The following is a 141,021-nucleotide window of genomic DNA, read 5'->3' on the forward strand; positions in this document are numbered from 1 at the left end:
GGTGTAGGACTCTGGTGTCAACCTTCCCAGCACCCCTTTATACAGACTCCAGAAGGAGGTGCCAGAGGCTGGGCCCATCAGGCCCCTTGGAGGCTGCAGGGAGGCCCAGCGGGGAGGCTGATACAGCAGGGTGTCGTCAGCTCTCACCCACCCTCCATCTGTTTGCTCCCATCACCATCAGCCTCCCGTCACCCCCGAGGGGTTGGTCTGCACAGGCAGCATCTCTGGCTCCGGCTGGGTCCATTAACAGGACAAGAGCTGGATGGGTAACTTGTCACTCCAGCTGCGAAGGGTGGCTGCATCCTTGGAGGAAGGCCCGGATGCTCTTGCGGCCCGGACTCCCTGTGGGTCTCTCCCCTGGCCCTCCAGTACCTGTGGCCTCCTACTGGCCCTTCAGGCCTGGGGGTGGGGGTGCACACAGCCCTCCCTGCCAACCCACAGCTCAGGCTTGCCCCAGCCCTTGCCGTTTCCACGATGGGCCCAGACCTACCTAAAGACCTTCTTTCCCAGCTCTGCTCAAATTACTCTCATGCGTGTGCACCAAAAGCTGAGACACCTTCCATGGCACTTTTCTACCTGCAGCTGGTAGAGAAAAGGTGTTTTGTCCTGTGACTGGGAATTGTGTGTGTGTTTGCCTGGGGAGCAGGCAGCCAGGCCTCCTGGCCCAGAGAAAGAAGCCAGGTGGATGAGAGGCACGAAGGGGTCCTCACATCCCATCACCCAGAGGCTGGTTCCACTCATGCCTTCCTCAGTTTGGTGAGCCAACCAATCTCACCCTTTCTCAGGCTTAAACCAATTGGATTGGATTTTTATCATTTGCAATTAAAGAGTCCTAGATAATACAGGATGGACAGATAAGAAACATCACTCTAAAACCAAATGGAAGCCTGACACTAGAGGGCATTACAGAGGACACGGGCAGAGCCCTGAGCCCCACCTGGGGATTGAGAGGGCTTCCTGGAAGAGGCGGTGCTGAGTTGAGTGTGGAAGGATGAGTAGACATCAGCCTGCAGAGGAGATGGGGAGCCACGCAGGGAATCCCAGGCAGTGGACCTAAAGCTGCCTGAATTGGGTCAGGGGCCACATGCAGTCCTGTGCTGATGAATAAGACAGTCCCGGGGCGGGGGGCGGGGGGGGGGGGTGGAGACAGCAGAGGTCACAGAGGCCTGACCCTCAGGCCTTGAGGCCAGCCGAGGAATGTGGGCATTGTGGAGCGTGATCACCACTAGAGTTGGGAAGATGTGAAGACACAGGGCAAATTAAGCACCCTGTTCTAAGGAAAAAAGAGAAACCTGCTTCAAGAATTCAACAAAAATATTCTTTTTATGCTAAAACAACCCTGGGCAAAGAGCAAAATTCCACCCCTTTCGGATATAAAACACAAGACTTCAAAAACATTCCCACTGGAGGTAAGTGAGGGTGGTTTGGGGGAGGGGAAGCCTGAGCATCACTTCCGGGGTGGTGGGGGGTCATTCAGGAGCTTCTAGCCCAGGAGGGGTCCCGCCAGGTCTGCCTGTGGTGTGAGGGCCCAGCAAGAAGGGGGTCGGCCCTCCTGCCAAACCAGCTTGCCCCTGGGGTCACTATTCCACAGATAACAATGCATGTGGGGGACTCGGCCGTGAAGGAGGCGGCAGGGGCCTCCCTCCCCACCCCAGGCTGTGATCTGTCACTTGGCACCCTCCCCATTGGCGCTCTGGCCCCACTGCCTGGCACCCAGCTGGCGTCTGGTGGGTGCTTGTGGACTCTGTCAATGACTGGATCGGTAGCAGTTCGTCAGGCTGCGTGGCCATGTGTTTTGTATCAGTGGTGGAGGCCAAGGTTTGCTGGCTCTGCCCACACAGCCCGCTCCCGCTCTCGGAGGGGCTGCTGCCAACAGCCAGAGATGCTCCACGTAGCCCGTGGCACATGTCTGCCCCCTCAGCAGGCTATTGGGAGCAAGGACCCAGGATTCCCACCGTCCTTGGCCTTTCCAAGACGTCTGGGAGGAGACAGCAGCTTGTGAGGTTAAGAGCTGGCACCCGGGGTCAGAAATATTTGGGTTCAAATCCTGGGCCTGCTGTGCAGCTGCGGAGCAACGGGGCTGATTTCACCACCGTCAACCAGGATAATAAACCCTGCTTTCCGGGAAGGAGGTGCAGAGCTGGGTTTCCATGGGGGCCTCAGCAGCCAAGACCCACAGCATGCCCGGGTGGCCAGAGGCACGGGCCCCACCGAAAGCAGGGGACACGTACCCACCCACCAAAAGCCTGTTCCTCTAACACTTGCAGGTCTCTTAAGCACTAGGGATTTGTCTTCTGCAAGGATGACCGAGACGCGGCCCTGCACCCAGGAAATGACAGGCTGGTAAGACTCAAACACCCTGAACAGAGAGTTCTCAGGTGCTGCAGGGGGAGCAGGGGACCGTGGGGCTCCAGGTGCAGGTGGCCTGGTAGCCACCGATGAGCTGTTCTGATTTTGCATGACCCACAAAGCGACCCTGGCCTCACTTTGCCCACGTGCCTTGTCTCAGCACAAGTGAGGCTCTACCTCCCATCTGTTGCCCCAAAGCCCAGAAGCTTCTGGTGGGCACGAGGGGTGGGGGTGGCGCAGAGCTCCCCGCTGGGCCTCTGCTAGTCCCTGTGCCCCTCCCAGCTGCCCTGGCAGACAGAGCTGACCCCCCCTGCCACCCCCACATGAGCACCTTCTTGCAACCGGCCCTGCTGGCACAGAAAAACACAGGTTGACAATCCTACAGATGGGCCTGGATTTAGCATCCGCCCTGGAGTGTCTCCCAGATGTGGCTTCCAGACAGAGCTCAGCCCACTCTTGCTAAGTGCCAGCCGCCTGGGTGGTCTGGTATCTGAACGAAATCCAGAGGCCAGAAGGAGCCTGGGTTCGAATTGCCACCAATTTCCTGCAAGTTTCTTCTGGAGCTCCGGGCAAACCCATTGGTTGAGTGAGGAAAAAACAGACCCCTCACTTAAAACCAGATGTCAGCATCTATCCTGCAGCATCTCAGGGAGACGGAAACCCCCACCCCGTCTTGCTCCTCTTCCTCCTCTGCCCCCTCACCCTGCAGGCTGGGTCAGCCACCACCCAGCCACACAACAGACCAGGACCCTGTGCAAAGGAAGCAACTTCTTAGCTGGCACCTAAAAATATTGACTTGGGTTTCTTCTTTAAATAGAAAGGAAATTCAACTCACTCCACCCCAGTCCTCCTCCTTCTGGGTTCTGAGTGGGCACCCTGGGGACCTCACCCAGACTCAGCTTCCTGGATACTGAGCAGATGGCTCTTGCTCTCAGAGGGGACGGAGCAGGGACAGGGTGGAGGACAGGGAGGGGACTCCCTCACTCCTGAGGGGATTCCTGGAGACAAGTGGGAGGACCAGAGTGGCATGTAGCTGACTCAATATCCCAGGGCACCACTCATCCAGAGAGGTGCTGGGCATCCGTGGCACATAGAAATCACAGGATGAGGGCAACCAGATGACCCATAAAACAAAAAGGGGGCAGTGAGGCTCTGATGCTCAGGGCCACCTGGGTTACTGACCCTAGATCCTCCCAGGGCCTGTGCCAACAGTGGCCAGTGGCCCGGACAGTGGCTCTCTCTCTGGGTCTGAACTCTGCCAAGGACGAGAGGCCACTGGGCTTGATGGCTCTGCTCCCGTCTTGGTGGCTGATGCCATACAGGTCCTCAGGCACTTGGGGAAGAGCTCGCCCAGGGCCCCCTGCAGCTGGCAGACATAGCTAGATGTGCCGCCACAACCATGCAGTGGAATGCTGGAGAGCCCCCTGTGCCCTGATGGGAGCCAGCTCCAAGACAGGCTATTAAGGGGAGAGCCACAGGAGAGACATCCCGATGGGTGTGATGAGCAGCGCCCATGCTACAGAGCGCAGGCAGGTCTGGAGGACACACAGGAAGCCGCCAGACCTGGGTTTGTCTCTGGTGGTGGGGGGGATGGGACTGGAGATCCCTCTTGTACCCTTTGAAGCATCTTTCCTGATTTGATTTGTATTTGAATCAAAATAATACATGCAAATAGTTTTTTAAAATACCAGAGGGCTACAAGCAAAAGCAACTCCCCCCCAGCCATTTCCTGCCCCACCCCCCATGCCCAGTGGTAACACCCAAGAGGGGACTACTCGCAACTCCTTTTGGCCAGTATTTTGAATATTTATTGCCATATTTTTCAATAGCCTGTCTATATAACTGCTTCATATTTTTTCATTTTTGACATTATCTAAGTGTAAAATCTAGGAAACTACACAGAATAATGGTTATGATGCAGAGTTTTGAGCCAGATTACCCGGGTTCAAAGCCAGGCTCTGCCATTTATGATGGTGCAACCCCCGAACAAGTTCTTCACCTCATCCGGGCTCAGTTTCCTTATCTGTGGTGTGGGGTAGTAGTATCACCCCCCCACCCGTCCCCAGGCTCACAGGAGCAGACAGTGGACCGGCAAGTGTGCTTCGGGCCTGGCACATAAGCTCTCAATAAGCGTTGGCCATTAATATTATTATAATAGTCATCATCTTGATGAGAACCTTCACTCTCCTCCCACCTTCAGAATAGAGTTAAATCACAGTAAGACAGGTGGTCACCAAGCCCATTATTATGATTCTCTATCGTTTACAGTTGAGCCACGTAGTATGCTATGATTACATTTCCTTTCTGGTGTGTGTGTGTGTGTGTGTGCACGTGTGTGTGTGTGTGTGTGTGTGTTTTCTATAGTTAAGTATTACTTTGTCTTTTAATTTCCTATTACAAATTCTTCCCTCCAAATCTCTTTTTTTAAAAGATTATTTATTTATTTAAGAGAGAGAACATGAACAGGGGAGGGGCAAAAGGAGAAGCAGACTCCTCGCTGAGCAGGGAGCATGACTCGGGGCTCAATCCTAGGACCCTGGGATCATGTCCTGAGCCAAAGCAGATGCTTACTGAGCCACCCAGGTGCCCCTTCCCTCCAAAGACCCCCAAGAAAACTCCCTGGGGTCTCTTGTCTGTGGGGGGAAAGGCAGCCCTGGGAAGTTGGGGAAGGGGAAGGGGCAAAGTCCCAGCTCAGCAGGCAGACTTAGGTTTCATCTGGTTGTTTTCAATGAGGCACACCCCTCGCCCACACCCCTCCACCCTGCCTGGTGTCCGGAGCCCAGGGCACCTGTAAGTTGGTTACCTGCCTCCCCAGAGTGGGTGGGAAACAGCCTGGCTGCACCTGGTCAGGAGGGATTTGTGGATCCAGCTCCTTCACATGTACCTTCATACCAGGGATCCCCCTTCTCTCCAACCTGCGCTGCTTGCAGAGGGAAGGACGCAGGACAGCTCCTGAGCCTCCCAAGCCCTGCAGGGTGTGGGGTGTGGTGGCTGGCTTCTCGGAGCTTCCTCCTGCAGATGCTGGCTCTGCTGTGCTTGCCCACTCTGAAATTTTTTGCCGTCCCTCATCAGCTGTCTTCTTGCCCATCCTCTTTGTCCTCAGGCATTCATACTCGAAAAATCCCATTTTGGGAGGGAGACAGATAACTATGAGTGGTCAGTTGGCCATGTGTCACCAGAAGTCCCCTTCCTTTTTTTTTTTATTTTTTTATTTTTTTATTTTTTTTTATTTTTTTTTATTTTTTTTTTTAGAAGTCCCCTTCCTTAAAGCTCTGCTATGATGAGAGTAACAGTAATGGCAGGAAAAACCATGGGTGCTGTCACCTACGGAGGCTCCATTCCAGGCATAGTTCCAAGGGCTTTATGAAACGAACGCCGATCCTCTCAATGCCTGGGACTGCAAACAGAGGTGAGGGTAAGAGGACAAGGAAAGAGAGAGACTCAGTATACAGGAGCACCCCTGAGCTGGTCTTATAACCTACCACTCAGCCTCTCAGGGAAGCCACTAGAATCCCATTATAAAGATTTTATTTATTATGAGGCACTTGGGTGGCACAGTCAGTTAAGCGTCTGCCTTTGGCTCAGGTCATGATCTCAGGGTCCTGGGATCAAGCCCCGAGTCTGCTTCTCTCTCTGTTCATGCTCTCTCTCTCTTTCACTCTGTCTCTCAAATATTGTATTTATTTATTTGAGAGACAGAGTGAGAGCACCTGCAGGTGAGCAGAGGGGAGCAGAAGAAGGAGAAAGAATCTGAAGCAGACTGCACTGAGCACAGAGCTGGACACAGGGCTCGTTCCCACAACAGCGAGATCAGGACCTGGGCCAAAACCAAAAGTCAGATGCTTAACCAACTGAGCCACCAGGTGCCCCTAGGATTGCATTTTAGAAATAAGAACGTCTCCTTTGGCCTGCATATCCCATTTTATTTTTTAAGATTTTATTTATTCATGAGAGAGAGAGAGAGGCAGAGACACAGGCAGAGGGAGAAGCCGGCTCCCTGCCCACACAGGGAGCCCAATGTGGGACTCAATTCTAGGACTCCGGGATCATGCCCTGGGCCAAAGGCAGGTGCCAAACCGCTGAGCCACCCAGGGATCCCTGGCCGGCATATCCCATTAGGCGAAGGTTTGCTCCTACGGGCAGTGACCAACTGCACCCCTGGGCTGTCCACACACAGGCCATGCGGGGTCCCACAGTTTCCTGAGCCTCGTGCAGGTGGTCAGAAGGGTGCCCAGGGGTCAGGGCTAGCTTACCCCCACGGAAGCCTGCCAGCGCACCTGCAAAGCAAGTTGGGTTGTTGGCACAGGGATGCCTGGGTCTGGAAGAGGAAAAGACAAAGATGAGGGTCTGCTGAACACTCACGGGATCTCTATTACTATCCCCCTTTCACAGACGAGGAGGCTAAAGCAGAGGGATTAGGTGATTCTCCTGAAGTCGTGGTTGGGCTAAGGTTCAACTTGGTGGTTGGGTGCCTCAGTCCACGTGGCCACCTTGCCTTTCTGTCACCTGTATGACAGAAATAATAATAATAGTCTCCTATACAGGAGTCTGGGGCTAAGCTTGGAGCTCACTCCAGAGGAAGGAAGAAGGCTCCCCAATGTGATCTCTGAGTGGTACAAAGAGAGACTTAACAAATATTTCTGCTTCCAGTTTTGGAATTTAAATCTAAAGAGCTAAGGTTAATCTCTGGTTTTTGTGCCAGCTAGTTTTGAGACTTTGAGCTAGTCACTGATGCCTGTATGCCTCGGTTTCCCCACCTGGCCATCACGGTGTTCAAGGATCTTCCCTGCCCCCAGTGCTGACCTTTGGGGATCCTGTGAGCCAAAGGCTCCCCAGCCAATGTTCCAAGTGAAGAAGGAAAGTGTTGGCATGTCCCCCCCGCACTGTCCTGCTGACTGCTTCTGGTGAGGGGGTCTCTGAGGCAGGTGACCGAGGTGAGCAGGGCATTGCTGGGTGCAAGTGGGTGAGGGACAGTGGCATCCAGAGCTGACTGGCCAACTGCCACGGGCTGGAGGCATGAGGGACCAGTGTCCCAAGGGACAGGAGGGAGATCAGGAGGGGCTCCTCTCCTGGTGCGTCCCCCAGGGCCTGGCAGGGCTGGTGTTTCTCACCCCACAGGGAAGGTGGTGGGTGCCCTGTGCTCTCCCATGGAGCATAATGCTGACAGTCGTGGGGTCTCCAGGAGACATCTTCCAAAAGGCCAACACCAGAAGCATGTGAACCAAGCAACGCACCCAGGACCCTCCCGAGAATTCTAGAATTCTTTGTCCCTTGCCCCTTTTTTTCTAATGACTATCCCTTTATTTCCATATGACTAATCTTGCTCAAACAAATACATTTGCTCAACAAATATTGATTGAGGACTGTAGGAGATTAGATTCTCATTCAGTTAATATTTACTGTCCCCCTGACTGCCCCCCCCCCACACACACACACTCCATCCACTGCAGAAGCTCCTTCCACACCCCAGGACCAGGCTTGCCTATGTCACTAGTTTTGACCAATGTGGAGCAAGCAGACATGACTCAAGTAGAGATCAAAATGTGCTCTCTGGACAGTCCGGGTGGCTCAGTGGTCTAGCGCTGCCTTCAGCCCAGGGTGTGATCCTGGAGACCCGGGATCGAGTCCCATGTCGGGCTCCCTGCATGGAGCCTGCTTCTCCCTCTGCCTGTGTCTCTGCCCCTCTCTCTCCCTGTGTCTTTCATGAATAAATAAATAAAATTTTTTTAAAAAATGTGCTCTCAAAAGCACTCTGGACCTTTCCTTCTTGGTACCCCTGTCATTGCCAGGAGAAGCACTTCCCAGGGGCTTCTTTGTCCTGAGCCCCAGGATGAACAGACAGAGCAGATGGATGAGCCAAGCCAGGCAGCATAACAGTCCAAAGCATAGACACCAGGTCAGGACTGCAGGACACCCCCCTGAAGAAATGTGAGTATAAATGATCGTAACTGGAAGCCACTGAGTTTTGGGGTGGTTAGTTATGCAGCAATAGCTGACTGTTACAAAGGGCCACTGTATGCCCTTGGTCTGAGAGGTCTGAGATAAGGTCTGCAATAACTTTATCTTATCTTACACTGATAAATGCAAAATTCTCCCCATGACAAGTGTCAGGGGGGTCAGGGATGTACGTAGGAGAGTGTGCAGTAGGAGGCAATGATCAGGTCAGGTAGGATGGGAGCTGGGAGCAGGAAGAGGAACGGGGCAAGGGATTGAAATCCAGGTGGAAAGGCTGCGAGGGATGCTTCTCAGCAGGAGGCAGCATGGGACTCAGAGGAAAGCAGTGGAGCCAGGAGAGGTGGAACAGGGCACCGTGCCCGGCTGGTTTATAGGGCCACAGTAGCCAGACCACCTAGAGCCAGGAGGCGAGGTAAGAATCCTGGACTCTGTCTGAAGAGCACAAGTGGGGTCCATGTGCCACGTGCATCTTGCAAAGGTCAGTTTCACTGCTGAGTGGGAAATGGATCAGAGGAGCCATGAGTGCCTGCAGGGCGGTGGGTGAGGAGGCCGTGGCAGCCATCCAGGGAACACGTGATGGGAACACGTGATGAGAGCATGTGCATCAGTTCCCCAGGGCGGCTGTAACAGACTCCCACTAACCAGTAGCTTAAAATAACACAAATGTATTCTCTCACAGTTCTGGACTCTAGAAGTCCAAGATTGGGGTGTCAGCAGGGCCATGCTCCTTCAGAAAGCTCCAGGAGAGAATCCTTCTAGGCCTCCGCAGCTCCTAGCAGCTGTTGGTGATCCTTGGTTTATAGATGCATCACTCCAACCCCGGACATCACATCACATTTTCCTCTGTGTCCACTTCTAACTTTTTTTTTTAAAGATTTTATTTATTTATTCACAAGAGACACAGAGAGAGAGAGAGACAGAGACAGAGACAGAGGCAGAGACATAGGCAGAGGGAGAAGCAGGCTCCCCACAAGGAGCTGACACAGGACTCAATCCCGGACCCCAAGATCATGCCCTGAGCCGAAGGCAGACGCTCAACTGCTGAGCTACCCAGGCATCGCCACTTCTCCTTCTTGTAAGGACACTTGCCATTGGATTATGACTCACCCTAATCCATCTTAACTGGATGACATTCTGGACCTATTTCTAAATAAGGTCATGTTCACAATTTGTGGGTGAGCAGGATTTGGGGGACAAGATCTTTACCCCAATGCACAAGGCATAGGGTGGGTGTGCAGAGGAGGGGGCAAGGAATAGGCGGTGCAGAGAGTTACTGAGGGGGTAAAATAAATGGAAGGTGGAGCTGAGCCCAACTGCTGGCCATCTGGGGCTTCACTCTTCTCTTGATCACTGTGATGAGCCTCCACCTGGCTGCAGAGCCACCCCTTGGGGGTGGTGTCCACTCATTTCCTCATCAGGCTTGTCTCCTGTTTGGCTGTTGCTCTGTACCTGACCCCTCTGCAGGCTTGACAAGGCAGCACTTGACCTTCTCTCTGCACCAGGAGCCCTGAGTTCATAGGCATCGATCTGACCTGGGCCAACATACAGCTGGGGCTCTAGAAATTGCTCCAGGTTCAAGTCTTAGCTCTGCCACTTACTGGTCATGCAACTCTGGATGATCTGCTAAATCACTTCATGTCCCCCCTTGTAAAATGTAGATAATCATGGTACCTACTTCATAGGGGATGATATACATAATGCACAGAGCACTGCACCTGGCATGTTGTAAGTGTTCAATAAATGTTAGCATATATATATATATGACCATCTTATGGGTTTGGATGCCTAATTCTTCCTTCTTCCAACCTGACATCCCTTAAAAGAAAGGTTTAGGATGCCCTTGATGAGAAAACAGCTCAGCCGGAGCTGGCATCACCAATCCCAGCCAGAATGTGCCAGGTTCTGTGCAGAAGAGGTGGCGGGAACCAAAGTTCCAAGCTCTTGGAGATGCTTTCCTAGGAGTGAAGCAGAATGGAAACTGGTCCATCCTCAGTCTTCAAACTGGTCTCTGTGGGATCGATGCTAACTTCACAAGCTCCTGGCACAGAGCAGCACACAGCTCATTCCCAGTAAGTGCTTGCTGAGGGAGCGAGGCAGCTCACCCCCTGACTGGGGACTGGAATTCATCCTGAGATGAGGATGGAGCAGAGGCCTGACCAGTCAGTTTGGACTCATTTTTTAAGGTGTCTACCAAATACAGCAAACCGTGCTGTGGGGTCATGAAGGAAAAACGAGTCCCTGAATACTGGAGGTCTCTGATCTGTCATTTGGGAACGGAAAGATGACCTCTCTAGAATTTTTATAGAGAGTCTGAAAGTTTGAACTGAGGCCACTTTGACCTCTGTTTAAAGAAAAATAGATCACAGAGCAAATTTACATAAAATGATTATTTATTATCACTTGTTATTATCTGAAATGATCTCACTACTATTTATGGTCTGTCTCTCCCACTTAACTTGGAATTATCTAAGGTCAGGAACCTGGTCTATTTGGTTTACTATTCTCCCTCCAGCATGCAGAATAGTGCTGTTTAATATTTATTCATTCAGTTCCTCACTACTGAAGTAAAAAAAAAAAAAATACTGAAGGACCAAATAAATAAATACTTGGAAGGATACTTCACTTCTATGATGGGGTTCTATAATTCTATAATATTGAAGTTCTATAATTAAAGATGTTGTCCCATGAGGAAAAACTACACTGAAAGACTGTAGTAAAGAGTTAAGACAGGCATCAAGATCACAGCCTTTTCACTTTTCCTTCTCTGGAAGTGTTTTTGAAGAACTTTACGATAATTAGTGTCACATGCCCAAGAGCATCTCTTCTCAAGGTCACAGGAAGTCTCCTCAATCTTGGTTATCATCTACTGTCTCATAAAGCTACAGAAGGGCACCTGGGTGGCTCTGGTTGAGCGTCTGCCTTTGACTCACATCATGATCCCACGGTCCTGGGATCGAGTCCCACATCAGGCTCCTTGAAGGGAGGCTGATTCTCCCTCTGCCTGTGTCTCTGTGTCTCTCATGAATAAATAAAATCTTAAAAAAAAAAAAAAAAAAGGCTACAGAAACTGGGCTCTGCATCTTTCCCTTTATTCTGATAAGTAATGTCTGATAGAGCTACTCTGCAATATCATACTTTGCCGGCAGGTGTCGCTGTCTAACAATACATGACCTTGTGTGACACCCACAGCTTTTTAAGGCCAAGAGCATAAAATGCATCAGTGTACTATTTCATGAATGCTGTAAGATCAAAATTCTGTAAGATAAGTCCCCCTCTATTTCAGCTTCACTTCACAAGTTAAGTATATCTCATGATAGGAATGCAGTATGTGCCTCATATATTAATATGCCTCAGTGTTCTTTCTGTTCTGGTGGATCTTGCCACTCTTTTGTGTTATGGATTCCTCACTTTAACCAGGAAAGTATTTTTTATTATTGTCAATAATAATAATATCTAAAATGCATCTATTATTTTTAAATTTCTCAAAAACCTCTGATCTCATTCTAACACATTGTCCTGCCCATGTTAAACTCAGTATTTGTTGGATGATTGCCCCTCCCTGCCTCCCCGCAACCCTGGAAATCCTGGAGAACACATAGAGTATTGCTACAGATGGGGAAACTGAGTCTCAGAGAGGTTAAGGAACTAGCTCCGGGTCACATAGGCAATGAATGACAGTGCTGGATAAAAATCCTTTGTCCATCTGTTCATTCCAGGCAGCAAAAGGAACCTAGAGACAATGAGTGCCCCAGGAGACACAAGCGTGTGAGGGCAACAGATTCTGCTCAGAGGGCTCAAAAGGTGTCCAACATGTTTCTGGACAGATTTTTCTCTTGTCAGAAAAAGCAGCTGATGTTAATTTGCTATCTACTAATTTTCTCCCGAGACAGATAACAGAAAGGAACAAATTGTGTGTGTGGATGCCAATGATGAAATGTGTGGGTGGAGTGGGAGTGGGGGTGGAGGGGGCGTGGCACCACCAGGAGCCCAGAGCCACCCCCCTCCCTACTCACCCCTGTAGAGCACAGACTTGAGTCAGTCTTCAAATTCCTGGATGTTTATCAGCTGATGTCACAATATTGTAAGATTTTGTATCTTTTAAGCAAATAATAGTATCAGCTTTGATAGGATGAGTATACACCCCTTTCTCACAATCTGGTCTCCATGATTGTGCAACAATGCTCCATGCTGTAGTGGGTCACTGCTGGATCATCAGCTCTCCAGCCATGGCCATACCTACCTGCGCAGAGTCCTGGTGGGGAGGAAGCCTCACTCCCCAGAGATCCCTTTAGGAAATTTAGGTCAGCAGGATCTAATTACCCTACTGGCTCAGAGCTGAGATTTTAAGATTAATGCCGAAGGAGGGTGGAGTGGGAGTGCTGAAGACTCCTAATTGGGAACCATCTGTTTCAGGGCCCTCACATCAAAGGTGGGGTCTCTGGTCCTAAATGAACAGATCCTGCCACTTGAATTACACGCAATCTGCCCCAGTCTGCCCCAGAAGGTCTCCTCCAGAATAAGAGGCGAAGCCTGGAGGAGTCCCTCTCAGGAGGCTGACAACAGCCGGAGCGAGGGGCATACACTCCCTGCGTAACACACCCCACCATGCCTACTCCTCCAAGGGAGACACCCGAAGCACAGAAGTGGCCGTCCTTTTTAGGAATTAGGTTACTCTGGGGGTATACCAGTAACTTGGAAAGACTCCTTTGCCATCCTGGGTGTTTTCACAGTTCTTCCAAGTGCTATTCCATCCTGGGACAACTGACAGTTCTCACATTGCAAAGGGGCTGAAGGGGGGTCCTGGGCTCTCTTGAAATCTCACCCAGCCCTGGATCGCTGACCGTGGCTACCCACCTGAGCAGCCTGGGTTCCTAGACAACTGGAAGTGGCAGCGTTAACTGAGCCACCAGAATGCCCACCAACGCTCACTCTGCCCAAGGTAGCCAGTCGAGCCTTAGTAATTTTTATATTCAAAACAAAACAAAGCTGATTTTCAGCACAGCGAAGTGAGATACCTGAAACGATAACAGAGTCCTTTTGGGCTGGAGGTTCTGACCCAGCAGGGCCTTTGCACCAGTTAGGGCGCCCTCACCTTAGAGGTCTGACCACAGCAATCTCATATTACGCTGATATAGTTACAGAGTTAGAGTAAAGATGAAAAAAACTCGACCACTTTGTTACCGCTCCAGTAACGCTGCTCCCCCACCTCCTTCGGTGGACACTACACACACGGGTGAGAGATGCAGGGGGATCTTCCTCCTAAAACACGAATTTCTTTAAAACGTTCCCGGTTCTATGGCTGAGGAGGGGCATTCCCTGGAGGAGCCACGAGCCACGGGACACTCTGTACGAAGTCCTCGGGGAGGGGGACCCACCCGCAATCGCTCGCTCATTCATTCCACAAACACTCCTGGAGCGCTGCCTGCTGTATGCGCTGAGCCCTCGCGGGGTTCGGGAGTTCAGAGACCCCAGCGCCTGGGCTGGCGGTGGGGGAGCAGGGGGGATGGGGGTGGGGGCCGGGGAGGGAAGGGGGGTGGGTACCGGAACGGCAGCGCCTCCGGGGCGGGGCGGAGAGCCCCTGGATGGGCCGCGGCTTGCGTCCTCCTCTCCTGCGCCTCCGAATTACGGAACTTTAAGCTGCTGGGAATTTCAGATGAGGCAAGCGAGGCCTTGCTCCCGAGGTTATTGAAACAAACCCCACCGTCCCCAGAGGTTTTAAAAATTATTATTAGTAAGCCCCCTCCCCCGGCCGGCCGCGGCCCCGCGGGTGTTGCACCCCGGCCTCTCGCCCGGTGGAGGCTGCCCGGCGTTTCCCAAAGACGCCTCCGGAGGGACGCACGCTCCGGTGCCTCCCCGCGCGCCGCAGCGGCCGGGGGGGGGCGGGGGGCGGCCGAGGGGGCGCCCGGCACGGGATGCCCCGCCGCCCCCCCGCAGCGCACAGCGCACAGCGCGGCGGAGCGGGAGCGGGAGCGGGAGCGGGAGCGGGAGCGGGAGCCCGGCCGAGGGGCGGGGCGGGGCGGGGCGGGGCGGGGCGGGCGGGGCTCCCGGGGCGCCGGCCCCGCCCCCAGCGCGCTCCCCGCGCAGCACTTTAAAGCCTTCGCCTGCTTTTTCTTCTTCGCACAGAAGTCGCGCTCGGGCTCCCCGCGCGCTCGCAGCCGGAACGAGGCTCCAGGCGCTGGCGCCGGGGCCGCGGGAGGAGACGAGTTCGCTCCTCTCCCCGCGGCGGGCGGGCGCGGCCTCCTCGGCCCCAAGAGCGGCGGCGGCGGCGGCCTCCCAGGCGCGGTAGGCAGCGGGCACGGGCGGGGCGCGGGGTGGGGTCCGCGCGGGGTGGGCGCGGGGACCGTGGCCCTCGGGGAGCGGCTGGCGGGCGCGGGGCTGCGCGCTGGGGCCCTGGTGGGTGAGGGGCCGCGGGGAACCCCTCCCTCCCGCAGGTCCCGGGCGCGGGGGCCGGGCGCCGCCCAGCGCGGGTGCGGGCGCGGGTGCGGGCGCGGGTCGCGGCGTCCAGGGGTCCCACCGGCGGGGCCAGGCGGGGCGGGGGTCCTGGCGGCGCGGACACCGTGGCGCCGGGGGTGGAAGCTCGGCTGCCTGCAGACGCGGGGAGGGACCCCCGCCGATTCCCAGGTGCCCGGGCGCCGAGGCCCCAGTTCCCGCGACGGTCCCCGGGCCGAGGCGGGGGCGCCGACCTGCCCCTCCCACCCGGGGGCAGCGCGACCCCGCTCGGCGAACTTAGTTTCGCTTTTCCCGCCAGTCGGGTCCCGGATCTTCGGCGCGGCCCTCCTGGCCCCCTCGGGGCTCCCCCGCCCTGGCGGCTGCGCCTCTCCCAGGGAGCCCGCCGGGCGACACCCCGGGCGGCGCCTCCCTCCCCGCCGTCCCGGAGCCGCCGCAGCCTCTCCCGGCACCAAGGGGGGAGCCGAGTGTTGTGTCAGCAGATCGATTAAAACAGAAAAAAAACAACAACAAAAAAAACAACCCAGAGCAGCCTGGGTCTGTCGGTGGCACGGCCCGGTTGTGTGGGGACTTGGTGATTGTCCTGTCTGGGTTCAGGGCAAAGGCTCCTGGAATGCTTCCTGGCCCCAGGCGCGGTGGCTTCCCCTGATGGGAGACTGCAAGTGTGTGTGTGAGTGTGTGTGTGTCTGAGCACGTCAGAGTGGTGTGTACGAGTGTGTCTGGGAGATTAAGTGTGCGTGAGTGTGTGTGTGTGTGTCTGCAGTGTGTGTTTCTGTGTCTTTGTGTATCTGTGGACATCAGTAAGTGTGCGCCTGGGGCGAGTGTGGTGAGTGCATCTGCTTGGGGTGAGTGTGTGTCTCTATGAGTGTGCGTGTGCGTGTGTGTGTGTGTGTGTGTGTGTGTGCCATCTATGGTAACCTGGCAGTGGGGCTGCTGGTTACCGAGAGCTGCTTGGCCTGACTATTCCTTGCTTGGTTTTTTTTCTCAAAAGTGGGCTGTGCGGACCGGTCGCCCTGCCCGTGCCAGCTGAAGCGGACACAGCCTTCCTTCTCCTTCTCTCTCTTTTTCTCTGAAAATGAACCCGAGGGTTTGAGGGTGAGTTGGCAGGGGCTGCTTCCTGAGTGAGTAATATTTAATTAAACTCTCTAGCCGGTAGCATCAGAAACTGGTCATGAGCTGAGTTTTAACAGGTGGTGATGGTAAAAACGCCATCCCTGGTGACTACAGTTTGGTGTCCTTGGCAAAATTCTCTCCTGGGATAGGGCAGCTGGGGAGGGGGCCCCAGAACTGCACCCCTGGTGTTGGGAGGACAGCAAACAAGGAAGGCAGTGGGGGCTTCTCTTCCCTTCTCTGCCCCATCCCTTTCTGCTACTCCCCCTCTAGGTGGTGGAAAGTGCTAGATTAAGCATGCAGGGCAGAGACAGGCTTCCCTTTGCTGAGGAATCACGGAGCTAGGGAAGCCCTATCTTACTCACAGGGCATCTGTGTAGGCCAACCTTTCCCTTCCCGGCAGAGGCCCGGGGAGGGGGGCTGACTTACAGAGGCTGTCCGTAGCCCTGGCTGTTGCTGAGTGTTACAGCCTCTGGTGCTGAGGTCATGGGCCGGGCCCCTCACACCTCCCCAGCTGTAAGGTGATGGACAAGATTAGATCATTTTAAGCACTTCTTGTTTTCTTACTCCTTTTTCTTCTGCAGAGAGTGCTTTACCCAGGGCGGTGGGGGGGGGTGGCGGAGATTGCCAGTGGGGAGGTGTAGAGTGGCCTAATGCAGAAACTTTACGAATCCTTTTCTTTCCCAGCCTGGCTACATCAGGGAAGCAGTGGCACGTGGACCACAATGGTTCTGACAGTCACGGGGCAAGCAGGGGCAGACCTGATTTCAGGGAGGTCGGGGCTATGGGGTGATCGTGGGTTCTAGGGGTCGCACTGCTCTTAGGAAGGAGTGGTCCTGCCAGGGGCCCTGGGTGATGTCACTTTGTTGCTGGGTGAGGCTACATTCCTTGCGCTGCTCCAACAAGGGTAAAACCACCCTTCATTGGGCTCCTGGGGCTGCCTCCTAAAACTCTGTGGGTCCCCCAGGCATTCAGTGTAGGTATTTAATTTCTCCTCTGAAGCCTGGGAACAGAACGGGGGTCTAGCTGGTGGAGGCCAGTGCTGACCCTGTTCACTAGGAACAATGGAGACTGCGCTCCCCTGCCTGGGCCTGGTCCCTTGGACCTTTCCTTTCCTTGGGTGAGCAGAGACTTGCCTACTGCTGTGTTTTCACACTTAGGAAAACCTCTGACTCTACAGCTTGAGGGTTTTGTCCAGGAATTTCACACCAGTTCTTTTCAAGAAATAGGTTGTGGCTCTTGTGCATAATCAGTTTATTTTTTGGTTTCTGAAAAGTTTGAGAACGAGGATCTTTATTGGGCAAAAGCACAGGGCAGGCGTAGGTGTGCCTCTGCCAGCCTAAGGATACAATACCCTGCCCCTCCCTCACAAGCCTGACTGATGAACCCAGACTTTTATTTTAGACTTCCAAAATAGTGCTTTTTTTTTTTTTCCCAGTCACCTGATAGAGTGAGTCCCTCCTAATCTAAAAAGTCCAGCTCACAGCCAGGTGCCAGGCATGTGCTGCATGCTTTACAGGCATGATGTTGTTTGATGATGACGGTGGTAGTGGTAGTGAGAGTAGGAAATGGTTTTATAGCACCTGCTAGTACCAGGCTCTCATCTGAGTCCTTGACACACTAACCCTTGTACTTTTCTTAAGAACCCTGAGGCAGTGAGCTGGTTCTCCTACCATCCACCTCCTCCTGAGGTTGGAATGGCTGGCCATATGATCCAGCCGTAGTCTTGCTGCTACCAGGAGCAGAACAAAACTCTAACCCTATTTTTGGTGCCTAAGCTCTTTTTTTTTTTTTTAAGATTTTATTTATTTATTCATGAGAGGCAGAGAGAGAAGTAGGCTCCCTGCGGGGAGCCCGATGCAGGACTTGATCCCAGGACCCTGGGATCATGACCTGACCCGGAGGCAGACAGTCAACCTCTGAGCTACTCAGGTGCCCCTTATTTTTTTAATGAAAAAATTTTTATTATTATGGAAAATTTCAAATATATACCAAAGTTGGGAGAAGGGTGTAGGATCCCCTTACCAGCTTCAAGTGTCAACACCTACATGCACACCCATGCTCACATACATCTGTACACACCCACACAGGTGTACACGTACACACGCACACACTCATGCTGGACCATTCTGATACAAATCTCGGATGTGGTGTCAGGTCTCCTGTAAGTCCTTGCTAAGCATTTAAGTGAAATCTCAAGTCTCAAAGAAATAGACTGACCCCACTGTGGGCAGGTTGAGGTAAGCACACTCTTCCTGACTTGGACTTAAGGGTCCTTCCTGGCTGCAGCAAGAGGAGGATGGCTCATTGGGAGATCTGTCTTGGTGTGGCCACCACCTCCCTCCCAGAGTCTTTGGGAAGCTTCTGGCTTGTCTTGTGTTTTAAGAGTCCTGTTCATTGCTTAACATTGCAAATAAATGAGTCCGCTGGTCATGGGACAAACCACGTCAACCAAAGGCCTCGGCTCCCCATGGGCCTCCCTTGGCGATGCGGAGGAGAACCTGAAAGGCACAACCCTGCTTTGCTCCCCATTGAGGCTGGGCCTCGTGTAGGCATGGGCTTCGAGATGGGCCTGGGCGGCAGAGGATGTGGAAGTGGTTTGTCAACAAGCATGGCACCTGACCCAAGCTTCAACCCAAGCTTAACCGTCTCGATTGAACACACCACTGTGCGGGTAACATATGCAGGAGCGTGGGGGCACCTGCCACCCTTGGGGTGTCTCTGGGAAAATGAGGGACACAGTGGGTGATTTGGGCCTAAGACTAAGGCCGTGTGGGATGTAAATGCCACAGGGGGCAGGAATCCAGGATCTGCCTGGTGACAGGGTCTTGACAGCTGCCCCCACTGTGAACAGCCCTTGCCAGACAGGCTGCTTGTGGCCACGCAAATGCTGTCTCTGCTTTGGGGCCTGTGATGATTAAAAATGTTTCCTTGTGTCATGCTGCATCTGTTTCCATCTGCTTGAGACAGAGGCTGGCGGCATTTTCAAGGTGGAATCCTCAGGTTAGGTAACTATTTGGACACAAGGTATGAAGAAGTATGAAGAACTACAAATGTCTGTGAGCCTCCTGGCTAGTTTGAGGGTCAGAGTGGATGGCGACCCGATAGAGAAGGCTAGGGGCTAGGGGCATGGGGGTGCCTTAAGCCTCTCCTAGGTAGAAGTGGTCTGTGGATGTGTCCAGATGGCAGCTAGGCCTGGAGCTCTAGAGAGAGGCCTGGCTGGAGACAGAAACTCTGGAACCTTCCTTTCAAGGGGGTTTGCAGAAGAGCATCTGGCATGAGATGAGGCATGCCAGGGAATAGAACCCTTGCTCTGGCATTTTCATCTAGCACTGGGGGAGAGACCCTTGTACCAGCATCCTCAGGCCCTAGTGTACCTGCTTGGGCCTGCGTGTGTTCTGGACGGTCCACCTCTGACAGTGAGGGTTGGGCGTAGGGTCTCCACAGTGGGTGCCAGGCTGCCCAGGAGCCAGGTGGGAAGGCCTCCCTCGGTTTGGAGGTTTCTAACTTATCTCTTGTTTTATCGTAATATGTACATAACATCAAATTTCCTGTCTCAGCCACCCCTAAGTGTGCAGTGGTGCGGCATCAAGCACATTCACGCTACTGGGCAGCTGCCTCTATGTCCATCTCCCAGACTCTTTTTTCCAGCCTGCAAAACTCAAAGTCTGTCTGCATTAGATGCCAACTCCCCATTCTCTCTTCCCAGCCCCTGGCACTCTCCATTCTAGTCTGACTCCTCTACATCCCTCAGGTGGGTGGAATCCTATGCACTATCCTTCTGTGACTGGCTTATCTCACCCCATATGTTGTCCTCAGGTTCCTCTGTGGTGTAGCCTGTGTCAGAATGTCCTTCCATTTAAAAAAAAAATTATCTTATTTTGTATAGATTTGTATTTATTTATTCATGAGAGGCACAGAGAGAGAGAGGCAGATACATAGGCAGAGGGAGAAGCAGGCTCCATGCAGGGAGCCTGATGCAGGACTCGATCCCAGGACCTTGGGATCACAACCTGAGCCAAAGGCAGATGCTCAAGCACTGAACCACCCAGGCGTCCCTGAATGTCCTTCCTTTTTAAAGCTGAATAATACTCCCTTGTATGGATCTACCACATTTTGCTTATCCATTCATCCATGGATGGACTCTTAGTCTCCTTTTATTGCACTCCCTGAAAGCACAGCTCCAGGGAGGGGCCTCGTCATGGGCCTTTGGGGTGCTGGGGGGGGAGGTGCGGGGAAGGAGGGCACTGATGCTGGGCTGCTTGGGCCCCCTCTCTGCCCTGATGCGACTGGCCCAGCCCCACAGGCTGCTGCCCCCTCCAGCTGCTCGGACATAAGATGAGGCTGCCTGTGGGAGCTCGCAGGGCCCAGGGAGCCTGGGTCATGGGGTGGAGGGAGTCCCAGGGCTCTGGCTCCCCTTGGTCCCTGAGCCCCTAGAGCTGCCCTCAGGCTAAGAGGAGCAGCTCTTCCAGACACTGCTGCCAGCCTGCCTCCCACTCCCAGGTCAATGCCTCTGGTCTCCACTTCCTTGCTTCCTTGGCACTTCTGGGTCTTTCCAGGAGCTCCTGGATGGCACTGGCCCAACTGCCAATAATCACTGAACCTGCTGCCTTGATGCTGTTGCCCTTCCTTCCTGCTTAGGGAATTCTCTGCACCAGCCTCCGTTGGGGGGGAGGCGTCCTTCCCTCCCAGCATCCTCCCTCCCCCCCACCTCCTAATGTCCCTCACAGTCTCAATCCCCTGCATCTATGTCTCGCTGACTGCCCCCCCCCCCCCCCCCCCCCCCCCCCCGCCGCCCATGTTCCGTGCAGTCCAGCACTTTTCTACCTGGATGTTCTGCAAGCCCGTCTCGCTTAGGTTTTAAACCCTGACTCCCACGTGCCTCCCTCCTCCCGGGCCCGGTGGCTCACATGGTGCTCCTGCGGCGGCTCTGCCTCCACCTTCCACCCAGAAACCCAAGCCAGACACACACTCACCCCCTCGAGGAACCACGGGGAAGCTGGCAGTCATCCTGCTGGACTGGGCTGGGGAGCGGGCAGGGCCAGGCCTTGTGGGTGTCGCTCATCCCTCCGCCCTCAGTGCTCAGCACACATAGTAGGCTCCTACTGGATACCCACAAGACGGCTGGATGTGGGCAGGGCCGGTAGTTCAGTGCTTCTGAGCGGGCTTGGAGAGACCTGAATCTGGGCTCTGGGAAGGTGCCAGGCCCTGGTTGCTGGATGACCTGGACCCAGGCTTTCCCCTAGAGCCTCTGCCACCCTAACTGCACCCTAGCCGCCACTTGGTGGGGCGGCTGTGGGGGTTCAGGAAGGTGACGTGCATCAGCACTGGCCACAGTGCGTAGTCTCGATGTGCTGGGGCGGGGGGTGGCATCGTCCCCAACAGACCCACCCACCATAGACCCTGGTGCCCTTTTCAATGTGCCTACCAGAACTTCCCCCGGGAGAATTTCCAGAAGTCCAAAACAAGCCTCCACTCTCACTATTTTTGGACTGCTTGTCATTCATTCTTTCATTCGCGCATATTGAAAGAATGAGTAGGCTGCATACTGTAGGCACATATTGAGTACCTACAGTATGCAGCCCATCTGCTGGGCTGAGGATACAAAGGGGAGGGGGAGTGTCACTCTCAGAGACCTCTCTGTCTGGTGTGGGAGATCAGCCTGTCTCCAGTGATGACCTTGCCAGGGCGTGGTGGGGAGGGTGGGGGGAGGTAGGTGGGCATTCCTGGTGGAAGGACAGCAGGCATGGGAGGCGAGTGGGGCCAGTGTGCCGCTGGCTGGGGCTAGGCGAGGGCAGAGAAGCCGGCAGACACCAGGAGGGGGCCTATGGGGTAGGGAGGGGGAGCTCTGACATGGGCTCCTCAGGGCCATGCTGAGGGCCTGTGGGGAGACTACTCCTCTAGGTCTGTCGTTTTTACCCCCTTGGCCGTGGGTCCCTATAGCAGAGTGGCCTCCTCGTGGTGGATGCTGCTTCCAGAAGAGTTGACTCAGCAAGTGTTCACTCTGAGTAGCCAGGATTGGACCGGGAAGAGCATTTTGGGCAGAGCAGAGCTGGGATGGCGTGGGGAGGGGGGCTGGGAAGAACTCTTCCCTGTGGGATGCCCCTCACTCACCACCCGGACGGGGAGGTGGAGATGGGTGGAGTGTTGGGGACTGGGGTAGGCAGATGGGTCCAGCTTAGGGGCACAGGAAAGCCAGGCCAGGATGGTTTGAACATGATGGAGGAAGAAGAGCACATGCAGAGGTCAGGTGGACAAGAGGCAGCTCTGAAAGGCCAAGCACAGAAATTCAGGCACCGTGCTGGGCTTGGAGCCCCATTAGTAACAACAGTTACTGGAGGCTGGTGAGTCTGGGTGCGCTTGCAGGTGCTACGTGTGTGTGAAGTCAGGCTTCATGTGGTCTGTGAAGCCTGGCAGACGGTGCTGCCCCATTTTACAGATGAGAAGACAGATGCTTGGGGCCACTGAGCAATAAGGGGAGGAGCTGGGAGCCCAGCCCTGCAGCCTGGCTCCTGGGTTTACACCCTTACCCATGAAGCTCTGCCTCGAAGAAGCAGAAATAAGTGACGTGAGAGGCTAGAAGACCAGACGTCACTGTGGCCTGATAACTGGACATAGCGGGTCACTGAGAGTCAGAAGGGGCCCCAAGTTTGTGAGGATATGATGGCACTCCCAGCAGAAATGGGTTTGGGGCCCCGGTGGAGAGCCCTCACTGCCTCTTAATATGTGCTGGGGTCCTGACTACTTCCTTTTCTTTAAATTGAGGTGAATTTCATATAAGCTAAGACAGACCATCCCAAAGTGACCAGTTCAGTTGCATTTAGGACATTCACAATGCTGTGCAATCACCTCTGCCCCTCTACCCACTTCCCCAAATCTTTGTCACCCGAACAGAAAACCTCATACCTGTTAGCAGTCACTGTGCCTGCCCCCCACCCCCAGCCCCTGGCCGCCACCGGTCCGCCTCCTGTCTCTTTGGATTTGCCTATTCCGGACATTTCCTATAATTGGAATCATCCACTCTGGGACCTTTTGTGTCTGGCTTCTGGCTAATTACGTTTGGCATGGAAGATTGCAGCGTTTCCTGAATAGAAGCTGGATTTCCCTTCGTGGCTCACTCAGGGGCCACTTGAAGGTGGGGACAGCTCTGTCCAGACAGCTTGTCTAAAACATTCACCTAGAACTGTAAACACCTGCCCCTCTGTGTATCCATCGCCACTGCTCTCCTGCTGCTGGCCGTCTTTTTCATTGTTTCAAACTTTTTCCGGTGATCTTTTTTAAATGAACACCTGGTGATGTCCACTCCTCTCTTGAAACCCATCCATAGGCATGTTGCTCTTAGGGAAAATCCCCAAATCTGAGATGTGGCCTGTAGGGCATGACCTTGTCTCAGGCTCACTTCGTGCAGCCACCCGCCGCCCCCTCCATCTCAAGCAGCAATGCCACATGTGTCCCCACGTGGACTGGCTCCGAGGCTGGGGGTCAGTAGCTCATGGAGCTGCTTCTCCCCCAGGCCACCTGGAGCTGGCAGCTGTTTCTAGGAGTGGGCACTGGCAGTATTGCAATTCGGTGCCACTTTCAAATCTTGCTGGCCCGTCTGGCACCAGGGCTTTCTTTGGCTTTAGCTGGTCATTCTGTCTCCTTCCTGTGGGTGTTTGCTGAGACCCGACCATCAGGCCCCAAGGGAGTGGACTGTCTCTGTCTCATTTGGGACATGACTGGGTGGGGCAGCGATGCCCTGACCAGTGTGCCATTTGCTCCGTGTCCACCCTTGAATGGATCAGCAGTTCCCCTGCCTTGGGGGACCCTGCAGAGCCCTGGTGCCATCGCTGTGGGTGGGGTGGGGGGCGGTTTGTAGAAAGGACACCAGTGGGGTGTCCCCCAGCATAGGAGAAGACCTGACCTGTCACACCTCCGGGGATGTTGGCTCTATCGTTGCTGGAGCCCCTGACAACTTTCCCCTGCCTTTTCTCTCCCACCCTCAGGCAAATATTTCAGTGAGGTTGTCTCGACTCCTGTCTGCTCAAAGCATGACTCTTTCAGAAATGGTGTTAACTGTTATCAAATGCCTGCTGTGTGTCAGGCACTGTACTTGCTGTTGTAGACGGATTTCTAATGCTTCAAACATTAACCTAGGAGTTATAGGTCTGGCCTGCCCCTTTACAAATAAGGAAAGTGAGCTTCAGAGATGTTTTCTGTGCTGCTGGAGGAGACACAGCTGCGTGGATAGTAAAAGGCTGGCCTGAATCCACAGCCTCTGTTCTCTCTACTGTGACTGCTGAGCACACGGCGGGGGGGGGGCATTTAGCACTTCTTGTCCCCAGGCATAATGCTGGCGAGAGTCTGTGATGGAGCAGATAGAGATGACAGGTGTGCACAGGAATCACTGGCTAGCTGTCAGGTGTGCTGGGTGGGCACGGAGAGCCTCCTGTGACTGTTCCAGACGATTTGTGCTAGGCTGGGGGAGGGGTCTCGGGATAGGGGTAGGGAGGTAGAGTGACCCCAAGGAGGAGGGACTGACCATTAGGAGGAGGATCATAGGAAGGTTGCTGTACAGCAGGGAGGCCTCGAATGCCAGGCCCTGGGCGGATGGATAGGAGGTGTCCCTAGATCCCTTCCTACCCCATTCACCCCAAAAGTTGTTCCTAAGAGGCATGGATAAACTAGAAATTTTTGTCTCCATCTGCCTCTGCCTCCTTCATTGAATACTCTGGCCAGGTCCTCTTAGGAGTCAAATCAAGCCCCTGGTCCTTTTCCTGGACGCTCTGGGACTCTCCTAGCAGACCGTAACCATCAGCAATTGGCTACAGGTCTGAGCAAGGCTGAGGTTTATGGCAGGGGTGGGCCTGAACCTCTGGTGAGAGCATGGGGAGGCTCTTTGAGGCTCCTGGACCCGCCAGAGCTAACTTCCCACCATTGGAAGGCACAGGAAACAGGCCACATGAGTAGGATCTTCCTGCTAGGTTGATCCCAGGACGCCTCATGCAATCCTGACATAAAACACAGGATTCAGAGCATGGTGATTTTTGTGCAGGGTGAGGGGCCCCATGCCAAGTTCTTGGGGCACCTACATGGATTTCTGAGGGATAACCCCCTGGACATATCAGAAAACCTGGGAATCAGAAGTGCGTTGCCTAATTACTCTGAAGTTGGGAGGAGGGTGTAGGGGGAGACCTGTGAGGGTTTTTGCTTGTCTGAGGGTCTTTGCAATTTGGAGATTTTTAGAAGCTCTGATGAGAAACGTCACCTTGCATTTGTGAAGCTTGAAAGAATCACCCTAAGGGGCAACACCAGTGTGAAATGTGTTTAATTATATGTAAATTATATATAAATGTCAGGGTCTCTTTGAACAAACTTCATCATCTTTGGAGATACATAGTGTTAAAAAAGATAGGGATTTCCCCTCTCTCCTTCTGGTTTTATCCTATTGGGCCAAATTTGAGCTGTTTTGTATTTTGCATGTTTTGTCCCCCTCCACTCCCACCCTGTACCCCCCAGGGTTGCAGCAAGCCCGTCTTCCTCACCACCGTGTCTCACTCAGCCATGTCCAGACGGCTCCAGCTTCATCGTCCAGCCAACATTCGCTGAATGCCGGAGCTGTCCCGGCTGTCACGGCCCCTGTGCTGAGGGAGATGCCCAGATGGCACCGACCCAGGGGACCATGTCTGAGCTGAGTCCAGAACTGAGACCAGGTTCCCCCCCCCAATCCTTCAGGTGTCTCACCACCCCTGAGGTTTTCCTTTGCTGTCCATGTTTACATGCATATTTTAAGTGGAAAACTTAGAGGCTATGCAGGCACAGAGATGGGTCTCATGACCCCACGTCTCCATGACCCAGAGCAGTGTTATCACCATTCATCTGTCTCTTTACTGTGCACGGGACACCCTCCTGTCTGCAAAGGTCCTGCTCAGGGGGTAACATCGAAGCCCCAGAGAAGCCCCGATGGGGCTCTTGTGCTGTGGATGCCACATCCCCTGGGCCCTGGTTTCATGTAGAGCCTCGGGCTGCCGCGCCCAAGTGGGAAGACCAGAGCATCTGACTTGGATCTTTTTTTGGGGGGGAAGTAGGGTTCTGTGCAAGACTTAACTTTGGGGGAAATTGAACTGCTGAAAATAAGTTTGGGGGCCAGTGTCCTAGAAGTAGACTGAGGGTGGTTTTCTATCGCCCCCTCCTGCCTCTGCCCTTCACCCAAAACATTTCAGTGAGGGGCAGGAGCAGGTAAAAGTCAATGTTGGGGGCCAGGCAGGATGGTTCTGCCCCAACTTGTTGGGCATTGGGCACAAAATGTGGCTCGATTGCCATATTTTGGGTGTCAGGGATGTGACCTCTGTATTCTTTCTGGGAAGGTGGGTTTGGAGCATCCATGGGGAACCAGATAAAATAGCTGTGGTGTGGCAATGTGAAAAAATGGAGTTGTCTTTCACACCTTAAGCCAGAGAATACGCAAGCATGAGGATACAAGAGCCCTTGTGATGACGAGTTTTTGCCTTGGTGTCACTGTTCCCCCTGAATTTTTAAAAAGACAAAGCAGGTAGAACCTGACTTTTCTGGGTATTATAGTGGGATGCAGTCTCTTCAAGGCTCAGAGTGCATACAGCAGGAGCTAAGGCAGGATTCAATTTCCGCAGTCTTATTGATACACAGTTCACATGCCATGCAGTTCACCCACTGTAAATGTCCACTTTGTTGATTTGATGGCAGCCAGCAACACCATCCTTGAATTTGTGACTTCTCACTATGCCAGCACTCTCTGTAGGTGGAAACCAGGGTCAGGGGATTGCAGTTTCTAGTCTTTTGAGTGTGGGCACCAGTAGAAGCAGTACAGTCATGGAAGTTCCTTGGGTAAGCAGCTCATGAGCTGCATTTTGTGAGGATTGGACAATCTCATGCCTTGTTATCTCACTGAGCCTCAGTCTTGGAAAGTACCTGTTAACAGCTGCCTAGGTAGAGTTTGGGGCTTTATGGAGGCTATAAAGGGGAAATGACTGGCAGTTACTCTTCCAATTGCCCAAAGCTGGGCCCAGGGCTGTCTGTGTGTCCCCAGTGGACTGTGCACACTGACTTTTCCTCCTGGGTTTAGACCAGTTTATTTACTGTTTATTGAGCACTTACTATGTGCCAGGCACCATGCTTGGCACCTTCCATGCATTAACCTACTTAGGGCTCCCAAGAGTGGAGTTGATTGTGTCCATTTTACAGATGAGAAAACTGAAGCCCCAAAACGTCAAATAACTAGCCTGGGATCACACAGCCAAGAAGTCAGGCTGGATGCATCCCCCGTCTATGCTCTGAATCACTGCCCCACGAGGGCTCTGAGCATGTAGAGGCTCATGATCTGGTGGGATGGGGAGTGGGTCAAAAGGCAGTAGTCATTGGGTTGCCACACAGTGTTGAATTACGTGATATGAGTGTGCTGGGGGTGCTCTGGGGGGGGATGAGAACTTTCTGGAGGAGAGAAGCCTTAGTCAGACAAAGGAGGGAATGCAGGATGGGTCCCCAGGTGGAGGATGTACGAGGGCGCAGACTGGATGATAACTGGTTCCCATCGGCCTGTCTGTCCCTGCTGCATCTCGCTGGCCAGCCCTTAGCAGGTGCTCAGCAGAAACTGAATGAAGATGTGTTACTAGAGAGACAAGAGACTGGAGATCCTAAATCCTGTGTTTTTCCCTTCAGGAGTGACCCAGACACCTTGAGAATGCCCTCAAATGCTCACTTGACATTTTCAGCATCTCTGCTGGGCTGTGAGTAGATCCGGCTGTGTCCACCGAATCCTACCTCCCCTGCCCCCTCAAATAAACAGAACACCATAGCCAGCTGGGAGAGCTGGGGCGGGGGGGTGGTTTCTGGTTCTGCAAGCAGCCTCCCTGGGAGGCCCGCGCCTCAGCATCTGGACCCCCACTGCCCACCATCTGCGCGTCCAGAGGGATGAGGGCAGAGCCAGGCCTCTTGGTTCATTAGCGAAAGGAGAGGGAAGCAATTAGGGAACTGAGGATAGGACCCCAGCCCCTCGCTTCTGCACTCCGTCTAGTAAATCACGTAAAGAATTTCAGAGAATTACTGTCTCCTCCTTGATTTGCCCTCGGCCAGACTGGGGCGTAGGTCTTTTCACATCGTCTTGTTTTTCTCCAAGAAAAATCAGCCCGCAGCATCAGACTTTAATTACCTTCCCGAGGGACACTTACTGTGGATATTTCTAGTGACAAGTGGCTGAGGTCGTGCTCCTACATAAAATTAGGGTTTTAAACTGGGTCACAAACTGAGATGCCCCCAGAGGCTGGGAGGGAGGCACTAATGAAGCACCCGCACCCGCACCGGGTGGAAGGCTCTAGGGAGAGGGAGGGCTGTGGCTAAGCAGAGCGCGTGTATCCTGTGTCAGGGAGTGGCCTCTTACCCAGCCCTGGATCCACCGCACTGTGGGGTCACTGTGGGGTCCGTTTCTTTTTCCACCTAAGAGAATCCAGGAATCCAGGTGGTTTTGGCAAATAACTTAGTGGGGTTTTTGTTTGTTTGTTTTTTAAGAAACAACACAATAAAATGTCTGAGCCCTCCTTGTACAGGCGAAGAAGACAAGGTCACGGAGCTTCAGGGCTTAGGAATCCAGGACTGGACTTGTACCTATGGGCGCCTGGCCTGGCCCCCCTCCACCTCCCCAGGCTGCCTCCTGGGTAAGGCAGCAGGGCTGGAAACCAGCTCAGCCGATTCTGCTGCAGCGAGAGGGACAGAACTGGAGGGACAGAGCCTTACAGCAATCCGCTAGCCACAGCTCCCCGGTGGCAGGCACCTCCTCAAGCAGCAGCACGCGTTGCCGCCTGTTGGGTGCCAGACACAAACCACTTCCCATAGATGGTCCCTGTGAGCCTGGCAGTGTTCCTGGCAGGTTCTGTTGCCCCATTTTACAGATGAGGAAACTGAGACCCACAGGGGTTCAACTAACTGGATGGGGTGGGATCTGAATACGAGTCTGATCTCTCATGACCGAGTTTCACAAAGTGGGGACGGGGACGCGGTAAGCAGCGCATTTCACCCTCCACCTGGCGCAAACAGGCTCGCCCTCACGTTCAGCCGCGTCACCGGCAGTCTGGGGGACCTGGCCTGCGTGTCGGGACCCCCACTTCCCTCCTGGCTCGGGAACCTCGAGAGCACGGGCCGCTCCACCCACAGAGGCGCTACTCACAAGCTTGCTGACTAATTCTCTTTGCAAACGGTTCAGTTTCACAAGCTTGAGTTTCCAGTAACTACGTGGGTGGATTTGTTTCATTTTAGGGGAAAACAAAACAAAACAAAACATGGAGGGGGTTTTCTTTCCCAAGAAGAGGTCTGGCCAATGATGGGTTTAGTGTGTGCGGCTCCGGGCATCCCGGTGCGGCCGTGCGGCCAGCGGGGCCTCTTGGCAGGCAGACTCCGAGGTGGAAACTGCTTAGTCATGGACAAGCGGGGACCAGGTGCGGGAGTTCAGAGAGGTGCAGGGCCCCGTGGGCTTCCGCGCTCAGCCCTGCAGGCCTGGGAGGAGGGTGGGGAGAGGTGGGAGGACGGTGCCAGGTGGGATGGCTGGCCTCGCCCACCCTGGAGCTCACAGCATTCCCCGGGGGACCTGGCCTGGGAAGGAGACACTCCCCTGCTGGCTGGGGCCACCTGCTTCAGGTGAGGTGGAGATGGTGGTGTGCCTGGGCACGTTAGAGGGTGAGAGGCGGTTCCCAGGGGACAAAGGAGGGGTGGGTGCGGGTGGGTGGGTGTGAGTCTGTGTTCTCACACAGGCTCGACCTGGTAATATTAGCATGCTGCTTTGGCGTGAGCACCAGCCGTGCAGGGCAGACCTTCGTGTCAGCCTGGGGCAGGATCCTGCTATGCCAGGCATGACCTCTGTCACTGCTGGATGGTGAGAGGGTGAAGGTGGCAAAGGGGCTGATTGATGAAGGAGGTACCTGGGGGTTTTGGGGCAGTAGCTGTTTACCAAGAGATCAGGGACTGTTTGGGCATCTCGGAGCCCACAGGCGTCCCGCTGCCCCAGGGCACAAACGCAGCCCTGTGTGATGTTCTGGTTTAAGGGTTTTTTCTCTGGAGGAAGCCACCTTGGGAAACTGTGTTTAATCTGGGTCTGGGGGCTGGAGCAGCTAGGAGTCTGGCCTGGGAGTCAGGTGGAGGCGGCTGTACTGTTCTGGTGTTTCCTCTCTCTGTGGTCTGGGCTTCGGTCTCCCCTCTGTGAAATGGGGGCATAAGAGTACCACATGGATGGAGTGAGTTGACATGGGTGAAAGGTGCTGTCCTTCCCATAACTGGGATTCAAGGCCTGAGGTGAGGTGGGGCCTTACCACCCACGTGCCTTCCTGCTCTGAGGGAACATGCCTTGGAATTTATCATCTTTAGTCCTGGCCTTTGAGTACTTGTTTGTGTGCTTTCTGGAAGAGAAGAGGCCAGATATATGGTTAACTCTCAAAGAATATCATGTTAGGCAGAGGGTCCTAAAGGCAATGAGAGGTAAGCAGAGTTCTGGAGTATTTAGATGGGATTCAGAGTTTACTCTGAGCAGAGGGATCCAGGACGGCTTCCTGGAAGAGGCGATGTTAAAGTTGAACCTTAGGATGTGTAAAAACTAGAAAGAGAGAGAGAAGGGAAGAGATCTGTCACTGGCAGAAGAGGCTGTCCGTATCCCAAACCGCCGGGAGTGCGGTGGTACCCAGTGTGTAATAAGCATTTAATTAATACCTTTAAAATCAAGGACTCCAGGATTTTTAGGAATCTGGAAACCTATTTTTATAGTTCTGTTCTATCTATTTTTATAGATGTGGAAAGTAATTTGTCTGGGATCCAGGTTGGAAGCCAGAGTCAAACTCATGGCCTTCCCAGGGCAAGAGGTGAAGGGTGTGTGTGTGTGTGTGTGTGTACACATGGGAGGGAGATTTTCACATCACCAGGTGGGAAAAGACCATTTCAAAGCCACACGCAACTGATTTCCTGTGGCAAAGGGAACCGATTTTTTTTTTTTTTTTGAGTCCCAGCAGCTCCACAGGCTTCTTGGATGGGTGCTTTTTATTTTTCATCGAGCCTCCCTTGATCCCACATGTTTGCCAGAGCTCTCTGCAAGCCGGCTGCCGAGTGGGCCAGGCCGACGGCACACACAGACACGGGCCAAGACCCAAGGGGAGTCCCGACCCTGTGTGATTGCCCTGGTTGGGTTTTTAAGCCCATGCTATTCTGGAACTTCCCAGTACCCTGGGCCTGCCCTGGAGAGCCCGGACTGGGCAAGACAGTGTGACTGGGCGTCCCCTGGGAGCCCGGGGAAGCGGGATGGACAGGCTCAGCCCCTGCCAGCCAGGTGGGAACCACAGGAAGCTGCCAGACTCACTCCCTTTCCGGGTAGCTTGGGGGGACGTGGCGTTTATTCTGGGAAGCTGAGGCACAGAGAGGGATGGTGTGTCCCGGGGCCCGGTGATAGGCATGGGCACCCGGGGCCATGACTGCCCATGCAGAGCAGTGGCTGCACCACACACACACACACACACACACACACACACACACACCACTCTGGCGTAGGCACACCTCCAGGCAGTCCTGCACCTGTAGCCCACATAGCACTCCTGCCACACTCCATCCAGCCGCCACCTCGCCAGGCTTCCTGTACGTCCTGGAATGACCATGAGGTTGGATCCTGGCTTCTGACCTGGATCCCAGACACATTAGACTTTTCGAGTCTCACTTTCCACATCTTTAACCTTTTCCAATGCTCCCCTTGCAGAATCGTAACCATAAAGGCTAGACGAAGATCGTGGGGCTGCTGCCTGGTGGGCAGTTGTTTGCTTCATTCCAAGAACTGTTCTCAGGCACACCCAGCCATCTGGGTGGTTCACCCTGGACGACGCAGGCCCCTGCCCTGGAGGATGTGCTGTCTGGTGGGGACAGTCACTTGAGCTATAATTACAACACGGTGTGACTGGTGCAGGGAGAGTTCGCAGGAGAGGCCCCCTGGCCCAGAGACCCAGCCCAGGCGAGGGTCGTCCTGCAGCAGTCGGTGTGCAGACATGGCAGGCTGGCTAGAGAGGAGGTGGACGGAGGCTGGGCCCTGTGAACCACTGCAGCCACGTGTCATTCACCTTGCCTGTGGAACACGCCCTGCGCCACAGGATCAGGGCTTCCCCTCCCATGCTACCCCCATCTGGAGCCTTGAAGGGCAAGGACAGAGGAGAGGCCGGCAGGAGGGATGAGGACAGTCCTGGGGGCCTTCCTACCCCACCCCTCCTTGGAGCCCCCTGAATTGAGTTGAGGAGGAGGTGGAGACCATTTTGGGTTAGAGGCTGGTTGAAGCCATGTGATCTGCATGCTCATGTGCAGTGGGGAGAAGCTGAATGAGGGAGCGGGTGTCCACACTGGAGTGTGGAAAGGGGACTGAGGGGGAATTGGATTGGGGTGGCAGGGGCCATGCGTTTTATGTGGCTTTGAAGCATGGGATGTTTCCAGTCCCAGGTGTCTTGACAGGTGCTGGCATGGTTTGGGTGGGGGGTGTTGTTGATAGGGCCACCTCTGGAAGGGTGGGGCTCCCAAACACTGTCCCACCTGGCGGCTGGAGATAGGTCATTTTGAGAGAACTCCTGAGTCCATACTGACTGGTCCTGTGGTTGCATGAACTGTTGGCCTTAGGTGGGAAGCCTGTCCCCCAGCTTCCAGCCCCAGACCTCCTGGGAAGACCCTGACTGGGTCTGGGCCTGGGCGGGCCACCTGCTTGCCTGGTCCTGGGGTCAGAGGCAGGACACTCTCCTTTTCCAAGAGGTGGAGGGGAATGTGTACTTCCTGTCCCACTGGGTCAGGTGATTTATGTTGTGGTAGCCGGACTCACCTGCTCAGGACAGGGCCAGGTCCCCTGCCAGGGATTCTGGATGCCCAAGTTGGTGTCTCTTTTTCACTGTTTCTGGGTGTCTCCCACCCCCCCACTTTGGTTTTTCTTTGCTTCCCTCTTAAACTTTCAGAGCAGAAACTCCCTTCTGCAAATATTTACTGAGCACCCACAATGTGCCAGTCATTGTTTTAGGCAGGGGGTTATAGCAGAAACAACACAGACTGAAGAATGATAATCATTGTTGTCTCTCCGGAGGCAAGGACTCCCTTCTGTGTGTTGGGAGGATCTCAATCTTGGGGGCCTACCTGCAACACTTCCTCCCTCCCTCTACCCCTGTGCTGGGCTTTAACCTGCTCTCACCTGTCCTCCCCACTGTCCTTTACAGATGTGTGTGCCCCTGCTCTCTTGTCTGACTGGCAGGTCTTGGAAGGTCCTAGAGCCAGAAGACCCCTTTGCATCTTTTCCAGAGCACATTATCGATGGGGCTTCTTATACCCAGTGGCTTTGCTCAGTGTTCCTAATGTATTAATTGAAGGAGCTGATCTCCATGCTCAGTGCCTGTCCCGGGAGCTTGTGAGGAACTCAGGAGGCACCATGGGGTCTTGAGGGATGTGGGAATCACTGGAACACCTCCTTGGGCAGAGACCTTGGTCCTCACCATCAAGTCCTGCACCCATCTAGCACAGTGGCTGGGACACCACAAGGGCTCATTCATCGGATGAATGAACGAACCGGCTAGCCAACAGCAATGGAAAAGTTAGCGTCTTTGACCCAATCAGCTCATATTCTGCGGTTGCCTGTTGATGTCTGTCTGTCTCCATGAGAGCAGGGGCTCTGACTGCCTCCTTTGGCAGTCAAGGTGCCTAAGACAGTGCCTAGCACACGTAGGACTGAATCGGCTGAGTGCTTTTCAGGCTTCACTTGATCCCAGTTGTGGGGCTGACCACCCCCCCCCACCCAGGCTGATCATGGCCTTCTTTTAGAAGGTGCCCTGGAAGGTGGGCTCTGTGTCTTGTTTCCTTGGGGAGGATTTTTCATTTATGTCGCTGGCGGTTTAAGGCCATACTCACTCTTGGGGCTGGTGGAGGTGGGTTGGAATTCTGGGATGCTCTGCTCATGAAAAGTTGGTATGACTGGGAGGGGCCACTCCCCACCCCCAGGCTTCAGGGGAAGACCTCCTCCCCCTTTAAAACAGGCATTATCTTCTCTGTTCCATTCACATCTCTGAATCCCTGAGTCTCTGACCCACTCCCCAGGCCAAGGGATGAGATGCACTTTGGCTAGAAAAGGCAGCAGTGTGCTTATAGGTACTGACAACAGTCCTGTCCCCCTCCTAACCTTCTCTTCCAACCCCTGTGCCCCCACCCCACCCCCACCTGACAAAAGCCCTTAAACCCTGAAACATTCGCATTCCTAGGGCTTAGCTGATGCTTTTGAGTGTCGAGTTTCTGGGTTAGTGGTACAGGAAGCCAGAACTCTTTACAAAGAAAGCATGTGTGGGGTGGAATTCCAAATATCCTGGATGGCACAGGGTGGCCTCCAAGCCCCAGGGTGCACTCTTGGGAGAGAGCAGGCCCAATGTGACTTTTGCAAGAGTGCCCTGACCTTTGGCCATCACCTTGGTACCTGCCAGGGAGGAGCCTGAGCAGTTGGGCTCTTCACACCTTTAATGAACACTTACTACTCAGCCAAAAAGTGGGTAAGAGTGCATTGGAGCAGTTTAGGCAGCGATGAGGGAGGCGGACACAGCAGCTCATTAGTCCTGTCCTTCATCACGTCTGAGACCCACAGCAAGGAAGGTTCCCCTTTTTTTTTTAATAAGCTGCTGATTGTCCCTGGACCGTGCCGTGGACTCCAGGACCAGCCCGATCTCGGCAATGTTAACTGTGAGTCATCCTGAGTCATGAGAGACAGGATGGGTGCCTTGGACCAGCCAGAGGCATGGCCAAGCTCACGGGGGAGGTTCGTTCAGCTGCAGTGGTATCTCGGGTGGCAGTTGGTGGGGCAGAGTGGGGCCGGGGAGTGAACAGCAGCAGTAAGGTCAGTGCTCGCCACCCATGGTGGCCGCTGGGCTCTGTAGCCTCTACCCCAGTTGAGGAGCAGCCACAATGTGTCTTGTGCAGAAGGGCAGAGGCTGTCCTGGGTAGTGCACCCCTGGGAATAGCAGTGGGCAGAGGGTTTCAATACCTGCTCCCCTGAGCTCCCATCCTGTACTGGGCTTAGTCCCTGGTACCTGAGCTCCTTTCTTGCCTTGGACTCGTCTCTGTGGCTTCTGTTTCGGGAGCACTCAATACAAACCAGGCACCAGGACACATGTGCACTGGATGGCCTAACCCTGAAGCCACCCCTGTGACACAGATAAGGTTATTGTCCTCATTTTGCAGACAGGGAAACTGAGGACCAGAAAAATCTCAGGTCCTCGCTAGGGGAGAGTTGGAGCTGGGATTTGAACCCATGGTTGTCACTTCTAAAGCCCATGCCCATCTCTGATGTTCACGAGTTTTCAGTAGATTAGCATTGATTCTTCCTCCCTAATTCCTATGGTGACCTATCCTGTCTGCAGGTGGACTTGAAGTCCTGACCGATGGTTGATTGGGAGCAGATGTTTGTGAATAAGGCCCGGGGTGACGGGTGTCCCTCCAAGCCGTGTGAGAGATGGCATCATTCTCAGGGAGAGGTGTGCTTACGGGGACCCTGGGGCACATTCTGAGGAGTCCAGGACCAGCTCTCGTTCCACCGAGACTGAAAATTAGAATATTCTTGGAGAGCCAGGAGCACCAGAGCAGGGTGGCAGGTAGTTGTGCACGATCGGCCCTGCCCTGGCTACTCCAATGGTCAGCAGGGGGTGGAGGCGCAGCTGTGGGGGCTCCTGGGATGGGTAGGGGTGCCGTGTTGGACCATCAGACACCTCCCGCACCCCCACCCCAGCCCCCTTCCCTTTGTCGTCTGGCTGCGTCAGACGTCTGGCCTGGCAGAGAGGTTCCTGAATGGGCCTTGGAAATAGGTCACTCCCTTCCCGTGCTGCCGGCACTGACCCACATGTGACCTTCCCTGCGGTGAGTGTCTGGCTGTCACTCTTTGATGCTGTGTGCGGAGGGGCTGCGAGTGTCTGGGAGTGAGGTGCCCCACCCGACTCCGCCCCACTCTGGCCTTCGGGGACCTCAGCCCTCCGCAGCCCTGCGATGCCTGGCCGGCCTCGCCTCCTCCCCGCAGGCCCTGCTGGACAAGGGGAAATCCACACTCCGGACCTCCTGTCTGAGCGCCGACCTCTTCCTCTCCGCCGAGTGCCCTGGCTGGGCCGGCGGCTCTGCCGGTCTCCGTGGAGCAGACTAGTTCCTGCCAGGTGGAGCCGAGGAGGCCTGACGGCTCCCCCCGGGCCCTTGCTGGCTCCCCAGCTCCTCCGCCTGGTGCTCAGCGGTGGATGTTCCTTCCGAAAAATCACCAGGGTTTTTCTGCTCCTCCCCGAGGCTGGCTGGGGGGCAGCTGTCACTCCAGGACTGCAGGTGGAGAGCATGGGAGGTCTTGGAAGATGCTTCCCCACAGCCCGGATGACAGGGGTGACCTGAAGGTGCACACTCGACGTCTCCTGACGCCCAGAAGGCAGTGCTGGGCTGTGCGGCCTCCTCGCCCGGCCTGGAGCCCTGTCTGCCATGGAGGGCTCACCTCGGGCTTCACTTTTAGTCTTCATAGAATCCAGGTGTGCACAAAACAGAGAACAGAGAACACCAGACCCATCTCCCCTCTGGGAGGGGGTTTCCTGCCCACACCTGGCTGCCTGTGTCTTTGGGCACCTGAGTCCCCTAGGCAGATTCTGGGGAGGTAGCCTTTGCAGATCTGTAAGGGTCCCTAGGCCTCCAGGAGACAAGGCCACGTCCACACCACTGGCACCCCTGCTGGGTATACCGGGGATGAGGAGTCAGGTCTGCTGTGGTGCTCACAGACAGCAGGGCTGTGCAGCGTGGGGCCTCCTCCCTTCCTTCCTCCCTGTAGCTCATGTGAAATTTGGGGGGACTTTTCCTGCAGGAAGGAGAACCAGGATACAGACACAAGGTGGGGTGCGGGGTGTCACGGGCAGGCTTGATACGTACCAGCCGGCGGGGTGGAGGCACCCAAAATCCAGCTCCAGAATCCCCCCTCGGGACACCCTGATTGCTCCCTTCAGGCATAATCTGTGGGGTTTTTTCCTGTTTCTTTTTCCTGCGTTTTTTAGGGCACATCTTTCATGTGTGCCAAAGTAGGGGACCAAATCCCGGTGGATGATCACACGTTCATGCTTCTCTTAGCAAGTTGGTGTGTTCGATGCGGCCAGAGGGGGCTCCAGGTGAACAGCACTTTGTCCTTTCACTGTTTGGACCCATGGTGGGCACAGTGCCAGCATTGAGTGGGGCTGTACATTTCCTCACATCACTGAATCGTGTCCCAATTCGCTGGGGTCCCTTGTGCTGCCCTCCTCTGTGGCAGGTTCCACTGCGATCCCATTGCTCACTGCGCGGTAGGCCCCCCATGAGGTCTTGGTGGGGGGCGTGGATTGTGTTCAGTGCTGCTCCCACACGCCTTGCTGTCTTCTGTGGTGTAGACATTTGGGCCCAGCCTCAGAAGGGTCCGCTCGGAAGGGCTCAGGTCCCGGACACAGTGTCCCCGACAGGGAGGCCGGCCGGCCGGGTGGGGATGGGGCAAAGTCAAGACAAAGGACTGGTTGTGCCCTCAGAGAAAACCCAAACCTGGTTTCCCTGAGGCTGAAACTGCCAGCACCCAGCCCGCCGTGTTCCCATAAAGGGAACTTTGTGTGCAGCTCCCGGCGGGAGGAGGAGGTGGCCAGCGCCTCCCAGCACCCAGACTCTCCCCGGGAACGGGTATGACCGCCCAGGGGCCACGGCCCACTGTGATGATAACGCCTGTGATCTTTGACCTCTCTGAGCCAACACTGGCGAGACGGTGGTGTTTGGGACAATAAGTCTGTTCTCCTGTCGCGGAGCCAGTGCTGTCGGATCCAGACCAGACACATTCTTTCTTGGAAAACCAAGTGGGTGGGGGTGGTAGGGATGAGGCTGGGATGGGAGGTGCCCTGTAAGCGGGTCTGTGCCAGGCGGGCGCTGGGGGGGCTGTGGGAGTCCTGTCTGGAAGCGCAGCCACCTGCCAGCTGCTGCCCCTGAATGGAGGGCTTGTGTGGATGCTTGACGTGGGGACCCCAGGGCTCAGCATGTGGCAGTTGACAGAGCCTGCCTCCTGCTCCCACCGCTGACTCGGGGTTTTCCAGGAAAGAGCTGCCAGTGTAGGCAGAGGAAAGGGACCAAGATTGCCTCGTGCTGTCTGGGCACTTGCCCGCCCTGCACATTAGGGTTGATTTGGGCTGTTTAGTGGTGAGCTCTTGCATGTTTGGAGACCGAGCTTTCAAGGAATGAGGGACCTGGAAGGCAGGGGGTGCAGAGAAGCTACGAATCAGTTGGGGGAAGGTTCTAGAGCAGTAGGGGACAGGCAAGAGGGATGTCAGACTACACCTTTCAGAAGGTGGAGTAGACGTGGAGGCTCTAGGTGCTGCTTTCAGGGAGGTGGCATTTCTGTGGAGCTTGGCTTGGCCATTTCTGTGGCAGGTGGCACCATGGAATGGAAAGAGCTACTCATTCTACAAGTATTCATTGAGCATCTACTGTGTACCAGGCACTGTTCCAGGCCCTGGAACATAGAGGTGAACAAGACACCTGCCCTTAGGAAGCAAGTATTCTTGTTGGGGAACAGGTCATAAGCAAATAACCAAGTGAATGTCATTGGGAAGCTGAAAGTCATGGGCATGTCATTGGGGCATGAGGCAGGAGTGCTGGGGTCAAAGAACATTTGCCATTTAAATTCGGCTAGCTGGGAAGGCCTCTGTGATGAGATGACCTTTGAGTAGAGGTCTGATGGAACTGAGGGATTGCCGCCCTAGTGCCTGGGCCCAATGTACCTGGTACCATGCAGAGGGGCTTGGGAAGTGCAAAGGCCCAGAGGTAGGGGCTTAGCATGTGGCAGGAACAGCCAGAAGGCCAGGAAGGCAGGACAGAGTGGAAGAGGGGGAGGAGGTGCAGGAGGAGGCTGGGCTTGGAGGGAGCCTGTGGGCCATTGTGAAACACCTGCTTTTTAGTGGGTGGAACCCTGGAGGGTCTGGGCAAAAGGAGGCTGATGTTGAGGGCCAGGAGGAGGCAGTGAGGTGATGAGGATGGCTGGGTTCTGGATAGACTGAAGGTAGGACTGACAGGGTTTGCTCCCGGACAGACCAGGTTCTGTATTTCTGTATTCATCACTTGAATGTAACATGTCGGTGGATAAGCAGGACTGCTCCCTCTGCCTTCAGTGGACATTTATCTGGCACTTGCTGTGTGCCGAACTCTGTGCTGGGTGCTTGAGCAAACCAGTCCCTCCTTCAAGGTGGGGGAGACAGGAAAGAAAGCCAGCAGCCACAGCATCTTCCCCTGGAGTGAGCCAAGCGGCAGGGCTCGGGTGCTCAGCACATGTGAGAGACTGTTGAATGAATGGAAAGAGCACACAGGTATGGAGACGCACAGCGTAGGGGCATCTAAGTAACACGGGTGTGTGTGTTTCAGGCTTTCCAGAGGGAATTTGAGTTTGGTTTCAAAGTCTCCTTGAAAAGAAGCCTGGTAACCTCAGGCTATTCAGGTGCAAGACACAGTATAAGCAAAAAAGTGGTCTTCAAAAAGCTTGCCTTGTGAGTCGATTAGGACTTTCCCAGTTGCAAAAGACAGACAACCCGGTGTTAGCCTTAAGCAAAACACAACCGGTTTGCTGAACTGGATTAAGCAGCCAAAAAGTTAAGAGGTTTCAGGCATAGCTGGATCCAGAAGCTCAAATCCTGGCATCAGCAAGTGCCTCTCTCTTGCTAAGCTTAGTCTGCCTTTTTTCTTTCTGGCCTGGTTCTCAGAAGGTCATTTAAGCAAAGGCCCCAGGATTGGTTCTGACTGGTCTGCATCCTCACCATCACAGGGGTGGGTGATGCCCCAGTGCAGTCAAGTGAGCCCGGGTGCCCACCCTGGAGCCCAGGACCGGGAGCAGGGACGGGGAGCCCTCCTAGACAGGATTGAGATGCATCACCAGAACGAGAAACTGGGTGTGGACCGAGGAGTCAGACCCTCACCGTCACCCCTACTTGTTAGGGACACCATGCTTGTTTTTCAGCAGGTGGTTGTGTTTGTTTGGCGGGCGGGGCTGGCAGCAGGGAAGGGGTGGGGAATGAGGCCAGAAGGGTAGTCAGAACCAGGTCATGAAACGCTCTTGTAAGTGAGAGTTTGACCATTGTTTTTGCGGTGGCCCTGTGCCTGGTACATCGTGGTCGCTCAGTAAACTACCTCCGATGACCTGTCTGTTTCACAGATGCCACCAGATGGTTCCAAGCAGGGAAGCAGCACCGTGAGATGAGTGAGGGCCTGGGCCACCCTGGTGGCCTGCTTGGGGTGGGGGCGGGGCGCAGTCAGGAGCTGGCCCCATGCTTGGTGCTTGGCCTGGAACAGAGGAGGCCAGGTCCCTGCTCCTGCCTCCTTGATGGCTGGGGCTCGCACTTGATCTCATGCTCTCTCCCTGGGAGGCCGTCTGGACCAATTCGGGCAGCAGAGCGGAAGCTCGTCCTCAGCTTTGCCCGGCATGCTCGCAGCCCTCCTCTTACCAGGGAGCTGTAGGCTGATGTTTGTGGTGGATGAGCAGGGTGTGTTTCTCGAAAAGCAGCCAGTTGCCCAGTGAGGCCAGGCCGCCTTTTCACTTGGGTGGCCCTGCTTCCTGGGCTGGCACTAAGCTCCCTGCGGTTGAATTTTTTCCATCATAAAACTCGAGGGAAGATGTATGTGTGTCCCTGCGTCTGCCCGGACTTCCCAGGAGAAAGAAGATGCTACAGGGGGTCTGGGGTCCATGAGATCAGAGTGCATTCTGTCTGTCCCCTGGAGTGTGGCTGGGCTGACCCCTGACATTGGAGAGGTCACGCGGAGGGTTGTCCGTGTGGGTTTGGCCTTCCCTGCCTTTGGTCTGCGGGGCCATTGGCACTCATGAGATTTCCTGGGGAACGAGGCATCACCCTCGAGAGAGTTGAGGAAGACCTCAGTTTGGTCCCAGCACTCCCCAAGGGCTGCTCAGGTCACTTTTCTGAGCCTGTGCCATGGGGACCGCCAGATGACCTTGTGGGAGCCCCTGAGGCCCTCTGAAGTGTCCATAGAGGGTCAGTGGGTGGTGTCCGAGTGGACTCCCCAAATCGCGCCTTGAGCAGTGGCTAAGGCTGAGAAGGGGAGTGATGGGACCTCAGCTTCCCTGGGGTCACTGCCTGGGGCCCAGTGTTTTCCTGGTGGGTGGACTGGCCTGGGAAGACCGGAGCGAGGGCGCTGGAGGCCCAGGTGGGAACTGGGGGGGTAGGTCTGAGAACCCATTGAAGCTGCTGTGCCAGAGGCAGCCCCTCCCAGGAGGGAGCCACAGGCTGCTCTCCACCCCCTCACCAGCCATCTTCCCTCCCCGGCCTGGCACAAGCGTGAACTCCAAGCCGGCTGTGTCCAAGGGGCTTTCCTCATTACTGCAGTTTGGTCTGCGTTGGCTTAATTTGAAAGACCTATTGCCTCTGAGTCAAAACACAAAAATCCCCCTGGATGTGCCACAGTGCTTGCTGCTGAGGGAGGAGCTGGTGCCTTCTGGGGGGGGGGGGGGGTGGTCCCTAATCCTTCCCTTCCTGCCTGCAGCCTGGTGGCTCCTGGGTCCCAAGACCCTGAGCCTCCTTTAACCCAGGGGTCCTCTGGGACAGGTGCTCAGGGCTGGGTGGGCAGCAGGATGATTGTGCATCCGTTGGTGAAGCTGCTGCCCTTTGTTGAGAAAGAAGCACAGCCCCCACCTGAAGGCCTGAGCACCTGCAGGTGCTGGGTGACGCTGGGAACCCGCAGCCTCCAGAACGCCTCTCCTAAGATGGTCTGCCAAGGCAGGGGAAGAAATTCGTAGCTTGATTTTTTTTTTAACCTCTTCCTGTCTAATTTCTATTTTTTTTAAATGTGTGTTTCATAATGTGTGTCGTCTATCAATACAGAAACACAGGAGCATAAGGTACGCATAATATCTCTTTTAGGAGATATGTACTTAAATGTTTGCTAACCCGGTACATAACCGAAAAAAAGCTGGTACACTGTACTGTGAATGGGTTCTGGCTTGTGAAGGGAGGGGGCGTCCCTGGGGGTTCCAGGGAAGGCTGCGGTGGGGAAGTGCACCTGGGAAGGCAGAGCAGGTGCCTGGCGAAGGAGGGCGTAGGCAGGTGTGGCGTGGCAGGCAGCAGCATCCTGGCGCTGCTTTGTGCTTGGGCATCATGTGTCATCCCCCTGCGTGTGGATGTGGGGGCCTGGGTCTGGTGGAACGGGCTCTTGGAGGAGTTTCGGGGAGAGGTTTGGCCCGTTTCTTCCATGGCAGACACCATTTCGTAAGGTCTGGACCAAGGGTCATCAAACTCTAAGAACCAGATAGTAAGTAATTAGGCTTATGGACCATGTGATCTCTCCATCACAGCTATGCATAGTGAGGAGAAAAGTAGCCAGAGGTGATTATATCAATATAAGGGCATGGCTGTGTGCCGATAAAACTTTATTTACAAAAACTGACAGTGGTTGAGACTGGCCCATGTGTTGTCATTTGCCAAACCCTGGTCTGAACTAAGGGGATGGGGCCCGACGTGGCTCAGAACCAGCTGCTCTCACCCAGCAAAAAGCGAGCCCCTGATCTTGCATTCACAAATGAGTGCTCCAGAGAGATATGCTTTGGGATTCGAGGAGTATGGTAGATTCTGCAGGGAGTTTGCAGAGGCGGAGCATGTAAAATGTCCCTTTCCATAACACAGCAGAGCACCCCCAACTCCAGCACACTTTTGCACCAACTCCTTTAGAGCCGGAGTGTCATGGCAGTGAAAGGAGGCAGGGCCCCTACTCATCAGAGAATCACAAAGCAGCAGTGCTGGAAGATTCAGAGGCCTGCAAACTGGAGTCCCTTGCAGTTTGCGGCGTTGTGGGCAGGTGTCTGCGTGAAGACTATCCCCTTCCCTTGGGTGTGGAAGCACCAGAGTTGAACAGCACCTGCTAGTGTCTGTCCTGTAGGATTTTTTCTGAGCCTTGAAGAGGCTAATGGGCTTCGTGACTCCAGGAGGGCATAGCATATCTCCCCTAACTCAGAAACAAGTTTTCCAGTGCTTTAAGAATCTGTCTAGCCCCATTTGCAGAAGAGCCAGTCTGCTTCGACACTTTATTTTACAGCTGGGGATACCTAAGGCCCATGGTGGTCGAATGTCTTGCTCAGGGTGACACAGAGACCTGGAAATGGTGTTGGGTTGGAGTTTCTAGTCAGCTACTTCCCTCCTGGCTCGGGAGAGCCGTGGAGTGGAGGTGCCACCTCCTTGCCCTGATACAGAGTCACAGATGCGGGTGTCCTGGATTGTGCTTCTGGCCACGGCCACATGAAGAGAGTTTTGTCCAGGGGTGCACTGCATCCGTTCATCTCTCTGTTTTCAGCTGGGGCACTGTTAACATTACAGGCAGGATAATTTTTTGATGTGGGATTATCTGCCCTGGAGGTTATTTGGGGTACCAGTGGCACCTCCCATCCCTGGTGTAGCCCCCAAAAAGGTCTGCAGACATGGCCAAATGTCCCCTGGGTGGGAGGCAGGTAAAATCACCCCACTTGAGAACTGCTGCTCTGGCTTAGTTAAGCTACTAAGTGTGGACTCTGCATTTCCTGGGATCTCTGATCAGTGGTAGGAAGTTTTGCTGGAGCTCTAACAGAGTAGATGAGAATCCCCAGGTGGCGCAGGGCAGGAGCACGAGGCATCCAGCAGGAAGCTTGAAGAGTCCTGAAGGTATAAGAACATTCACAGGTGGTTCTATTCCGCATTAGGGTCTGGTGCCCCCAATTGAGGGATTCGTGGATGGGGAGACACAGCTAAAGAGGGAGGCAAAGGTGAAATCCTGAGTGGATGGAGGGCATGCATGTGCCCGGGGCCAAGGACTTCACGCCAGGGCAGGAGGGAAATGACTTTGTGGACAGGGAATGATGGAGTGTTCAGGTAAGGTGCTGCGGGGCAGTGGGTGGGATGTATGAGGAGGGCACAAAGCACTGGGATGGAGAGTGTTCTGGGAGGTGAGCCTGGCAGCCAACTAGAAGGCAGTGCCAGAGTCCGGGAGACCTTGGACAAGCAGCAGGAATGACAGTGAGCTTGGGTGTGGATGGGTTCAGTGGGAGGGTCGTGGACACTGTCCTGTGGGTAGTGCCACTCTACAGATGTTTTATTCTCAAAACTTTGATGGTATAAAGCTTCGGAGCCTGTTCCGGGACTGATTCCCAGAGTCTAGGGAGGAAGGTTGCCCTGAGTGACAGACTGGTTCAGAGTGGCACACCAGCCGATGGCCACACGTTTGTGCTGAGAAAGAAACCAGACGGTCTGCGTGGGTCTCGTACCACTGTTCTAAGCACGTGGGGCGTCCTTTCTCACCCACGATTGTTGAACAATTGCTAGGAGTCTCAGTTAGGGTGGGGCAGACACCAAGGTTGATTCACAGGCGAACAGTATACGGAGAGGAAAGAGACGGCACCTTTGTACTTGGTTGGTTGGTTGGTTGATTGGTTAGTTAGCTGGTTGTTCAAGGTGATGTGCAACTTCCAGGGGATTCCGGAGGGTCTCCTGGTTCTGTAGTGACAGATGAGTGGGGCGACCTGACATTGGCAGGTGTGTGAGTCTAATGGAGGGGCGGGGGTGGGAGTAGCTGGTCAGAGCAAGCGAAGCGGTGGAGCGAGCCTTTCTGTGACAAAGTGAGCTGAGGTGAGTGTGGGAATAGCCTTTGGTGCCCAGGTCAGAAGTTTGGACTTGGTCCTACTGGCTGGACGGAGCCACCCCGGGCTTTAGAGCAAGAACATCCTGATGAACATCACGCATGTTCCAAGGGGATGGCATGCACGTATTGCTGGGGATTTTTTCACAAGACGCTCCCAGGAGACACGACTCGATCTGAAGCAGCATTGCTTACGGCTGTCAATTCTGCACGAAAAAAATATGGAGTTTGGTGCTATCAACACTTGTGCTTTTCTGTATGTCATCTTTTTACATGGCGAAAATAACTTATTGTTCCTGATTACGATGTGCACTCACCGTGAAGGCTGAGGGATATGGGATATGTAAATATACAGAAGTACAAATCGCCTGATCCTGAGGTCCCCACATTAGCCTCCTGATGCCTGACCACACACATTCGTATCTTCAGGCGGACACGTTTGGGAGACTATTTCGTGTCTGCCTACAACCCTCTTCCCTTTTGTCTCTCTCATTTCCCATCCCAAACCGATGTTAACCTGGAGCATGTCTTTCCATCCTTTTTTTCACGTTGCGGTGAAGTACACATAATAAAATTTACCATCTATAGGCAGCCCCGATGGCCCAGCGGTTTAGCGCTGCCTTCAGCCCAGGGTGTGATCCTGGAGATCGGGAATCGAGTCCCACATCAGGTTCCCTGCATGGAGCCTGCTTCTCCCTCTGCCTGTGTCTCTGTCCCCCGCCCCCCCCCATGTCTCTCATGAATAAATAAATAAAATCTTTTAAAAAAAATAAAATTTACCATCTGTCTTCATCCTCTTGGCTTGCTGCAAGAGAATACCGCAGGCAGGGGACTTAACCAACAAACATGTACGTCTCAGAGTTCTGGAGGCTGGACATCCAAGATCAGGGTGCCGGCAGGTGTGGTGTGTGGTGAGACCCTCTTCCTGGCTGGTACACAGCTGTTTTATTGTATACTCATGCGGCAGGGAGAAAGATCATCTCTTTGGGGTTTCTTTTTATAAGGGTACTAACCCCATTCACCATCCTCTTGACCTCAGCACCTCCCAAAGGCCTGATCTCCTCGTATGATCACATTAGGGGTTAGGATTTCAACATATGCGTTTCTGGGGATGCACACTGAAAGTCCATAGCATGTCTTAACCATTTTTAGGTGTATAGTTCTGTAGCATTAACCATGTTTACAGGGTTTTACAACCACTGCCAACATCTATCTCTAGAACTCTTCATCTTGTAAAACTGAAAATTTGTCCCCAAAAAACAACCACTCGGTATCCCTTACACTCTACCCGCCCCGCAAACTCTGGTACCCACCATTCTAATTTTTTTTTCTTTTAAAAATGCAATTTTATTTCTGAGTTTTTAAAGGCTTTATTTATTTATTTGAGGGGAGACCAGGGGAGGAGGAGGAGAGGAAGAGATTCTTCAAGCAGGCTGCCGGCCAAGCATGGAGCCCGATACAAAGCTCCTTCTCATGACCCATGATATCATGACCTGAGCTGAAATCAAGAGTCGGACAGTTAACCGACTGAGCCACCCAGGTGCCCCTATTTCTAAATTTTAATGTGAACAAAAATTTTAATATTTGGAGCCGTTTGTAGGGTTCAAAATTCAAAAGGCATAATACAGTAGATAGTGAAAAGTCTACCCCTCCCATCAACTCCTGTTCCCCAGATACCCTGGTACCCTCCATAGAATGTCAAATACAGTCATTTTCTTGGGGAGGGGGGTCCATCCAGATCTGCTGTGTGTATGTAACCTTGCCTATAATATACTCTACTTCTCTTTCTCACTGAAACGGTGACACCTGTATTATACTGCATTGTACTTTGCTTAGAAAAAAACAATCTTGGGACTTATGCTGGGGCTTCCACACCCCCCCAGATCATTCCCTGCCACACCCCATGTTGACCCCGGTCCTGGGGGCTGGACCAGTGGACCATGTCGAGGGACTCCTTTTCCCTCTGGCTTCCAGCTGGGATCAGAGAAAAGGAGAAGAGTGAGGTCAAGATGGACCCTGTCTCGGTCCTGTGAGGTCACCTTGGGCTGGCCATGTCCGTCCACGGGCCTCTGCTGCCTTCCAGCATTCCACTAGGTTCTTCTAGAATACCTTGTGCTCAGGTTGGAAGTTTATCCTTTGGGCATGGAGTGGGTGACAGCCCGCTCCCCTAACACCTGATGACAGCAATCTCCCCTTCTGGGCTCCTACGTGCCTGTCGATACCTTTATTATTATTATTATTATTATTATTATTATTATTACTATTATTTTTTTGTATAGAACAGCTTTTTTAAAAGTCATTTTTAAAATTTATTTTTTCATCATAGTAAATATACTTTGTTATCCCCATTGCCCCCACCCAACTGCCACTCTACTTTTTATCCCTAAGCATCTGACTCCTCTAGGAACCTCAGGTAAAGGAAATCATACAGAATTTGTCTTTTTAGGACTAGTTTGTTTCACTTAGCATAATGTCCCCCAGGGCCATATGCATTACAGCGTGTGACAGGATTTCCTTCCTTTTTAAGGCTGAGTAGTACTCCGTTGAGTGGGCGCCCCGCATCTTGCTTATCCATTCACCTATCAGTGGTTGCTTCTGCTTTTTGGCTGCTGCGAACAATGCTGCCATTAACACAGGTGTATAGATACCTGCCTGAGTCTCTGCTGGCAATCCTGGGCATATAACCAGAAGTGGAGGTGCTGGGCCCTACAGTAAATCTACTTCTAGTTTTTTTGAGGAACCACCGTACTGTTTCTGCAACACCTACATCATGTTACATCCCCGCCAAGACCGTACAGGGTTTCCAGTTCTCCGCCTCCTTTCCAACATGTTATCTTCTAGTTGTTTTCACTTTGACATAAATCTCTTACTGAAGGTTGATACACCCCAAGTACCTAGCTCCATACCGCCCTGCCTGCCCAGTGATATATATGCATATATCTTTGGGGACAGCATTATTCTATTAAAACAGGCTCATCTTTCATGGTCCCCATGACTCTTCTCTCTGAACACATGTGGAAATGTCTCCAGATTCACTGGTGTGGTTCTACCTCATTTTTTAATCTTAATTTTTTTTAATTTAAATTCAATTTAGTTAACATATAGTATATCATTAGTTTCAGGGGTAGAGTTCAGTGATTCATCAGTTGTGTATCACATCCAATGCTCATTCTGTCCCATGCCCTCTGTAATGCCCATCCCCTCCACTCCACTCCCCTGTAGCAACCCTGTTTGTTTCTTAGAGTTAACTGTCTCTTATGGTTTGTCTCCCTATTTTAATCTTACTTTATTTTTCCTTCCCTTCCCTTATGTTCATTTGTTTCTTAAATTCCACATGAGTGAAATCATATGATAATTGACTTTCTCTGACTAACTTATTTCACTGAGCATCATACCTTCTAGTTCCATCTACGTCATTGCAAATGGTAAGGTTTCTTTTTTTTTTTTTTAGATTTTATTTATTTATTCATGAGAGAGAGAGAGAGAGAGAGAGGCAGAGACATAGGCAGAGGGAGAATCAGGCTCCATGCAGTGAGCCTGACGTGGGATTTGATCCTGGGTCTCCAGGATCATGCCCTGGGGTGAAGGCAGGCACTTAACCGCTGAGCCACCCAGGAATCCCAGATTTATTTTTTTTTATGGCTGAGTAATATTCCATTGTGTGTGTGTGTGACTTCTTTATCCATTCATCTGTGGAAGGGCATTTGGGCTCTTTCAATAGTTGACCTATTGTGGACATTGCTGCTGTAAACTTGGGGGTGCAGTTGCCTCTTCGAATCACTATGTTTGTATCCTTTGGATAAATGCCTGGTAGTGCAATTGCTGGGTCATAAGGTAAACCTTATTTTTGAAATTGCTGTGTACTGGTTCATGGTACAGATGTGCCAGAGCTATCCACTTGATGACTCTTCCATCCATGACAATACACTTAATTTTGAGCAGCAGACAATGGCAGTGTCTCCGTAATATATACCCTATGCAGACATCCTTACTACGGCCACTTTTATCCTTGTGGGCCCAAGCCCCAGGAGTGCAATTGCTGGGATGATTTCTGTTTCGATTTTGTTTCCCCAAAGCTGCATGCATTGAGACCATACTGGCCGCGTGGGTGCCAGCTCCTCCCTCCCCACCAGCAAGATCTCTGCATTGACTATTTAAAAACCTGGGGGTACAACGGATAACTCTATCACTTCAGTTCTGTGGGTCTCTGTGTACCAGGGAAGTCTGGCATCTTTCCATACATGTTTATTCACCATTTGCATTTACTTTTTCCCCAAATTGCCTATTCACGTCCTCTGGCCATTTGACCATTGCACAGGAAAAGGACCAGAAGCGCATGTGACAAACCGTTGACAGCTGTTCATTTTAGGTGTTGAAAATACAAATCCCTTTTATACGTTTTTGAATTAGACATTTTCAAAACGAAGGAAGCCATCTACATGAGAGCGTTTCGGGAAGATTGGTTGTGTGGGCTGGGTCGAAGAGACGCTGTGGGCAGAGAGGCCAGTCTGGGGACTCTTGCGGTCTCCTTGCCAGTGATAGTGACTTAAACATGAGAGTGGGGACAGATTGGAGCAATTACAGGGGCAAGGAGTTTATAACATTTGGTGCTAATGTGGGAAGCCAAGAAGAGTACAGGGAAGTAAGGGGTTTGAATCTGGAAGGATGGGAGGATGAGGAGAGAAATCGGCAGATATAGAGGCCTTGAGTCGGGGTGGGGTAGGGGGAGCTGTGGGTGGGGGCAGGGTTGGCATTAGAGAGATGCTATCTGCTGGACGCGTCAAGGTCAAGGGGGATGCTCCCTAGAGCCAGGAGAGCAGAGGACCCCCGGGAGGGAGGGACTGTCCAGAGCATCTGTGTCTAAGGGGCAGGAGGAAGAGCTGGCAGAGGAGCTGGGGTGGGAGCCTCGCCCAGCGCGAAACCAATGTTTCAAGGTCAAGGACACAGTCCGTATTTTCACAAGGCTGAGAGATGGAAAAGATGCTGTTTTAGGCTGTTCGATTTATTGATGAGGAGGTCATGACTTTAGAAGAACACTTTCCCCTGAAGTGCTGGGGCCCCACAACAGCTTGTTAGGCTCAGCAGCCTGAGCGTGTGGAGGGTGACAGAGGCCACAGGAAGTGTGGGTGGTGGCAGGAGCGGGCAACGAGTCCATGGCGCACCCTGGGCTGGTGGCCCTCCAGCTCCATTTCCACACTTGTCAGCCCGGAGCGGGCACTGAGCCGCCCTCGTGGGCCGTGCAGGGTGCCCACCAGCCCAGGTGTCTCTCAGGTCTCTAGTCCCTGGTGGAATCGGCCAGAAGCCGCCTTCCTGTGAGAACCTCGAGAACCTTTGTCTCCTTGTTGCAGCGTCTGTTCCCAGAGCAGCCCCAAGGGACCAGGGGAGACATGAGTCATTTCCTGGACAGCAACCTATCCCAGCTTCTTAGCCATTTTGGGCTCGGCCTTCCAGAAATTATCTTCTTCTCCAAGCCCACTTATATCTCTTGCCGGTCCTGCCTCCCCATTGGGTTTGTGAGGCACCCCCAGTGTGAAATAGTGGGGGAACACCCCCACTGCCCACCCCCTCAGACTGGGCCTGGAAGCAGCCTGTCAGTATTCAGGCCTTTCTTTTCCTTATTCTGAGAAGAAGGGAGGTTGGCAAAAAAGTCTCTGGAGCCCGTTAGCCAAAGAAATGGTGACATTCTATCTCTCTGCTTGGACCGATTTTCCCCTCTAGTTGGGCTCCTTGGAAAACAGCTCCATGTGTGGACAACCTTGGCCACAGTTGGCTGAGGGGGTGGGGATGGGGGGCCACAGCCAGGGATGGCTGACCACATCCCTTTGCCTTGTTCAGCATTTGTTCTGGTAGCTCAGGGTAGAGGGACCCCTTTTTCCTCACTTAATTTTTCTATGCCTCAGGTTTTTCTTCCTTATTTTCAATAAAACAAAACATTTTTTTAAAAAGATTTATTTTAGAGAGAGCGAGCAACCGAGTGCATTCACAGAGGGGAGGGACAGAGGGAGAGAGAGAGAGAGAATCCCAAGCAGACTCTACACCAAGCTCGGAGCCCAAAGCAGGGCTCAATCCGATGACCCCCAGATCATGACCTGAACCGAAATCAAGAGTGTGATGCTTAACCAAATGAACTACCAAGCGCCCCTAAAATAAAGCATTTCTTACATAAAATATACATAAAATTTATCGTTTTTACCCCTTTTAAGTGTACAGTTCGGTGGTGTCAAGCACATTCACACTGCTGTGCAGCCCTCACCACCATCCACCTGCAGAACTCTCTCATCTTCGTCTTCCCAGACTGAAACTGTGTCCCCATGAAACACTAACTCTTACCCTTCCCTTTCTGCAGCCCCTGATACCCACCATTCCCCTTGCCATCTATGAATCTAAGTACTCCAGGTGCCTCATAGAAGTGGAATCACTAGTATTTGTCTTTTTGTGACTGGCTTATTTCATTGAGCATAATGTCCTCAAGGTTCATCCGTGTTATAGCACGTCAGAATGTCCTTCCTTTTTAAGGCTGAATAATATTCCATTGTATGGATCTTCCACAGTTTGCTCACCCACGCATTCATCCATAGACACTTGGGTTGCTTCTACCTCTTAGCTGCTGTGAGTAATGCTTCTGTGAACGTGGGCATACAAATATCTGTTCCAGACCCCACGTTCAATTCTTTTGAGTATATGCCCAGAACTGGAGTTGCTGGATCATATGTTAATGGTAATTCTGTGTTTAAATTTCTGAGGATTCAAGGGACACCTGGGTGGCTCAGCAGTTGAGCGTCTGCCTTTGGCTCCGAGCGTGATCCTGGAGTTCTGGGATCGGAGTCCCCACAGGGAGCCTGCTTCTCCCTCTGTGTCTCTGCCTCTCTCTGTGTGTCTCTCATGAATAAGTAATTTTTTAAAAAGTCTTAAAATTTTTTTTGAGGATTCACCATACTACCTACCTCAGCAGCTGCACCATTTTACCAAAAAAAGCATTTTGATTGAATGGTGTTTTGTTTTTTTTTTTAAGATTTTATTTATCTATTCATGAGAGACAGAGAGAGAGAGGCAGAGACACAGGCAGGAGAAGCAGGCTCTATGCAGGGAGCCCGATGTGAGATTTGATCCCAGAACTCCAGGATCACACCCCTGGGCTGAAGGCAGGCACTAAACCGCTGAGCTACCCAGGCATCCCCATTAGGTGGTCTTTAAGATCTCTTTGTGCTTGAAAAGAAAGTAATGGTTCTCTGGTTCTGTGGTCAGTGGCTAGAGGATGATCTTTGGAGTTAAAATTTGACCCCTTGAATATCATGTGAACAACAATTATTATGCCACCTAATACATCAATATGTAAAAAGTGCAAAGTTCCCCAAAAATGCCCCCCTCACAGTGAGGTCTGCGTGAACATCCGGTATTGTTGAAGGATCCACTATGTGCTGGGAAATGTTGGCCTCTTCACGTCTATTATTGTCTTTGATTCTCTCAGCCCTCTTGCAGACTACATATTTGTTACTCATGCTGTTGGTTGGAAATAGTATTTCTTGGGTTGATAACGCATTTCAAATTTTGTTTACCTAAAAGAAATATTCTTTTTCTTCCTTCCTGGTTCTTAACCTACCTCCCCCAAAGTAAAAGAAAGAAAGCAAGAAGTATTCGAGGAAGTGTTTAGGGGGAGTGGCACACAAGAGGCCACCTCCTCTACTAGGGTCCCCAAGCCTGGAGACAATAAAAGGGCATCACTTGCTGTGTTTATGAAGCCACTGCCCCTCATGGCACTTTTCATTAAGCAGAGCAACTGTAACTGCTCCATGGAAAGAGAGGACATTCATTAGCTTTCCTTTTAAAGTGCTTTCTGGAAGCCCAGGGGGCCAGATGAACTTTCTGATCTGATACCTCCCCAGCTGGTCCGAGTGCCTGAGTCCTGACCCCCTATAGTGACATTCAACCATCCTGCTCCAGACCCTGTCTTGCGCTCATGCTCGCTAATTATTGCCCTAAATGCTCCTGCTACTCTAATCACTTGACCTCCCTTGGGTTCCCAAATACGCCATCACCACTGGCCAGGTTCTCTGCCCAGAGTGTCTCTCCTGCCTGCCTCTCTCAGCTCATCTCGCCCCCCACCTGTCTCTGCAGCCCTGCAGGTCATACACCTGCTTCTGCTGTGACTCTCCCACAAGGCTGCAGGCACCTCTGGTGTGTTTGCCTCGGTCTCCCCACCCAGGCTCTGCCTTGCCAGACAGGCAGACCATCACATTTGCTGGACAGATCCTTGTAGTTGAAAAGAACAAGGCTGTGTCAAGAAGCTTTTTACTTTTTCCTGATGGTTTATGTTTTTCCTCTAATGTGGGAGGAGAGAGACTACAAAGAGAAAGCCAGTTTACAGATTTTTAAACAGAAGACACCGCCCAGTGACTTCTTCCCTAGCTGAACTCCTGTTGGGGAAAGCAGCAGTGGTCCCTTGCCCCAGTGGGGAGTCCTCAAGGGAGACAGAGGAAGGGGGTGCTCCCAGGAGGGTCTGAGGTCTTAGTCCAATGAGTCTTGGTCCTTTCACTTCCCCCATTCAGAGCAAAGTCCACACCTGAAGGTCTGGAAGAAACTATCAACTCAAGGGAGCCGGGGAGGAGCTTCCTATAGTTTCTGTCTGGCTGTCCTAGAAACGCTCCATTTCAATTCCCAGCATGTCAGAGTGGGGATCTCAGACTAACCCCGCAGTTCAGCACCACCCCCACCCCCACCGAGAGAACAGCTCCGTGACAGGGGCAGGGTGGGGCGGAAGTTGGCCCCTGGTCCCTCTCAGACAAGCAGAGACTTGGCCAGGTGGGGCAGAGAGACTGGGAGCTTGGCTCCGATACTCAGGGGAGCCAGGCCTTCACCTCCAAAGGTACTGGTGCCTTTTAAAAGGAGAGGGGGCACCGCCCCCAAGCCTCCAGGCCTGCTTGGTGGAGCTGCCACTGCCACTGGTCCCCTCTCTCTCCCCAGAGCCAGTCCCCAAACAGGAAGCTTGCACCTGGCCAGGTGACCTCTCCCTTCCAGGCCGTGGAGCCACTGGCCTGCCTGGTCACTGAGGTTGTCAGCTTGTTTTAACTTCAAGACCTCCCAGGTTTGAGAACAGAAAATCTGCTTTGTGCGGGGAAGGAGCAGGGTAAGGCTGGGGGTGGGAGGAGGTGCATCCCAGCTCTCTGCCACCCTTCTCCCCTCCGGTCATGGGCGCTAACCCTCCTGCCTCACATGGAAAAGGTTCCCCTGGTTAGCAGCCCCTCTGTGGGCAGGTCCCACACCCATCCTCAGCCCTGCCCTCCTGATGGGGACACTCTAGTCACTTGGAGTCCCAAGTGGACATTTGTTGAGGGTTTGAGGCCTCCAGGCCCCTGCCTCCTGCTCCCCGTGCTTCCTTTCCTGCCTCATCTTGTGTCTCTCTGTGTCTCTCTGTCTATGTCTCTATCCCTATCTCTCTGTCTCTTTCTCTATCTGTGCCCTAGGAGGCCCCTGAAACCAGGGTGGGGTCTTCCAGCCTGAGACCAGCATGACTTCACTAAGACTGGGGAAAACCTGACTCCTGTGCCTGGTGGGGTGGGAGGAGTGGGGGTGGGGTGATTCCAAAGGTAAGACAGGTATTCTCATGGCTCTTCCTTTTGTTGGGGGTTTGGACCCACTGCCACATACCTTCTCCAGAGTTAGCAATCTGTCCCCTGGGGGAAGTGAGGGATGCTCCCACCTTCTCAGTGTGGAAGTAGGGAGAGAAAGCAGGGCTTGAATCGGTGCTGGAAGATATTAAAGGCTCGGTATAAATCCACAGTGGGGGAGGGAAGGGGGCATGGGCCCCTCCCCCACCACCTGGGGGACACCTTGAGACTGGGGTGAGGAGTATCACTCAGCTCTTCCCCTACCCTATTTCCTTTTTTTTTTTTTTTAAAGATTTTATTTATTTATTCATGAGAGGCAGAGACACAAGCAGAGGGAGAAGCAGGCTCCATGCAGGGAGCCTGACGTGGGACTCAATCCTAGGTCTCCAGGATCATGCCCTGGGCTGAAGGCAGCGCTAAACCACTGAGCCACCGGGGCTGCCCCCCTACCCTATTTCCACTAATGTATCCCTCCTGTGAATTTCTGCTCTTGGGGACCTGGGACATAACTGAGGCCCCAGCCAAGAGGTGCCTCTGCCCGTGGGTGACCCAACTGCCTGGAGTTCTGGGTCTCCTCTGACAGGAGGCAAATGGGGATCAGTACCCAGACTGGGCCCGGAGTACCCCCTGAGGATAGCCTTGAGTCTGGCCATGGCCTCGGTGCCATCCTGGCCCATCGCCTGCCAGCCCCAGCTGGAGCCCAGTAAGCTGGTGAGTTTCTGTTCGTTTCATGGCAAGTTGTTTGGGGACAGGAGAGCTGGTCATTGCCAGAGGGGGCTGGGAAGGGGATTCAGGGGACAGTGCTGTCATGAGGCTGCTCCTGCAGGCTGGACTGGGGTCTGGGGATGTCACCTCCACAGCCGCTGCCAAGCCGGGCCCATCTGTCGTTTTGAAACCTCGAAATGGGTATAGTGTCTGCCTGAGATCCTGCCTCTGCCCCGCTTCCTCTGTGACTTCAGGCCTTGCTTTTCTGGGCTGCCCTGACTGGGGTGGAGGGAGGCTCCCTGGCTCTTGGGGAGGGTGCAGCAGCAGCAGGAGGAAGGGAATGGGTTACAGAGTGGCCTCCCATTGGGCCCACAGCCTCCCTTCTGGAGGGCTTTTAAAAACTGGCCTATAACCTTGTAATTGTTCCCAGCAGCGAGGAGCGAGTCAGTGGAGGAGCGGCTCCACTGTTTGTTTTGCCTTCTGTGTTCTCCAGGCCGGTGGTAACCAAGGGCCGCTTCCCCTTGGTGACGGTGGAGCTCACTCAGGCCAGGGCTGATCCAGCCCCAGCGAGAGAGGTCTGGGGGACCTGCAGACCCGGGCTGCTGGCAGGGCTGGGGGCGCTGCCTCCTCCGCTCCCCCAGCCTGAGGGCCCGTGGGCTTCTCTCCCAACGCCTTTCGCAGGCCCTGGCCCCAAACATTCCAGAACTCTGGATCTGCCGGTAGGTGTCCGGGAGACTGTGAGGCCACTTGCTGGCGGGCTGTGTGGGGCAGCTCTCAGCCAGGATGTCACTTGGGGCCACAGGGGCCCTGCCTTCTAGGTTCTGGCAGGACCCAGGGTCTGGAGGTGATTCTGGCAGAGGTTTTTTTTACGGGAGCAGGAGATGTGCATGAGGCTGACCCGGGAAGGCTCTGTGACCAGGAGTGCCCGGACAGACAGGCGGACTGGATTCCAGCAGGTGGGGTTGTTTGAAGTGACAGGGTCGGCACTGCAACATGTGTGGCTGCAGGAAAGTGTGAGGCTCCCAGAGAGCAGTGGCACGGCTGGCGTGGGTCGCTGGTGGATTGAGGATATTTGGAGAGCTGAGGACTTGAGGGTGGGTAGAAGGGAGCCCCTGCCGGACTGTGAGCAGAGGAAGGGCTGGAACAGTGTCACCAAAACCTGGGTCTTCCCAGACCCCAAGTGGCCGGAGGCTTCTAGAAGGTGTGGGCCAGGGAATCTACAGCCCCTTTCAGGTGCCCCTGCTCCGGTGGGTCTGGCAGTGACAGACTCTTCCCCGTTACTTCTGTGAAACTTGTCGGCTTCTAGATTTGGTTTGTTAGGAGCCAGGTACGTTCAGGACTGCTTCCTGGAGAGGCTGGACGCCCCTCCGTTTGCCTTCTGCCGCCTTCCCTCAGCCCCCCGCCCGGGCGCAGATCACCTGGGGAGGCCCGAGACTCTGCACTCCCCGCCAGCTGCAGGTGTAACCAGCTGGTCCCTGGCCCCGAAAGCAGCTGTGTCCTCGGGGAAGGAGTTGGACTGCTCCGCGTGCAGGGCCGCGGTCGTGTCTGGTTTTGCAGTTGGGGGCCAGGAGAGGTGGAGAGGCGGTGGGGGCGCCGGGGCGCCGTCACACAGATGCCGTCCACCGGCCCAGCTGCCGATCCGATTAAACCTCGGTGATTCACTGCGCTTCAAGGGAAGGCGTTGTGTTACGAAAACCGTGGGTCCTGGCCGCTTGTTTTGTTGGCAGGTCCTGCTGCCTCAGCAGAAAAGAGGCGCTCTTGATATGGGAACGGAAACTTGGGACTGCCCTAGACACATCCAGTGTTCGGCGGGAGAGGAGCTGTGGTCCTCCTCCAGCTGTGGAAACTCGCTGCCTGGCCAGGAAGGCAGTCCCTGGGGGGCCCAGCCACAGCAGGGCGGGTAGCACAGGGTCCCCACACCTGGGTCTAAGGTCTGAGCTTCCCTGTGGCTGTGACCTTGGCGGGGGCGGGCCGCATCCTCTGCCCCCCCTCCCACCGGCTCCCCGGGAAGGTAACCTGCTGCCACCTGTACTTCACCGCAAGTCCAGCTTGCAGAGGAAGTACCTTTCTGAAGGCGGTCGAGGTGTGCACTTGTGGGGTGCACCTGCAGCCCTCACGGGGACCCAGGGCCCCATGGGACCTGGCTCGGCTCGGATGGCCGATCCTAGGCTGGCTCACGTCTCCAAAGTTGTTCAGACAAGCTTGCTGGAGAAGCAAGCACATCCTTTCTGGCTTCTTCCTCCCTGAGGCCTGATTGCCCCCCTGCCCCACTAGCCCATTCAATGGATATTGGGCCAATTTCCCTTTTTCCCCACTTCCCCTTTCTTCCTTTTGTGTTCTCAGATGTGATATGTAGGATAGACTCAGCCCAGATCAAAGTTGCTTCCCCAAGAAACTTCTCCAGATGTGTGTGTCCCGGCCTCCTCCGGCCACAGGGCCTCAGCAGAGCCCAGGACAGCCACAGCTGCCACCACGCCCTGGAGCAGGCGCAGCAGGGGGGGTGGCGCGTTGGGGAGCCACTAGGGAGTGTCCGGCAGAGGCAGGCAAAACCACTGCTGGCCTTGGGGCATTGGCACCTGAGGGCTTCCTGAGGAGGCCTCTCCCTGCATTAATGAGCTTGAGATGGCCAGAGGCAGCCACCGAGCTGAGTCATGGACACCCTGAGGCGGCTGTTCTTTGGGGTTGTTCTATGACTGCATTCCACCACTGGACAGCTACCAGAGATGCTCTCCCAAGAAACCCTCCCAGCTTCCCTCCCTCCCTCCCTCCCTTCTCCTCAAACCCCTAAATTACAAATGCATCACCAGTGTTGGGTCTTTATTAAGTGCCAAGCTCTCTATGGGCTCCTCATTTGATCCTCAGAGCAAAGCCATGGTGCCAAGCAGTCATGCCCCTGTCATTCCAGTGGAGGACACAAGGCTCAGAGGAGGGCGAGAGCTTGCCCAAGGTCTCCCAGCTCATGGAGCTGAAGCTTAAACCCAAGTGGCCCAACTCCAGACTGCTTGTGTCTTCTCCATCTTTGTAGGCACTTGGTAAACAAGTTGCCCTTGACTGACCCTGTTGCAGTTCCAAGAAGTCTTGGATGAAGGCACTGGGGCTACTCAGATGATGATCCCAAGGGGGCCATCTGGGCCCTTGGGGTCATAGTGGTCCATCCACATTTTGTAGATTCGGGAACTGGATTTTTTTCCCCCCAGTGTTTCCAATTTGGATGTAGTTTAGAGAGAGCTAACAAACTCACATAGACTGGGGTATAAACCTGAGGTAATTTATTTACATACAGTAAGGAGTAGGACAGTCAGGTGTGCTAAAGATTTGTGTTCACCTCTGAAGGTGACAAATGGGAAGCATAGAACCAGAGCTCAGGGGAACCTGTTGAATGGCCCTCCTGTTTTATAACCAATATCTGCTGTCCCCATCGGGGCAGATGTAACAAGAGGGCCCATAGGTTAGGCCGCCCTCTTCCCAGGCTCTGAGTCTGTGTCCTCACTCACCACTAGCTTTTTTAAACAAGCCCTTTCTCCAATAAGCCCTTTCATTAGACAAGGCCTAATGTCACCTATTGGGTTATAATTCGTTTTGGTTACGCTCTGGATCCTACCGCTTCTACCACCCTCCCAAGTTCAAGCAACATCCTTGCATTGACTCTTCAGCTGGTCTCCCTGCCTCCACTCTGGCTGCCAACAACCTCTTCTCAACACAACAGCCTAACAGGATCCTGTTAGAGCAGAAGTCAGACTGTGCCCCCTGCCTGCTCAAAGCCCTCTGCTGGTTTCTCATCACACTGAAGACAGAATCCAGAGTCCCTACTCTGGCTCACAGGGCCTGTGTGCCTGCCATCTGCAGAGCTCTTACCCTGCCTCCTTCCACAGCCTCCCCTCCCTGGACTCTAGCCATATGGCCCCTCTGTTATTCTCTCAACATACCAAGCATGCTTCCACCTCAGGGCCTTTGCACCAGCTGTTCCCTCTGCCCAAAATGCTCTTCCTCTAAAGCAGGCTCATGCTTTCTCCCCTCATTCATCCAGATCTCTGTCCATATATCACAGTATCAGAGAAACCTTCCCTTACCACCTATTCCCATCCCTTGCTCTGTCCTCACTACTCTGCCTTGTTTTTCTTTGACCTGTATTACTTGACCCTGCATTAGATATTTACTCATTCGACACTTATTTATTGAGCACCTACTCTGCCCCAGGCACTGTTCTAGGCATGGGAGCTGCCACAGTGAGCACAACAGATAAAAACCTTTGTCCTTGAAGCCTGCATGAGTTGTTCAAATGATTGCTATCCATCCCCCACACACTAGACTAAGCTCCACAAAGGCAATGGTTTCTACTATGTATATTGTAGGTGCCTAATATTTTTGAAATGAATTCTGACCTTAAGGCACCTTACTTGGATTTGGCTGTTTCCCAAGTGTTCATGAGCTGAACATGTATAGACCACCTCTCAGGTTGGATCACTTCTGTGGTGACTGTCCTGCTGATTTTGCCCATTCTTAGCACTTTCCACCGGGGGAAGATGCTCTCTGGCAGCATAGGTGGGGCACTCTCCTACTTTCCTAAACACCAACCATGTGCAGCCCATACTTTTGAATTTTCCACTTAGTTGAGGTACTCAGGGACTAAGAAACGAGGAAAGGGTCTTGGGAAGCTGGTGCCCCCCAGCCCCCCAGGGCCTAGCAGGTGAGTATGCAACCTGGATATTTTGTAACACCTCTGTATGCACATAGACCTTAAGGGTGGTTGTTTTTTGCCCAACTTTCCATGTTTTATATGAGTGAGTCCAGCCGCAGAGGGTCGGTGGGAGATGTTGGCACCTGGCCCAAGAGGCTTAGGTCTTTCCAGGTCTGTGAGCAATAATCCTCACGAGAACACAGAAACTCAACCCATGAGAACAGGTTTTCATGTGGTGACAGGTCCAGTCAAACCATGCCCCAGCCTGGGCCAAAGCCCTGTGGTGTGGCATCGCAGCTGGCAGGCGGGCACCAGCGTCATAAACAGAGGGAGTGAGCAGGATCTGAGCTGCGAGAATGGTTTCCTGGTATCGCAAAGTAGGACCTCTGCCAATTTGGAGTGGCCTTGGGGTGTTGACTTGCTCTGTGCAAAAGCAGGGGCCTGGGAATTCTAGCAAGGCTTTCCTTGTCCCACCTCGCTCCCCAAGTGGGGAGAGCACAGACAGTGATCACTGTGACATGGGTCCTTCCATAGCCTCATCTTCAGGGCAGGGTGCTCCTGCATGTGTTGTCACCCCTCCCCACACCACATTTTGGGTACAGGCACAGAGATGCAGGCACACACTCCAGATTCCTCCAGAGAAACTCGATCTACAGGTGCTGTGTCCAGGCAGCGGGTCTGCCAAACCACAGCTCTGCACTTTTTCTTTTGGAGGAAAGAGGGGGGTGGTGGGGAGCAGAGCACTGAGCAGCTGCAGCCCAGCTCTAGAAGGCTCCTTACTCCCCACATATGAATATTGTTGGCCATGGCCCTGTGTGTAACCCTGGCGAACAGGCCTCCTTCCACCTGCCAGACCGCCTCGGCTCCTGGCCTTCCTCGCCGCTTCCACACCCACCTCCTGCCGTGTGCACTTTGGACAGGTGGGCATCTGTCATCCATTTGTGCTTTTTTTGTTTGTCAAGGTGAAATTCACGTAACGGTTTTCAAGAGTACAATTCAGTGGCATTTAGTACATTCATGATACTGTGCAACCACTCTCTGACTAGTTCCAGAACATTCTAATTCCCCCACCACAAGAGGCCCTAACTCCTTAGCAGTCACTCTCACTTCTCCCCACCTTCCCCAGCCCCTGGCAACCACCAACATGCATAGTGTCTCTATGGAGTCACTCTTCTGGCTTTATCATATCAGTGGGCTCATGCCATATGCGATCTTTTATTATGTCTGGCTGCTTTCACCCAGCATCAAGTATTTCATTTAAGGTCCATCCATGTTGTAGCCTGTGTCAATCCTCTATGCTTCTTTATGCCTGAATAATGTTCCATCATTGTATGTATAATCCACAGTTTGTTTACCTGTTCGTCTACTGACAGACATGGGAGTTCATCCATGTATGTTTTTGCAACGATAATAAAACAACAGTAAGGAAATATGAAAGAAAGGGAAATTCACACTAAACACAGCCACGTTTTCAGTTTTCTGGCTTCCTTGTCATCTCTTTTCCCATGCATGCCTCTATAGTATGTTCTAGATTTTACTCTTTGGGCAGATACAGTTGGTGATCTTCATTTCATCTGAAATCGCAGACCTTTCTTCTTGCCCCTTGAACAGTGGTCCTTCCAGCCAGCATCTTGGATGGCTGTGTAATATTCCCAAGAAGTCTCAGCTTGGGGAGGCCACTTCCTTCCTTGTCCTCCCTGCGACAAGCTGCTGCCATGGGGGTATGGCACCTGGACCCTTCTGCCAGCCTGGAAGTTCAGGATTGGTTTATTCGCTGCCTTTGGATTTGCTGAGCCCCTCTTGTCAAGATGGCAGCCCAGATGGTGTTCAGAACTTCCCAGGTTGACAGGAGAGGAGGAGGAGGTCCAGCAACATAGAAGAGGAAGTCCATGAGCCATTGTGGGTTAAGAAGTTGTACCAGCTAGCTATGCAGAAATCTGAACACCTTCCAGGCACCATGGCCAGTCCCAACACCAGGAAGCCCAGTCGGAGGTTCCTTTGACATTTAATCTTCTTCTGCTAAAGATGGACAGTAGGGTGGGGCCTTGAGGTCCAAGACTTCAAGAGTGATGAGAGAAAAGGTAGCCATGAACTAGTAAGAGGAAGCTGGTCTCAGGCCACCCTGCCAAGGAGAAATCCCTAACCCCACACATGACCATCACTATAAGCAACCTACACATTCATCTCTAGAGACAAGTGACAGATTATGATGATGGAATAACATATGGCTCCTAACACATAAAATTGACACAGGAGCTAATATACTATGACTTGGAAAAAGCCAACTGGGGAGTAGCATGTGGGTGTGATCCTTTCCCCTTAGTGAACTGACCCCCAGTGGGAGGGGGACACTTTAATTTACACTTTATACGTTTCTGGATTGAGATTTCTTATGAGCATGTATGACACTTGAAATATTTCAAATCAAGATAGAACAAGTAGTTCTTTAAAAAATGGTGTTGTAAATCCGAGCCTGGCAGTTCTTATTTCACATGGATTCAAGAGTCCAAAATGTTGAGCCGTAATTCATTTGAACCAGCAGCCTCCTAATCATGCAGAGGGCTCATTGAACGCAGACCACTGGGCCCCACCTACAGAGTTTCTGTTCTGTGGGTCAGGGGTGGGGCCCGAGCATTTGCTTCACCAGCAGGTGATGCTGACCTCCTGATCCGGGGACCCCACTTTGAGAACCACCCCTGAGCATCATCATAGCTCAGGGTGAGCTCACCATAGCTATCATGAGCATCATCGTAGAATATCCCTACGGCCTCTACCTCCTGCTGGAGAAAAGTTTTGGGACTTTCTGTCCCTGGTCCTGACCTAAGAAATTCACATTATTTAGTTTGGAGTTTTGTGAAGTTCTTCATCCCCACCTGGGGCTTCCTGCCTCCTCACCTCCTTCGGGCAGTATGGTGGACATCAAGTGACATCAAGTGACATCAAGCCACTCCCAAGATGCCCCCTGGGTGGGACTGGGCTCCTTGGACTGCCCATTAAGGCCATAACTGGTAGTGGCCTAGTATCCCCTGGCTCAGTGCTCTTTTGCACTAGACATTCAAGATTCCATCCATGTCCCCTGGTGTTAAGAGGGAACGGGAGAAGGCAGGATGCAACATGTAGTAAGTACCTACTGTGTGTGCCCGATGCCATGTTGAGCACTTTAGCTTCTCCACATTGAAATGATGAGCGCTGCTTCCCCCCGACCATTTCTGCCCCCAGGAGGTTTGAGAGCATCACCTGGGTCGCAGGGTAGGATGAGCAGACCAGCCTTCTAACTCCCCTGGCAGCCAGCCCACCGAGTCTCAAGGGACCCCTCCAGAGGAGGCCTTTCCCAGCTGGCAAATCCCATCAGAGGAGGCGAGAGTGTCACCTGCTCCCATTCAGGCTTCCAGGCCCTAAAGCCTGGGCTTGGTCAGACTTCTGTTCCTGGGGCCTCCCTGATGGGGGCAGGTGGCAGGGGTATCGCTCCAGGCCCGCAGGCTCTGGGGTGAGCAGGCCAACTGGTATCTTAGAAGTATGCCAGGGCTCCTGAGAGAACCCTTATTTCCTGCGGAGGCTCCTCCGGGCACTTGTGTCAGGGAGGGTAGGCTTCACCACTGAGGCCCCCAGATCCTCCTGGGGGTGGCAGGTTTCTGCCCCTTAGCCCTGTGTACCCCGGCCTTTCCCCTGGGCTCCTGTGGGCTGTCCCTGTGGAGCTGGCCGAGTGTAGCTCTCCGCCCTGCCCTCCTGCTCCCTGTCTCTGGGGTACCAGCCAGGCCCAGTTTGATGGACGCCCAGCCCCAGTGTAGGCTCATCTGCAGCTCCCTGTAAACTTTTGGTCAGGTCCCCATGTGTCACTGTGTGTCACTGAGGTCCCTCCAAGAACAAGGCTTCTCATCCGAACTAAGCACAGGCTGCTGCCGTCACAACCTTGCCTCAGGCTGCAGTCGTGACTCTTTATTTTAATTTTTAGTCTCTGTATGAATGTAATGCCGATTTCCCAGGGGCAAGGTTCAACTGATCTGCACCCTTTCTGAAAGTGCCGTGAGTAATTTGGGTCCTTCTGTAGGTGTTTACAGCAGGTGCATTCTTGGTCTTTTGAGGTCAGAGGCTAGAGCTCTGGACCGTGCAGGATTTTCTCTCCAAAATCACTTGTCAGAACTTTCCAGAAGGGACCAATACTTTTTGTTGGTGGTTCTAAGGGAGACTTACTTTTATATCCCTGTTTGAGAAGCACACAGCTGTCCTGGGTGCTCCCAGGCATCTCTCCTCAAGCGGGCAGATGGGTTGGGGCAGGGGACTGTAACCGCATGGCCTTGTCCTGCTGGTGGTGACACCCGTGCCAGGGGCTTCGTGGCCGGGCTCTCATGGCGGACACCCCGCGCCTGCTCCCCCACCAAGAGGGTTCCGAGTCCTGGCTCACAGGAGCACGACACCCTAATTAGCAGGCAGAGCCGGGCAGCCACTCAGCCAGGCTGCAGAGGTTGTATTCTGATCTAATAACAGACCGCTCCTGGGCATGCTTCTCTTGCAAAATTCTGGGCTTGCAACCACCGATGTGTGAGGTGGGGAGGCGGAGGGAGGGAGTTTATTTGATCTTCAGGTGAAAGGAGGCTTTATAAATAGGTCACCTTGTTCCACATCCTGAATTTCATTCTTTCCCCGTCTTGGGTCAAAACAATGGTTTTACTGTTCTGGGGTCAATCGGACACGCTGAGGGGGTTTGAGCTAAAAGGGAGGTGAGTGTGTGCCCTCCCCTCACCCTCCACCCCGTGCATTTGTCACTAGTCCCCTTGGATGTGTCTCCGTCAGAGACTAATGCCCATTCAACAGACTTGTCCTTAAACAAGACAGAGGGGTAGTTTTTAGTGGAGGTGGGCTCTGGGGCCAGTTGACTCCAAAGTGCTTTTTTTTTTTTTTTTTTTTGGAAAGTGGAACTGCAGAGGCGTGGCTTTAAGCCAAGGAACAGTATAGCGTTGCGGCCAGGTGCTGAGCTCGGGGAGCCAAGGGTTGAAATTCTTGTCCCTCCCCTGTCTCTGCCCGCTGAGGTGCTCCTTCCTCACCTGGCCTTCACTGAGCACAGAACAAGGGTGCAGCCGCCATGGGTCTCAGGTGTCGGGACAGAGCAGTTCTGTTCTTGTTTGGGGCCAGTGGAGACTAGTAGCTACCCTGGTTTTACTGGGCAAATTAAAATTGCCAATTGGAAGCAGTGCAGTTGGAAGTCTTGGGGGAAATCGTTGTAGGAATAACGTCCCTCTTTGGGATGGCCCCAGGGCCGCACCCAGGGATCCCTCCCTACCCTTTATTTTAAAAGCCCTTCTGCTGACTCTGGATCCTTCCTGTGTATCTTCCTGCGTAAATCAAACATTTATCCTGTGCTTGCTTTAGACGAAGTGACACGAGTGGAGAGCCTCTAGGAATTGCTTTGGGAACCACTTGTTGATGGAAGTGTACTGTCAGTATTTCTCCAGCCTTTATTCTTTTTTCGCACGCTTATAAATCATTTCATTACCAAAGTAACACTTGCGTTTAAAAAAATTTCAATTCAAAAAACGTTCAAAGTCGGGGCCCCTGTGTGGCTCCGTGGTTAAGCGTCTGACTCTTGATCTCAGCTCAGGTCTTGATCTCAGGGTAGTGAGTTCAAGCCCTGCATTGGGTTCCACGCTGGGTGTGGAGCCTCATAAAAAAAAAACCAAACCGTTCAAAGTGAACAAATCTTCCCTCTCACCACCCCCCCACCAGGGTTAACCATTGTGAAAGGTTTGATGTTTATTCATTTAGCCCTTTCTCCATGTCTACAAACAGATAAATGTGCACAGATAGAATCTTCTTAAATTCTGTTCTTACAGAAATGGGATCATGTTCTGTGTATTGTTCTCCAATTTACTTTTTAAAATGTAAGAGCATCACGTTACATTTATAAGCCAGCAGTCCGAGGGGCTGTCTCCTTCTCAGGGCTGTGTGGTCGTAGGGCAGGGAGCGCGTCCCTGTGCAGAGCTCCTGGGTTTCATAGACACGACCCTGGAAGAGCACCTGCTGGGGGACTGCTGGGCGTTTTACACCTGGATGGGGGTTGCTCTGTGGCATGTCTTGGACACACCCCCACACCTGTGTGTGAGTGACTTTCCCCCACATTCTCTCCAGTTCCTTCCCAACCTTTTTAACCCTGTGCATCCCACATGGTTCCCTGTCCCCTCTCACTGATGGCAGTCTGCCAGCATCCCTTCACTCTGACCCGTAGAGTGAGAACATGGCACCGTTCTCCTGCCATGTGTGCCCGGGAGACACAGATTTGCTGTGTCTGTTCCCTTCCCCTTGAGAAAAAATTGCTGCCTTAGATCACTAAAGACCTGGGGTTAAGATGGAGCCCTGGCCCAGGTCACAGACACCCCCCCGCCCCAGCAGTGCACCATGAGGATGCTTCTGGCTCCTCTCACCCCATAGGGATCCGTATGTAGTTCTGGGCATCCTTCCTTGCACAGCTACCAATTCCAGATCTGGCCTCCCTGCCATCTGACGGCACAGAAGAGCATACCCGGAGGGGTCTGAGAAACGAAAGGAAAGATAGTTTGTGAGGTTCTAGTGTTCCTCCCTATGGAGAGCTGTGGCCCGAGCAAACTCTCTCCAAAGCGGGCATTTGTGACAGGAGCCTTGGTCCCTGATCCTGGACTGAGACCACCTTAATTTGGCTCTCTGTAGCAGTAGTGGGAGCCGGAGGCTTTGGAAACTTGTCTGCTTAGAATCCAGGGGTCCACCTGGAATTCCTTTATGGACAGGATGAGTCCTGGAGGCACAGGTCACCCAGCCCATGGCAGCTGCAAGGGATAGTAGGAGGGATGCTTTTGCCCATTGGAGGGTTGGGGAGGCATCCCCTTGTGCAATGAACCATGAACTGACTTGACCCATCAAAGATGATGCATATGTAGTGTTAGTGAGGGAGAGATGGGGGTTGTTGAGAGAGGGGAAGGGGTCCCCCCCCACAGGTCAGACCATAGGCCTTAGTGGCATCTGGCCTGACAGCAGACACCCTTTCTCTCTGCTCCCACCCCCAACCCCCCCACCCCTAGTCCCAGAGCTTTTAAATTATCCATGAGATTGTAAGTAAATGCAACATCTTAAAGCTTCTAAGGTGTGTTTGCTCATGTCTCTCTGTGTCCCTCTTGAGGGTAAAACAGGTCAGCTCACAAAGCCAGTGTATGAAGTACAGGTATCCCTGCCTGGTGGCTGTGGTTCCTGCGTCCCCTGCACTGGGTGCTCCTCCGCTGCCCACTCCCAGCCCTCCAGTGCTTGAGACAGACACAACCTCGAGCTTGGCTTTGATGTTGGGGGCAGGTCCTCTTCTCTGTCCCCCTGGGGACTGGGGCCAGTGCTGTGCTGGGCCTGGGAGGGGGGTGGGGGGAGGTTGGTGGACCCAGCGGAGCAGAGGAGCAGAGGGAAGTGGAGCGTGAAGAGTGGAGCCTCAGGGGCACACTCAATCCTGGTGACCCCCGCCCAGCCACTCCTCAACAACCACGTGGCCCAACTGACAAGGGAGACGCCTGTGGCAGTGCGGTGGGGGGCAGGGGGCAGCTTGCCTGCCCTTCCCAGTGAGGAAGCTGTTCATATGGCATTTCTGGAACCGTATGGGGTGACTTTGACCACACTGAGCCCCACGACCTCACTGGCTCTAGAACTTGACCCCCAATCAGGCGTGCTTCTGTGTTATGACTTCACACTCTCTGACAGTTCTGTAGAGTGTCCTTCCTCTTGTGCACTTTCCGAACCATCCTTGTATGGTTATTTTTCTCCTTGGGCCCTTTGGAGACTTTAATCTACTTTTACCTGTAGAAAAATGCCACTAAGAGCTCCCAACCCAGAATGACTTGTCGACTCCATGTAACATGCAAGAAGAATTGTCCTCCAGGTAGAGCTCCTTTGAACATATTTTACTTTGCTTCCATTTCAGTGCCTATGTGCACACAGGTGTGTGTGTGTGTGTGTACACAATGCACTCTTACTCTTCCTTGAGACACCCATCCTGCTGCATCTGTGCTGCTGAGGAGGGTAACAATCCACCCACTCAGTCCAAAAATCTCCACCCTGCCCCCATCCTGGAGCCTCAGGTCGCCCCTCTCACCCCTGCTCCAGGTGTGCCTTGGGCCTTGGGAAGCACCAGGGGCTGAGGGCAGCGGGGAGCAAGCTATTACCTGGGCAATCAGAGGTTGGCAGCGCGGGACAGGTGTACACCAGGAATTTGTCTTGAGGGCTGGCTTGGGACGGCCCTGAGTAGGGCAGGCAGGTGTGGCCTTGGGGACCCCGAGGCTACTATGTGGGTGAGCTTTCTGAACAGGAACTCCCGCAGAGGGAGTGAAGGAGCCGCAGCCTGGCACTGTCGGGACTTCACTCCCTCCTGCCCAGTAGCCCCGACACCGCAGCCGCTGCTGCTCTGAGCTTGTGTGTGGCTGAGTGTGGCTGATGGGTGGTGGCGGCAGCAGCAGCAGAGCCATCCCTGTCCTCAGGAGCAGTGCTGGTGGAGGAGAACAAAGTAGGGAGGTGCGATTGGGGAGGCGTCTGGTCGGGGGCCGGGGTGGGGGGGCACCCTACAGCTCTCCCCAAGAAGGGGCTGGCAGGGCTCCAGGAGACCCACAGAAGGGCAGATCTCTGCAGCCACATTTAAAAATAGAAGGAAGGAGGGGCAACTGGACCACCTCAATGGCCTTGCATGGCAAGGAGGTGGCCAGGTATGGACAGCAGGAGGTCTACGAGAAGAAAGTGTCGGCTCTGACTGTAGCGTGGATGCAGGGTGGGAAGAGGCAGGTGACAGACAAGGTAAGAGTGGCCTGGGTTGCTATGGTGGTTGCCCACTTGGGGTGACTGCAGCAGGATGGCCCAGAAGCAGCAGAGTGGGTGGCCCGTGCCCCCTGGTGAGGCTCTGGGTGCCCTTGCGTGGGAGCCACCCGCACTGCTGCAGACACTTTTACCTGCGCCCCTTCCTCCCAGGGGCTCCCGCTACTCCAGGTCAGGTGGTCCAGGGACAGAAGGACCCCACCTCTTGGACAGTCCCCTGGGTCATGGCCCAAGAGGGCGGGAGCTTAGCGCAAGGGCCATGTCAATGGACTGGCCAGGGGGCCGTGGAGCGGGGAGAGCTTGCGGAACTGGCCTCAACAGACAGCCGAGGTGCCACCGGGATGTTATGCCGTCTTTTCTGACGGCTCCTTCCGAGGCTGGACTGACCTCGCAGCCATCAGATTCCTTCCCACCTCCATCCCCTGCCTTCTGCAGTGCTCTGTCATCAGAGGAGATGACGTGCCCGGCCCCTTGTCTAGCTCAATGGTTGGCTGACTGGGGAGCAGCCTATTCTTATAAATAAAGCTTTATTGGAACCCAGCCATGCTCGTTTATTTATGCTCTGTCTGTGGCTGCTTTCACACCACAAGGCAGAGTTGGGTGGTTCCGCTGAGGCTGCCTGGCCACAAAGCCTAAAACATTTGCCGTCTAGCCCTGTACACGGGAAGTTTCCGATCCCTGGTCTAGCTGAGGTAAGAGTTATAAGTGTACAGGTCTCAGCTCAGGGGCCTGAGAGCTCCCTCCCTGTCCTCCAGAGGGCTGACCTGGGTCCCCACAGGGTCCTCCTGCACTGAGAGGTCGCAGGGCACCGGCCAGAGTGAGGTGTCCTGGCAGAGATGGATATGGGTGCTTCTGACTTTAAGAACTGCCCCAGACCAGCTCAGGAAGATACTCGAATGGAGTCTGGGGAGGCTGCAGCCAGGCGGCTCCCAGTCTGTAGTTACAAGGACCATGTTTGCACCCCCTAAACCCCAGATTTCTCCACCCCCATACAGCCAGACAAGCAGGTGCCAAAGCCACGGGATGTCCCCGCAGGGCCACAGGCAAGTCCTGAAAGTATTGATGGTTCTCAGGAGTCAATGAGCCTGAAGGCTTGAAATTGGTATTGTCCTGGGGGATCCAGGACTAAGGTCATGATCTCCATAGAACTTTCCAGAACCGGGATGGTCCTCTAGCTGCAGTCGGACACCTCTGCTCTATACCAGCTTTGCATACATTTGACACTATGAGTCTCTGAAAAAATGACCATGCCTCAGGGAGTGAGTGAGCCTTCCATTCCACAGCAGAAAGGGGAGGGTGAGAAGCTGGATGTGGTCAATGAGGGGGCAGGGAGGGGTGCATCCAAGTGCTCCCACATAGGGACACTTATCTTGCCCGAGAGCCAGCCTCCCAGAGGCCTGGCTGCCCTGAAGATGTGGTCCCGGGGGCGGGAGGCGGCTCAGGGTCGCCTGGGAGACCGACCACAAGAGACAGCAAGCCCACTGCAGATCCCTTCCCTCCTCCTGGCCCCGCTGGGAGCTTCTCTCCCGGATTCCCTTGCACCACCAGCGGCCCTCATCTCCCAGCAGGTGCTCTTCCCTGCCACCCACAGAGGGGAGTCCCGCAGTAACCCCCAGCAGATTCCTTTGTGCCCTCTTCACCTAAGACACCTGAGTGCTCCTAGGAACGATCTCAAGAGTTTCTTTTAAAACCTTTGAGAAAGGGATACCTGTGTGGCTCAGTTTGGCTCAGGTTGTGATCCTGGGGTCCAGGGATCAAGTCTTGCATTGAGCTCCCCACAGGGAGCCTGCTTCTCCCTCTGCCTGTGTCTCTGCCTCTCTCTCTCTCTCTCTCTCTCTCTCTCTCTCTCTGTGTGTGTGTGTGTGTGTGTGTGTGTGTGTGTGTGTGTGTCTCATGAATAAATAAATAGAATCTTGCGGGGAAGAAAACGGAAACCAAATGACCTATTCTTTTTCCTCACCCAAGGCCGGACACCGGGACAGGTGTGGTGGGGGTGGTCGATCAGCCCCACATTTCAGACCCTCGTCCTTGGAGGTAACTCTCCTGGCACTGCCAGTGGAGACACCGGGACAGATGGAGTGAGATCTCTCCTCCAGTCCCATGGCCCTGACCTCCCTCGAGGAGCCACGGGATGGTGAAGTCAGAGTGGGAACAAGGGGTCCAGAGGTCTGACTTCCCCGCAAGATGGGCTGTTGGCACCCGAGGGGCCAAGTAACAGCTGCTGGTTAAAGGGTACAGGTAGGGACAAGTGGGGGTCCTCTTAGTGTTGTTCAGAACCACCTGAGGGAGGAGGGTGAGAGCTCTGTCCTCACCTGATCAGGGGACAGCCCAGGGGCCACGGGAAGAGTATCACTGGTACCCCTGGCCCAGGAGGGTCACAGAGCTGGCTGGGGAGTTCCCTGTGGCTTCAGGGAACCGCAAGCCAGGAGACCCCGAGGCCTTCCAGCTGAGTGCCATGCAAGCCCTCAAGTGAGCTTTCTACCTACACCAGGGTCCCCTTCCCTGGCATGAACCCTTAGAAGCAGCGGTGCTAGAAGAGAAGAGGGGCTGGGAAACGAGGTCTGGCCACTTCTGTTGCATGTTATGGCTTCACCTTCCCTCCAGACTGCAGGCAAGGGAAATCAGCTTCCCCTTGCTTTGACCCAGGAGGACACCCATTGCCTTGGGGCTGATGCAACATCCATGCCAACTGGGCCTTCTGCTCTGAGAAACTGGGGTTAGGGTTAGGTGAGTGCCATACAGCCAACACCACTGAGCGTGGTGGCTGGCCCCTCAGCCCACCTCTCCCTGCCAATTGCAGATGGACAGCCTGTCGCCTTCCTGGTGGTGTGGCTGTGGCGACAGAGCCATGGCTGCGGCCTGCCTTGCATCAGGTAGCTGGGACGTGCCTGCGTGGGCAGCCTCATACTCCTAATTACTGTATTCCCCTTCTTCCCGCACCTCCTGCTCATCCAGCCTGTTTCTCTTTCCTTCCATCAGGCACCACGGAGGGCCCTACAGTCCCCAGAGGCCGCCTACCAACCTTCCTTAGGACTGATCTGGGCTTCATTGGAAAACCAGACGGAAGGCCCCACGATTGATGAGTTTGCTTTGGGACTCAGTGCAGAGGTGAAACCAAAGGCAAACATGGGTCAGAAGGTCACTGGAGGGATCAAGACCGTGGACATGAGGGACCCCACGTACCGGCCCCTGAAGCAGGAGCTCCAGGGCCTGGACTACTGCAAGCCCACCCGCCTGGACCTGCTGCTAGACATGCCCCCCGTGTCCTACGACATCCAGCTGCTCCACTCATGGAATAACAATGACCGATCGCTCAATGTCTTTGTGAAGGAGGACGACAAGCTAATCTTTCACCGGCATCCGGTGGCCCAGAGTACAGATGCCATCAGGGGCAAAGTTGGGTACACGCGTGGGCTGCATGTTTGGCAGATCACGTGGGCCATGAGGCAGCGGGGCACACACGCTGTGGTTGGAGTGGCGACAGCGGATGCCCCCCTGCACTCTGTCGGGTATACAACCCTCGTGGGGAACAACCATGAGTCTTGGGGCTGGGACTTGGGGCGCAACCGGCTCTATCATGATGGCAAAAACCAACCAAGCAAAACATACCCGGCCTTTTTGGAGCCGGATGAGACATTTATTGTCCCCGACTCCTTCCTCGTGGCCCTGGACATGGATGACGGGACTCTGAGCTTCATTGTGGACGGACAGTACATGGGAGTGGCTTTTCGAGGACTCAAGGGCAAAAAACTATATCCTGTAGTGAGCGCCGTCTGGGGCCACTGTGAGATCCGCATGCGCTACTTGAATGGACTTGACCGTAAGTGTCCTGTGCTGTCCAATGTGGCAGTGTTCTCGGACCTCCTGGGGTCCTGGCTGCTCCTGATCAAAAGTTTACAGTCATTGAAACTAAAACGTCTTTAAGTAGATATCCCAGCATATTCGGATCCTCAGAGGCTATTCTTGCCTGCCTCTGCTTAAATGAAGAATTCTAGCTGGAATCTGCCAGATTACCTGATAGCAAGCACCTCATGAATGGATGGACGGATGGATGGATGGATGGATGGGTGGATGGATGAATGAGTGGATGGTAGGATAGAAGAATGGTTGAGTAGATGGAGGGATCGATGGATGGATGAATGGATAGAGAATGAGTGAATGGATGGATGGATGGTTGGATGGGGGATAGATGGATAAAGGGATGGATGGATAGATGGATAGATAAGGGAGTATGGATGGATAGATGAAGGGATTGGATGGGTGGGTGGGTGGCTGGATGGATGGATAGATGCATGGGTAGTTGCTCTTTCTTTCTGGTTGATCTACCTCTAATTTTGATCTGTTGTTGACCAAATTCTCATACAGTAGCCAGCATATTATTGGGCTTGGATTTGCAGTTTTGAGGGTACGAGGATCTCTTACATAAATGAAAGCCAATAGCCTCTCTTGTTCATTAGACAGGTTTAGAGTCTCTTCTGGTGCTGGAGGCTTCTGAGTTGGCTCCTTTAGACCACAGTCCCCTGGCTTGTTCAGTCATGACGTCAGGAGGCCTTGGAGAAGAGTGTGTAGATTAGAAACAGGCTGAATCAGCAGTGATTTCCACCCTTTCCTTTGGGAAAGGGAGTGGCCTTTCTCAGACCACATGTGAAAATAGCCATGTGGTGATACTATCCTAGTGTAGGAGGTGGAGGGCTGTTTGGCTTCGGGGCTGGGACCCCATGGTGGCAGGAGGTCCTAGGCTTCCAAAACTATCTATCCCCATGTTTGACCCTTACTCTTTCCTGGGTCCTTTCTACCATCTGCAGAGCCCAGCCTGAAAAAAGGTGCAGAAAGCTTTGCCCAGCCCAGCCCTGTGTTGACCATCCCTATGAGGCAGGTCTGACCTGGCACCCCATAGGCCACGTGAGCATTCAGGGAAGGCCCTGCTGGGGTCAGAAGCACAGATGCTTACTCTGGTCTTGGAAGCCTCCAGAATTTCAGCTTCTCCCATGGCTCTTCCCTACTTCAGCCTTGGAAGATATCAGAGAAAATATCCAGGGACATAAGGCAGAGGGAACTCTTAAACTCTTCTCTTTGGAAGCGTCCACGCCCCCCCCCCCCTTCCCTCTCTTCTTGCCTCTGGCTTTGGCTGAGTGATGGCAATAACCTCACCTGTGCAGCCTAGTACCCCTAGGTCATGGGACTCCTGGCAGAGGCAGGTAGCCTCCCCAAGTAAATAACCTCAAACCTCATCATCTAAAGAACCAGCAGAGCAAGTTCTGTGAGTCTCTCACCCCAGGTGATGGTAGTAGAAAGTCCACAGCCAAATCTGCCCTAGGCTGGGGTGGGCAGGCCTTGGGAGAACTAGGCACATCCTGCCCAGGACTAGGATCTCAGGAGCCCTGGCCCTGACAGAGGAGTGACCACAGCCCTAGTCAGTGTAATGCCCATTCTGTGCAGACAGACAGATGAACGAACAACTGGGCTCCCTGTGTCATTGCCAGGTCACTGAGACCGTTGGTCGAGACAAGAGCAGGGCAGCCCCTGTCCCCTCCAGGAATAGGTCCATCAGCGTTGGAGTTGACTGGGCTTCTCCATTCACATAGCCAGCTCTGACACAGAGCACAGAGCCCCGAGCGGCCTGGAGGCGACTGGCCTGTTCACCTGACAAGTCAGGGCACATTCGACCAGCATCATTCCTCTGCTTAGTCAGAGCAAAGCTCGGCAAAGGTTCTGCTAGGATGGCCCTGGAGGCCCAAATGCGCATCTTGGAAATAGATGCCCTGTCAGCTCTGCATCCGATGGGAGGTTGGATGCTTTTATAAATTTTCTTGTTGGGGAAAACATAGAGGGGAGGTTGAGGGGAGCAGAGCAGGGAACGGGCCTGGGAATGAGTTGCAGACATTTGCATCTATGAACTGAGTCTGGGATGGAGACTCCCAAGTGCCAAATGGCTTGAGCCCACCTTGGATTCTCTTGGTTGATGATGAGGACCCTCCACCCCCCAGAAATGTCATGCTGTAGCCCAAGCCAAGTCTGCCTTCCCGCTGGGCAGCACAGACCATCACCGGGATGCAGCAAGAAAAGGATTTACTTGAGAGACAGGCAAACCAGGAGACAGGAGGGTAAGCCTCAAATCTGCCTCCCTCAAGGGAGAGTCAAGGAAAAAAGTTTTTTTTAAGATTTTTATGTATTTATTCATGAGAGACACAGAGAGAGAGGCAGAGGGAGAAGTAGGCTCCCTGTGGGGAGCCTGATGTGGGACTTGATCCCAGGACCCCGGGATCACAACCTGAGCCAAAGGCAGACGCTCAATCACTGAGCCACCCAGGTGTCCCGAGAGTCAGTGAAATTTAAAGGCAGAAGGAAAAGATCTGGGTAGAAAGTTGTGCCTGTTAGTCTGCAGCTGTGATCCATTCCATGAATTCCTTGGCCACTGGTTTCGATGCCAGACAACACCAGAGTGTTCCCTTGCCTTCTCAATGTCTCTTCCAGTCCTGGTCGGGCATAAATGGGCCCCGTTTATGGGATCGCTCTGGCTACTGCCTCAAAATGAATGGTGGGAGCGAGAGTGGCCACTGGGAGGCTGGGGAGGAACCATGACAGTCATCCAGGGGAGAGGTGGCCTGACTAGGGCTTGGGCCAGGGTAGGGGAGTTAAGTTTGAGACTCTCACTCCACACATCTCGGTAGCTCTACAAATCTGGATCGAGGTCACTGGGGCAGTCACCCACGGCTGGGCGGTTTAAGGCCGAGCCTCCTGATGAGATCACCCAGGGAGTGAGGGGGCAGGGCTGAGGCTGAGCGCTGGGCCACGTCTGTATTTCAGGATAGGGCGGTTGAAGGGGAGAGGAGACAGAGTGGCTGTGGGGCTCAAGGGGAGAGGAGTGGCCTGGACAACACATGAAAAGAGGACTTCCAGAAGGACAAGGTGATGCCAGGTCAAGTGCTGTGCTGGCTGAGAATTGTCCATCAGCTTTGACATCAAGGCCATCTTTGGTGGCCTTGACAGAAGTCTTCAGGGTTGGGTGGGGTCAGAAGCCTGACAGAGCAGTGGGTTTACAGACGGACAGAAAGGATGGTGTGTTTGATTCCTGGGGCTGCCGGAACAGATGACCACCCGCAGAATGCATTCCCTCACTGTTCCAGAGGCCAGGTGTCCAAAGTCAAGATGGCGACAGGTTGGTCCCTTCTGAAGGCTCTGAGGGGAATCCTCCCCAGGCCTCCCTCCTGCTTCTGCTGGTTGAAAGCAGTCCTCACTTGTGGATGCCTGACTCCATCTCCGCCTCCATTGCCACATGACCTCCTGGGTCTGCCTTTATCTTTTGGGGACACCAGCCATTGGATTCAGGGCCCACCCTTCTCTGGCATGACCTTACCTTAAGTGATGACATCTGCAAAGATGCTGTTTCCAAGAGGGTCACATTCCGAGGATCCAGAGAGTTCTGAATTTAGAAGAGAGGACACTATCCCCCTCATTATAGATGTGGAGACAGGGACTCTAGATCATTCCCCCTGAGACCCCCATGCCACCCCCTGAAGGGAAGGCGAGACGGCCCTCAGATAGGGTATTTGTTGGGTGAGGTCGAAGGGGACCTAAGTCTTCTGCTCAGGAGGGTTTCCTTTACCTTCTGAGGCAGCTGAGGAGGAGGAATGTCATGGCAAGACCAGATCTGTGGCCCACCCGGGGGAGCAGAGTGTGACAGGCAGAGTCTGGCCAGGGCTGGCTAGGTACCTCTTCCCGGGGTCACAGCCTCGGGGGCCATCTGACCTGTCAGCGCTCCCTGGGATGTCTGGGACGACCTCTATACCGTCCTTCCCCACCCCACTCCACCCCGGACACCAGGTCCCGACCTCAGCAGGGAGTAGCAGTTTGCAGAGCTTGTCAGCCAGAGTTGCTAAGTGGGGGGCCCTTCCCTGGTGTCCTAGGCACACCCTCCCCAGCAGAGTTGCTGCCCCTGCTGGGGCAGGGCCCAGAGCAAAGGCACAGAGTAATCAATGTGTCCCTGTGCGGCCGCCCCCACCGTCCCCAGCCAGCTCTGACCGCAGGCCACTAGTTCTGATTCCTCCAGCCTTGAGACCTTCTGGGGCTGAAGCCACAGCCAGAGGAGCTGTGGTGTCACCTTCCTCTTTCCTGGGGTGAAGGGGTGGAGATGACCTTTGTAAGGGGGAGACAGGGCCCAGCTGGGCCTCCAGGCCTGCCTGTGCCCCTCCCTAGAAGCACAGAAAGAAAAGACCTACTTGCAAGCCGCAGACTGGCTGTCACCCAAGGGAAAGTCCCTGTCCCCCTGGGTCCTCCCTGCCCCCACAGCTTGTGACTGTGTCTCCCACTGAGGAATCCTTTTTTCTACATTCCTCCATTTTTCAAATTCTCCCTTTTACTGCTCCCAGAAGAGTATGGTGAGGATTTTCAGGATTCTGGGTTCTGAGAGGGCTCAGCTCTTTTCCTCAAGAAACTTTCCACTTGGTGACCTCTTCCAGGTGTCCTCCTGGCCTCCCTAGATGCCCTCCTGGGGCGCCTCACCTGATGGTGGCTCCCCCCTGCACCTCCATTCCAGCTGGGCTCCAGAGAACCTCCTAGTCACCCCAACCTCCAAGGGCTTCCTTCTGGGGAAAAGATCCCACTTAGGAGAGAAGAGGCTGTTCTAGGCTCACTGTGTCAAGTATCCTTCCCTGGTTGCCAAGTACAAGGGGTTGGGGTCTTGCTTCTTTTTCATAAGAACTGCTTGATGTGGAGGGGAAATGCACACATATCCTGAGATGCCCGTCCTCCACCCAAGACTTTCTAGAATCCATTTCACGGGGCATTTTCACTGTGAGCTACTCGTAGGAGTAAGCATGAGGCCAGTCTTAGGAAGGTGAAAGCGATGGGTGTGAATGTGAACATGGCTGGACCAGGGGCACTTCCTGACATGAGATCTCTGTCCTCGACCTCGCAGACCCAAAGTTCATACCCTGAGCCCGTGAACTAGCACAGCACCAGGCCCTGGAGGCATGAGTCAGGTGTAGTCGCTCTGAGAACTGTGGGAGAGGCGCAGGCGGGCATGCCAGGCCATGCATGTTCAGATAGGCCACCAGGTAATCATTTCTCTGAAAAATGTGGAAGTTCCTGCATATACCCATCCAGTTCCTCAACTTTCCATAAATAGCACCTGATTTACTTCCCAGTTTCTGTGCTGAACTCCGTGCCCTTCACACCCCATTCATATAAACGATGTAAAGTTTAGGACGAGCGCCTCAGCTTCCTGGAGGTGGGCCTAGTGGCTGAGGCCCCTCGTACAGGTTATCAAATAAACTCTTCCCTTCCCTGTTTGGAAACTTCTTCGGTGGAACTTCGGTGGGTACCTGGCTTTGTGGATGGAGCTGGATACAGAGCCTGCAGTCCCCCATCAAAAGTGTTGAGGTAGGGAGACCTTCTTGGATCTATTAGTGACCAACTGAAATCAAGACCGATATCTTCCATGGCCCGGTACCACATCCACTTCTGTGGCCAGTGTACTCCTGGTCTCTGCCCAGCCTTTAAGAAACAATCAGACCATGGCCCTGTGCATCATCGTTTGTCCCCTATAAGATCCAGGGGGGAAATGACCTGTTTTTGTACTTGTGGCCCCCAAGAACAGACCCACCATGGGCTGCTTGCATGGCTGGTCATGTTTTTGGCTCAAGATGCATCACTGCATCTGTTAGTTGCTGCTCCTGCAACTCATCCAGGCAGATCTGGTATGTCTGAAAGACACATCCCTCCTGGGTTCACTACCCCTCCGTACCGGGATTTTTCAGTGTGGTCCAGAGATGGCCAGGCAGAGGAAGCTCCCTCATCTCACACAGCTGCTTTCAGTGGGGGTGGAAGGAGGTAGCCATAGGTCCTTGTCCCTTGGGGTAAAGCACAAGGGGCTATCAGGAGCTTCCTCGTCATGTTGGCAAAGAGAGAGCCAGACTATGGAATTGGCTAGATCTGGATGCATATCCACATATTAGCCCTTGGCTCTCTACTCCCCAGGTCACTTCCCCATCTGTAGATTGTGGGGGGCACAGTCCCCACCAGGCACACGATTTGTGCTCCACTAACTGGAGCTGCTGCTGGGGTCATGACATTAATTTCAGGTAGGCTGTCACCGAGAATAAGGAAGCTGGGGTGGGGGGAGGGGGCGCGGTGGTGGTGTTGCAGGCTCTGCCATTTAGAAACATCTCTTCGTTGAGGGTACCCATGCGATGCCTGGGAAACCATTAAGCTAAGAGGGTGTGACAGGAACTCCTTCTCAACCTTCCCTCTGTCGCTCTGCACGGCTCTCTGGCCACATTCAATGGCTCTTGATACTTTCTCAAGTGTCCCCAGCCACCAGGGGAAGCCCCTCCATCTCCCCATGGGGGCCGAGCCACATCCTGGGGGAAAAAGGGGCTAGCCCGATGTGGCAGACAGAGAGAGCTCCTGAGTGGACGAGAGGAAGGGCCACTGGTTTCCCCCCACTCGATCTGCTGAAGGGCCACTCAGCATGTCCAGGCCAAGAGCCACTGGGTGGCATTTCTGGCCTTCAGCATCTCAGCTGGAGGAGACTGAAGCATCTGGTCCAGATTCCTCATCTGACAGACGGGGAAACTGAGGCTCAGGCAGAAGGAGTGATCTGCTCGAAGTCAGGCTGCTATGCAGGGCAGAAGTAAGTAGCTGGGTGTGGGGCCACTTACGATGAGGGAGACTCGTGGCTCTCTGGGCTTGTGGTGGAGAAACCTGGTGGCCCTGCGCCTCAGGAGGCTGGAATGCTTGGCCCCCAAAGCATGCAAGAGCTTGTAGCTCCTCCTCCTGCCTCCAGCCAGGGCTCCCCTTAATCATCCTGTGCTGTCCAGGAAAGGCCCCATTTCAAAGCTTTTCATGAACAACATTGACCATTTCAGATACTTCTCCTGTCTAGCTGTGGCCAACTGCCCCTGAGAGATGAAGAGCAGTTGCTTGCCTTCTTTTGAAGCCAGGAATTTAATAAATGTGTTACCAAGCCTCAGATTTATTCTTTTGTTAACAGCTCTGTTAAGATGTAATTTCCAGGCCGTACAAGTCCCACATTTAAAGGGTGTAACAGTTGTGCAACCCCCACTAGGATTGGTTTTAGAACACTTTCATCCCCCTCTTCCTCCCACAAAGAAACCTGAACACATCAGTAATCATTCCCCATTTCCCCCCAACACCTCCAGCCATAGGATCTGCTCATCGATAGTTGAGGTTTTTAAATGGTATTTTTAATATTCTGAGACACAGTTGTGAGTATTGAAGAACTTCGATCCACTTCTCATTGGGGCAGTGGGGTCTCAAAGGAAATACTGGGGGTTTTTTCTCAGGTTTTTTGGTCACAGGGAAGTCTCAGTGTCAAGGGGAGACCCTGGACAAAGCCACAGATGCCCTCACTTCAGCTCTTTCCACATCCAGGATGCTGGGGGGTGACCCTGAGCAGCTCCAGGTGTGCTCACCTGCACCCTGCTTCTGGGAAGAGACCCAGGAAGAGTCAACTGCAGGGAGACCAGGGCCCACTCTGCCCCCATGGCCTCCAGGGCCTGGCAGGGAGTGACTTGCACACTTCTGGAGCAGAGTTTATCTGAGATGCAGGCTGCATGGAGCTTCCCTTTGGGGAAGACAGATCCTAGGCTGTCTAGGAACAGAAGGACAGAAGTGCTCTTGCAGGCTGTAGGCTGCAGCTGGAAGTTCCTCTCAAATCCAGGTGCCCGAAGCAGCGCTGCCATGAGCCCTGACCTCAGTTTCCCTGGCGGTGCTTGGGACAGTCTTGAGGGTCCCAGTTGCTGAGGCTGGACTGGCATTTCCACTTTGCCTTGCCTGGGCCCTCAGCTCACTGTGTCGGGTGGGAAGAAGTACCTAGGACCTAGGGTTTCTGTAGACACTGCACCTTCAGGCTATGGGGTGGCTGGGCCCGGAACGGCCCCTCGGCTCTGCCTCCTATAGAGTGTGTCTCTGGACCAGCATTTCTTTCTTTCTTTCTTTCTTTCTTTCTTTCTTTCTTTCTTTCTTTCTTTCTTTCTTTCTTTCTTTCTTTCTTTCTTTCAGGATTTTATTTATTTATACATGAGACACAGAGAGAGAGAGAGAGGCAGAGACATAGGCAGAGGGAGAAGCAGAATCCCTGCAGGGAGCCCAATGCGGGACTCGATCCCAGAACTCCAGGATCACGACCTGAGCCAAAGGCAGACGCTCAACCACTGAGCCACCCAGGTGCCCCTACAATTTTTTTTTTTTATGTATTTTTTCAAGACAGTGAATGAGAGAAAAAAAGCATGAGAGGGGGAAGGATCAGAGGGACAAGCAGACTCCCCACTGGGCAGGGAGCCTGATGCAGGGCTCAGTTCTGGGACTCTGGGACCATGACCTGAGCAGACAATCAACTGAGCCACCCAGGCGCCCCTGGACCAGCATTTCTTACATCCTCATTGACAGCAATCAGTGTGGTTACTGAGCTCGGACTGCCTGGATTCAGACCCCAGCATGTAACCCGGATACATCAGGCCCTGCCTGCTTCAGCGCCCTCACCAGTGAGGTGGGGTCGGCTGCAGGACCTACAAGCATTGGGCTAACATAGAACGATTCCCTTCCTGAATGCCTGTATGGGATCTGAGCTGGGGCCTGTGCTGGGACAGGCTGGCTTCCATGTGCTGGATCAGATGCACAATGAAGGCTTGTCCACTGAGTGAGAGCAGTGGCGGCCTGGGTTTGGATCCAGCTCCTTCTCCTACCAACACGGTAACCCTGGGCAAGTTATTTGGACTCCCTATCCCTCTGTGTCCTCATCTGTAAAATGGGGATAATAATAATGCCTCCCTGGGATCGAGTCCCTCATAGCCAACTGTAATAAACCATTAAATGAGGGCTCACAAAGGTACCTGGCCCAGAGCAGGTTTTCCGTGGTAGCTATTAACAGTTGATTTAAAATGTAAAATTGTCTTATTACTATTTATGTGTTAAAACTAACACCGTGGGGTACCTGGATGGGTCAGTGGTTGAGCATCGCCTTTGGCCCAGGAAGTGATCCTGGAGTCCCAGGATCGAGTCCCACGTTGGGCTCCCTGCAGGGAGCCTGCTTCTCCCTCTGTCTGTGTCTCTCTGCCTCTCTCTGTGTCTCTCATGAATGAACAAATAAATAAAATCTTTAAAAAATAATGAAATAGAACCTAACACCGCTACAATTGCTGTTGTTGTTAGCATCGTTCATTCTTGAGCCGTCCAGAGCTGTGCTAACCTGTCCCTGCTCTCTCCTCGGTCCCCCCAGCCGAGCCCCTGCCGCTCATGGATCTCTGCCGCCGCTCAGTGCGCCTGGCCCTCGGGAAGGAGCGTCTGGGTGACATCCACACGCTGCCGCTGCCGGCCTCTCTCAAGGCCTACCTCCTCTACCAGTGACCCTCCACCCTGCATCGCCAGCGCGACAAACACCTGGTGCCACCTCACCGGCCTGCCGCCGTGCGGTACCCTGTGCCTCGGACTGGCATCCGGCTGCAGGAAGACGTCCTTGCTCTTCCTCTCCATCCTCCCCGCTGCCCCTGCCGGACGCCGACCGCTCGACACAGGCTCCTCTGTCCCCATGCTGACATTGGCAGAAGTCCCCTGCATGCCGTATCACAGTCCCTCTTTGGAAAAAAACACAGAGAACAGACTCCTAGGAAGCCCTACACTGAGCTCCAGTCTGCCCTCGGGGTGGCTCGGGGGACCCCCCCCCACCTGCCAGGTCCCAGGAGGAGGTGCCCTGACCCCAAGAGCAGACCCCAGGGCGGCTAAGAGGTGCTCAGATGAGGGCTGGTGCTGAGGCCAGGGGGGCCGTGGCACAGCAGACAACGCTCAGGACATCAGAAACTCCCCACGGACACCCAGGCAGAAGCCAAGACTTTCCCCAGGCACATGAGCGCCCAGCATCACCACGGCTGTCAGCCCTCCCCCGGTACCCTGTATTTATTCTTTTAACAATAACGAAAGCCATTTATTTATTCCATTTAGAAAGGAAACCTTGTTTCGTTCCCCTCTCTCTGGAGTGTTCTGTAGCTCTTGCTCTACCTGCCCCTCCCGGGGACATGCGTGCCTCACCTGCCCCTCTTGTTGGGCTGTGTCTGTGGTATGTCCTCACGTGGGCACAACGGTGTCTTTATGTGGGTCCCCGGGCCCACAGTTTCCAGGGGGCTCTGCTCCGGGTTTTCGAGCACGCCCCTCAGGGAACGTTAGCCTCACGTGCAATATGAGAGTCTTAGGGGACCCGTCTGCAGGGGCCGTGGCAGCTCCCTGTGTCTCCAAGTAGTCACCTAACCACTCCAGCTCCTACATCTTTGCACGTGGTTTTACTTCTTAGTCTTCTGTGGGGGGTTGCTTTTTGCTTTTGCCTCCCCAGCTGAGATCTCCCATGTGCAGCCTCAGAAGCTCTGGCTTCCCAAGAACTAAGAAGGGAGGATGGGTGGGGTCTGCAGCCCCAGAGAAGCCAGGGGCGCGGCCGGGTTGGGAGAGCAGAGTGAGGTGCCCCTGGGAAGCCAGCGCAGGCCTCCACATAGTGTTCCTGTCCGGGCTTTGCATCCGAGTGGAGCAGCCTCAGCTCATCACGACCCCCCCCAGAGCCACACAAGGAGCAGGGCGGGGTGAGGAGGGGCAGCCAGCAGAAGAGGGCCACCTGTGCCCTGCCACGGCCCCCCCACGTAGCAGACCCCAGCCCCTGCCACCGTACTCACCGCTTCTTCGATCTTGAAGTCAACTCTCTTAGAATCTGACTTCTGTTCATTTCTGTACAGGTACAATAGATGACTTTATTTGTTTAAATGTTTAATATATATACATATATATTTGTCTGTAAGAATTATGTTTTAAACAGCTGCTGTAGGGTACCTTTAAAAAAAAAAAAGTCTTCCAGTGGAGTATATTTTTTAAAGCACAAAATTGGTGCCAAGTCTGGGTGAGGAATGTAAATTACCCCCTTATTATTTTGAGGTTTTTTTCCAGGGGGGAGGAAGGGGAGGAAACCTTACCTATAAGACTCTTAAAGACATTTTCTCACTCCTGTTTCAGGGTGGGTCATGTTCTCATGAATGTTGCACACAAGAGAGTTTTACTTACACAGATCCCAGCCTTACCGCCTTGACCCAGCCGTCTCCCACGGACGCTGGATGAATTGTGGGCTCTTGGTCATCTCTCTGCACCTCTGTCCCCGGTTTCCCAAACCTCAGCCCCACCCTTCTTTCCTCTCAGCTCAGAACCTTGTGACCTGTACAGTTTTGAAACACCCGTTCTATTTTATGATGGTTAATAATAGTCAGTAACCTAATAAAGGAAAGTTTATTAAAATACAAAACCACTTTTGAGTCCCTCTGTGTGCCTTGGGGAAAGGGGAAGAGGCGTGGCCAAGGCCTCCCTGAGTCTAGTTTTCAATAGATAATGAGATGATCCCCTGGGACACTTTGGCAGAGGGTGTGAGGAGAGCCCCAGCAGGAGGCGAATCCTAGAGAGGTGATCCTAGAATGTCCCCATCCCTTTTCAGAAGTTTGTGAGCCTGCAGCCCAGACTAAGACTTTCTGAGCCTCACAGAAAGGATTTTGCACATCAGCAAGAGCCTCTGGCTCGCCTGTGTCTACAGCTTGAGTTGACAGTGGGCTTTTTAGGGGCAGGGTATAAGCCCGTGTGAGCCCTCTCGGGGCCCAGGCGCTGTAGGTAGAAGGAATCGTACCTCCAGCTCCAGTGGGCAGGTCCTCCCCCTCACCCTCTAGCAGAGAAGACAGGAAAATCAGGCTTATTCAGAGGATTGGTGAGTGATACACAAATCGTCAAGAAATTTCCTAGATAGGATCACATGTCATGACTAGTTTCCAAAGAATTGGCAAGATTGCATTTCAGCTCCCGGTGGGCCTTTCAGGATCTCACGGTGCTGTGGAAAGCACCCTGGTCTGAGGACCCAAGACCCCTAGGACCAAAGTCCCATGTCCCCTTCTCTGACAGCCTCCTGGCCAGCTGTCCTCACACCCCCTGCATGGGCATCCCATGGGAGGTGTTGGCTAAAATGCACGTTTTCTCCGAGCCCTGCCTGAGATGAACAGAATCAACGTTTCTGGGGCCAGGCCAGGGATCTGCAGTTTTCTCAAACTCCCCAAGCAACCTTGCCTAAGAGAGTTTGGAGACCACTGTTTGCGACTGTGTCAGCTCTTTTTCCGGACAAGTTGCTGAGGAAAGGGAAATTCTTTCAGTGTGTTGGTGGGTTGGCCCAGCGACGAGCACAGGGACTCCTGAGTCAGACCTGGGTTCAAATGTTGGCTCTGACCCCTCCCCCACTGTGCACTCTTGGATGAGCCTCCGTCAAATGGTAATCCTCACAGTGCCCATCTCTAGGAGGGCAGCGAGGATGAGATGAGGCTGTAGGACAGGGCCCGCCACATCAGCAAGTGTGCAAACAAATGCTTTAAAAGCTTGTGTGCTTCTGTTCTGGAAAATGGAAGCTCCTGGACTGGAATTGGTCTTTGAGAACAGTCCAAACATCCCTAAACCAGCTTCCTGGTAAATGTTCTTTCTTCTTGGCTAAAGTCTCTAAAGATCAAGGTGGGTTTTGGGGGAAAGGGCGCCCTAGATGCCTTCCCCAGATGTGTTTGGGAGGAAAGGGGTGGCCTGAAATTCTTTTTCGGTTGGAGTTCATGTCTGGGTTGCAGTTGGAACTCAGCTTGCTTTGAAGGAGGTGGCAGGGGGAGGCAGGGGGTCAGGGTGGGGGCGGCGGCGGCGGTGGTGGTGGTGGTGGTGGTGGTGGTGGTGGTGGAAGCCCAGGGAAAATAAGGCCCTTTGTACTGCCCGGAGACTTCTGGGGGAGCAGGGTTTCGTGTTGAAGGGAGCAGTCTTAATAAAACCATCTTGCAGACCAGCCCATGTGGTTGTAATTAATACCCTGCCTTCGAGCAGGTAGCCGGCCTGGGGCTTGGCCATAGATGGGAAGAGCACCCCCTCCTTCTCCTGCACCGGGCTTCCCTCCCACCCTTCCTCCCGCGCCTCTTCGGCGGCGAGATGAGGAATGTGGACTTTACTGAACCATAAAGTATGCTGGGGGAGCTGGGGGCGGGGGGGGGGGGGCGAAGACAGAGCAATTAGTTCATGCTCCAGTCCAGACACCCAAACATGGTTGGAGTCCAGCTGCAAGGAATATTTGAAATAAATGAGCTGCCCGGGGCCAGGAGTTTGCTGTGTTTTCTGTACGGGACCATGGCAACCAAGGAGGAAACCATGAGCTAGGGATTGGGCTCTAGAATCAACAAATGATGTCCTGGCCGAGCAAGCCCGGAGGAAGCCGCTCATGGCTCTCCGAGGGCTTCTTGGGGCTCAGCTGCTGGCGGGCGGCCGGCGGTCCTCCTGGTGTGCTCAGCAAAATCCTGCCCCAGCCTCGGACCTCCGTGTCCTCTGCGGGGCTCTGACCTTTTTTCTCTTTTCCCCTTTTATTCTCTTTCTTTTCTCTTCCTTTCTTTCTTTCTTTCTTTCTCTTTCTTTCTTTCTTTCTTTCTTTCTTTCTTTCTTTCTTCTTTCTTTCTTTCTTCTTTCTTCTCTTTTTTTCTTTTTCTTTCTTGAAAACTGAAAGCTAACACTTCTTTGGAACCTTTCTTCCTGGGCCAGCGCACAGCTGCTGGTCTGATAATGATTTTGCTGAGCAGAGGGAATGTTCCTGATGGAGAAGCCCAGGCTGAGGGCAGCTGGCTAGATGGAAGGTGGCATGGACTTACCCTGGGTCTGTCTCCCCGCCGGACCCAGCTGCAGCCCTTCAGGGTCTCCTTTGTAGGCAGGAGAGTCAAAGCCTCATTTATCCCTCCCCTGACTCTTCGGAGGGTAGACCTCACAGCCGTCCCTAAGGTTGTGTCTTACAGAAGCACACAGAGAGCAGGACCTGACTTGGGGGCCCTCGGCTGAACCTCGCAGGTACCTCCTGCATCTGAATCACTAGGGCACCCTGGGGAAAAAGCAAAATACCAGAAACGTTGATGCAGTTGGTAAAGTCCAGGACTCTGCCTCGTGAAACATTGGAGCAGAGTCTGATGCATTGGCCTGGGGTATCTGCAGAGTTGTACCCATGCAGACCCCCTGGCCTTCCCCATTTCCTTCAGAGACTTTCAGGGGCTATGAGTCAGAGAAGTCTGGAGACCGCCAGTGTGGGGGTGATTCCGTGGAAATCAGCTCTCCCTACCCTGCGTTTCAGAGCACATGCAAATGTCCCGCAGAGTCCCCAGCTGGGGCTGCACCGCCAGCATCTTCCTGGGTGAGGAAGCGTTCGGCTAGAAGAGTGAGCCAGGTGGCCTGAGAAAAATACCAGAGTGGGGGCGCCTAGGTGGCTCAGTCGGTTAGGCGTCTGCCTTTGGCTCAGGTGTGATCCTAGCATCCTAGGATGGAGTCCCACTTCAGGCTCCCTGCTCAGCGGGGAGCCTGCTTCTCCCTTCCCTCTGCCCCTCCCTCGTCTAGTGCATGAGCTCTCTCTCTCTCTCTCTCTCTCTCTCTAATAAATTTTTAAAAAATTTTTAAATACCAGAGTGGAGGCAGGGAACCTTGGTTTTCCGAAGGAAATTAGTCCAGAAAGCTGAACCAGGAGCTCGGAGCCACTGTGCAGGTGCCGTCCAGCAGGGCTGTCCACTGGGGGTTCCCCAGGTGGGTCCCATGACCTCAGTGCCCCCCAGGATCATGTCTCTCCCCGATTGTGTCTTGTCTCCTCTCTTTACAGCATGAGGATCAGACAAGCCATTCTTCCTTCCACCTGGGCCATTGGCCCCACTTTTTTACAGCTTTTTCAACCAAAGCACTTTGGGAAGTTCCTGCCCACTGATCGTGTTAAACAAACTTGCCATCTGGGTTGTGATGGCCACAAGTAGAACAAACTTCAGCTGTAAAGCAAAGAGCTTCACCGTGGAGCTGGTCTGCATATTGAGTCTGCAGGACCATGCAGAGGGTCCAGGCTCCGGAGCCAGGACAGCCAGGGATGCACACCCAGCACCCCAGCGCACCCAGGATGGTGACTTCCAACAAGGATCTCAGGAGCTTTGCTGTACCCCGTCTGGGACATGGCAGCAGTAGTTTCTTACTCAGACCCTCTAAGACCTAGAAGGTACAGGGTACAAGGACTCCTACCTTTCCCTTTTCAAACTGGGTTTTTAAACAATTGAGGTAAAACTCATAAAATACCACGTTCACCATTTTAAAGTGTACACTTCAGTGCCATTAGCACATTTGTGATGTTGTGCAACCACCACCTCTATCTGCTTCCAGAACATTTTTATCCTCCCAGGGGAGACCCCGTGTCCGTTGGCAGTCCCTCCCCACTCCTCCTGGCCCGCCCCTGGCAACCACCACTCTGCACTCTGACACTACGGATTTGCCTGTTGTGCACTGGACCATATTCCATGTAACCTTTCAGTCCTGCTTCTTTCACTTCCAATTGGCTTTCCAAGGGGGTGTTCCCTGACTCCCTCCCCCATTGCTTCCCTTTGTCTCGGTTTCCTCATTTGTAAAACGGAGAGAAAATTTCCTCTCTTGAGGTTACTGTGAAGATTCAGTGAGTCCCAGGTTTGTGAAGAACGTAGAACACAGCCTGGCCTATAGTAAGTGGTCAATAAAAGCAGCTAATGTGATGTCTCACACACTGCCTGGGACTCCCCCAGACCCTTGTGTGCTCAGAGGTTGGTGAATAAGGCTTTCCTAGGAAGGCATCTTGCAGGGAAACTGCCTGGGCCCCAGAGCCTCCATCCTGCTGGATGGAAATGAGGTCAGTTTTCTAAAAATCAGCCTCATAATCAGGGAGGCAGAGTATGGAACAGTGAAGAGCTATGTGGTCTTGTGCTGTCACTCTGACCCCCAATTTCCAAATTGCATGAGGTTCCTGTGGCTGCTGTAATAATTTACCATGCACTGGGTGGTTTAAAACAACACACATTTATTCTCTTATAGTTCTGGAGGCCAGAAGTCTAAAATCAAGGTGTGGACAGAGCTGTGCTCCCGTCGGGGACTCGAGGGGAGAATCCTTCCTGCCTCTTCCAGCTTCTGGTGGCTCTAGGCGGTGCTTGGCTTGTGATCACATCACTGACCTCTGCCTCTGTCGTCATGTGGTCTTCCCTCCTGTGTCTCTGTCTTATAAGGACACTCATCATTGGGTTTAGGGCCCACCCAGGACAAAATCATCTTGAGATGCTTAACTCAATGGCATTTGCTAAGACCCTTTTTTTCTTTTCTCTCTCTTTCTTTTTTTTTTTAAGATTTTATTTACTTATTCATGAGAGACACAGAGAGGCTGAGACACAGGCAGAGGGAGAAGCAAATTCTCCTCAGAGAGCCGGATGCAGGACTCAATCTGGACCTCCAGGATCATGGCCTGAGTCGAAGGCAGATGCTCAATCACTGAGCCACCCAGGCGCCCAAAGACGCTTTTTTTCATATAAGGTCATATTCAAAAGTTATGGGGTGTAGGACGTAGACCCACCTGTCTGAGGACCATCATCCAACCCTCTACACATATCTTTAGAACAGGGCACCTAGGGACGCCTGGCTGGCTTAGTCAGTGGAGCAGGCAACTCTTGATCTGGGGATTGTGTGTTCAAGCCCCATGTTGAGTGTAGAGATTACTTAAAAAATAAAAATCTTTAAAAAAGAAAAGACCAAGGCTCAGAATAGTACCTCCTCTTAGATTGATCATGAGGATTTACAAAATGATGAGCATGGAGAACGTAACCCAGTGCCAGTCTCAGGGTGGGTGCTGGCAACAAAGTAAGGATTCCCAGCATCATTAGCCACACCAGCATGTCCTTTCTGCCCCCGTCTCTTCCGGAGCATATCTGCTTTAGGATGGATGGTTGTTCTTCTATAGGGTGGGCACCAAGACTGCACGTGGAAGCCATAGGGCCAGGCTCAGGGCAGGATGTGAGGAGAATGGGAAACCTGACAGCAGACAGAGTGCTTGGGCTCTCTCTGGGTGTCCCTCTGGCCAGCTACAGTCAGGGGTCGCAGGGTCTTGGAAGATGCAGGCAGTGCTCAGAGGTCATCAGAAACAGAGTTTGGGCCAGGGGTAGGATGGAGTCTCAGTGCCCATCTCCCTCCATCTTTCTTTGAGACCGAATGAGGTAGCTCGCATCCTGCAGCTTCTCCAGCCAGGCCAGCTCCGAATTGATCGTACAAGGAAATGGAATGTGAGCCCCAGGCTATTTAAAGAGCAAGAGAGACTGGAGGCACGGTTGGGGCCTTGCCAAGCAGGGTGCTTCAGGTCGGCGCAGTCTCCTCTTTGCACATGGTTTGATTTACTGGAGGGCCTCAAGCAACTCCAACTTCAGACACAGAACTATTTGAAGCAGCTGCCAGATGTTGTGTCTGAGTTGGGTTTTTACAACTTGCTTACTGGTTAGCAGCCTGCCTCCCGCTGGAGTTCAGCTTGTCCCAGCGGGTTCAGGGCCCTGGCACTGGCCCACGGGGCCCTTGTAGAGCTTTGCCCCTCCCTCCTGTGCAGGCCAAGCCTGTTCTGCTTTGAGGGGAGCCAGGGTAGGAGCCCGATTTCCAGAGCATCAGGTCTTCCTAGGGTGGCAGTGTGACCCTGACTTCAGGGTGTCTTGCCAGCACCCTAAGATTGTGGAATGTTCCATCTGATATGTACCACTGGGCCCTTGGAGAGAGGCAGAGTCTAAAACAAACCTTGAGCCCTCGAGAACAGCTTTGCAATGGGGCATCCTTGGAGCAGGCCCTCCTAGCCAGGGCTGTTCCCCCTTAGCCCTGGGCGTGGCCCTGGAGGTCTGGACACAGACCTTTCCCTTTCTTTCCTGATCTCCCATCCTGGTCCCACCCACTAATTTCACTTTGGCCACTTGAGGCCAGCCTTTTTAAATGAAGCATGGAAGAACATGGGGAACAAGGGCTGGAACCACAGTCAATCCAGAGGATTCTGGAAGGTTCCCAAACCTCTGGAAATTCTAATGAACCAGGGAAGTTCCAGGGAGGCACGAGTAGGACCAACCTTTGGATCAAGGCCACTGTGTCAGGTCAGAGGCCAGCCCTGCGAGTTGGGATGGGATGGGCCCAACGGGAGATGGTTGGGGTTCACAGGGCTCAGGGCTGGGGGTGAGGGGGTGTTTCTCAGCCCCTCCTCCTCTTGAGGAGGCCTGTGGCAGGAGGCACATGATTCAAGTGTTCACTTCCTGAGGCCACTTGGAGTGACCTCTCAGAAGTGTGCTCTGGAGCAGAGCGGGCAATGAGGGAAGGGGCGGGGCAGGTGAGGAGCCGGGAGGGAGGGAGGCTGTGTGATTAATCTTGCTGCATGTGAAAGCACACTTGTGTCCGTCCAGGAACCCCGAACTCAGCCAAAGTGGACAGAGTGTTCAGTCCCCTGCTGAAAGTGCCAGAAATGTTTTGTCCACTGGGCAGGAAAACATCCTCTGCTAGCGCGCTGGAGTTTGGCCCTCCCTGGAAGGAGACGCCTCTGCGGGCCGTGCCGGGAGGAGCCGGGCCTGGTGGCCCTGGGACAGAAGGAACAGCCCACTGGCCGGGGGACCCTGCCCCATGGAGTGCAAGGGGTCGCCTCCAGCCGGCCTCTCCTGGCCGCCCTGAGGAGCCTGGCTCCTCCCCACCACCCAGCCCCAGCCCCTGCACCCCTCTCGCTTCTGAGTCCTCCAGAGGACCGGAGACAGGAATGATCACAAGCAGGGAGTCCTCACCACAGAGCCAGGAATGGTGGTGGAATTCAGGAAGCTCCCAGGCTGGCCCGCTGCAGGGGGAGGCCCACGGTCACCCGCAGAAGTGCAGACAGACCCAGGCAAGGGGGCGGGAAGGCTGGGGTTTGCACTTCACAGCACCAGTCCCTGATCCTGTGACTCCAGACACCTTTGAGAGCCTCAATTTCCTCTTCTGTGAAGTGGGAATAGTGATACCTTCCAGCTAGGCTCATGGTGTTGCAAAGACTGAAAGGACTGGGTGTGGGGCAATGCCTGGAACTGTGCTAGAGCCCACACATGCCCAAGGTCTTATCCACTTACAAGAAAGTAGGAAAGAGGAGCATCTTGGATATGCCTGCCCCTGCAAGAGAACACCCCCCACCCCGGTCCTGTGGCTTCTCCTCTGGCATCCTGCAGCCATCCCTGGAAGCTGGGTGCCCCTCTGGGATCGCCCCCACCCCCAGCTTCCTGGAAAGATGGGCTGGGGATGAGCTGGGGCAGCAGACCAGCCCAGACTCACCGTTGGAAGGCAGGCTTTTTAGGGCATTCTAGCCGCCTATGAGGGAGACGAGCAAACCTTTCCTCCAGAAGGGCCTGTGGGAATGAAGAAAAGAAGGGCTATAGCCTCTGTTATCCCATTTAGCAAACGTGTCTTGACTGCCTGTCTGTGCCAGACACACAGAAACACCAGGGATTCGGACTCAGAAGAGCAGGCTTCTGGGGCACCTGGGTGTCTCAGTCAGTTGAGCGTTCAACTTTTGATTACAGCTCAGGTCATGATCCCAGGGTCGTGAGATCAAGCCCTGTGTCGGGCTCCATGCTCAGTGTGGAATCTGCTTGAGATCATTTCCTTCTCCCTTTGTCCTTCCCCTGGCTCATGCTCTTTCTCTTTAAAATAATAAATAAATCTGAAGAAGAAAGAAGAAAGAAAACCAAAAAACAAGGAAAGAAAAAAAAGATAAGAATCAAAAGAAAAAAAAAGAAACAAAAGAGAAGAGAAGAAGAAAAGAAAGAAAGAAAGAACGAAAGAAAAAAAGAAACAGAAGAAAGAAGAAGACAGAAGAAAAAGAAGAAGAAAGCAAGAAAGAACAAGAAGAAAGAAAGAAAGAAAGAAAGAGAAAGACAGAAAAAGCAGAACTACTAGACCAGCACGCCCACCCGCAACATCCAGAAGGAGACCAGAACCACAGAGAAACAAGAAGAAGCCTAAAGCCAACGCAAGAACTCCCGCACAGCACGAACCAAACCACGAAGCCCAGACATGACAGCAAGAAGAAAGAAAGAAAGAAAGAAAAGCAGGCTTCTGAGCAAGATGCTCAGTAGATGGGCACAGACCAGCAGGTGCAAGAGATAGGGCTCCAAGTGATGCAGAGGGGCTCTGGATGGACCCTACCAGGAGATCAGGGCAGGGATGACCTACCAGGGTTTTGAGAGATAAATATTTTTCAGTGGGGGAGGTGGGAGGTGGACTGAGCCCATTTGTACAGGTTCCTCTGTGAAATAGGGATGGTGATAAGACCTGCTCATTGAGTGGCTCTTTAAAAGGTGCTAGAAACAATGTCTGGCACAGTGAGTGCCATTGAAGGATTGCATGGATATAATAATAGTAATAACAGTAGTGTCTGGGGATCCCTGGGTGGCTCAGCGGTTTAACGCCGCCTTCAGCCCAGGGCCTGATCCTGGAGACCCGGGATCGAGTCCCACGTCAGGCTCCCTGCATGGAGCCTGCTTCTCCCTCTGCCTGTGTCTGTGCCGCCCCCCCCCCCATGAATAAATAAATAAAATCTAAAAAAAAAGAACTTCAGGTACCCAGGTCATGCGTTCTGCTCACATCCAGAAGTTCTTCCATCCTTAGGCAGCTCCTGGTCCATGCTGAGGCTCTGAATTGCCCTGGGTGCTCCATCCCTTAAACCCACCAGCAGTCCTTGCTCTGGAGAAGAGCCTGAGCTGGTCCCTGTGGCTCTTTGAGCCCTACCTTCTGGTGTCTTCTCTGGGAGCAGTCATGATGGCTACTCTGAGCCCACACAGTGCAGTGTGTCCTGGGAAAGGGGGACCCCATGGGGCACCTGGGTGGCTCAGTCTATTAAAAGTCTGCCTTCAGCTCAGGTCATGATCCCAGAGTCTTGGAATCAAGCCCCGCATCAGGCTCCCTGCTCAGCAGGGAGTCTGCTTCTCCTCCCTCTGCCACTCTTTTGCTTGTGCTCTCTCTCTCCCTCTCTCTCTCTGTCAAATGAATAAATAAGATCTTTAAAAAGAAAGGGGGATTCTGGGCCTCTTCTGTGCATGGTGACGGGTCCCTCAGGCACTGCACGGTGTCAGCGGGTCAGCCCTGTGATGCTGCTGCAGTGTCATGGGGCCTGACGGGGAGTGGAAAGAACCCCAGCACATCCCAATAGATTGAGGCTGCCTTCCTCCTAAGTCATTCCAGGGCAGGAGCCCAGCAGGAACTGGAGCCTATTCCTCCTGGGGATAATAGATTCAAAAATAGACGAGGGTAAAAGATCCTGGCTCCACCTGCAGCCCGGAGACTCCTTAGTGGTCCTGGGAAAACAAAACCACGTCTCTGAGCCTCCACAGCCACCCTCCAAAGTAGGCACGATCATAACATCTACCTCTATTCAATACCCCAACCTCGAGAACTCGCCATGTGCCAGCTAAAGCACTCGCTGTTCGCACATTAACGTGTACTATCACCATGACAGCCTTTAACGGGGGGTGCCTCATGACCTCGGTTGTTCAGATAGCACCCCCACGCACACACACAAGGTCACACAGCTGAAGTGGGGAAGCTGGAACTCAAAATCACTCACTGGCACCAACCTCAGGCTCTTGACGCCCTCCTGTGTTGCCGCCCTGGGTGGTTGAGGGTGTTCTGCTACCCTGCAGAACTTGGCTTTGGGGGTGACCCGGGGACAGAGTGGACCCGACCCAGAGGTTCTTCTGCCACAGGCATGGGAGGGCAGGTGCCATATGTGATTCCCTACATGACCCTGGCACATAATAGATGTTCAATAAATACATATTGGCTGAACAAAAAAAGAGGCTGGAATGGAGGCTCAAGCCTCGTGGGGAGGCTGCCCACAAGGCTGGAAGGGTTAGCAGGAGAAACCATTGGGCTTCCTGAAGCTGAAGGAAAATGAGGACAGGGCCCTCTCTGACCACACAGGCTCCCGGCGCAGGGAGAGGCGTTGATGTCAAAGGCCAGGGTAGCCTGCAGGGTAATGCAGAAGAACAAATCTGTACCTTTAGCCAGTGCCAGGGTGGGAGCAGGAGGCCAGGATGCACTTGGGACAGCAAGACGTCACCAGATACCAGAAAGTACATTGCTTTCTGCCCCTACCCAAAGGACCAGCTGGCCTGCTGTGCTAGCAGGGTTTATCTGGTGCGCGGCAGTGGGTACCTGGCCCTCTGTTCACAGGAGGAGTCAAGCGTCTACCCAGCACCAGATGCTCCCAAGCACTGGGCATACTCCATACCCGGCAAGCCAGCGAGGGAGCCACTAGCTTCCACTTCTCAGAAGTCGAAACTGAGGCTCAGAGGGGTGCTGGGATTGTCTGCTGGGGCAGAGCTGGGTCCCTGCCTTTCTCATCCACACTGAGCTCTCTCCTGCCCAGGCCTGGCCTCTCCAGCACTGGCCCCACCGTGCCCACATCAGAGCCTCAGCTACGGCGGCTTTGCCCGTTCAGAAGGGCTGGTCAAGGCCACTCTTGGCCAAGGCCTTTTCCTCTTTCCATTTTCCAGGAACTGACATTTCTGTTTGGAGCTTAGAAATAGATCCCCCACGATGCTAGCAGAGAGCGGAGCCTCCTGGCAAACCCTGTGGCCAGACTTCAAAGGTGAAGAGAAAAGTGATAACAATTGAGCTATATAGGCATCAGCCTGGGGAGGCTTTCACCACGCACCAGCGCACTCCCAAACTCTTTCTGCCCCTTATCCACATCGTCTTCATCCCCATTTTACAGATGAAGACACTGAGGCCCGGGGCGGCTGGATGCACCTCCAGAAAGAACTGGAGATTTGGGCCATGTCCTCCAAAATCACACACATACACACACACACACACACACACACACACACACACACACACGGCACTCAGCCCCCAGCCCCTGCTTCCCGGGACCTCCCAGACCTCCAAGGCCCAAGGGAAGGGTTGAGGCTTTACAGCCCATGGACGCAACTGCCAGGACCCTTGTCTAGGGTGGGGGTCGCCAGGGCTTCTTCAAGGTGGAGGCATCTGAGACACATGCCCTAGGTAGGACCAAGGACACGCCTTCTGAAACACAGCCCACAGCCCAAAGAGAGGCTCCGAGGCCAAGAGGGCCCCTGGGGAGGGTAGACATCGTCACTGGGCTGGAAGGTACACAAGAGGCAAGACTGGGGGTGGGACGGCCAAGCAATGAGGCCAGGGTGCTGCCTCCTGCAGAGCCACAGGGCTGCCCTTTAATTCAGGGAGTGCTAGGATCAGATCATGTGAGAGTCCCCGGCCTTGAACTCCAGGATATGAGTCTGTGCTTTCACGTCTGTCTCCCCCATACCTGCCTTGAGACCTCTCGAAGACAAGGCCTGAGTCACTGCCTGGCACCTTGCAAGTGCTCAGGACGTATCTGTGGGTTGACTGAGCCCGTGAACCAACGAACAGGTAAACAGGTGAACGAGTGAGTGAATGAGGTGGCGAGCCTGCCAACAGCACATGTGTCTCTTCAACCAGTCACCCAGATAACTGGGGTGACCAGCACTGGCCACTGGCTGAGCCCAAAAGCCCCAGGAGAGGGTGACTGGGTGTTAGGTGGCCCTGGGGAAGCTGACGTTTCCACAAACAGAGGCCCAGCTGTCCCAGCAGACCTGTCCTGAGCAAGGTGGCTCTTCCTTCAGCCCTGCCTGCACCCGGCTCCGCAGAGAGACTTCAGAGCCCCTGCAGCCTCCCCCCACACCCCAACACCCACCCACCCCGCCCCCTGCCTGGCCATCACCTCTGCTGAGGGGCACCAGCAGAGCACACTGGCTCCCTCAGAGCCACATGGAGGTTTGTTTTCTCTGAAAACATCCCAGTGTCCAACACCAACGTGGACAGTTGACCTAGCCGGTTACCTTGGTTTGCCCGGCCCAGTGTCAGCTCCTAGCTTATTTTTATGAGCTGTTTAATCTGCACACTGTCTTCTGTTCTCAATAAATGGGGCTGCGCATTCCAGGATGGCCTCGAATGATAACACCAGCTGTCTAGACGGAGGCCAGCCCACTGACACTATCATAAATAAAAATAGCTTTGTGTTCCAGTCTCTCACCAGAACCCAGGGAGGGGCCAGCAGACTCCCTGCGGGCTGGCTGGGACAGAGCTCACCCGTCTCCCTGCCCCCACCCCCAGCCCCATTCCCGGGGGACCAGGGAGCCGGTGCCCCCTGCGGGAGGGAGGAAGGAGGCCAGGCGCTCCTGGAGGGCCCACTGGGGCCCTGGTAAAGCCTCTGCCCTCTGCCCGGTGCTTCCCTTTCTCCACCGTGCAGCTGCTGCCGGGGCCGCAGACACCCAGGTGGCTGGGGGGCTTTGACTCTGGACTCTAAAGGCAGTACTCCCTCCACCCACTGGTCCCAAGGCCCGAGTCTGGTCTGGGGGAGACTGCAGACCCAGGCCCAGAGCCACTTGGGGTTAAGCTGAGAGAAAGGCTGTCCGTCGCCCCCACCCCCCAGCACAGATGCTGAAGCTAGCTAGCCTGGGTCCGGAGCGTGGCTCAACCCAGGAAGTAAAAGCACATGGTCAGACATTTAGCTGCTTGCCGGCTCCTTTCTCTCCCAGTTGCTGATAGAGATGCAGGTCTGTCTCCCTGTCTGGTCACTTGCCCCTTCCTTCATTTGTTCATTTATTTGGTCTCTACTTATTCCTTGAACCCTGCCTCAGGACTGCCCCCCAGGAGCCCAGTGAGGGTAGGGATTGGATTTGAGAGCAGCAAGCAGGTGGAGGGACCTCAAGGCATCCCCAGAGCTCAGCAGGGGAAGGCACAGCTGCACACATGCATATGCATGTGTGCTCCAGAAGTGTACAGATGCCTCCCTAAGTGTGTCCAGGCCAATGTGGGGTTCACATAAAGGAGGCTTGCCCCAGCTACCCAAATACACAAGCATGCATTCCCACATTTACCCACATACCTCATATAAGTCAGTTTATGTGTACACTGACAATAGTGCCCTCATAGGCCGAGGCCCCCTTGTGCAGTACACAGCCTGAACACCTGTACAAGGTGGCCCTGTGCCACCTCCCCTCCTTTCCCCCAGGCTCAGCTGGATTGAGTCTCTGGAACAGAAAACCGGGCTCCTTCTTTGTCAGTAAAATTTTCATTTCACCCCCTAGTATGGGCTGCAGAATCCCAGGGGGCCAGTAGTCAAGCAGAAGAAGGACATTTACGAAGAACCAAGAGGCTGATACTTTCAGATGGACCTCTCAGAAGAGCAAGAGTCAAAGAGAGGTGGTGGGGTGGGGATGGGCCCCACTGGGCTCAAACAAATGACACAGGAAGTAACAGGTCATCCTTCTGATCCTGCTGCCAGCGATGGGGTGAGGGAGCAAGGGTGCATCTCCCCAGGGACAGGAGCAGAGGGCAAGGACAGGAGGAGATGACGCCCCCACCCCCAGAGGCTCCAGAGAGAGACAGCAAAGACCAGGGCGACCGAGGCCATACACCTTGAACCTTGCTCCCCTCGACCCCCACCCAACGCACAGGAGGAGCAAAGACAGAGCAGAGGGGAGATGAAGGGAGAGACCAGAGAATCAGAATGCCCCACATCCGCTTGTTAAAACTGAAAGTGAAGGAAATTCTGTAAGTCAAGGAAAGAATGGTTTGAGCACAGCTGGAGATCAAGCAACTGGAGTGAAGTCAAACCACACTGGGCTGTTCGATCAACTAGTGACCGGGCCCCACGCAAGGCGCGCACATGCTCCACCTCCCTTAGCTCTGGAAGCGCTGCCCTGCGATTGGGGGTCTGTCCTGCCCTCACAGAGGCTGAAACGGAGGCATCCAGGGCACAGGCTTGCCCGCTGCAAGGAGGCAGGGCCTGGGTTCAGATGGAGATGCTCGGATGCCTCGTCCTCTGTGGCCTGCGCTGGCCCAGCACCAAGTTGGCACAAGACCTGGTACTCACACCCAGCCTGGAGAAAGCAGAGTTCCCCCAACCCCCTCAACCCCAACACCCCCCACCCATGGCTTCATTCCCCTGCCCCTCTCCTGATTCACACATCAGTTCCCACAGGCAGTGCCCAAGGATGCACAGGGCAGGAGGGATAGAATGTGACCTGCAGCCAACCTCTCTGGAACAACCAGCGGCCTGGCCACGAGATGACCAGAGAGGACATGAAGGGGACCCAGAAAGACAGGAGACACTGTGGAGCACTGGACTCATCACCAGGCCTCAAGGTGGGACTCAGAGGTCAGGTTCCTAGATCCACACAGGGCGCCTGTCAGATGCCTGCTTATCCTCCTTGGGTCCTCTCGGTGATGGGGAGCAGGCCCCATTTTTACAACAGGCCCAGAGGGCAGTGGTGCTGGCCCAAGGTCACATAGCTAGAGGTGGCAGATGGGGCTCCATCCTGCTCATTCACTATATCGGAGCCTTCCTGGAGAGCACCTGGGGACGTCCGTGTGCGGCAGACTTTGAAGGAGCAGCCCCGTCCCTAGGGAGGGTTTATGGTGCTGAAGCCCTGGGGCCAGGTGGGGTGTCCTTCGGCACCTAAGTGCCTTCATCCCCATCCCCAGACAGACCACCACCCCTTCCTTCCCAATTGCTGGCTAGAGAGGACCCTTCTGCTAGGGTGGAAGGAGCCCTAGTCCCATATCTGCCCGGCCCCTCCTAACCCCCACAGCCCCAAGTGACTAAACTTCCACCCACCTTCCCCCACCAAGCACCTGCCCTTTCCAGAAGTCTCAACTGCAGCCTGATTTCCGTTTGGGGAGCCACCTACCCGACATGTGACCCTGTCCACCAGTGTCTTCCCTGGGACTTCTGCAGGCCCCATTGAGAGAGAAGCCCCCTTTCTGCTGGGAACCCGAAGCCAGGAGGTCAGGAGCCCCCCACTGCTCCCAGGCACAACCATCCAAAACAGAGCTGGCACAGAGACATGGAGCTGGCAGGAGGGACACATGCCTTCTTCAGCCATCATTTGCACACCTGAATCCAGAGCTGCCTCAGGTGAGGCCACCATCACAGACTTTTCATGCACTCGAGCCAATAAAGTCTCTCTTTTGCTCAAAGACAGCTAGAGCCAGGAGAGGCTGGGAAGGACACTCCCTGAGCCTCCAGGGAGGCTGTGGCCCTGCCCATTTCTTGATTTCAGACTTAATGACCCCCCCCAAATGTGCAAGAACAAATTCCTGTTGTTTAAACCCCCCAGTCTGGGGTGCTTTGCGATGGCAACCCCAGGAAACTAATACAAGCGTAGAATCCCTGCCTTGAGCCTCCCCCCTTTCTCCAGACCACTATGGGGCTTCCCAACCAGAAAGCGGAGGCCACAGGAGCCCCTGATCCACACAGGGCAGCCTCAAGGAAGCAGGGGACGCTGGAGCCAAGATCCAAGCGACAAGTGGAAGATACTAAGTAATAGTTATTATTACTGTGCCCATCACACCCAGACCCCAAAGCAAAAGTGGTGGCTCTTCTGTCCCCAAGACTGTGAAAAACAGAAGCCACGGAGACCTCGACGGGCCCAGACTGCCCAAGGGCGCAGGGAGCCCTGCCCACCCTGTGTCTGTGGGGCCGCTGATAAATGCACGTTTACTCCACCCGTTGTCACATGTGCACCCACGAGATTTCTCCAGAGAGCCACGTGCGCTTTCTTCCCCACGTACTCTGTTCCGGAGCGTCACGGAATAAAACACAGTAGAAGGGGCATCCGACTGGCTCAGTGGGTTAAGCATCCGACTCTTGCTCGATCTCAGCTCAGGTCTTGATCTCAGGGTTGTGAGTTCAAGCCCCACATTGGGCTCCGCACTGGGTGTGGAGGCTACATAAAAATAAAGAAAGAAAGAAACAAATAGAAATAAAACGTTGGAGAAGAGGGTGTCTTTTTACAGAAGGATGCCCAGGAGAACTGAAGCAGGTGCTCACCTGGGGCGAGGCTGTTCTCTGTCCCCACCTCCCCCTGGTGCAATACCAGGGTGAGTAGAAGACAGCAAGCAGGTAGGACTCAGTTTCTCACGGAAGCTCCCCAAATGAAACTGTTCAAGGAGGAGCACGGTGATTCACACTTAACCCCCCCCCCAAATACTGAAGTGGCCGCTGTTGAGATAAGACAGGCCAGAGTGGGGATGATTCCCACGGGGCTGGCTGTAATTCCAGCCCTTTCTTTCCCACCTGAGCTCATCACAGTGGCCGGGAGTGAGTGACATTATTATAAGCCGCTGCAGGTTGCAAGTGGCAGAGTGTCACCTGGAAGTGGGTTAAGCAAATCAGGGGATCTAGTGGTTCCCGTGTCGGAAAGTTCAAGTTGATGGGGCTTGACTGGGGTGATGGTCAGGAGGCACCTGCGTCCTCCCTCCGTTCTGCGTTCCTGATTTCAGGGGTGGCCCGCACCCCGGGGCGGGCCTCACCCCCACCGGCCAGCCGGCCAGCCACGGCTTCGGGCTGACGTCCATCCTCGGCCACCTCGGTGGGAAGAGCGGTTCCCCGCGGTTTGAGCAAGAGTCCCAGCCTCCCGGCGGCCTGCCCTGCGCAGGGAGAGGTACCGTTTGGATGTTTCCAGGCTGTGGCCCGGGGAGGGGCTGCGGGCAGGGCAGTGGGTTCCCAGAGGAAGGGCCGGGGGCTGCTCCTAGGGGAAGGGGAAGGGGAAGCGGGGCAGACAGGGCAGGCCGGGCCTCGGGGCCCTGCCTTAGCTTCCTGCGGCTGCTGTACCAGACTGTACTGCAAAACGGCTGAAAACAACACAAATTGATTATCTTACAGTTCTGGAGGCCAGAGGTCTCCAAATCAAGGTGTCAGCAGGGCTGACTTCTGGAGGCTCCAGGAAGAATCCACTTCCTTGCCTTTTCCAGCTTCTAGAGGCTGCCTGGGTTCCTTGGTTCCTGGTTCATGGGCCCCTTAGCATCCCTCCCACCTCGCACCTCGTCCTCAGGCCGCCACACAAAATATCATTCGCTGGATGACTTAAACAACGGGGTTTTATTTCTCACGGTTCTGGAGGCTGAGGAGTCTGAGATCAAGGACGGATCTGGCCCATTCAGTTCCTGGTAAAAGCCCTCTTCCTGGCTTGTAGCCAACCACTCCTGACTGTGTGTGTGCTTGGACCTTGGCTCAGTGTGTACACAGCCCTGGGCAGGGGGGGCGGGGGGGGGGGACAGGGAGAGAGAACAGCTTCTCTAGTGTCCCTTCTTATAAAGACACAAATTGGGCTCCTGGGTGGTTCAGTGGGTTAAGTGTCTACTTTCAGCTCAGGTCATGATCCCCAGGGTCCTAGGATCGAGCCCCACATCAGGCTCCCTGGTCAGCGGGGAGTCTGCTTCTCCCTCTGCCTCTGCTCTTCCCCCTGCTAGTGTTCTCTCTCTTTCTCTGTCAAATGAATAAAATCTTAAAAAAAAAAAAAAAAAAAAAAAAAAGACATGAAGCCCATGAGACAGGGCCCCACCTCATAACCTCATTCCCTGCATGGAGCCTGCTTCTCCCTCTGCCTGTATCTCTGCCTCTCTCTCTCTCTCTCCCTCTCTCTCTCTGTGTGTGTCTCTCATGCATAAATAAATAAAGTCTTTTAATAAATAAAAAAAAGAAAAGAGGTAAAAGATTTACAAGGGGACAGGAGGGGTGGTGGATCCAGCACTGTTCCCTGGGTTGGCACCTACAGGACTGACTGGTGTAATGGGCGAATCCTGGCAGCCTCCACATGGCCTGTAAGCCCCAGCCGCGGTGCTTGTTGGCAAGGAGCTGACGACCCCCTCCCCATAAGTGTCCTGGGAAGGTCCCAGCAAGCCCTGGGGGGAGAAGGAAAGGAGGGTGCATCTCTAAAGCGTCCAGCAGTCCTGGTGCCCCGAGGCCCACTGCTATGCGAGCTTTTGTCACCCTTGAGGCCACTCCATAAAAACCCAGGGCCTCCCTGAGTGCTGTCACACTAGACTCCAGGGGACGGAAGCATCTGGCAAGCCTAGTCACCAGGCTTGGCCAGGGCCCGTGCCGCTTCTTGCCTCTGGGAAGAACAGGTCCTGGGGGAGCTGGGAGCTATGGGATAATTCCTGGTCCCTGCAGGCTTGTCCTCTGGATGGATTCCAGGCTCTCGGTGATCCAGCAATTGGAGAGATTTAACTTTATTTATTTTATTGTCTTTATAGATTTTATTTTTAAGTAATCTCCACACCCAACATGGGGCTCAAACCCACAAACCCGAGGTCAAGAGTCGCAAACTCCACTGACTGAGCCAGCCAGGGGCCCCTGGTGAGATTTTAAATGACCCCTTGGTTAAATCAGTGAGGCTGAGCAGCAGCCTTTTTGGGGTGTCTGAGCCTAGGCACGGCACTGGCTGCACAGTTGGCACGGGGCCCCGGGCCAAGGCCAGCCAGCCACACCCAGGGACAAGCCAGGTTTTTCCTGAGTGGAATGTACCAGGTTTTTCCTGAGTGGAAACAGGGTTCAAATCCCATGTGCTCCGTGGGACCGAGGAGCCAGGCAGGCCATCCGGGTCCCACAGAAAAGGTGGAGGGCTCTGGCCACCAGCCGGGAGGAGATGGAAGAGGATGCTGAGACGCGTCCAGGCTGCTTCTCCACCCTCCTGAGTCACACGGGAACGCCTGAGACCAGGAGGCAGGTGGCCCGGGGGGGTGGGGTGGGGGGCCCACAGACTCTGCTTGGATCACAGCGGGGATGGGAGGAAAGGGGGCCTGGAGCCTCCAGGGAAAGCTGGAGAGGCTCAGAGGAAGGTACAGCTGCAGCCTCGGCCCAGACACCACTTCCTCTCCTCCACTCCTCCCTCCTTTCCAGGGCCACAGCCCACCAAAGACCTCATTCTCTGGACCGGCCCCACACCCGAGGACAGGGGACTGGCCTCCCCATTCCCAGCTGATCCCAGGACAGGCCACAGCCTGGACTTACATCCTCCCCTCTCTCCACCCCATGAGCTGATTCTTCTTCATTCCATCCCCGACATCAAGCACCAAGCCAGGCATGCAGTTGGTGCTTACTAAGTGCTAGATTCCTCTCCTCCTCGTGTGTCATGACCAGAATCTATCCAATCCCCACTCTGCCCCAGTATGGTCACTCACAAATGAGTAACTAATAATCAGCATAAGCTGAGTTGCCTGCCCCTGGAGGAGGTGGCCGAGGACCAAGCAGGGTCACAGTCACACACTCAGAGATTGGGGATCCCATGTACTCTGCCCCCGGGGAGGAGCTGCCTATGTCTGCTGCCTACAGCCACCCTCAATCCCCACTCCCTGAGAGGACCCTCCTGTCACTCTGATTAGAAAGCTGCCTTTGGGCAGCTTGTTTGCTGTTCGGTGCTTCCAGCAAGCAGAGCCATGTTTTGCCAGCTGCCAGGCTGGCAGCTCAGCTTATCCTGCAGCTGGAGGCCCAAGTGGTGAGTCCAGAGGAGCCCTTTGAAGTCCCTGCCTTGGCTGTCAACCCTTCCCTCTGGCCTCCCACCAGGGAATCCCACTGCCACTGGTGTGGACAAACACCCCTAGAACTCAGAAAAGAGCAGCCATCTTTCCAGAAAACCTGCAGCGGGGCTTGGCCCTGCTGGAAGCCACAGCACACAGTTCTCAGAGGCTGGGATCAAGCTTTTCTGCAGGCTGTGGGGTACAAAAGGGGGAACTAGAAGACCTCGGGGTGCCCAACCCAGACCCACCTCTCACATAGGCACGGCCAAGGAGAACCTTGGGGAGGAAGATTATGCCAGCTGCTCCCTTGCACTCAGGGACTAGAGGTCGGACAGCTGGGATTAGTCAGAGATTCCGAATTGGGTCCTCAGCCAGCCCAACCATGGGGATCTTCTCCAAGTAGAAATCTCGGCCCGGACTTGGACAGAAGTTGCCTCTGAGCTGGAACCAGTTCGATCCACCTGGCTAGAGACACTGGTGGCCCAGGCTGTTCCAGCCTCTGGGGGTCTGTAGGGAGAAGAAGTCAGGCTTTGCTATCTCCGATCCCTGGGAAAGAAGGGTGGCTCCTTCCCAGCAGAGCCAAGACCCAAGAGGAGGGCGCTGAGATGCAGAGACGGACAGAACCTTGTCCCCACTCTAGAGGAATTCCTGGCAACACAGTATGTCTGCACAGATGCCATGGAAGCCCAGAGAAGAACCCACTACCAACCCTCGCAGGATGGGGAGCTGGGCTGAAGCAGACTGGGGTGGTGAGGATGCTGGAGAGGGGCCTTTGCCAGGGCGGGGGAAGGGGTGTGCTCATTTGTTCAGCAGTCCCTTCCCAGTGCCCACCGAGTGCCAGGCCCCAAAAGGCATGGGTCGGTGTGCCAGCCCTACACCCCAGAGCCACAGCCTCCACCGCCAGGGAGGTCAGAGGCTGCAGCTGCACCTGCCCCGTCCCTGGCCAGGGGAAGTGACTCGCCTCTAAAGCTCCTGCAGGCTGCATCCCAAGAGAGCACACAGGAAAGAGTTTGCAAGTTTTACGGCCACTGAAGTCAGCTCAGGCCTGGGGAGGGCGAGGGCCAAGCCGGCAGGTTCTAATTAGGGGATTGGGCTCCTTGCAGTGGCCTCAGGGCTGGGGGTGACGCCAGGTTTGCAGAACAGCCAGCACTGTTTTGCATGGTGTCTCCCAGCAACGGGGGCCACTCTGGTGAGAGCCGCAGCCAGCCTGGCTGCACAGCCTTGTAAGTGGCCAGGGCTGGATGCCCATCCCAGGCTGGAGCTGGGCCACCCACTCTTGCTGCCCCCCCCTGAGGGGCTGCCCCCCTATCAGGCTGGCCTTGGGGCACATGGATCCCTGTTGGACTGAGGGAAAACTGCATCCCTCCAGCCCCAGGCAGCACTGTCAGGACCCAAAGGAAGTGAGGGCAGGGCCTGGTTCTGGGCTTTACTGCCTTGCATTACCCTGGGCAAACATTCTGATACCATGCCTGGCACACACACATAGTAGGTGCACACAAAAAGGACCAATAGGCATGCCTGGGTGGCTCAGCAGTTGAGCATCCGCCTTCAGCTCAGGTCGTGATCCTGGGGTCCTGGGATCGAGTCCCACATCGGGCTCCCCACAGGGAGGCTGTTTCTCCCTCTGCCTGCGTTTCTGCCTCTCTCTGTGTGTCTCTCATGAATATATAAGTAAGATTTTTTTTAAAGACCAATAACCGAAAAAAAAAATAAAAAATTTAAATAAATAAATAAACAAATAAATAAATAAATAAATAAATAAAAGACCAATAACTGGAACCCAGTATCCAGATCACACGTAGCACACAGTAGGTGCTCAAAAATGCAGACATTCAGTCTGCATTGGTTATTCAAACCAAATTCAGTGCTTAAAACCCTGCTTGGTGTACAGTAGGTGCTCAATAAGATGCACTGAGCAAGCAAAGGAATGAGGTTCGTCTTGGCTTAGTGCAGGAGGCTACAGAAGCAGGCACCCTGCTGCGTCCAGCCTGCATGGGCAGTACCCGAGTCCGGGCAGGACGGGCCCCAGCAAGGTTCCTGCCCCACTGCTGGGGGCAGGGGTGAGGGAGGGACACGGCCGGCCGCTGGTCAGACAGTGTGAGTCTGGCCTTTGAGTGCTATTCCCGGCAATTCCTCTGATTCACAGCTGTCCCAGGAACAGTCATGGCTGTGTCAATAAATATTGGTGACTCTGAATGACCTCTCCGTCTCGCAGGGCCATTAAGGCCTTCCTGCCCCTCCAAAGACCCAGTCCGGGCCATTGTTATTTTAGCCAGCATGTCACTCTCCCTGCCAGATCCAGGGCCTTGCAGAGCGAGTGACCCAGTGAGTCCCTCATCCAGGAAGCATTTGCTGCGTCCTCGTTGCGCGGCCTCGTTTACCCGGATCCCCCAGACCTCCTGGGCATTCATGGCCATGGGGTACAGATAAAAGATCCTCAGAAAGAGCCAGAAAGATGCTCCGGTTGGCCCTTCCTCCCCACATCCCTGCCCAGGTGCCCCCTTTCGCCTCCCTCCCTGTCAGACTAGGGCAGCCTCAGAGGGAAAAAAACGGAGAGTGAAGATGAGCTGCAAGCTGCCCTCGGTCCCGTTCCCCTCGTGGCTGCACACCCCACAGTTTAGACGGCTTAGGCTTAGACGGCTTAGGCGGTTTAGATGGTTTAGACCGAGTGAAGGTCTGAGTTCAAAGCGCTTCCGCAGCTGCACCCTCTTTATAGGAGGTGGGTTTCACCAGAGAAGGGACAGGAGAGTTGTGAGCACCCAGGACGTGTGTCGTCTCCTCCATTCGGCTTCAGAAAGCATGGACTGCCTGCTGTCCCTACACTGGGAACACCGGGCAGCGGGGTGACACCAGCGGAGACAGGCTTGGGCCCTGCGCTCAGGGAGCTTGTGGAAGCCGCTCCGTGGGGCAGGACAAGGGCTTCGGTGGGCAAGGTGCTGCCAGAAGGGCGACGGGGACGCACCACCGGACATTGCGTGTGATTCTTGGTTGGATCCTGGATCAAAGCAAAATAAGGACAGCAGCTAATTCCAGGGGCTGTTGGAGAATTCAGTCATGGGTTGCACCTTATATACTCTTCGGGCGTTGAAGTTAAATTCCTGGGTATGCAAATGGAATTTTGGTAGCACAAGAGACTGTCCTTGATCTTAGAAGGCACTTGTTTAAATGTTCAGGAGGGGGACACCTGGGGGGCTCAGTGGGTGAGCGGCAGGGGGGCCGGACATGATCCCGGGGTCCTGGGATGGAGTCCGCATCTGGCTCCCTGCATGGAGCCTGCTTCTCCCTTTGCCTATGTCTCTGCCTCTCTCTGTGTGTCTCTCATGAATAAATACATAAAAATAAAGATCTTTAAATAAATAAATGTTCAGGAGTGAGGTGTCATCGTGTCTGTGATTGACTTGAATCTTTAGGTGTTCCTCGACGAGGGGAGAAGCAGGTTCCCAGTGGGAGGCCAGGAGTTCAGCTTCAAACATGCTGAGTTTGGGGTTTGTGGGCTCAGAGTCCCAGGAATTTGCAAGTGCCTTTGCTCAAATGACCAGGGGACCAATCTCTGAGCTCAGGCCGGAGCTGGGTGCTGCGGTGTCCTTCAGCAGCGCTGGCCAGGCATGCTGGGCGCCACAGGGGTGGGGCCCCAGCGAGGGCCAGGGCAGGCAGGGGGACGTCTGGAACAGAAGCTGTGGCTGTCTATCCTGCATTTGTTTTCCCAGGTTCCTCTCCATCTGCCGGGAGGGACGGGTAGGGCTGGGATCACAACATGCTCCGTCCCCACAGGGGACCACGATGAGCCAGGATTCCCAGATGCACCGAGAGGCCACCCACCTCCTGTCCCAGGTCAGAAAGGTCTGATTTCCCAGAACTCGGCGGAAATGAAGCCACACATTTCAGCCTGGGTTTTCTATGTTCCCATGTGTCTAGTTTATTTATCATTCAGGCAATGCTGGGTGGCTTGGTCAGGTAGGAATGGGCCAGGCCCACCTCAGGGATGCTGCTGGGTGCCTGGTCCCTTCCTGGCCACCTGGAGGCCGAGCTCTCATTCCCATGATATAGTCCTTCAGCACATACTTATTGAGTACCTACCGTGTTCCAGGCACCATTCTAGATGCTGGCAGTAGAACAATCAGCAAAACCAGAGTCCAGTCTACAACAATAATAGCTCATTATTGTGATAAATAATCATTGGTAATGACATGACATGATATATATAGTAATGGATAAGCGTATGGTCATGCCTACCATCTATTGAGCACTCGGTAAGGCTGGGCACTGTGCTGGGTGCCCTCCATCCCCTGTAACCATCACGGCCACCTGTGTATAGTATTATTATCCCCATCTGACAGATGGGGCAGACAACAAGGGCTCAGAGAAGAGAGGTGCCAGCAAGTCCTTTAGCAGGTGAGAGGTAGAGTTTGAGACCTGATGCGGGTTCAGGCCCAGCTCTGCCCTCACAGGTTTAGCCTGACCCCCCTCTGCTTCTCTGTGTCTTCCAGATCCTGGACTCCTCCTTGCATCTGGATGTGACCCTGGCTCCCTGCTTTGGGGCTGGCTCAGCCCATCTTGCTCAGCAGCCAGCCCACATAGAGGGGTGGCTGGGGAGAAAGGGTGCTGGCCCAGGGACTGGTTCAGGTAGGCACAGGAGGTATGGAGTTGCCAAACGTTGCAGGGGACAGACTTACATTAGTTATTTGTTGTTTATCTGAAATTGAAATGTAACTGGGCATCCTATTTTTCTTGCTAAATCTGGCTCCATTAGGGGTGGATGTGTGAAACAGTGAGGGGCTTCCCAGCAGGAGGGGGCATGGGAAGGGGGTTCAGACGAAATGCCCCAGGAAGGTTCGTCTTTGGGTCTTTTACGTAAAGCCTGAGTGCTCACTCGGCTGCCCTACTGACCTCACATGCCTGTCCTGCCAGGCAAGAGGTACCTGGTCTTTGGAAAGGACTCCCTGGCTCCAACCATCTCCCTGGGCAGCTCCATCCTGCTGAGAATAGTGTCCTTTCAGCTTCTGCCCAGTGGGTGGGGGTCTTTACAGACTTTGAGATTCCTACACGGCTTATCCTCCAAGAATGACGCTCATGAAGCTTCTCAGACATTCAAGAACCTTTCCTTCCTTCCCCCTGGAAGCACAGGAGTGAGCTTTCCATCTCTTGATGGTTTTCACTCCACCAACATTTGCTTATGAGCTTTACTAGTAAAGGAGCAACACATGAGCCAGGCTTAGAGTTTACTGTTTACAGTGGTCACTGTAACACATCCTCCCACCTAGCCATGCTGGCACCACCCCACCCCCAATTCCAGCCATGCTCTCCAGCCACTGGGGCCTGTTTTTCTCTTAGTTCTCTCTCTTAGAACTTTCTCTCCAAGAGAAGGAAAGATGAATGAGCTGAATGACTGCACCCCGTTCAGTGCCAGCATAGATGGGATACTTTCTGGCAGTATCCAGTATGCTGTCTGAATGACTGAGTGACTCAGTGAAAATGACCTGGTACCCAATATTTTGCCAGCTAGACTGGACTAACTCTGAGTGTGCCCCTCAAGGCCTCCCCCACCCCCGCCTCTACCTCCAAGGGCCACCCATGCTCACACCTTCCCATTCCAACCTGCTCAGTCCAGGTGGACCCTGGGGTTTCTGGGCCATCTCACAAACTGGGTAGGCACTGGACCTGCCCAAACCAGGAGGTGCCCACTTCGGGTTCTCAGATGCTCACCTGTGCCCAGGACACAGCCTCTGCATGTGCCATGTAGCCCCATGGATGTCCACTCAGGTTGTCTTGGTGGGCAGGGAGAGTGGACCCTCTAGGCCAGGATTGCAAGAACCAGTCCCCATATCAGCTTAGACACACAGAGTTCCAGATGCAGGGCTGTTGGCTGTGCTGACCCTGTGGAAGCCTCTCCTTGCATGAAGAATTTCCACATCTAGGCTCACTTTCCATGCTGTGCTGCTAAATGTATAACAAACAGTTCTCCGGTGGGGATGGGGGGGGCAATGATCCCATCAATATATATGCATAAGTTCATTATAAATCTTACTACACACAGAGGTGTGTGGGTAGCTCAGTCAGTTAAGCATGCGACTCTTGGTCTCAGCTCAGGTCTTGATCTCAGGGTTGCAAGTTCAAGCCCCACGTTGGACTCCATGCTGGGTATAGAGCATACTTAAATAAATAAATAAATAAATAAATAAATAAATAAATAAATAAAGGCACCTGGGTGGCTGTCAGTTTACCGTCTGCCTTTGGCTCAGATTATGATCTCAGGGTCCTGGGACTGAACCCCATGTTGGGCTCCCTGCTCAGTAGGGAGTCTGCTTCTCCCTCTCTCGCTCCCCCTGCTTGTGCTCCCTCATGCTCTCTCTGTCAAATAAATAAATAAAATCTTTTTAAAAATACATTTAAATAAATAGATAAGTAAATAAATAAATTTTACTGCAAATAAATGCTTTATTACATCCAGCTCAGCGAAAGAAATAGTTCATGGATTGAAGAGTGGGTGGGATTTTGACATGAAGCTTAATCGGTGTTTCCATTGCAATGAAAGACTCTGGGAAGGTGAGACGGTGAAGATGTTTATTGGGACTTCCCTACCTGGCTGAACTGGATAATAGTGTTTGAACACTAGAAGAGGTTTTCCTTAATTTTTTGGAGAGCTACTCACAATAGAATGACCAGAGACACAACTCTCTCTCAGGTTTCATCTCCCTCTTTACCCTTTCTCCCTCACTGTCTTAAATCTAGAAAATCAGCAAAACAACAAAGCAAGTCCTATGAGCACTGGTCAATTTCCGTGGCGTTAATGCTTGCGCCCTGGCTGATTCCAAGCTGCCGATGTGAGGTCCCTGAACCTGGAGTAGAGAAGAGGAGCAGAGCAGCCACTGTTACATAGTATTTCCAGTAGATACAAATATCCTTAAGAGCAGACACCATAGTCGAATAGGAAGTGATGAATTTCAAGAGTATCTATTAGCTTGGTTTTTCTTATAATTCATTTAATTGTAAGTTTGTAGAACTGAATTATTAATGATAGCTATATTTAACCACTGGCTCACGAAATTCCTGAAAATTGAACATTTGCCTTTCATGAGCCAGTACAAGCCAGGTCCAACATTCCAGTGAACTCACATCTCATTCCCCTGCAGCTCTAAATGACTGGTATAACTGTCTCGGTTTCACAAATCAGGAAGCGGAAGCTCCGAGGCTCAGGACAAGGGTTTGCACCCCAGGGGATCTTAAGGCCAAGATGACTTTAGTCTGGCACCAATCACCTGAGCTGGGCTGAGATGAGCAGGGACTGAAACACAGGTGTGCTTGGGGATTTGTTGTGAATCAGGGAACACATTACTCTCAGTCTAGTGTGGCCTCCAGACATCACGGCCCCAGCGTGTAGAATCCTCCAGAACAAAGTTTCAACAGAAAGCCTTCAAAGGAAGATAATGTGATGGCAGATAGCCCTGGCCAGGACTCCACTGTGACACGATACAAGAGAGTTTTGCCCATCTTTTCCTAAAAAGAGGTGACAACTCTCCATAACCCAAACAGTAACACTCTCCAGCCAAGAATCATTCAAAAGTGTGGGATTAGGCCTCAGGGTTTCCCAACCTCAGGACTACTGACATGTGGGGCTGGACACTTCTTTGTATCAGAAGAGAGCTGTCCTGGGCATCAAGGAATGTTCAGCAGCATCTTTGGCCTCTACCCACTAAATGCCATTAGCACCCTCTTAGCCTGACTTATGACAACAACCAAAAATGTCTTGACAGTTCCAAATGTCCTTAGAGCATGGGGGAGGGAGGACTCTCTCACGTCGAGAACCAATGAGCTTGAGAAAGGCGGGCCAGGGAAAAGCCCAGCTCAGAGCAGACACATCGAGGCCACAGACTGATGAATGGTCTACATGTGCCCTTAGCCCCAAAGCTGGCCTTGGATGTTGGCTGAGCAATGAGAAATCCTGACAAGTGCGAGAGGACCCAGGGAACTCAGAGCCAGCAAAGCACACCCTGCCTGATGAGCCAGCCTTGAGACTCCACATCTGGACTTTTTCCAGAATGGCAGCCCTGGGGATTTGTACAAGGGTAGGGCCTGGAACCCCGGGGCCTCTTTCAGACTGGTACCCATTCTCCCACGTGCTGGGTCTGGCGTCAGTTTAACAGTTTGGGATCCACCATGTACCTGATGCTGCCAGGTGCTGGGGACACGCAAGTGAGAGAGGTGGAGATCCTGCCCTCTGTCCAGCTCCCTGATTGAAGCAAAATCTCCAAGAGGGCAAGAGCATTGGGTTTTGCAGAGTCAACAGCAAGGGTTTATAGACACACCCATCGTTGAGAAAGACAAATGTATAAACGGGAGATTTTATGGAGCCAAGAAAAACTTCATGGACACCTGAGCTGAATCTCTAGGGCCTGGCAGGACCTAACCAGCTAAGAGCGCCAGTCAGAAGGTACAGCGTGTGGGAAGCCATGAAGGTGAGACAGAGCATTGCTGGCGAGATGTACAAGTGTCCTGTGGCTGCTGTAACCAATTAACACAGATTTCGTGGCTTAAAACAACATAGATTTATTTTTTATCCTTCTAGAAGTCAGAGGTCTGGAATCAATCTCACTAAGAGTTATGGACTGATTTGTGTCCCTCTTCCCAAATTCTCATGTTGAAGCCCCAACCCCTATGTGACTGCCTTCGGAGATAGGGCCTTTAGGAAGGTAATTAATGTGAATGAGGTCATCAGGGTGGGGCCTTCATCTGATAAGACTAGGGTCCTTATAAGAAGAGGGAGAGACACAAAGAAAAGATCAGGTGAGGTCACAGCCAGGAGATAGCTCTCTACCAGCCCAGAAGAGAGCCCTCACCGCAAACCAAGTTTTCTGGTCCCTTAATCTTAAACTTACAGCCTCCAGCACTGTAAGAAAATAATTTTCTATTGTTTAAACCACCTACACTGTGGTATTTTGCTATCTCGGGCCAAGTAGACTAACATACTGGGCTAGAATCAGGGTTTTGGGAGCACTGTGTTCCTTTCGTAGGCTCTGAGTGGGGAGCCTGTAGCCCTGCCTTTCTAGCTTCTGGAGGCCACCCGCCCACATTCCTCGGCTCTGGCCCCTTCCCCAGTTCACTCCAGCTTCTGTTCCTGTTGTCACATCTCCTTCTCTGACTCTGACTCTCCTGCTTCCCTTTGATAAGGATGCCTGAGATTACGTGGGGCCCAAGATAATCCAAAACAGTCTCCCCCATCTCAAGATTCTTAACTCCAATCACATCTGCAAAGTCCCTTTGCCATATGAGATCACATAATCACAGGTTCTGGGGAGTGGGGCGTGGACATCTTTGGAGGGCTATTATCCTGTCTACCATGCTAAGGTCAGCCAAGAGAAGCTTGTGTGTGTGACTGGGGGAGTGGAGGGCCACAAGGATGCAGAAAGAATCTGGATCAAGACTGTACACCAGGCTACAACTTTTGCTTTGTCTTTTTTTAAAGCAATCTCTAGGGGATCCCTGGGTGGCGCAGCGGTTTAGCGCCTGCCTTTGGCCCAGGGCGTGATCCTGGAGACCCGGAATCGAATCCCACCTCGGGCTCCCGGTGCATGGAGCCTGCTTCTCCCTCTGCCTGTGTCTCTGCCTATCTCTCTGTGTCTCTATGAATAAATAAAATCTGGGCAGCCCCGGTGGTGCAGCGATTTAGTGCCGCCTGCAGCCCGGGGTATGATCCTGGAGACCTGGGATGGAGTCCCACATCGGGCTTCCTGCATGGGGCCTGCTTCTCCCTCTGCCTGTGTCTCTGCCTCTCTCTCCGCTCTCTCTGAATGAATAAATAAATCTTAAAAAAAATAAAATTAAATAAATAAATAAAATCTTAAAAAAAAATAAAGCAATCTCTATGTCCAACGAGCAACTTAAACTCACAACCCCCTAGATCAAGAGCCGCATGCTCTACCAAGGGAGCCAGCAAGGTGCCTCCATGGCTAGTTTTTAAAAAATCAACTTGAACTGGTTCCTCCTGAGGACACTCAAGCCACATCCAACACGGTGGAGGCGAGGCAGCAGTAACTGTGGGCTTGTCTGAAGAGACAGAAACACGATTCATACTGGCTTGGGGGGAGGGGAGCACCTATTAGGTTTTACCTGAAAACTTTACAGTGGGGCCAGCTTCAGGTACATCAAGATCTAGGAGTTCAAATGATGTCACCAGGTCTCCATCTTTCTCCATATCTCAAAGATTAAGATTTCTCTTGACGCCCATCACAAGGGTCATCTGACACCCATAGTTTGCCATCCCTGTGACTCAGCAGCCCCCAGGAAAGAGAGAGCATGCCCAGCAGCAAAGTGCCTGGAAGGGCTCTCATTGGCCAGTCTGGGTCAAGGGCGTATTCCTAAACCAATCGCGGCAGCCAGAGGTGTGAGTGGGTATCCTGATTGGCAGGCTCTGCGTCCTGGGCCCACCCCCAGGGAGAGGAGGGCGAGGTCTCAGCATTGGTGGGAACATTGACTCACCGGCTGGAGCCAGGCTCTCATCAGCAGGTAGAGGGGCTGCTGGGCAGGCGGAAACAGCAGTGCCCCCCCTGTTGGGGTGGCCTGGTTGAGCCCCCTCCCAGCTCTAGCTCCACAGTTACCCTTCTAGCAGTCCCCCAGTCTCTGAGGAAAGCTTGAGTGGACTTTCTGTCCCTGAAATCGGAAGGGCCCATTCCCAGCACAGAGGGTGGTTCAGGCCTGCCAAGAAGTTCATTTGAATTCCAACATACCAGGCCTGGCCATAAGGCCATGTCTTTACAGCCTCACTGTCTTCCCCCTTGGGGCTGAAGGCTTCAGACTTTGGGGACAGTGATGCTCCAAGTCTGGGCCGGGTGGCGGGTCAGCAACAGGAGGACAGAGATTTCCCTTGAAAACAAAGCACAGATTCCATACCCAGTGGGTGCTTAGCAGATGCTTTTTGGGTAGATTTAAGCTTTTAGAGAATGACCCCAAATAATTTGTTCCCAGCACTAAAAAGTAAAATCTGACCATATCCCATGCCATGTACCCCTGGGGCTTGGGAGGAGCATCTATTCTGCAAAAATACTCCAAGGGCCTCCTCTGTGCCTGGTACCAGCCTGGGCGCGGGAGGGCAGTGCAGACAGCAGTCGCTGGGGGCCCCTGTCCCACCCTCCCACTCCTGCCCTGGTCCCGAGCCCAGCCTCCCCACCCTGTCCTCGCCCTGACCCAGCAAGCAGGGCTTGGCCAGCTTGACCTGTTTTGCCTTCTAAGTGGAAACAGGCTGCTGCAAAGGAAAGTCGGCTCAGGGCAGAACCCAGTGACTCTTGATTCATGTTCACCTCTGACCAAGACAGAAACACAGCTGTGGTTATCAGAAAGCTGCTGAGAGGCTGGGGTGGTTGGGGGTGGGGGGGGCACGGGAGGGGGATGAGAGGCTCTGAATCACAGGATCTTATTCATAGGGGCAGATGTGGCCACAAGATGGGGTGTGGGGCGAGGGAGGAGATGGGAAGGGGAGGGGGTCCTCCGCTGAGAACACTCTTCCTCACACCCCACCTCCTTTATCCCCCACCCTCCCCAGGGTGCAGGGCATTTCCTAGGAAGAGCAAAGGCAGTGCTTTCCCTGAGATCAAGGCCCAGGAGACAATCCTAGTCCTGGGAAAGGGGGTGGGGGGGCTAGTTGGGCTGGCCCCAACCTGTGGGGGTAAATGAGTCCACTGCCCTGTAGGGCCACCTGAATGCGGCAAGCAGACTCCCAGGGGGCCAGGGCGGCGGAGGCTTTGGCCAGACCCCTGGGAGAAGTGTTCCCATCTCAGCAGGGCGACTCAGGGTAGGACCAGGCGTACTCTGACCCCATCAGAGCTCCAGGGCCAAATCTGTTGTTGATCAGCCAACCCATGGAACTGAGATAGAAACCGCTCCCACCCACCCATGGCCAACAGCTGCCCAAACCACTTGAAAATGGCAAGTCTCCCACTGGTTGGAGACTTCAGACTTCGGAAAGGTCAGGATTAATTAGCAGATTGATTGCTCTGCTGTCCCTCAGAAGGCAATAGAGGAGACAGGAAGGTGCGGTGCAGACAATGGGCCTGGGGACAGCAGGCCTGGGCACAGCGGGTCAATGAGCTGGTTCCCAAGGGATGGCTCCCAGTTCGAAAGTGGTAGGCTCCCCTGGCCTGAGATTCTGAGCAAGGAGCAGCTCTACCCCATGAGCCTGGGCCAGTGGCCTAACTTCCCACAGCCGTAGGACACTTCCAGGCAACTGAGACCTCCGAGCTCAGAAAGAACGCCTCCAAAATTCCTTGGGATTTTTCTTCCCTAGTCAACCAAGTGCATCTATTTATAGATGTAGAAATATGCACGGAGAAAGGACTGGAAGGAAATACACAAAATATTACCATGTTTATTTTCTTCTTTTCCTTATTGGACTGTCTTGCCAAAAATACATACGACTTTCAAGATAAGAAAACAGATTATTAAGGGGTGCCTGGGTAGCTCAGTCGGTTGAGCATCCAATCCTTGATTTCAGCTGAGGTCATGATCTTGGGGTCATGGGATCAAGCCCCGAGTTGGGCTCCTCGCTCAGTGTGGAGATTCTCCTCACTGAGATTCTACTCCCTCCACCCCTCCTGCTCATGCTCACTCTAAAATAAACAAATAAAAATCTTGAAAAAAAGAAACAGATCGTTATGGTATGATTAATCTTGGTGTCAGTATTCATGCTTGTTACAGAAAGTGAAAGGGAGAAATCAGAAATCACCCAAAGTTCTAACATTGTGCTGTCCCTTCTATGCAAACATTTTGGGTGTGGGGATATTGTTGTGTGTTACACAACACACAACACAGTTACAATCATTTTATGTTATTATAAAACTTTTCTATGTGACCACCAAGTTATCATGCTCTTTTAAAAATGTCTGTCTGTTATTTATGTGTATAGACTACATTATTCTTGTGGCTGCTCTCCCATGTTTAGCATATACGGGGAGTTTCCAATTCTTCACTGTTACAAATAACACCACTGTGAACACCTTCACATGGAAAAGTCTTTTGTGTTTTTAAGATTCTTAAATTTCCAGATGGCGTCAAATTCTTAAATTTCCAGATGCAGGATTACAGTATGAAAGGTCGAGACGTGCAAAACAACATAGTGACCCAGGCCCCGCGTGGGTGTCATGCCAAAGCCCCCCCATCTTTAATCCCAACAAATGGTATTAGGAGAAACATGGGAATGAGGTCTCACTGGGGACCTTCTCCCCACCTGCCAGGTTTTTATACGGGATCCCTGAGCTCAGCCCTGGGCTATGGCGGTCAGGGTGCTGGGGAGGGTGGGGAGCATTGAAAGATTAGTTCGGGTAGTTGGGCCCATGAGGGAGAAACCCTTGTTCCGTGGGTGGGAAATGCGACAGAGCCCAAGAAGGCAGGGTGCCGGGGCGGGGATGGGGCTCCGGGGCCCTGGACTGGCGGGGAGGGACCAGCAGAGGGGCCAGGAGGTGGAAAGGCAATGAGATGCCAGGCGGGCGGCGGGCACACGGACAGGTAAGCGTCCCCCCAACAGGAGGCAAAGCCCCTGCCCCTTACTCTTCCGTGTCTGAGGGTGGCTCCCCCACAGCAGCCGGGCCCCCCTCCAGCCTCCAGGCCAGGGCACCTGCCCCACGCCCACCCTGCCCGGGCCTCCACTCCCTCCCTGGTTCCCGCTTTTCTGTGGAGACCACAGCATCCTGTCCCGGCCCAGGCTCCGCAGGCGCCCTCCGACGCCACCGAACACGCAGGGCGAGCGACTTCCTGCCGCAGCCAGACTACCGGGCTCCCCTGGCCCCCCTCCCGCTGGCTCCCCGCCCAGAGCCGCTACACACCCTGCACGCCCACTGCCCCGGCTCCCGCTCCCACCCCGCATGCCCTCAGGCACACGCAGCGTACGTTCTCACCCTGCACACACGCGTGCACACACACCCACACATGCACACGCAGCACACACCCCCGCCCCACTCGCGCTCATGCACACCCGCAGCACGTGCTCGTGCACACACAGCACACACGCTCACTTGGAGTCGCCTTGCCCTCCTGGCACACGCACAGGGGCACTCCTGGTCGACTACCCTCACTGGGGGGTAGCCGCCACCCCGGGTCAAATGTGAGGGCCCCCAGCAGCCTCAGCCCCTGCTGGGCTCCTGCCCCTCTCCATGGAGACAGAGTGACAAGCTGCTCCTGGAATGACCCGGGTCCATTGCTTGTTACCTCCCAGAAGACTGGACTCTAGCTACGGGCACAGTGCCTCCTTCACTGGAGGGCTGGGCAAATTAAATAAATGCATGCTAAAGCTGAGTGTACCTAGCGCCGGTCACAGGGTTGTAAATGCTTGGAAAATTGAAGAGCGAAAAGATCATGGTGCTTAGCACACCTCCCACCTCTAGCTGCCAGGTCGGCTTCTGAGCCCCTGGGGTGGAGCGGCCCTCAGCTGCCCCCTGCACACCCACAGACAGCGAGGCCCAAACCTGGCGGGTGGTGCCCCTGCCTGGCTTCCTGCCGGTCACAGACACGCCCAGACAGTGGCATGCAGCCACCCAGAGCAGACACTCATCCCCAAACTGGGGCAGCTCCACCCTCCCCAGCCCTCCCCAGCCCTCCCCAGCCCAGGACCCCTGGGCCCTCCCAGCACACAGCACCAGTCAGTCACGTTTTATAATCATTTTATAACTATGTTTTACAACTGTTTTATAACCCCACTCTGCTCTCTCTTTGCTCTAATCGCTCTGGTGTTTTTCCTCTCTCCAGCCCCCCCCTCCGGGGGGGGCACACTTCCCCCTCCCTGCTTTTCAGCCTCCATCCTTCACACTAAGCTCACGGACCTTCCCTGCTCTGGTGGTCCACATCCCATCCGCTGGACCACCCTGCCACTTCATACCCATCCCCTCCTCCTTCTCCACTCTCCTCCTCTCCATCCACATCTGAGCCTCTTCCTATGGCCCCTCCCCAATTCGTGCCATCATGTCCTCCCATCCCCATTCCATCTATCCACACTGCCCAACCAGACCAAGCCAGCATCCCTGGAACTCAGCTAAAATTTCAGCCAAAAACGGTTCCTTCCTTGGAGCAGCCTCTCAGCAGACAAGGGCTGGTGGGAAAGGGGGTGGCTCCAAGGGGAGCTTCAGGAGGCCAGAACAGGCGTGACCAGAGTGAACCGGGGACAAGGAGCCACACCTGCATTCATGCTACAGGCAAGCCAATCAATGGCTGTGGATCTCTGCACTCCCTCTGTCTGGGGCCAGGCAGTCATCTGAGGGGTGCCTGTAGGGCAGGCTGGACTGAATAGGACTTATGTCACATTTGGAATAATACCCATGCCAGGGAGGGCAAGCGTGCCCAGCCACTCTGGCAGAGCCGTGAGCCAGTCCTGGGATGATCCGATCCATGGCAGCCGAGTGGCCCCATTCTACCCCCACCCCAGTAATCTCCCAAGGATCTTGGCGGGGGGTGCAGGTGGGGATCAGTACCTGGGAACCTCTACCCTAGCTGTGTTGCTCAGAGCACTCTCACACAGGCGGGCGGCAGGCGTTTGGAATTCACCTTGCCTAGGATGGCTCACGTGGCTTGGGCTGATTACTATGAATTCAGTGCTTTGCCCTCTGTGGTCAGGAAGCTAGGTTTTGGGCCAGACAGACCTGAGTTGAGACCTAGCAATGACTCTTCTTCACTGTGTGACCCCAGGCAAATGACTTAACCTCTCTGAGCATCAGCTTTCTCATCTATATAATGGCAATTATCGGAGAATTTAACTCTAGGATTGTGAAAATTAAATCAGCTTGTGCTTGCCGAGCCAGATACAGGGTGGGCAGCCAAATAGTCTGATAGAAGTAGCAGTAGCTGCTGTTACCAATATTATTTCTCAACTCCATCGTGACTAAGCTGCCGGTGTCACAGATGAGATGTTGGCCCAGGTGCCCTAAGCAACAGGAAGAGGGGTGGGAGTGAGCCAGAAGCCTCAGAGCCCTGAGCCAGGACTGGAGGCTGGGACCGGGGCCCTAGGCCGAACGTAGGCTCTCCCCTCCCTCGTAGTCCAGAGCCTATCCTCTCCTAGACCCCAGAGATAGAAAGGGAAAACCGGGTTTGTAGCAGGTTGGTTTCAACTCCTCCTCAAAGGAGCACCTTGCAAAGCTCTGCTGGGCCCCATTTGCTTTTGTGTGGTTGCTCTAAAGGCTACTTTCAGTGGTTGGGAAGGATAATGGCAACTCTGGCTGGTTTCCAGGGCTTGCGAGAGAAGGGAACACTGAACTTCAGCTTGGGAGAACTCTGCTTCTCCTGCTTCCAAGAAAGGCCCTTCCTTCTTTCCTTCCTTCCTTCCTTCGTTCCTTCCTTCCTTCCTTCCTTCCTTCCTTCCTTCCTTCCTTCCTTCTTCCCTCCCTCTCCTCATCCCCTCCCTCCCCTCCTTCCGTCCTGCCTTCCTCTCTTTCTTCTCCAAGGAGTCCTAGCTGGTAAGCAGGCCGGTGGGTATAAATCATGATACAGGTTAGAATAAGAACCACTTGACATGACATGGTAGAACGGTTCTACTTTCACTTTCTTTCCTGCCCAAACCTTTGCCTGGCAGAAAAAATATGGAAAAAGCCACTCCCACCCACCCCTACACATACCCCAATCTACATTTTTAACATCTTGGGTTGTCATTTACTTACAGTAAGCTTCTCCCACTTAGAGTGTACAATTCACTGAGTCTTGATGGATGTGTGCACCTGTAAGATCACCACCACAGTCAAGAGACAAACACCAGATCTATTTTACTGGCTTCCTATGGGTGGCCCATTTGTGTTATTCATGGCATTTTTATAGGCAGGAACTCAAGTCACAGTACCTAGGCAAAGAAGGGGAAATACTGATGTGAATATCTGAATACACCAGTTTCAGGTACGGCTGGATTCGGGAGTTCAAAGGCTACCAGGAAAAAAAAAAAAAAAAAAAAAAGGCTACCAGGAGTGTCCTTTTTCTCTCTCTCGAACAAATTCTCTCCCTATAAGTGGCAAGACAGCTGCTGGCAGCCCCAGACTACCATCCTCTCTATTTAGCCATGCCTAGGGAAAGAACCAACCTCCTCTGACAACCCTAAAGAACTCTGATAAGGCACCTCATGGTCATGTGTCCATCCCTGGCTGGGGTAAAATCAGCACCAGTGATGTACTTGTGAGGGCTGGTTGTTCGGTGAAGTGAAGTTTGTAGCTTCAAATTGGCTATGATGAGAGTATTTACACCATGGAAATTGGCAGATGCTACAGACCAGGGCTTTTCAGTCCACCCTCCAGAGCCATCTGTTAAACACACCACTGAGTCAGCCCTGTCTAAACCAATGAAACAGATTCTCCTAAGGACAGAGGTATTCTAGTACCAAAAGAGCAGAAGCGGAGGCTGGTCAGACAAATAACAGAGATCTCAGCAATGAATCTTCCAGATTTCCTCCCACCCCAAAACTCCCAAGGAGACACTGACCAGGACCAGGTTGGACCCACCGCAGAGACAGTCCAGCCAACGTGCAGTGTTCCAGGAGAGGGGCCCCGGGCTCTGCTTGTCTCCCCTCCTCCCCATGCCTCTTGGTCACATTCTATGGAAAATTCAGGAACTTCCTGAGCCCGCCGCGTTCTGCAAAGCCATTCCAGCAATGTAGACCCATGCTTTTCAGCTTGTTCAGCTATTTTAAAACAACTCTTTCAAATCAGCCCAGAAATGGGGGCTGTGGCTTGATTTGAGGTTAAACAAATAAGTGCCATTTATCCACCAACACTCTAGGAATGAAAATTTTCTTAAGGCAAATTCCCAAGCTATGTGCTCCAGAAAACTGCTGCCCCAAATTGCTGGGTTCCAGTCCAGTGTTCTCCATTTTCAGAGATGTTTGCATTGCATTCAGCTACGCTCTGCACAGAGTGCTAGGACTGACCCTGGAGTTGGCAGCTGGGCACGAGGCCCCTTGGCCATGGCAGCCTCCTACCCAGCACCCAAAGGACCCTGGGAGCACGTGGGATATTTCTTGGCCTGGTAGGGAACAGCTTCTCTTCATCCTAGGGGGCCTGGGCCAGACTGCTGGCTGGCTGAGGCAAATGGTTTCTCTCCCCCACGTTTTGAGGGTAGACAAGAATGAGCAAAAGGGAAAGAAAAAAAAAACACCTTCTCGAACAAATAAAGTGGCACTCCACCAGACAGGAAAGCTGAATCTCTCAGTATGTAGGTACAAGAGCAACTCAATGAAGTCTTCCTGCCTTTTCTCTCAAGGGACATGGGTTTTTGTACGGAAGCTGAAAATCTGGGCCAAGGGTTTTCCGATCTCCTATTCTTGGGGGTATCCTGTGGCAGAAGCAAGAATGCTCACCAAATATGCCATGTGCTCCCCTGCATGGCCCAGCTGTGCCCGGTGACTAGCTGAGGCTATGAAACTGAGCAACGGCAGTAAAAAGCCCATGCCCCATCCTGCAGGCTCTCTTCCCCAGCCGCTGACTCTGGAAGCAGGGTGTTCCAGATGGTGTGGCCACAAGATAGACCTTCAGTCTGCCTGGGGCCCTGAGCGAGTCTGTGCCGCAGACCTGCCTGCTGGCCTGCTGGGATGTATAGGTGTTGAGGGAGAAATAAACTTGTATTGTGTTCGAGTGCTGAGACCCAGGGTAAATTGTTTCTGCACCATCACCCAGCACACCCTGACTGGTTCGTGCTCAACCACACTCTGGTTTATGTTACCAGGCTGTTCGCTGGGAGAGACCAGCACCCAAGAGGTGGAAGGAAGACATCACTTCCTCCTCCTCCAGTCCTCAGCCTTCACCCAAAGGAGTGCTTAGGAGGGTGTATTGAGGGGCCCTTATCCCACCAAAGATTTAGGGAGCTTCCTTGCACTTGGGCCTGGCGTCTGTGCTTGCCTTTGAAGGTCCCTGCGGTCCTTGGTTGAATACTGCATAAAAACACACTTCTCTCACATCCTGAGGCACGTAACAGAGCACAAAGTACTTCACCAGTGATCCCCCATGAGGCGAGTGACACAGGCTTATTTCTGATTTTAAGGATGAGGACACTGACGCTCGGAAGGATTTAATGTCCATCTGAGGTTGCACAGCTAAATTAGAGAACCTGAACCTAGGTCTTGTGTCTCTTGCCATGATGCCTGTATTTCTCGAAATGTAGCTCGTGGACTCTGAGATGGTGCCTGGGAACCTGCATTTTCAAAGCTCTTCAGACCATAATTATGCCAAATTTGAGAACCCTGGCACCACACCATTGCTGCTGCTCCTATCAGACGAAGCCAGCACCAGAGTGGCTGGTTTTGAGGGTTTAGCAAAGGACCCACTCCCCAACTAAAACAAAAGATCTCTCCTGCCAGACTGCTTTTTGTGAAATCCTCCCCAAAGGGCCATTTCTTTGTTTTGTTTTTTTTTTTAAGATCTTATTTATTTATTCATGAGAGACACACACAGAGAGAGGCAGAGACACAGGCAGAGGGAGAAGCAGGCCCCATGCAGGGAGCCTGATGTGGGACTCAATCCTGGGTCTCCAGGATCAGGCCCTGGGCTGAAGGCGGCGCTAAACCGCTGAGCCACCCGGGCTGCCCTCCCATTTCTCTGGGTTAAAATACAAATTGTCCTAGAAGCACTTGTTTCTAGAATTAACTTATTGTCCAGTTAGGAACAACTGCTTGTAAAAAGTGACTCTGCAAGATAAGTTCCTGCAGAGAAACATTAGTCAAGAGTCAAGACCTTGCCCTGAGAGCTGAAATCCAGCTGGAGACTGCAGGGGGTGAGGTCCTGGAGGCAGGAAGAGGCTGAGCATCCTGGGGGTGGCTGGGGAGCTCCGAGGAAAAGAAAAAAGTACAGCTGGGGGAGGCGGTTAAAAGCTCACACATGAGAAAGAACTAGAGTGAAGTCTTAGCCTTACTACTTACTACCTGTGTGAACTTGCAAAACTGACTTCATTTCCCTGAGCCTCAGTGTTCTCATCTGTGAAATGGAACTAGGTACAGAACCTACCTGCCGTCCAGTTCTTATAAAAATCAAATGTGGGATCCCTGGGTGGCGCAGTGGTTTAGCGCCTGCCTTTGGCCCAGGGCGCGATCCTAGAGACCCGGGATCGAATCCCATGTCGGGCTCCCAGTGCATGGAGCCTGCTTCTCCCTCTGCCTGTGTCTCTGCCTCTCTCTCTCTCTCTGTGTGTGACTATCATAAATAAATAAAAATTAAAAAAAAATCAAATGCATTTGGGCACACGACAGCTGACCTTTAGTGATGCCCCCCACCCTGTGCCAGCGGCTTTTCCGAGTGCTTACATACATTCACTAATTCAGCAGCACAGCTACCCCATGATGTGGTTATTATTTTACCTGGTTGATAAATGAGGAAACAGAGGCACGGAGAGGTAAAGTAACTTGCTAAGGCTGCAGAGCTAGCTCATGAGTGTCAGAGCCAATATTTGAACCTAGTCCATCAGACTTCAGAGGCAATGACCCATAGGGAGGACTGCGGCTGCAGGGGGCCTCAAGGGGCCTTGTTGAAAAGCTGGGGCTCAGGGCAGGGTTCTGGCTGCCCAGGTCCAAGAACAGGCTGAAGAGTAGCCGTAAGTATTAATATCACCACCGAGCTAAAGGGTGAAGGAAAGCTCTATCTATTCTCCCCTTGAGCTCCCAGGGACAAGCCCTCCTCCACGCCCAGAGGAAGGCTCTGGCGGTTCCCTCCTGGAGCCTAGAGGCCCCACCCTGGATAGCCCCAGCCCCCTTTGCCTACAATGGGTGCTGACACCTGTACCGGCGGCACTCCTGCTCCACTGCCCCACCAGGCGTTTGTTCTGGGATCAATGCTTTGGTTGGCTTTTTTGGTGCACCCTTAAATAAATGGCTGTGTTTCAAAGAGAAGAGGGAACCAGGATTTACTGAGCAGTGACTATGGGCAAGACTACTTATCAAGCAAATCCACATGCCTCATTGGGCCTCACAACTTTGTGAAATAGATAGAACTGTCTCCGCTTTACAGATGAGGAAACCTGGCCCAGAGAGGTTTGAATTACTTGCAGCAAACCAGGAGTACCGTCAAGTGTCAGACCCTTGCCTGTTTGAATCCAAAGCCACTCGCAAGAAGTGATGGCCAGCAAGAGCTTTTAGATCCAACCCCCAGAGGTGAAGTTCTCTGTTCCTCATCATTCCTGCACATGCTGAGTGTTTTGAGGGGCTGCTCTATGCCAGGCCCCGGATCAGTGACTCTAGCAACCTAGCCTCAGCTTCCTTCTGCTCAGCAGGGATGCAGCTCTCCATGAATAGTAAATTCGGAGACGCTGCCGTCATCCCCAGGTTCTCTGGGGGCTGACCCTCAGCCCAGGGGCTGCTTCTCAAGCAGAGGGGGAGTCAGCCTCCTCCTGGGAGAATCCAAGCTCTGGGTGTTTCAGGAAATGTCTGACCTGCCAGGTTTCCGTGTGACTGATCAGTTAGAGCTGAGGAAGGGGGGCCGGGAGGGGAGGTTTCCCGTCAGCCCAGCTTTTGTCTCTCACATGAGCCCGAGACAGACAAACCACAACCACAGACTCGACCAGCTGTGGAAGCATCGAACAGGAAACCCAGAACATCTGGTGCTCCACTTCCTCTGAAGGCTGTGCAAGTCTGGGTGTGTGTGTGTGTGTCCGCTTGTGTGCAAGTCTGTTTTCTTTCCCACTGTTGTTTAGTGGGACGTGGATGCAGACAGGGTTGGAAACCACAGGCCTTGTGGTGACAAGGGAGCCAGACACTCGCTCCCCAGCTCTTATGGCGCCTTGTTCCTCCCCAGACAGAGACCCAGGAGCCGACCCATTCTCCCAGGCCACCCTCTAACACACTGCACATGTTATGCTTCAAGTCACCATGCACTTGAAGAAAGGGATTTTTTTTTTCCTTTGGATGTAGGTGGTTTTAGAGGAGCTTTCTTGGGGATGAGGTAGGAGGGCTCTGCTTAAATATAACTTGGCCTCAGCGTACAGACCCACAGAAAGCAGCGTCTGGGTGAAAGCTGTTTTTAAAACAATTTGAGGAGAATCTGTGGATGACCTCTGACACGGGGTGCTGGTCAGGAAGCTGTCTTCTATGGGGGGTGGTGTCCTCCTGGTACGTTCTGAGAAGAAACACAAGAAAGTAGAAAGAAAGGGTCTCCCAAACGGTAGCATGAGGTTTAGCTCTTATCCACCTGTAGGAGGTAGGCATTATTATGTCCATTTTTAGAAATCATGACATCAAGGTGCAGAGGGGAATCTGTACCTCACCCAAGATCACTCAGCAGATCCTGTGTTCAAAATCAAACCTGACTCCTGGCCACGCACTAGATCCTAAATCACCCTGCATTCTCAATGAACAGTCATAATCCAAACTGTGCCCAGCACACAGCTGAGGTCACAAACGTCTCTTGAATTCATCCACGAAATGACTTCTCCCGGATGGCAGAGATGTCATCATCACTGGATCCCCAGCGTCAGCACAGTGCCGCCCAGGAGTCTGGAAACACTGGCACTTCATTTACCTGGAGGGCATTTACTTAGCCACGTCGACTGTTTCGATCCTGGCTAAAAAATGTGAGAGAAGCACAAGCAGTCAAGAGAAGTCCTTGCAAGTCCTTCAAACTACAAGTCCCGACTCTGGGAATTTGTGAGGCCCTCGGTAGGACTCTGGTTGCACCCAGAGCCACAAACTTTGCTTGCTGATCTCACAGGCGCCGGTTTAGAAAGAGGGCCTGCTGAGGACGCTTGCTGGAATGGGCAGCGTGGGAATTCAACTAGCATCTTCGGCCTGGTAGGGGGCATTAGGATGCAAGGAGGGAGGCACCGGGAGGTGAGGACTGCCTGACTCAAGACAGCTCCGAGACAGCCAGATGGAACCGCAGCACCTCCGCCGGTTCCCGGGAAGGCGAAAGGCGCGGCTGCAAGCCGACCTCCGTCGGGTTCGCTCACATCGTGGTGTTTGACACAACCTGACATCACACGGACGCCGCGTCCCACGCCCTGCTCGCTTCCACACCTGCGCGTCGGCGGGGGCCCTCCGCAGAGCCCGGGTGACGTCATGCAGGCGCCGCGGGGTGGGTGGTGTCATCGGAGCGCGCGTCCCGCGGTGCAGCAGCCTGGAGCGCGGACTGGCAACGGCGTTGCTATGGAGACGGTGCGTCGGGCCCCGCCTCCGAGACGGGATTGGAGGAGAGCCGGTCAGCTGACCCGGGGGATTTCCGGAAGCGCGCGGAGCCCCCGCGGTCGCCTGGCAACGCGGACGCCCTCGCGCCTTGCGGAAGCGCGATTCCCGGGAACCCTCAAAGCTAGAGTCCGAGCCCACAGTGCGACTTGAGGGGCTTTTTCACCTGAGGTAGTAAATATCGGAAGTGCTTCGGCCCGAGGAAAGTAGAAATTCACACCGCCCTAGACTGGATTCAGTGTAAGGCTGGAGGCCCCAGTGAAGCTAAAGTTTATTCCTCCAGCAGGGTCCGGTGGGAAGAAGAGACTGGCCCGGGAAATTTAGTGCCAGGAGTGACCTAACGCCTTTGGGTCTCGGTGTCTCCTTCACGAAGTCTTTCCCAAAAGCATATCACTATTTCTTCCTAAGAGAGTCTTTTCGTGACTCTGCTTTTCCCTGAGCTCCCAGCTCATCTCTCTCTCCCTTTATCTAAACATCCCAGCTTCCTTGAAAGAATGTCTGTATTCGCGGTCCCTGGCCCGCTTCCCTCTGTGCGCTCTCCCGGCACACTCGGTCTCTTCCCCGCGGCCGCCTTACCTGCTCTGTCATCAGCATCTGAGACAGTTATCTCCTCCACCAAACGCTCGCATCACTTAGCTTGTAGGACCTGCAAACACTCTTGGTTTTCTTTTCAGATTGCGCGAGAGAGCAAGCAGGAAGAGGGGCAGAGGGGGGAGAGGGAATCTCAAGCTGACTCCTCGAGGAGAGGGGAGCCCCTCCGGGACGCTCCATCCCAGGACCCTGAGACTGTGACCCGAGCCAAAATCAAGAGTCGGATACTCAATCGACTGAGCCACTCAGGTGCCACACACTCTTGGTTTTCTTTCTTTTTAAGATTTTATTTATTTATTTATTTATTCACGAAAGACACAGAGACAGAGAGAGAGAGGCAGAGACACAGGCAGAGGGAGAAGCAGGCTCCATGCAGGGACCCCGATGCTGACCAATCCCAGGACCCCGGGATCATAACCAAAGGCAGATGCTCAACCACTGAGCCACCCAGGCGTCCCCACTCTTGGTTTTCTTGCTGCATCCCTGGCTTCTATATCTCGTTTGCTGGTTCCTCCTCATTCCCCTGACCTCTAAATGTAGCAGTGCCCCTAGGACTGGCTCCTTGGACTTCTCTCTCTTTTCATTTAATATCTTAAGTGATCTCATTTAGTTTCATGACTTTAACCACCATCTGTTTTCGTTGATGAGGGTTTGGACCTCTCCCTCTTGACCCTCTATACTTGACGGTACAACTGCCTATCTGGCATCAAAACTTGAATGCCTCGTAGGCAAGCTCAAACTCATCACGTTCAGAACAAAATTCATGAGCTTCCCCCCACCAAAAGGTGCTCTACCTGTGTTCTTTGTAATGACATCTCCATCCTTCCAGCTTCTCAGTCTCTTAACCTTGAGTTCTCCTTCACTCAACATTCTGTCTGTCCTGTTGGTAAATCCTTTTTTTTATTTTTTATTTATTTATGATAGTCACACACAGAGAGAGAGAGAGGCAGAGACATAGGCAGAGGGAGAAGCAGGCTCCATGCACCGGGAGCCCGATGTGGGATTCGATCCCGGGTCTCCAGGATCGCGCCCTGGGCCAAAGGCAGGCGCCAAACTGCTGCGCCACCCAGGGATCCCTCCTGTTGGTAAATCCTATTGACTATTTCTTCAAAACATATTCAGAATCCTACCCTCACTGACACCATCCTGGACCAAGTCCCCATCCTGTCTCACATGGGTTATTGTAATGGCCTCCTCACTGGTCCCCCAGATTCTACCTTCAGCCCTCTCCTCCCTAGTCCCATGTTCACATGACAGCCTGTGTAAATTCTGTTAAAAGTCATATCATGTGGCTCCTCTGTGAAAGCCTTCCAAAGACCCTTTCTCACTGAGTGAAAGGCAAAGTTTTACTATGGCCAGAAATGTCCTGCACCACCAGACTCCTAGATTCTGGCTGAGCCCCTTTCCTCATTGTGACTCCCTTACTCACTTTATTCCAGCCACATGGGTCATTTGCCAGGTTTGTTTCTGTTTCTGGGACACTGAACTTGCTTTTACCTCTGCAAGGAACTTGTCCTAAATATTCCCAGGACTCCCTCCCTCACCTCAAGTCTCGGCTCCCACATTCCTTACTGAAAAAAAAAGCCTACTCTAACTTCCAGATTTGGGGGGAAGGAGGGCGCTGAGGGTGGGGGAGAAAGAGAATCTTAAGTGGGCTCCATGCTGGGCCTAGAGCCCAATGTGGGGCTCTATCTCAGGAGCTGAGACCAAGAGTCAGACACTTAACTGACTGACCCACCCAGGTGCCCTTCTAATCTGATTTTATTTTTTTTAAGATTTTATTTATTCATGAGGGACAGAGAGAGAGGCAGAGACATAGGCAGAGGAAGAAGCAGGCTCCCTGCAGGGAGCCTGATGCAGGTCTCAGCCCCACGACCCTGGGATCACAACCTGAGACAAAGGCAGACAAAGGCAGATGCTCAACCACTGAGCCATGCAGGCGTCCCTAACCTCCTGACTTTAAACACTAGCCTGACTCCCCCATCCTTCATTCCCCTTGGGCTCCATTGTATTTATTTTGTCTCTTTTTCCTTGTTGTAGACAGAAGCCAGCATGTGACAGGCACTCAGGAAGTATCTGTTGAGTGAATAGATGCATTTCAAAACCAGACAGAGGCTGGGGAAAAGAGGACAGTGGAGGAAACTACAAACCCTACCTCAGCCTGGTGATTAAGATTCAAACAGCAACAACAACAAAACAAACAAACAAACAAAAAAACAAAAACAAAAACTTGGAGTGTCCTGTAGTGGTTAAGAGCCAGAGCTGCAGGGGCTTGGATTCCAGTCCTGCTCTGCTACTTAGCTGCTTGGTGACTTTGGGAAATTTAATCTTCCTGAGCCTCAAGTTCCTCATTTGCAGTGCCATTATAAAAATATGTCAGCCTTTCACCCAATGATATAGAAAGGCCCCTATAGGAGCAGCAAGTGTTGTGCTAGCTGCTGAAGACACACTGGAGAACCTGAATGCACATGTTTCTTCACTCTTCTGGAGTCTACATCCTGAGGAAGGGATGCAGACAATAGCAATAGAGTCATCCAAATGTATGATTATTCACAAACTGTGACAAGTGTGACAGAGTAAAAGCCAGATAGTGCCAAAGGCGAGGGTGGGGGGGGGAGGTGGGGAAAGCATCCCCGACAGAAGGACTTCTCAATTGTATCAGTCGGCTCAGGCTGCCATGGTAAAATACTGTGGCTTAGCGGGCTTAAACAACAGAAATTTATTTTCTCACAGTCCTGGAAGGTAGAAATCCAGGATCAAGGTGTCACAAGCTTGGTTTCTTCTGGGGCCTCTCTCCTTGGCTTGCAGATGGCTGCCTTCTCGAGGCCTTTTCTCAGTGCACCTGTTCCCCTGCTGTCCCTCTAGATATCCTTATCTCTTCTTATAAGGACACCAGTCAGATCGGATTAGGGTCCATCCCAAGGGCCTCATTAAACGCAATTACCTCATGAAAGGCCCTGTCTCCAAATATAGTCCTATTCTGAGGTGCTGGGGGTGAGGGCTTTGGCACATGAATTGAGGGCTGGGGAAGCATGATCCATCTCATAGCATTATCAAGACCCAAAGGATACACAGGAAGGAAAGCCAGGACTTCCAGCAGAGGGAAGAGTATGTGTAGAAATTCTGTGGCTGGAAGGAGGGTGCCAAGTTGGAAAACATGACAGGCCCATGTGACTTGAGCTCAGAGTGAGGGGTCTGGGTAGGAGACAGATGGGGGTTTGAGGGAGCAGAATGTACGGGACCTCAGAGACCACCTATGTCTGTTGCTGGTGATGTGATGAGTTGTCCTATGGATGGACTACTCTGACACCGAATGGTTTGGGGAGGGCTACTCCCAGCTCCAGAGTTGTGTGACTACCTGATGGAGTGCCTACAGAGTGGCTCGAAGTTAGAGCTCAGTAAAGAATTAACAAGAGTTAATGATGGTGTTTTTAGTAATGCCCACCTGATACAGTTGATGGAAAGATTAGATGAAAGACATCCCAGGAAGGGACTTCATAAACTGAAAGGTAAGCATCCAAAAGTAGTGTATCTCCATATTTGGGGGTACTGCATATAATTTAGTTAATATGGTTTGGGCAGATGTGGTTTATGACTATTATTGAAAGTTTTATTTTTTTAAGTTTATTTATTTTGAAGTAATCTCTACACCCAACATGGGGCTTGAACTCACGACCCCGACATCAAGAGTTACATGCTCTACCAACTGAGCCAGCCAGGGGCCCCTAAAATTGAAAGTTTTATTTTTTTTCTTTTAGATTTTATTTATTTATTCATGAGAGACAGAGAGAGAGAGAGAGAGAGAGAGAGAGAGGCAGAGACACAGGCAGAGGGAGAAGCAGGCCCCATGCAGGGAGCCTGACATGGGACTCAATCCCAGGTCTCCAGGATCAGGCCCTGGGCTGAAGGCGGCACTAAACCACTGAGCCCCCAGGGCTGCCCAAAATTGAAAGTTTTAGATGAAAGTAATGCAAAGGAGCAAAAGTGTAGATAGAGCAGTTGAATGCTTACTCCATACATCTGTGTACTGGAAGCCAAAATACGGTGGAAATGATTTAGTGAGAAGGAGGAGCATACATCTTTCTATGTCTTTTCTTCAGGTTCAGCCAAAAACTTCCCTTAGGTATACCTTTGAGGGACCAACCCATAGCAGGCACTCCTAAAAGATTTGGGGTGAAGGGGGTGATCAGGCCCTCAGTAAGAGTGGCGTTGGATGGCAAGAGGATTTCTCACTTTGTTCCTAGAATTCAGTGTCCAGAAGTGGAACCTGGTGTGACCTCCCAGCCACCTTAAACTTGAGTGGTGACCCCACCCTTTGATGATTTAATGCAGCAAAGACTCATTGCCTCTTCACATTGGAAGTAACCAGGACGAGCATTTCATCCCAATAGCTAAGGAACAATGACTGTCCTCTTTGACACCATGGACAAAGCGTCATGATCTGAGGGCAATAATGTGCTGGTGATGGGGAATGTACAAGGCAACCAACCCATCCTAATTTTGAACAGAATTAACGGGTACTATCTCTTGTAAGTCCTGGTCTGGCTTTCAGGAGCTACGCAGACCCTGATCCTTCCTCTTTATAGCATCAAGGATTTGGCAAAACCTGTAAGGTACCCTTCTGAGGCTTCAAGACTTCTGTTCCCAAATGGAACACACCCCTCCAAAAGTATTCTTTGCTCAACAGTGTTTTTATGATTATTCTTGTACGTAAATCTTTGTATACCTGTCTTCGGATACATTTCTATAAATGAAGCTGTTGGGACAAATGGTACATTCTATAGCTTTTGCTGTATATTTCCAGATTGCCTTCCAGCAAGGGTGCTTTTGTCTATCCGCCCACAAGTGGTTTACAAGAGAGCCTATTTCCCCACACCCTAGCCACCAAATGTGGGGAATTTTCATTCTTTTAATCACTGCCAATCTGATAAAGGAAAATGATTATCTCATGGTTGCTTCAATTTGCATTTCTTTGATTATGGGTGAGGTCGGACATGTTTTCCAACCACATCCTATACTTTTGCAATCGCCTTTTGGAGCTAAATGCAGGACCTTACATGTATTCCAGTTACATTTTATCTTGTTGGATTCCACCAATCATTCTTTCCTGTTGAGATAATTTGGATCCTGATTCTATAATTCCAACATGTTGGCCTTCTCTCCCAGTCTTGTGTTATTTGCACAGTTGATAAGCAGTTATCTTTGGCTTTATCCAAGTTGTTGATAGAATGTTGAAGAGTTTAGAGCCAAGGACAGACCTGTTTGGCAAGCCCCTAGAGAAACCCCTAGGAGGACACCATCCCATCTGCTGTTAGGATTCCACCTCACAGTGCCCAGCAGCCACAGGCGCTGGATGGGGCCTTCACCTGGGAAACAAGGCCAGGCACAGATTCCAGTCTTGACAGTAATTAGCTGGGTGGTCTTAAGCAAGTGGTGTCACCTTAAATGGAGATGTGCCACATGATTAGCTAATGGCCCTTCAAGCTCTAGCAGCTTTTCATCACTATTTTGTCCATAAGAATTTCTTGAGAAACTGACAAACTATTGTCAAAGTCATTGCGCTATGGCAGAGTGCTCACGCATTCACTAATCTAGTGAGAGACATTCTTTATACTCCATGTTGACCCTTATCATCACCCTTCCTAAATGCGAGGCAACCATTCATTTGATTCTCCGCTCCAGAATGTTGCCCATGATCAAAACTAAGTTCATTGGCCTTCAGTTTATCCAATTAATATATGTGTGTATATTTACATTTAGGATCTCTGCATCAATTCTCCATGATTCCTCAGAGTACCCTGAGACATCAGAAATGCTTGAAGCCCCCTGCCAGGCCTTGTTAGATCTGCCACCTGGCCCAGTTGTCCTGCATACAGAGAAGGAGCAAGTCCCTGGGATCGCCTCCTCCCCTCCTGGCGTGGACAGAGGGCCTAGGGTATTGGGAGGAGGCTTAGCCAAAGCAGGCACAGCATTACAAGGAAACAGTTTGAATGGCTTAGTTTTAGGGGACAGCGGGGTCTTTGTGAGGCTGAAAAATACCAACTGCTCTCACCACTCGGTGAAGAAAGCTCCGTGGGCCGGGGACAGGGCCCTCTGGTTATTCAGCCTGCGACTTCACGCAGAAATTGAGCATCAGCAGAATCACCTTCAAATGAAATGATGACCCCTTTCTTTGAGTTACTTCAATATCAAAAATCAGGGCACCTGGTGGCTCAGTGGTTGAGCGTCTGCCTTTGGCTCAGGTCGTGATCCTAGGGTCCCTCTGCCTATGTCTCTACCTCTGTCTCCGTGTCTCTCATGAATAAATGAATAAAATCTTTTTTAAAAATTAGATGACTATTCTAAGGAAGAAATACTAAACATGAACCCGGCACAACCAATTTAAGTGACAAAGTGAACCAGTCAGAACTCTGGCTGCCTGCTTCTTTACTGCCAGGCCTAGAATGCAGTTGTTGATTTACACCTTGTAAATTTATCACTACACTATGCACAACTCCAGCAGTTGTGGATTGTGTGTGTGCACTCATTCAGACTAGTGATAATAGTGATGAAGATACCGACCCTCTTCTAGGAGCCAGACGCTGTTCTGAGCACTGTGCATGAACTAACCCTTGTATCCTCACAGCACCCCCGGAGGGAAGGTGCTGTCTTCATAGACGGTGAGATGGAGGCACTGAAGAGAGCAGAGGTGACCTGCCTAAGGTCTTGTGTGGGGGCAGAGCTGGGGCTGGGTCAGGCCACTGGGCTCCACACTGGGCTCCACACTGGGCTCTAGATGCCTCTACACATATATGAGGAAAAGAAAGGAACAGCCGTCGAGTATCATTTCTCCCTCAGATTATGAAACTGCTTTATGAACGGTGGTGCCCACTACAACAGGGTCACAAACCAAGGCTTTCATCCCCTCAATGGGCTGTGTGGAAAGGGAGGAGCAGGGTAGAAGGGAAGTCAAGGGCACGAACAACAGGTAGCCTGGGAGCATCAACCTGAGGGATGCCCCATGCATGAGCTGTCAGTGCGTGGTGCGACCCCCGACCTAGCGTGCTGGGACCCCAGAACCAAGACCTGTGACCATACCCATTTCAGGACCCTTGCTCTGCAGCCCCTGCTGCTCCTCCAGGATCAGGATCAGGAGACCCGTCGCGGTAACCGCTGGCACACCCGCCACCCCCCAAGGCTAGGCCAGTTGACCAGCTCCCAGGATTGTCTTCCTGTTGCTAGACTACGCTGCTTTCCAGTACATTATTTGGAATATAAAAACTCAAATGTAAGTAAAGCATTTTAATACAAATAATTTCAACCGCAACAAGGCAATTGGCCCCTGATTGAATTGGCAAGAAAAGGTAATGAACTCATTCCGATTGACATATTTTGAGATCCTCTTGCCAAATCCAATTGGCAGCTTCATAATTATGGAAACATCCATGTTATTTCCACTCAACCAGGGTTAGGCCTGCTGGTATCTGATTCAATGTTTACTTCATGAATGAGGTCAGTCCCCAGCACAGCTGGGGTTTGAGCAAAGGAATCAGAGCTGCTGGTCAGCAGACAGCGTTCCCGCTAGGATCTGACCATGGTTGTCAGGGCTTCCAGAGCAACCTCACGGCTCACCCAGGTTAGCCACTCTCTCTGGCATTTCTGGGGCCTGGCTCTTCTCCCTGCTTTGCTGACACTTCCCGGGGCAGTAATCAGAGCCCCACGTACGGCCCGGGCATGATGAGATCACTCCAGGTTTCCCACAGCCCAGCACCTCGCTCTAACCTGCCCCCTTGGTATTGCAACATCTCACCCCTTAGGAGTTTCAGAACTGCCAGGAAACAGGGTAAGGTTTGGGGTTTGGGGTTTTTTTTCTTTCAAGTATTTATTCCAGGAGGGCTGCATTTGTGGGGTGTGAGAGTGACTCAGAGTGCCTTGCAAGCCACCTCCAAAGGTAACTATGTCCCACAGGCCTGCATGGCCCCTGAGCCAACTCCCCACACTGGTAAAAACAAAACAAAAAAAGGCTCACATGGGCTCAAACCCTCATTTTAAGAACACACTTTTATGGAGTGGTGTTCTCTACATTCACAGAAGTTACTGGGAACACTGCTGAGGGTAGAAAGGAAAGGTGACGCTCCACAGCAGTGACAGGGCTCGGCTCCAAAGGTCTTTGGAAGCAGCCAGGACTCAAATGCTGCTGGCCTGGTGGCACAAGTCCTGCGCTGTCACATGGGGCAGCAATGGTGCGTGTGGTCAGAGTCTAAAGCGGCTCTTTCCCAGCCTGGCAACAATTTCTCTATCACAGAGGATGAGGTCCTAGGAAGCTTAGAGATAGTAATTTGGTTTGGATCCCAAAATAACTGTGGGCACGACATGCTGGAACACTTTTGCCTAACAAAATGGGGGGTCACAGGGAGGCTGGAGCAACAGATGGTTTAGGAACTGGATACAAGGGCAGATTCGATAAAGCGGCTTCCTTTCTCCATGTTGACAGAGCAGAGGATGTGCCACGCCACACATTCTTACCTCCCAACAGGCCAATAACTGCTGATGTAGACGGGAGGACAACACGGAGGAGGTGCTGTCCCAGATGGAAAGGGGTGAGCTGACCTCAGGAGAGATCGTTTTAGGATGAAGACTCAATGCTCTTTTATTTAAAGGATCAGTCCAGGGACGCCTAGGTGGCTCAGTGGTTGAGCGTCTGCCTTCAGCTTAGGTGGTGATCCTGGAGTCCTGGCATCGAGTCCCACATTAGGCTCCCCACAGGGAGCCTGCTTCTCCCTCTGCCTGTGTCTCTGCCTCTCTCTGTGTGTCTCTCATGAATAAATAAATAAAATATTTAAAAAATAAAAATAGTCCAGCTGTTACAGGAAATGTCAAAACATCTCTCTCAGTTGGGCTCAAAGCACCTGCTCTAGGGCAAGTTAGGTCACTCCCCTTCCATGCTTTCCTCCAGAGCACAACCTGTCTCAGACCCAGGATGCTCCCATTACATACCCAAACTCCCCGTCCTTGCCATCAACTCTGTAGCCTGTCTTATCCGTCAGTGTCACGGTTGCCACCTTATCATCTGAATGACTTTTCCCTTGAACATGCTTCTGGCAGATTTTGAAGATGGGACCCTAAACAAAGTCCACTCCTTCACTCTCTCTGGCTCATTGTCTATGCAGTCTACATACCCGGCTGCAGCCACCCTGGCTAAATGCACCAGGCACATATCTACCTCAGGGCCTTGGCACATGCTGCTCCCTCTACCAGGAGCCCTCTTTCTGTGTCATCCCTCACTCCCTTCCTTGGGGTCTTCACCCACACCCCCACTCAGCAGTGAGATCTTCCCAACCACTGTCTTCAGAGGTCCCTTTCCCCCATAATTTCTCACAAGCTTGTGTCCCCATCTCAAGCAGCACCCACTACTTGTCTCATTCCTTATCTGCCTCACCCATGAGAAAGCCAGCTTCACGCAGGCAGGGATTTCTGACTCTCTTTGGCCTCAGTCACAGCCCAGCGCCTACAACAGTGCTCAGTGTATTCATCCCACAAGACTTACTGAGTGTTTGCTGCACACCAGCGATGGAGGAATTCTGAGTTCCTCAAGCTCAAGGAAACTGTGTGTCTCCTGTGCTCCGGGAGATGTGGGAGGAGTTGGGCCACCGCTTGCCTCTCTCCCTCCTCCTCGATTCTGTATATTCTGTTTTCCCAACAAATACAGGAAAGTGGGGATCTTCTAGAGGGAGACGGAGCCTTCCATGATTTAGGAACACAGGTGTTTGCTGTGCCAGGGCCAACTGAGCATGCCTCTTTATGAGCTCCTAGGAGGAAATGCATCTGAAATGTGGTCATGCTCCCCAGTTGCGAGCAGGGCTGTGCAACTGGTAGAGCTGTGCGCGAGACAGCCCATGCAGGCAGGCGGCCCTTACGCAGGCTTTCCAGAGAGAGCTGGAAAGCAGATGCCCGAGCCACAGGAAAAAGGATGACCGCCTGCAGCCAAGAGCCTGACTGGAAAGTCCGCGTAAAGGACACCTGGAGGAAGCAGAGGCCTCCATCACCTCCTCCGCCCTGCCTGTAACCCTCCTTCCTCAGCCACCCCACAGAGGCGCCTTCCCGGAGCCTCACTGCATTTTTGCCATCTGAAAGCTCACCGGTTTGTTCCAATGGACCAGAACTTCTTTTCTTTCATCTTGTTTGAAAAGTCTTTTGTGAGGTTAGGAGTGACCCAAAAGCAGCCTCTCTATTCTGATCTGTAGCGCCCAGGCCGGGCGTATGTGAAGACCGGATTATGCCTCCTAACCCCATCTCCTAAGCGTGTGCCAGCCACAGTTCCAGAATGAACAAGAAGCAGAGAAAAAAAATTGTGAATCAAGAGGTTTATTATTTTCCCCCCAGTAAGTATTTTGAAACCAAAATTTTTAAGGGTTTGATGTCATAAATTCCCATGTATGACTGCATTTTAAAAAAAACTGTGTGTGTGTGTGTGTGTGTGTGTGTGTTGGAATGTGAGAGGTTTAGTATATAACTCAGAAAATAAACTCCTAAACTCAGAATTTGAGAGGCACAGACACAACAGGCCACTGCACTGGGGCATTTGCTACAGCGAATTCATGTGATGTTAAGACTGTCCCAGAACTGTCTGGAACTTAAATGTTAGTCTTCTGAAAAGAACCGGGACCTCCAAGTGCCAGCTGTTGTTATTCCAAGTGCAATGTAAGCAGCTTTCTATTTAAAACTTTCACACCTGGTACTTGAATACTTCTTGTTTTCCAAAGGGTACCCTCTTTACCTCGGATCCTTTTCCACCTTCCCTTTCCTGTGTTAGTCTGGTTTAACCCAACCTGCTGGCACAAAGAGAAAGATATTTATAAAACTTGTTTAGAAAAGGAGCTGAGGGGCGCCTGGGGTGGGTGAAGAGTCTGCCTGCGGCTCAGGTCATGGTCCCAGGATCCTGGGATTGAGTCCTACATCAAGACTTCTTGCTCAGCGGGAAATCTGCTTCTCCCTCTCCTTCTCCCCCTCCCCCTCTGCTCATGCTCTGTCTCTGGCTTTCTATCTCTCAAATAAATAAATAAAATCTTTAAAAATAATAAAATAAATAAATAAAATAAATTAAATAAAATGAGCTAGGAGTTTGTGGTCTTTCACCTTTGCTTGTCTGGTCTCCACTGGACTCAGGTGGAGACCAGACAGTCCTCCAACAGTGGAGGGGTGCCCAGGAAATGGGGAGGAAAGAGTGTCCCTGTCTTTATGTCAAAGAGATGGCATAGCAGTTGCTCAGTTCATTATACCTTCACAGATAAGGCCCTTGGATGCCCCCGGATCCCTGGGGGGCCTGATCTAAATAAGCTCCAGATCTGTCACCATTGGCTGGGGGTGGGCAGATCAAATGGGTAAGGAGGGAATCAAATGAGCCCACAATTTTTCTCATTGTCTAGATCCAAAGTCCTCCTTGTCTTAATTCTAGAGTGAGAAGCAGTGAGGCCTAGATACTCCAGGACTGCGGGGTTTAAGCTTAGAGATTCTGTTCCTCTGTTGATTGCTGCAATTGTGCAAAACTTCTCACTGCGGATCTGCAGAAGATCCTCCTCCTCCTCCTCCTCTTCTCTTTTCCTGGGCACCACCAGGGGCTGGGGCGGGAGCAGCTCGGAGTGACAGTGGCAGGGACAGAAGTGGGCTGCAGTGGGCCTGCCTCACCAGGGAACAAAGCAGCCCTGTGTGCAGAGGCTTTTCAAGGCGGTTTCACAGATACAGGGATGTTGGACAGCAAGGAACAGAGAAATTCCAGAGATTTTTCACGTGCAAGCGGATATTTCCTTTGAGAGTTTCTAGACTAAATAATACTCCTTGTGTGGAAGGGACAGTGTATACTGCTGACCTGGCAATGCTCTCTGTGTGCGGGGTGAGCACAGCGAGCCCCGTGGCAGCCCGGACAAAGAGAAGAGGAAGGTGAGCTTGCTTGAATAAATGTCTATACTGGACGAGTAGTGGTGTTTTCTCCCTCCGCCTGACATGACCTCCATTTCAAATATGGAGGAAGAGATCCCTGGGTGGCGCAGCGGTTTGGCGCCTGCCTTTGGCCCGAGGCGCGATCCTGGAGACCCGGGATCGAATCCCACGTCGGGCTCCCGGTGCATGGAGCCTGCTTCTCCCTCTGCCTGTGTCTCTGCCTCATTCTCTCTCTCTCTCTGTGACTATCACAAATAAATAAAAAAATAAAAAAAAAAAATCAAATATGGAGGAAGAATTTGTTGGCAGACCTTGGGAATGAAATGGGCTGGACTTCTAAGAATAAATATACCCAGGCCTCTCTATTAACCATTTTCATGTCTATAAATGCCCCTAACCTCCGGCAATCACCATTCCTTCTACTAATTTCGCCTTTTCCAGGATGTCATATAATTGAAATCATATAGTGCGCAGCCTTTTGAGATTGGCTTCTCTCACTTAGTAACATGCACCGAGCTTTCCTCTTTACGAGGCTTGATAGCCCATTCATTTTGAGAGTGAAACAATATCCCATTGTCTGGATGTAGCCATTTTCATGTGTATTTAATGCCAGGTTTTTTCTAATGGGGGTGATATGATTTATTAATAACTAGCATTATAATAAAATCTGTGATAAGACAAAAGCAAGGCTGAGGTTGAATACAACAACCTCTATATCAGCCCTATTAATATGAAGGCTGTTATTATCTTTCTGGCTGTAATTAGTAAACTGAGACGCAGAGAGAAGTTGACTTACACATGGCAGGTAGGTCAGCGGGGGGAGATCCATAAAAAGACAGAAGCGTCTAGAATCCCAGCCATTTGCTCTATCACATATCAGAGCATACTGTACCGGCTTATGTTTATAATGTTTTAAGTTTATATACGTGGGGAAGAGGCAGGCACGTATTCCCACATCATGTTGTCATGCAGAGGGAATTCCGAGGGGGACACTTCTTGCTTCTCTCCCCCAACCCCTTACCACTTCCTCCTCCCACCCATTCCTCTCCCAAAGGAAGCAGAGCCACTTTCCTAACTGGGCAGATGGGGAGGAACTATACATATCCAGAGCATCCCCCTCTCTCCTCTTCTGGGATCCTCCAGCTGCAGAGAACACACAGGGCAGCCGGGCAGCTCTCAACCAGACAGGATGAATCAGCACGTCTGCTTCAGGAGTGCAACGTTAGCAAGCCCACATACCCACAGACCTAATAACTGACATTTCCATCTCCATGTTCTCTGCCCCTGCACCTGATCGGTTATCCCAATTTAAGTGGGGAGGACACCCCCTCCCAAACCTAATAATGTTATCCTGGATACATTTTAAAAGGCTCTCTTCACATTATCAGCTAGATTCTTTCTGGTGCCAAAGTGTCTCTACTATGGAGTCTGGTAACTTTGAAGCTATTTTAGGCCTGAAAGACAAGATTTACTGAACTGAAGTAGTAACAACGTTAAAAACACTGAACCAGCCTGAGAGTGCAGCCAGCCTACTTTCAGGGAATCATATGATATCTAACTAGAAAACTAATTTCAAGCGCAAATTCAACTACCTGCAGCCTATACAACAATCCTATCTAGAAAGGTCTAGACAGAACCAACTTCAAACTAAAATTTCCATGAAAGAGAAACAAATATTAAGGCTAGATCCAATTTTTGGTCAGGTGTTCCAAAGAACCTCCTTCTTCTCTCTTACAGTTTGATACACATCTTCATATTTTGAAGTCCATCCCACTGGGCATTGTCATTAAGACCCATCCCACTACATCCAGGTCACTTTGCAACATCTGAATTTTCTTGAGTTGAGGCTGAAACACCACCACAATTTCCTACTAGTGGGTGATAGTAAAAAGTGTGACTTCTATGTCTCTGACTCTACAGGG

At 53.1% G+C, this 141,021-nt stretch overlaps 1 protein-coding gene and 2 long non-coding RNA genes across 12 annotated transcripts; 2 read left to right on the forward strand and 1 right to left on the reverse strand.

Moving 5' to 3' along the window:
• The first annotated feature begins 14,465 nt into the window (after positions 1-14,465).
• SPSB1 (splA/ryanodine receptor domain and SOCS box containing 1) lies at positions 14,466-83,593 on the forward strand. Of its 6 annotated transcripts, none has more exons than XM_038537905.1 (3): positions 14,466-14,586; positions 71,278-72,118; positions 81,539-83,593. In XM_038537905.1, exons 2-3 carry the CDS (start codon positions 71,425-71,427, stop codon positions 81,664-81,666), a joined length of 822 nt encoding a protein of 273 aa, XP_038393833.1. In that variant the 5' UTR covers positions 14,466-14,586; positions 71,278-71,424; the 3' UTR covers positions 81,667-83,593. The 6 variants fall into 6 exon arrangements, with proteins under 6 accessions (XP_038393833.1, XP_038393831.1, XP_038393829.1 ...); XM_038537903.1 differs by lacking the exon at positions 14,466-14,586 and adding an exon at positions 15,743-15,846; XM_038537901.1 differs by lacking the exon at positions 14,466-14,586 and adding an exon at positions 27,550-27,602.
• A 7,256-nt stretch (positions 83,594-90,849) lies between these two features.
• LOC119871912 lies at positions 90,850-113,793 on the reverse strand. The gene is made up of 4 exons (XR_005359885.1): positions 113,593-113,793; positions 103,737-103,995; positions 99,760-99,914; positions 90,850-91,526 (listed from the first exon to the last, which is right to left on the reverse strand). It is a non-coding gene; the product is annotated as an uncharacterized LOC119871912 (long non-coding RNA).
• A 12,740-nt stretch (positions 113,794-126,533) lies between these two features.
• Positions 126,534-135,980, forward strand: LOC111095991. Of its 5 annotated transcripts, XR_005359888.1 has the most exons (6): positions 126,538-126,832; positions 127,267-127,432; positions 129,224-129,723; positions 130,619-130,692; positions 131,428-134,450; positions 135,657-135,979. It is a non-coding gene; the product is annotated as an uncharacterized LOC111095991 (long non-coding RNA). The 5 variants fall into 5 exon arrangements; XR_005359890.1 differs by having other exon boundaries at positions 126,534-126,832; positions 129,228-130,692; positions 135,657-135,980; XR_005359886.1 differs by having other exon boundaries at positions 126,536-126,832; positions 129,224-130,692; positions 135,657-135,980.
• The last annotated feature ends 5,041 nt before the right edge of the window (positions 135,981-141,021 follow it).

Source organism: Canis lupus, chromosome 5 (genome assembly GCF_011100685.1).
Source record: "Canis lupus familiaris isolate Mischka breed German Shepherd chromosome 5, alternate assembly UU_Cfam_GSD_1.0, whole genome shotgun sequence".
NCBI lineage: Eukaryota > Metazoa > Chordata > Mammalia > Carnivora > Canidae > Canis > Canis lupus.

What these genes read in the sequence shown, in the direction of transcription:
- SPSB1 (XM_038537899.1), top strand. Translation starts at nt 55,697, where the DNA reads ATGTGCATGAGGCTGACCCGGGAAGGCTCTGTGACCAGGAGTGCCCGG. An exon ending in GGCGGACTGGATTCCAGCAG is followed by an intron (nt 55,772 to 71,277) that starts GTGGGGTTGTTT and finishes TCCTTCCATCAG; the next exon opens with GCACCACGGAGGGCCCTACA. An exon ending in CTACTTGAATGGACTTGACC is followed by an intron (nt 72,119 to 81,538) that starts GTAAGTGTCCTG and finishes CGGTCCCCCCAG; the next exon opens with CCGAGCCCCTGCCGCTCATG.